The 144,179-nt window shown below is 40.6% G+C and overlaps 2 protein-coding genes across 8 annotated transcripts; both read right to left on the bottom strand.

Moving 5' to 3' along the window:
- Positions 1–32,285: 32,285 nt before the first annotated feature.
- Positions 32,286–93,934, bottom strand: gabra1 (gamma-aminobutyric acid type A receptor subunit alpha1). 7 transcript variants are annotated; one of them, XM_037747812.1, is made up of 10 exons: positions 93,840–93,934; positions 67,667–67,772; positions 63,139–63,251; positions 62,054–62,121; positions 59,515–59,735; positions 56,425–56,507; positions 55,102–55,245; positions 53,577–53,729; positions 38,144–38,346; positions 32,286–36,434 (listed from the first exon to the last, which is right to left on the bottom strand). In XM_037747812.1, exons 2-10 carry the CDS (start codon positions 67,744–67,746, stop codon positions 36,111–36,113), a joined length of 1,389 nt encoding a protein of 462 aa, XP_037603740.1. In that variant the 5' UTR covers positions 67,747–67,772; positions 93,840–93,934; the 3' UTR covers positions 32,286–36,110. The 7 variants fall into 7 exon arrangements, with proteins under 7 accessions (XP_037603740.1, XP_037603737.1, XP_037603736.1 ...); XM_037747809.1 differs by lacking the exon at positions 93,840–93,934 and adding an exon at positions 70,102–70,490; XM_037747808.1 differs by lacking the exon at positions 93,840–93,934 and adding an exon at positions 70,031–70,489.
- Positions 93,935–111,284: 17,350 nt separating this feature from the next.
- gabra6b (gamma-aminobutyric acid type A receptor subunit alpha6b) lies at positions 111,285–139,974 on the bottom strand. Its single transcript, XM_037747807.1, has 10 exons — positions 139,566–139,974; positions 139,275–139,393; positions 138,822–138,889; positions 137,507–137,727; positions 136,940–137,022; positions 136,302–136,445; positions 135,584–135,736; positions 129,550–129,830; positions 119,890–120,146; positions 111,285–111,764 (listed from the first exon to the last, which is right to left on the bottom strand). The coding sequence occupies exons 1-10, from the start codon at positions 139,652–139,654 to the stop codon at positions 111,752–111,754; spliced, it is 1,428 nt and encodes a 475-aa protein (XP_037603735.1). The 5' UTR covers positions 139,655–139,974; the 3' UTR covers positions 111,285–111,751.
- Positions 139,975–144,179: the final 4,205 nt, after the last annotated feature.

The raw sequence follows: 144,179 nt of genomic DNA, 5'->3' as shown, positions 1-144,179 counted from the left end.
GTCCCATCTCTGCGTCTCTTGATTTGCTACAGTTTGTTCTTACCTTCAAGCTGATAACGGTTTCTGTCATACTTTATGCATCACGTTAACTAGAAACACAATGTGATTATAGGAATAACTTAGTGGACATTCTCATTAGGGAGTGGCATCATTACTTACTCAGCAGCATTTAGGTTTTCACCACCTGAACCCAGGATATTAACGGCATATGAGAGGAACATGTGTTTCATTCAGTTGTCTTAAGCCCCGTTTCCACTGCAGGAACTTTCTCCCAGAATTAAGAACCTTTTGAGCAACTCATTGCGTTTCGACTGCAGGGAACAGGGTCTTATTAAGTTCTGGGGACATTTTACGTGGGCTTTTTTCCCCAAAAAGGTCCTTGTTGGGGGGGTAGTACTTTCTGAAAGTACCGTAACTTTCAGAGTGGAGTTTGCGGGGATGACTGTCGCTGATTAGTGAAACACACACAGCACTGTTGCTTCAACTCGTGTACCATTTAATTCACAAACAAGGAAGTACTCTAGTATCAATTTAGGACCATTTTGGATAAGGGTTGAGCATTTCTCTTTGTTTGATAACTTTTAAAGTAGTGTTTTTTTCCAGTGTGTTTTTTAGATGAAACAGGTAGGCTGCAGAGTGTGTTTGCTGTGTCAGTGGACTAATTTGCCTAATCTTCGCAGGTCTTTAGTCCAAGGTGGAAACGCAGACAACAGTTGGCTGAAGGAACCTTTTAGTTCCTTGAAAAGTAATTCCGGGGACTAATAGTCCCGGGAACTTTTGGTGGAAACACAGCTTTTGTTGGGTGTTTCTGGCCAACTCTACACAACTCTGTGGTAAAAAACATGCCTTTTATGCTTCTACTATGAAACAACTGTCACATCATACTGAAGCAAAGTATCCAAAGTAACAATGTATTTTCATACAACGGTTTGTATGATGTCTTACAAAAAATATTTTCTTCGTGCGTTTTCCTACAAATGTCCAGCTACACGTGACGAATGTCCAGCAACACGTGTCAATTTCTGCTCATTACATGCATACCATCTTTTCAAAATAAACTTGGGTCTTCCCAGGAAACAACTTGGTTGGGTTTAGGCAACAAAACTATTTAGGTTTAGGAAAAGATTGTGGTTTGGGTTAAAATAACTACGGAAGTGGTATAACTTGAGTACGGAAGTTACGTGACAAATAAATCAACAGTGACTTCTGGGTCTCCTGGGTGAAAGTCCGGTGTTTTTTTACCCAAACATCCACCCTGACCTCCTTCCTACATGGCGTTTGTCTCTCTTTATACTTCCTGGTTCCCGATTATGTGGATTAATTGTTTTTGTGGGATATACAGGAATTACAGCGCAATACTTTTCATTGGTATAGCTACTAATGGTGTATGAGAACAGCCTGAATGTAAACATCATATTGTTCTTACTATTTCTTTTTTACCATTGCATTTGTTTTCTTATGCTACAGCTTGAGAGCCTGGAGGTTTGCAGCTGAATCATGGAGGATAATACCACTAGAATAGGCTTTATATGAGAGGCTAACAACCCCCTCACTGTGGACAGGCAGCTGCAGAGGGTGTGAACTGTTTCAGAACTTGTGGGCAGTCAGATCTGTCAACTTGAAGAGGGCACAAACCACCAAATCAATCACGTCTGAGGCAGAACGGCACACTTACCCTCACGCTGTTTCATTTAACCTGGCAAACTATTTGGACTGTGTTTGGATCGTGGGTGGATCTCGCTTTAAAAACTGGTCTTTTTGAGGAGTGAGCAGATGTGATGAATGATTGACATATTAGGCCAAGGGTAATGTTCAGTTAGGCAGTATGCTGTACTGTAAAGCAGTGAAATATATATTGTAGCCGCTTGTAGACAAGACGATCTCCACAGGAATCTGCCAATAAAGTGCAATTTAATCGACAGTAAGACTACGGGTCGATTTATGATTTGAGGGTTTAGAAGACGCTTTGACATCAAATTCTTGAACATAAGTTCAAATGGGCAGTTTGGGACATACAGTACATCATATGTAATGTTTGGCTTTTTATATTTCGTCCTAGGTAACGTACAATCATGGTATATGCAAAATAAATATTTTAGTCCAGCTAGTTACAGCTAAACAGTGCCTCAACACAGTGAACATTAAAGGTGCTAAATGCAAGATTGGGAACATTTTTATTACCTCCACACGCCTCTCAACATGGTGACGGCCAGCAACTCGTAACTAACAATGCTAACAGTGACAACGACGGCAACAGTGCTGACAGAGCTAACAGTGTTAACCTGAAGGAGAACCTTAAGGTGGGTGCTACGCTTCAGCGATGGCGCCGCTGTTCTGGATGCCGTTACTGCCAGGCGTGTAATAGACCTGCCTGTCAGTCTGGAAGAAAGCCTGTTAGTGTCACGTTTTGTGTCGCAGAGATGTGAATATTACACACCCGCATGAAGGTGCAGTGTTTAGTAGTGACGGTTGTCATGTGACGTTTGTCTCGTGTTGTGTAGTGATGGAAGTCTAACTTCAGAGCTAGTTACGAAATATATAAAGTGAGAAAGACCACTTACCAGAAACTCAAATTACAACACACACACAGAAGAAGAGTGACTTCATTCTCTGCTCAGGTAGACATTACTCCACTATATCTTTACATATCAAATAGTTGTTATATTGCTGCTATATTAATGCTATGGATATCATATAGAGCACCTTCAATTAATATATTCAGCACAGTGTGTTCCCTTCCACTGCAGGCTACTCCATTTGAATTTGACAAATGGCTTTGAAATCACAGCGGGAGTAGAAAAATCAAAGTGAGAGTTTAATCAGCCGAGTGAAAAAATATAAATAATATCTTAGGTTCCATTTGAGTTTTCAAACTCGTTTTTACTGAGTCGAAAGAAAGTTCAAAACGACAACTTATCTGGCTCTATCTAAATTGTTCTGATCCAGTAAACCATCCATTGTACATGGATTGAACAAACCACAAGGATTTGCTATAAGCCTGTAACAGTTCAGTTGTATGCTTTCCACCAGGCTTGCACACACATGTCTCCTGAACTGTGGCTTGTGAGGTGCCTGCCAGCATCTAACCTCTCCACTGTGATTAGGAGGAAATTTAGCTGGCTGATTTCATAGCCTCTTTATATGGTATTTGGTCTGCTTGACGTTAAGCAGGTATAATCTCCACTCCCAAAGGTAGATCACAGGGAGTTTCTGCTTTCAGCTCTGGTATTATTTCTGAGGCTTTTATGTTCTCTTCAGGGTCACAGCTTTATCAAACACAAACCACAACTGAGCCCAGAGTCACTGATGCAGATACTACAGATTACATATGAGGGAGGAAATGCCAAAATGGAAGAGTGGTGCAAGTTGCAGGCAGAGCACTGCCAAGTAAAGCAGAGGGATACTGGGATACGTGTGGTGTTTTTTTAGATGATTTCTGCGTTGAACCCTCAGGAATTTGTCTACTTTTTTCTAAAGCCTCTTTGAGAGGAATAAAAAAAAGCGGAAGCGTGAGAACACAGAAATACTTCCACACATACACCGGGTTCAGATGCCAAAATATTTATCTGCTTTGGGATGTACTTACAGTATGATGCATTTTTCTAGCAAAAGCAAATCTCCCTATCATTACACAACAGTTGCCATCAAGATTAGCTGTTCCCCTGGCAGAATGCTAACGGCCTGGAAATTCCAGCAATGCTTTTAGTGCTGTAGTGAGCAACTTTATAGTGAAATATAAATGCATTTCTGGCAGTGGCCTTCATTGCACCTTGACGTTTCCAAAATAAAGTTGTTCTCCAGAACACTGCAAGTGTTGCTGATATTTTCCGCCTTCAAGGTGGCCCCTCTGTTTCCATTTACCCTTTTTTGTAGTTGAAGATGTGCCAGAGCCCCACTTTGTCATCTGAAGAACGCTAATGCTCTGCCATCCCCCATTCATCATGAGCTGGAGTTTCCAAAAAAACGTCAAACTCGAGAATCCCTATTATCTTGTCGGCCCATTTTTTTATCGGGAGATTGAAATGGCCATAAAGATGCATATTTACTTTGATCACAGCTAATAAAAACAGCTCTAATGCAGCCTGATGCACGTGTCAGAAAGAGGACAAGCCGCCAGCACCCATTGTCACTAAATGGACAGTCCCTGGGGAACGCTTTGCCATGACATCGGCCATCAGCTATAAACTCTTGTCTCTGTGTTTTAATGGTATCCAAAGCACCACGCTGCAACACTATATGTTCAACATCCCTTCAGATGGAGAGCATGTCACCTAAGTCATTAAGAAAACAGCAGGGGGATGGATTCTGAAGGCAGTATTTTTTCATCTCACTTTGATAATATTAAAAGGGTTTCCTAATGGTGGCCAAAGGCTGTGACTCACAATACTGCAGATGGGAGAGCACCGCTGTATCGTTAATTATTCTCTAGCAAGATGATGATGATGTCATGGAATATGGCAACTTGGGCTATAACTGGGAAAATATGTACGGATAATAATGGACATTATGATGACTTCAATATGAGAAAAAATATTTCAAGCAGTCCACTTTATAAAATCACTGAACCTACAAAGCAACCATGGAACCCATCAGTTATATTATTGTTTAAAGTCTGATTAACAACTTGAGACCATGAACTGTATATAAGAAGTGGATATAGAGGGTGGAGCTAAGAACAACTGAACGCTGAATAAGATATTTTCAGGTGAACAAAAAGGTTCTAATTAACTTTCAAGAACTGAACAAACACTGTGAAAGGGTTAAAGTTGTAAGACAAAAAAACAGTCAACACCCAGACAGGACAACGTCGTGTTAGTGACTTGTTAAATCACAAGGTAGCCATGCCCTAAAGCATACCCTGCTTTATGGTCTATTTGACTCTAAATGGGACCATAATTTATTAAATGAACATCATGCTGTATTGAAGAAGACTTAGAACTAGCAATTGAATTCATAAACTCATGTTTACAATGTTTACTGAGGTAATAAATCAAGTGAGAAGTAGGCTCATTTTCTCATGGACTTCTATACAATCAGACTTATTTTTGCAACCAGAGGAGTCGCCCCCTGCTGGCTGTTAGAAAGAATGCAAGTTTAAAGAACTTCCTCATTGGCTTCACTTTTCAGACCCTGGAGTTGCACGCTGTTATAGAGACGCGAGAATGGAGTTAGAGTTGAGAGATGATGTGTACGACCGTATAGTTTCACCAGTAGCCAGTTTACAAGCTAATTTTAAGCTAATAAAAAAGCGAAATCATCGTCAGGCGATAGCTGCTGGGTTTCGAGGGTGTATTTCAGGCAATGCATTCCGCCTCTTTCGGACCGTTTACCTGCATTCAACCAAAGCCCACTCAAAAGTGATTGGTCAATACTACTCGGTCTACTAAAGGACTAGAAACAGAAACCAGAACACTTCCTATACCATAATTTTGCATTTACATGCAGAATCTGATAACTTACAAAGCAACTGAATATTAACTATGAAATACTATTCATCATACAGTATTACCTAAGGAATAAAGATGGACGTGTAACTGGAAACATCATTTTCTCGGGGTAGAGCAACTCATCCCTTTCACTTTACGATGACATTCAAAAGGACCAGAGGAAAAATAAATTACTCCAATTCAGCACAGCAGTTTTATTTTTATGAATATGGGCCCTACCTCACCTAATCAGTGCAGTACATCTTCACACACCTCAGTGGTTTTTAATGCCTTTGATTGAAATTCATTGCGTAGGAGAAGGCTTTATCCAAAGCTCATCACTCTTCTCGGCGTCTCTATCAGGACGCTTACATAACATCTTGTTCAACCCAAGGCCATAGCACTCGGTCCCATTGTGCATAGCAGGCATATTGGTTACTCACAACAACAGTTGATAATTTACTCGGCCTTGTTGTGCTCATGGTGGAGGGGGCGTACAATTGTGTCTCACTGAGAGGATACACAACAGCCAGGGTTGATATAGAGTTCAGGACATCCAGCACCTTGAAAGTGTTGACAATGTAGTTCTTCAATTTCCATGACAAATAACAAAAGAGGGGTATTGTTTTTAAACACGTTCTGTATAAAAAAATCCATAATTTGTATGGACTCTCTAAACACTTCCCCTGTAGGCTTGAAATTTGGCTATGAAAAGTGTGTCGCATCTGTAGTCAGCTTGGATTCACAACATTTACAATGGAATTCAATAGCAACTCAGGTTCATGGCAAAAGAAAACAAGAAAAAAACACAGTATCCAACATCTATAGAAAATTCTCCTTCACCATAATGCACTTCTCCTCTGTCTCTCCTTATGTTCCATGTTTTCCGAAGAGGTTTTTGCCAGCAATGAGCAGTAGCCAAATCCAAAACACGTGTTCCTTTAAGTAGCGTAAACTTAAAACCTATCCATTCAACCAGGCATTTGATTAAGAATGGTTATTATTTTATACACATTTTTATTGTATTTAAGTTGTAAAATTGTATTGTATTTTATTAATGACTTAATTTGTATATTTTTTATTTTATGAATCTATTTCTTACTTTACTACTATTGCCGATACTGTTACTGTTGTATAGCTTTAAATTCTATTATTTTTTTCAATTATGTTTTTACATTTCTATCATGTTATTGTCTTGCGTGCATTGGTCTCAAATTATTAAATTGTTAACTTGTTTTTTTTTGTCTGTTCTGTTGTTTTCACGGTCCAGACGTGTTTGGTCTTATTTTTGGCTTGTCAGTCAGAAAGGTGCTTTGCAAATTAAGTCTGATTGATTGAGTGATTGATTGATTAATTGATTGATGGATTGATTGTTTGATTGATAGCCTAACTAAAATCCAAGATCATTTCATTAATACAGTAAGGGTGTCTGTAGTAACTTTCAACATTTATCCTAACTCCCTAACCCTATCGTTTACATGGCCTTATTACGGTTTTATATTAACACGTCTTTCTGGACAAAAACATTATATTTGCCCAAAAAAAGGAATTTAACAGTCTACTTACTCATCCAGCAGAAATGGAGAAACATTACCTTTTGTTTGGAGTCATGTGTCATGACACAATGAATTAAAGTCCAACATTCACTCTCCTTTTTGCTCTGTTTTGGTCTCCACTAACTCCTGAGGAAATACCTGCCTCATTAGCTGCTACATGCTCCACTATGTTCACCAGCTAGAAATCAACTGGCTTGGTGGCAGACAGCGTACAGTGTGTTTATCTAAGCTTATAGTGTCTTCAAGCTACATGCAGAATCAGCGCCAGTGTTTATACAACCTGCTAGTGCCTCACCTGTATTTGTGTATCCTGAGATTTGGCTGTAAACCTGGTAAGTGCAGGTCGTCTGCCTGCCTCTGTGTCTTTTATCCCTCTCCACTGAGCAGTGGGGAGTCTGTGGAAACTTACCCCTCTGTGCTCCTCTGATCACCAGTGTAAAGGCCGCGACGGGAGCCCTGGTGCCAGCCCAGCTTGTTGTATGCACTTGGACAGCAAAGCTATAACCGTGTGTTGTACGTCTCTACGAGTTCAGATCCTTGGGCTCCCCACACATAAATACCACCAGTAGAGTTAACAGAGGTGAAGTGCACTGCTGGGGTGATGTTTAGAGACACTCCAAGAACAGGACTGTGGCTTTTTGAGATATGAAGAACAGAAAATCACACCTGAAAAATAACATGGAGAGAGAGAAAGAATAAGAGAGATACACAATTACTGTAGAGAAAACAGGGAAATGCAGGAAGTGCAAATAAACAAGAGACAAATCCCTCCTGACATTAAGAGAGCTCAGTTCAGAGATCAGTTGCGACAGATTTCATACTCTGACTCCTCTGATACATCACAGAGTTTACAAAGAGTTCTTTGTTTGTAAAGCATCCAAAATCTATTCTGGATCAGTGGGAGTGTCTCCATTGCTGTTGCCTCACCCAAGGCCATTCGCTCTTACCTAGGGAGCTGAAACATGCTTTGTGTCTAATTAAGAGAGAAAGGAAAGTGCCTTGGGCTGAAAGCGTTGCATTTGGTGAAAATGCCTTCATAAAGCCTCCAAACTGTTAACTGGCAATATTTCACCCTCACTTATAATTGTGAAGTTTGTTTGAGACTAAAACATCCAAGTAGTATGACTATTGTCCATACCAGCACTATATATACAGACAGCCCAGCACAAGAAACGGCATCGTTCTTATATAAAACTCTACTAAAAGAATTCCCTTAATCAATATTTCTTCCCTTTTCTTAAACTACATATATAAAAACAAATCTATATATGCAGCAGTAGAAAATATTGTGAATAGGACAGGCTGATCTCATACACCATTTGTAGCTATACCTACGAACAGTAATGCACTGTAATTCATATATATCACACAACATCAAATTGTATGTAATCCACATAATCGTGTACCAGGAAGTATAAGACTCTCACCCAGGAGACGGCTGTTCGTACCCCGTGTGAAACCACAAGTCAAGGTTAACGTAACATCTATACTTAAGTTACACCACTTCCGGAGTTATTTTAACCAAAACCACAAACTTTTCCTAAACCTAAAAAGCTTTGTTGCTTTAACCTAACCAAGTCAACCTTTTCCAAAACCCAACTAAGTAGTTTTGCTGCCTTAACCTAACCAAGTCGATCTTTTCCTAAACCCAACTAAGTAGTTTTGTTGCCTAAACCTAACCAAGTCAATCTTTTCCTAAACCTAACTAAGTAGTTTTGTTGCCTAAACCTAACCAAGTCAATCTTTTCCTAAACCTAACTAAGTCGTTTTTTTGCCTAACCCTAACCAAGTTGTTTCCTGGGAAGTCCCAAGTTTATTTTGAAAAGACGGTATGCATGTAATGAGCGGAAATTGACACATGTTCCTGGACATTCATAGGAAAACGCACAAAAAATGAAGAATAACTTTTCTTAAGATATACAAACTGTTGTATGATGATTACGTTGAATAGAAACATAGAGCTGCAGATGTGCCCTAGTTCTAACTCTTGCTATGTTCAACTCATTAATTACATCATCAAATCATATAGTCTTAATTTCAAGGGAGATCAAGCATAGTATTTAAATGCGAAATACATTTCAACACTATAATCATATCAGACAGTTCAATTAATATTTATGAACTTGAACAAGGGAACCCCAAAGCTAAAATCCTCCCAACCACGACTATGTGACCAGCATCCCATTTCTTCAGCTGCTCTCCTGTCAGAGAATGGGGGGCCGACTCTGCAGTCTGACTAGAATAACTGTAGGTCTTTTACACCCAAATGGGTTTCATTTCATAAAAGCGCTAAGAGCTCTGAACCAAAAGATGTGCCTATATCCCCAGAAAATAGCCTTGGGCGCTGTCACACTATTCACAAAGTTGGCCCATCCGCGGCGAATGGAGCAGCTCCAGGAGGCGTCGCTTGATGACATCAAAAGATTAGTCTTCACTCTCTTGTGTGCGACTTAAAGAGAGTTTTTTTTTTTATGTTTGTAGAGGTAGACTGAATGAGCCAAGGTCATAGAGACAAAGTGTACACTTTGACTTTTAAAACATTTAAATCGATTCGGTAATGCTTTTGAAGGCTGCAGGGGACGTCCCAGTATTCAAGGTTGGTTTGTAATTTTATTTATGTTGGTACAATTGACTGAAGCGGCTTAGTTCTGTATAACTGTGCATCTTGGAGAGCTCTTCTAATGATGAAAAATTCTGGTAGAATTCCCATAAATAGTAATTAGTAGTAGAAGATAATGAATGAGCAAGACAGTGTAAGAAGAGAGAGATTCCTTTAAATTATGTTCCAGTTGTAAACAGTTTGTTGTATGAAGAGTCTTAAAGGAATATTTCAGCCAAATATTTAACAATCTCCTGGCCAAAAATGGACTGGGTGGGCGAAGTGTGTGTGTGTGTGTGTGTGTGTGTGTGTGGTGGGGGAGTAATTGATATTCAAATCATAATTTCTGGGTGAAGTACAAAAAAAAAACTATCAAGCCAAAGTCCTGGACTGAAGTCAAAGCGCAGAGACGGCACATGAGTCCACTCCTGCTGATGTTCTACATTGAAAGTTGATGAGATTCAGTGTCCATTTATATTTCAAAGATTTTCAATTATGCAATGCACCCCTTTGATAGGCGCCATGTAAAGGTCAATTTGGGCTTCACACATTGAAGGTTTGAGTAATTCATTTGCTGTGGCACAGTCATTTTTCTTACTTGCAGCAGAACGAATGAGGACTAATGTGGTCAGCCTGCAGTGTGTTGCAAATTCTGATTTGTGCGCTAGTGCGTTATATACTATTTGAGTTTACTACAGAGCCGTTGTCCTCCCCAACCTGCCGTACGCAGCCAAATCATGGACCACCTACACCTGAGAGCCCTGGAACAACACCACCAAAGATCCTTACGCAAGATTCTGAGGATCAGCTGGGAGGAGGACAGACACACCAACATCAGCGTTCTAGAGGAAGCCAACATGACTAGCATCACCACCACAATAACGCAATGCTGACTCTGATGGAGCGGCAATGTCATACGCATGTCCAACACACATCTCCCCCAAACAGATCCCAGCTGAAGGAAGGTCAGCAAGCTCCTGGCGGGCAAAAGAAACGTTTCTAGGACAATATCAAGACCAGTCTGAAGAAATTCCACATTACATCGAGCAACTAGGAGCACATTGCAAAGGACAGGCGCTGCTGGACAAAAACGACAGCACCGCAAGGACAGAAAGAAAAAGCCTCAACCACCACCAACTTCTACCACTTACCCCTGCCAACACTGCACCAAAGTATGTGGATTGGCCTCTACAGCCATCCGAAGACCCACAAGTAGACGACCCAACAGAGAGGAATGGCACACTTGCCTTGAGTGACCGCATATGATATGAGTTTCTAAATTATGCATTAGGTCATATTAACAAACTTGTCATTGAGTCTGAATTATGTCCAATGGAAGATACACTTTCATGCTGACTGTTATCATGTGACCAAAGTCCCATATTTATGCTACGTTTCAGACAACTCAAGAGGTTAGAAAACAAGAGTTCCAGGTGCACGACACCAAACGTAAATAAAAACCACGGCCTACCATGACTAACTGATGTTTCTTTGGCAAATGTACACACAACTCTCAACAGTTCAGTCTCCACATTTTTCAGGCATTTTTAACATTTTACCAAATAACTTAAGATAACTTTCAGAGATTGTTTATCGTAATCAGCAACATAATTACATGGCGACATATAGTATTTTGACATCAATTTATATTACAGAACAGGTTTGACTATGATAATATGTATTATTTTAATCAAATACAGGCATCACGTTGCCTTTTAGTCGATTGTTTACCATTTACAATGTGCGCTTCTATTGTTGTGTGACGTCAGACAACTGCTTCTTCGTGAGCTTGGGGTAGATCGATTTGTTCACAAGTAGGAAGTCTGGTGTTCCATTTTCTCATAGGAGGTCGAACATTTTCGATTTCAGAGTTGTCTGGAACCCAGCATTAATTCATGTGGTGACAACTCAGCATCTGGCTGAGATACTGTTGAAAACCCCAGGAAAGGCTTGCATGTATTGAAACAATAAAAATAAAACAACAAAAAAACATAATATTAAAACAATATATATATATGCACACTATAGATCAACTGATTTATCTACAGTCATCGTTTTTGCACAATATTTTGCTGTTAAGATTCAGATTGTAATGCTTCTGGGCTGTACAGAGATTAAAACGCAGAGACACAGGACACAAGAGGTCAAAAAGGTAAAGTTTCCACTAAAGAAGAACAAGCAGTTATACAAAGGTGATCAGTTCAAACAGAGCAAACAAATCTAGACAGGGAGGAGGCAAAAACCCAACTACCAGGGAACAAGGTCAAAATACCATAGAAACTAGCACTAAGACATGCTGGAAAGCTGCATACTCACAAGGACAAACAAAGATGGTAGGGGAACAGGGAAAGCAAGGTACTATATACACAGGGTAGGCTAAAATCAGAGGCAGGTGGGTAATGGAGGCTGGTTTAGATATCAAGGAAGCGGGAAACACACGAGGGCAGGAAATGAAATGACAGGAGTCCTTCAAAGTAAAACAGGAAATAATATGCACAGAAAAACAGGAATGTTGCACAGCATTTGTCTTCTCCACTTAATATTTAAAGTGGCAGAATATTTTTGGCATCATTGGGCAAAATTTCCATAATAACCTTTCAGCATATTGTAATTCAGGTGTTCAAAGAGAAAACTGCACTTCTGCACCTCCGGGTCACAAACTTTCTCATTTTACAGCTAAACAGTACACTACAAGATGATTCTGAAAACATTTGAGGCGAGAAATAGGCATTACAGTAACAGAATATTGATTCAAATTTGATCATCGCTGCCTAGTTTGACCATTTGATCGGAGTTTGTGAGTGATTGACAGCTGCTCATAGACGGCAGGCTCCAGCTCGGCTCTGATTGGTTGTTTTCCTCCGGTCTGTGAAATCCTGCAGATGCCATTAGGAGCAACGGAGGACACTGGAGGACTCAGAGGCACATGATGTTTTTCAGATTACCTGTCTCATGCACTACAGTCAAGATATAGTAACCGTTTTATAAAAATAACTTTGTTTATTCATATTTACTCCATTTTCTACCCACTGCTGCTTTAAGGAAGAGCCAGCACAGTATGCAAAGGAGTGTGGTATTTTACTACCTGATGAAGAGTGGTGTCCTTTCTGATGTTCCGCTATTTGTCGCATCTGGTGACTCTATGGGAAACCTTGAGTTTGCCTGAGCCGCCGCCGACTGAAGGAGTTTAACTCACTTTATTTTCGAAGCTGCCAACACAGAAGGTCACTGAAAATGTTTTCTACCGTTGTTCTGAGAACTTGACCTAAAACATATATCCGCTGAGTTGTTGTTGACATTTTAAACCATTTGGGATTTCTAAACCTGTCTCTGGTTTCATTTTCAATGGTCCTCCAAAGGCGAATATCTTGCCGACTTTGAGAAAGGTACTTATCCTTCACGGTCGCCGGTGGTGCCACTCAGCATAAGAATGACACTGTATTGGTGGTGTATAACAGTGTGTTACTGAGAAAACTGCTGAGGAATCACAAGCACAATCAGTAAATCCTGTCTTTATAAAGAGAGGTAATCACATCCCCATTGGTGTCACCCTTGTCTTCACTGTTGTTGTTTCTGCTTCATTATGCTTTATTTCGTCTCATCAACAAAATTCCGGCTACACCCTCCTCATCGTGTTTATGCATCATCAGCATTATAACCGTCATTCACACTTCATCCGTCCCCCATCTCAGATGGATGGTTTGATGGAAGTAGGATTTAGCCTTTCTAATGTGAGAACGATTACCTGGACGTCTGATTTGATTTAAAGCAGGAGGGCAGCCACATCCTGTGAAGCATAATGGATTTAGCTAAGTAACTTCTTAATGCCCTTTCTGGACAGCATTCAAAACTTCTATTGGATTTTTTTCATCCTCCCTCCATCGGTCCTCGCCCTGTATCTCTTCCTCTCTCTCTCCCTGTCCCCTCGCTCCACCCCTGCTTCCTCCAGGTCTCATGTTGCCACTTGGGTTGAATATGAAACTCGCTTGGACGGCTGCAAGACAGTGTGGAAGTGTCACTAGAGAGGCAGAGAGAAAGGGTATGTGAGATAACGGTGGTCTCGCTATGCCCCGGCAGTTGTATATCTGATGCTCTGTCAATCAGATGCTAACCTGCCGTGGACCCTTACTTGAGATTCAAGGCATACTGTACCTTCAGGATACAATACAATAGATCTTTTCCTGTTTGAGATGGTTTTTCTATGTTTACATTCAAGGATTTATTTCCTTTATCTATGTGAAAACAATGTAACAGCTCAGTAAAACAGGTTTAGGACTCAAATGCTTTCAGCTCAGTAACAGGCACGCAGTCACATCAGGCAACCAAGTCCAAAAAAGGCATAAAATGGCAGGAATATGACAAGACGACTACCACTATAGCTGGGACGGGGCAGAGAACAATGGCTGAAGTGCAGGGTTAAGGGGATATTACACTTTTTCTCTACTGATTTGATAAATGTCTGCCTAGACTGCAAATGCAGCAATGCAGTGATCATAACTTCAAATGTATTCAGTTAGTGATTTCCAATTCTTTTCACATAATTCTCTTTACTTTCCACACAACTATCACAACTTGACAACTCAGAAAGGTTTGCAGGACCTTTACATAAGAGCAGGAAGTGAGTGCAGAGAGCGCTCTGCTCACAATATTGTCCGTCTTGTTCCCAGTGAAGAGCAAAATGCTTCTGTGGCTTCGGCTAATTAACTGCGAGAAGATATGCAGAGGTTCAAAGAGTGAAACCGTATGTACTGCAAATCCGTGAAGTGACCAGAGAGAGTAGGAAATGCAGCCGTGCTGTAGGGTTGTATGAATAAAAGGTGCAGGGGAATCTATGAAGGGATAACAGTTGTCCAGATTTGTTACAGTGTTACGGTGTCATATTGAGCAATATGTGGTTCAATTTGACAGTAGAGCTGTGTTTCAGGAGCATTTCCAAGCCCATCTGACAATATCAAATGTCTGTCGTCCTCAATGAAACTGAGAATTTTTGTCAGTGTGGTAATGGGGATTTTAAAAACACAAATATGTCATTGAGTCATGGAATTCACCTGGAGTACTGTCATGCAAACTATTTTACAGTATCTAAAGTGTCTACATGGTGCATGACTGGGTAAAAAATAACCATTCTTTTTGGTTTGATCTATGACTCAATATACAAATTAAAAATAACGTTACACTGGGTAAAATTAACCAACCCAATTGGTTTAATTTTTGACCCAACAAAAATGTAAATATGACATTGTTACTGGGTCAAAATAACCACATATTGGTATGGCTGAATAACCCAATGTTAATAATAACATATCACACTAAAACTGGTTCAAAATAACATAGTGTTTTGGGATTGTTGACCCAGTGGTTTTTATACCTATTTGGTAAACTTTACCCAGTACCGGGTCGGTGCTAGTTTGACCCAGTACTGGGTACCACGATTGACTCAAATTTGGTTAAAATTGACACAGTATTTTTTAGTGTGTACTGTTAATACATTTCTGCTTAGTTACAGCTACTACAAGGAACATTCATTTTGTGTTGATTTTGGCGGGCCCTGTGGACAAAGGGTGGTAGTGTTTCTGAGCACCAGAGTCCATTTCTAAAAGCTCTCATTACTACTACAATGCAAACTATTTTACAGTATCCAAATTGTCTGACCAGGGAGCATATTACAGTGAAGTCTATGAAAAATCTATGAGCTGATGTAAATGACAGGCAACCCAGGATAATGGAGTAGCAAACAGAGTGTCAAAATGGTCTGTGTTGAAAAAGAGGGTTGTTTGTCTAGAGATGAGTTTTTTGTGTAAAAGTATTCTCTTTGTAGACACCCGAGTTTTGAGAGCTTAACACCTTTTGGGACATTTGTTGTTTTGCAAACAGCACAAACTGGTGTTTGTATTATCCATTTTCAAAACTGCCCTTTTGTTTTTACAGTTTTGGATTAAAAATGAAGGATTCCCTATTCTCACAATTTGCCATCAAGAACCTGTTTTGCATCTTGCCACATATTAGCAGCCAATAATAAAATAAAGACTTGCGTGATGAAATCAACTAAAGAGTTAAAGAAACAGTATGAAAGCAAGAAAGCAGAAAAAGATGGTTCAGTGGCCTTAAACTGAATCTGTCACCTTCAGTGGCAGCTAATTGGCACTTTGAATTAATAAAAATCAGATTATGTTGACACACACCCATCTGTTTAGACATTTGGTTGCCCAGCATGTTTATGAAACACAATTTGCTTCGTGTACCTAATTGAATTTCAGTCAGAGGGAGCATTTCCTCCCAGAACACACAAAAAAATAAAAAATAAAGTGCAAGAATGTTATGAGTTTAGCTCTGAGACATAATTTGGAGCGGAATAATAAATAAGGGGAGAGAAAAGAGAGATTTGTCAGAGGTCAGGTTTGAAATACAATGATTTATTTAGTGCTAAGAAATCACGATCATACGCGTGGCCAGTCTCAGGATGAATAATAGTTGGCACCAAAGGCACGTCACCGCCTGGCTGTGGGCAATGTGTTAATAATGCAGCAGAAAAGGAGACATTTTAAAATTGCCACCCGGAAGAAATAATCTGCTACGTGTTTGTTGTGATCTTGACTTCATGACACAGAAAAAAAAGCAAGAATAACATCTGTTATTCATTAAATAATTACCTATTGGTGATGGGATGTGTTATTCCTGGCAACATGTTTATTAGTGTGTGGTTAATTGTCAAATTCACATTCTAAGACACAATAGAAGCAAAAAAAGAAGTCTTAAAAACAGACAAGGAAATGGACCAACCAGTGTCAAACATATCACTAATGTTACATAGCATAATGTTACATAGCTATACAACATGTCAATAGTGTGCATATAATACATTTCTGCTTAGTTAAAGCAACAACGAGGAACTTTAATTTCATTGATTTTGGCGGTCTCTGTTGACAAAAGCGGTAGTGTTTCAGGTCACCCTGAAAGTCCTGACAGGTCAAGATATTTAGCATGCTAGATATCAGGAATGTGTCTGCGAGGCATCGGCGAGTCTTTGAGCAGTTCACACATAAGGCTCGAACACCGATGTGCGAGCCAATGCCGATTTGCCTCTGATCTGGGGCTTTTGTCTGGGAGCTCCCAAAACTGTCAGGGAGTGGAAAATCAGGGCTAAAATCGTGTAGTGTGAACTAGCTATTAGAAAACCTCTCATTACTGCAGCAGGGTCTGACACCCAAAAGCACAGCTCACAGACAAAAAAAATGACAAAAGTCTTTACTTGGCAAAACCATATTGTAGTTTACAGGTAAAATTGTCCAGAGAAGACAGACAAAGATACCAAAAAACACGATCTAGGGACTAAGTCAAAAATCCAGGAGTAAGGTCAAAAACACATAGGAATCCTCTCAGAAAATCATCGCTGGAACGCTCACTAAAACAGTAAAGACGGATGGGCACAGACAAAGGGGCGCACACGGACTAAATACACAAGGGTCGGAAGGGAAATGGACAATCACACTGGCGGGAGACGTGAGGGCAGGAAGTGAAGTATCTGAAACGAGAGACAAAGGTGAGTATACCAAAATAAAAAAAAAGGAAATAACTAAAAACTGGAAACAAGGCAAACATAATCTTAGAAACGGGACCGGGAAGGAACAGCCCATTGTAGTCTGAGCTGAAGGAGTTTCTGGTGAACCTGCATGATTTTATCTAACCCTAAACCCTCTCCCTTCCACTCTTCTGAATGGCGGGTTGGGGCGGCAGTTAGAGTCGCCTAGACAGGCTGGGTACAAGACCGTAGACACGGCTTCGCCCTTCTCATCTCTGCTCCTGTCACACCCGATCCATTCACGGGGTTTAAGTTCACATGAGTGAAGGACTTTGAGTGACATGCGCCGGCCCGTGCTTTGCCTCTGACTTCTATTCAACTGCGATATCGACGGACGACACAGGAGGATCCTTGGAATACAATCTTCACCTAACTCTAACCCTTACGTGCAGAATCCGACCAGGTGGCACCGATGATTAGCATTAAGAATAACCATATAGAAGTAGCCAATCTTCTCGCTGATAGTCTCATTTACTTATGTAGGTCATATGGAGGCATCAGTATTAATTTGAGACTGTTTCATAACCAGTTAAAAGTTCCTCAAAGAAACTTTAAGTTACAAAACTTTTTTTTTTTTTAAACTAATACATGCAGAGAAATGGGGGGCTCAATAAGGACCCAGGACTCATTTTTGCCCTAGGGCCCCCTAAAGGGTGAATGTGGCCCTGATCCCAGTAGAGTCCTCGTCTTCATAACCTGTCAAATACAAGTCTAATATCCACTGGCCCGGTTTGATCTGACAGCTCCAGAGTAAAAAATATCAGGGTCTCATTAGCTTGGCAGGGCAGCTGTACAACAGCCATTGTTGTGATATGTTTGACTGGCAAATCAAACGTCAATTTAAAGTATCTAAAACTGGCCAAGAGCTACACGGAGTAGTAGTAGTAGTGCTATAGGGTGGGGAGCTGCAGAGCAAAAATATAGAGAAAACTTCCTGGCACACACATTGTTTGGAGGCACGTGAAACCATAATCCCAAACCTGTCATTATTCTTTTGTTCTATGATAATAACCACCTACTGAATGCAACAATCACATTGTGTATGACAGAGAGAGAGAGAGACACAACTCTCTCTTTGTGTCTGGGTTCATCCCAATATCCGGCTTCTCTCTCCCTCCCTCTCTCTCTCTCTGTTCCACTCTCCCTGCCTCCAAGACAGACGAAATGTCAGAACCTCCCAAGTGAGGGGAGACATTTCATGCCTTTGAACAGCTCTTTCACCGCCCCGCTCCACACGTATTTCTCCTCCGGCCAAGTGAGTTGGACGTGAGCACCGAAAGAGGGGAGAAAGAGATAGCGAAAGAGACATATATCCAGTATAAAGACAAAAAGACACATCAACTGTCTATTCGATATCAAAAAGACTCTGTTAAGGACCCTGTACAGTTTTGCTTATCTCTGTTTAGGGGGACGCTTCTCAGGTGTGGAGGAAAAAAAAGTTTCATGCATTTTTATGCAAGTCTGATTGTGTATTAAGTTGGGTTTTTGCAACAGACGGCCAGCAACCAACCAAATATTGCAACACCTCCCCCTGCTGGATCCACCGCAGTGAGATGAGCAGATGAATAATGGAGGCACTCTCTATCTCTATCTGTCCCCATCTTATTCTTTCAGCATCTTACTCACTTAAGCTTTCTCTCGCTTCCTAGTCAAATATCCTTCTATATCTTTTTTCCTTTTCCTCCAAGGGTTTGATGCTTTGAATGTTTTGAAGAGAAAGTATTCTATCTATCTATATATCTATCTAACTATCTATCTATCTATCTATCTATCTATCTATCTATCTATCCATCTATCTATCTATCACCCCTCGCTGTTGTTTACATGGTGGGCGGGGTCAGAATTCGAGTCAGATGACACAATACAGGGTGGATGAAGAGGTAAAATGCATCGCTTGAGGGTGGAACAAATGTCAACATTAACAAATTACATCAGCATTAGCAGTGTGTGTGTGTGTGTGTGTGTGTTTGTGTGAGAGTGGAGGAGGTTACACACGAATAACAAGTGTTCCTTAAGGATTTTGAAATATGTGGCAGTGTTTGTGGTAATCAACCACACAATTATATACTGGATCAAATTATGATGGATATTGGATTAATTTGTCCCCAAGGTGATTGTATGTGTGTGTGTGTGAGAGAGGCATATGGGTCCATGTACAGTATATACACAGCATGCACATACACAACATGACAGAGAAAGAACACAAGCATTTCAAATCATACAAATGTTTCATGTTTGAGAAGGAAATCTGCAGGGTTTTTAGGAGAGCGAGAAGGAGAGGGAGAGCCTCGGGCGAACCCACATGTAATAGGAAATTGTTGCTCAAAAACATCAGTAGTACATCTGTATTTTAGAACAGAATGACATGTTTTTCCGATCTTTTCCCTCTGTGGCCCATTGTATCTTGAAATCTCGGATCTCTGAATCTCTGAATAACTTCAAACAGCAATTGCTCAGAAGAGCTGATAAAAGCTAAAAAAAACTAGAGATCATCTTGCGTTGGGATACGCCAAATCAGGCCAGGGGCGTAAAGTTGGGGGGTATCCTTCCCCAATTCCTCCCCCCCTACTTCCGGCACCATTGCTCAACCATCTCCATACTCTACGTTCATTATGATCTCAACTACACACCTGTAAAGATTTGGGACTGCATGTCGCACGGTTGTGGCACTATCACGTTGTGATGTGATTGCGAAAGTGATGCGGTGACGTAGTTTAGAGAGCGAAAGAGACACACAGTGCGAGGCAGGACGGGAGTTGGATAGGTCCAACAACACAAGGCTATCATCCAGGAGACCGCTGTTCATGTGCCGTGCTTTACGTTTCACTTTCACTTTACAAGCTGATCGTCTGTGTGCCGTCTTCACAACGTCAAGTCACATTTTCACTACACATATGTAGTCATTTTAAGAATCAACCATGTAGTTTTTCCTAAACCTAACTAAGGGGATCTCAAATCTTGATTTTTGTGGCTTTAAATCCAAGTGTCAAGTCTACAGCTTCGTAGTAAATCTACTGGTTATGTTTTTTCATATCTAGCCCTGTCGTGTCCCTGGTAACAAGCTGCAGCTTTTACCCAGCACACAATATCTTTTGACTCCACTTTGTAACAACTGCTGTTTGGCCTGTTTAGAAGCACTCTGGAGGAGAACGCCATATGTTTTGATTTGCTCCTAGTCTGATCAGGATCCATTTGCCTTCCCCACCATTTGCATTTAACCTGCTAACCGTTGATGGATGCCTTAGCCTCCCGTGCATCCCTGGGGAGGTGATGTGAGATATGTGTCGATTCAGTGTACACAGTCTATCAAGGCTTGATTTATGGTTCAACCCGCTGCAGTATGTGCTGCCTACCGTACACAGACCGGCAGATTGAGAGCCTAACCATACATCTAAAGATAAAAGGCTCTCTGCGGGGCCCAGGTTTGTTTTGACATTGTATGTGAAAGTATGACAAGCGAAATGGAAGCCGAGGAGCATGTCCTCCTCAAATCTGGCTTTCTTGAGATGATTCCCCCTCATAATTGCATTGCAAAAGCATGATGTATCTTAACTATACATCCAATCAATGTTTCACCCTGTGCTTCCCCGGTCACACACCGTGTTATCTTGTAAGTTCTTTATTGATTTATGCTCCTGAGACTGGAAAAGCACTGGCCTCGAGAGGAAATCATATTTTGTACCTGTACGAGCCAATACATTTATTACGGTTACAACCAGCACTGTGTCATACTTTCAGGAAGTCAGTTTTGCCGGGTAATCCCCAGTAGAAAACAGGATAAACCTCTTTCTGAAAGTCCATAGTGCAATTATCTGGAATAAGAAAATGTGATAGGAAATAAAAAGAAAAAATGTTATTCTCTTGTGATCGAATTCAATACAACTTGTGCCCTTTGAATGGCTATTTTCCCTCACAGAATAGATGGTTTCAAAGGGGGCACATCATGGTAACAAGAGATGATTGAATGGCAATGTGTGGCCGAGCAGAAGTGAGCTTCGTATCCTTTTGAACTGCAGAGCTTGTTAGTGAGTGATATGCAGAGCAACTATTGGCTTTGACAAAGAGCATCCGAAAGGACGTGGAGAGAGGAGGAAAATCGAGAGGGAAGGGAACACACGGAGAAAAAGGAAAAGAAAGAGGGAGGGTTAAGGATATTACAAGAGAAGAATGAACACAAGTGATCCCTTCTGAATCCCTTAAGGGGGAAACAGTGCTCAGGCTGAACGGGGCACGAGATTAAGACGAACCATAACCAGGTGATGCCTGCGCTGCTGACCGTGGTAAATGTGGGTTTGCACTGTGATTTATGGCGGTGAAAAGGAGAGAAACACAGCTCTAGGTGGGACACACACAAGCCCACGCACATTCACACACATATGTGCATGAAGCACATATGAGCATAGTGGAAAACACACACACACAAACAAAATCACACTTCAAGGTGAAGCTATAAATCTGTTACGTTTGTCATCTTTATACGTACCAGTGGGCAAATGTGCCTGGGTCAATACTGAACACGACATACATTAATACAAGACAGCTGACAGCACACACATTCAGATAATACCCCGTAAAGAAAGTAATTTCCAAACAGTTCCATATAGCCTCGGACTGAACCAGGCAAACACATTGTCCATGTTGGATCCAAGACTATTTATGCTTTGACCTTCAAGAATTAGGCAGTGTTTACTGGCTGCGTAGCCAACTAGCTTACTGCAGCAAAACTGAAGCCAGGGCCATTGTTTGGAATGAAAGAATTCAAAAAACGCAAACGGGTCGAATTTGTTCCACATAAATCCAGTTATATTACTACAAAGAGTGGATTGTGTGCTGCAGATACGGCCGCAGAATCCACAAGCACCACCTCAATGCTGTACAAAAAGGACAAAATGCACTGCAGATAGAAGTCATATAAGGCTCGTTCAAGTTGAACTGCGCCTCGCCTGGAAAGTGGACGAGATCAGGCGGCAGCAGCACTGCGGGGCGGTGACAAAAAGCTGCTGTCAAGTCTGACAGTTCCCAGCAGCCTTCATAGAATTTACAGGAAGTCACATAAATAGTTAGATCCGATCTGTAGGCTACTTGTAGTTTGCAGACCACGTTTGAATATATTTATATTTGTTTGTAAATGTGTAAATGTGTAAATGTGTGTGTATCTGGTATTGTATTCTATATTTTGTTATTTTTATGTCTGTCTTGTAAAGCACTTATTTAAGTGCTATATAAATAACCCTTATTATTATTAATATCAACCACACAAATATGTTTCTTAACAGATGAAACCTTCATTGCACAACATGAGACTGATATCCTACAATCTAGAGTTGAATATTACAATTATACAGAGAAAGTTGGATTGTCTACAACACGTGGGGTTTGTTGTCAAATCTAAGAGCCAATCAGCTCTTTGATAAGGCAACAACCAGGCTTTTCCCATCATGCCCTTGGTCTTGCAATCGGTGGATAGCAGCTGCTGCGCCTGGCTCTGAAAAGTGCGACCGCCTCGATCTCGTGAGGTTATCGCTGACCATGTTTTGCACAACGTCAGAGCAAGTTGGACACAAATCTAACCAGCATGGATTGTGCAGCGATCGCCGATAATCGATTCTGCGCCGGCCTGGCTCATCTTGAACAAGCCTATGGCCTACCTTTATGTACCTATATAGTTGGTGCTAGGGCTGTGTATTGGCAAGAATCTGGCGATTTGATACGTATCATGATACAGGGGTTATATATTGTGATACTGTAAGCAAAGCGATATATATTGAGATTTTTAAAATCTAATTTCAAGAAAATTGTCATGTATAAAAAACACACCATATGCATAATATCTGATAAAAAAAAGTTTACTATTTTTATGCAATCAGAACAGTGGGATCTGCATTTGCATTTATCACAGTAACATCCAACATTATAGCACTACTTTGAGAGGACACATACACTGAGAGGACGCATATCTTTGTAAGTTAAATGAAGTACTGACTGAGTCAATCGTTGCATATAAACTATTAATTAAAAATCTATAGTATTTTTTGAGAATCGATACAGTACCACAAAACATAATATCGCAATATTAAATATTTTCAATATTTTCAATATTTTCAATATTTTCTTACACCCCTAGTTGGTGCGACTTGAAAGATTCTGCATACTACAGTTATCAAATTTAATAATTAAAGTTCCATTATTTCATAAAAGTAAAACTAATTGTGTTCTAGCTGTGGTCCCAAAAATAACAAGGAGCTCCACACGCCTCCATAATGTACTATGTCTGCGACTCTATTAACTGGCGGAGTTGAAGTGGTGTTTCTGTAAGCAGTCAGGAAACTAGTTAATTCCACATTAAAGCCCTCACTTGCAATTTAATGGAACAGGATGCGTTTGGTGATGTAAGCCAAACAAATTACCCCTCTGTTGTCTGGTATTAAATATAACCGAGGATCGCAACAAGCTTAAGAAGACTCTCGATTCAGGACGCTCGGCTGGCAAGTGGAGAGAGCACACGAACGTAATCCAATGATGGTAAAACAGCAACTTTTAATTATGTTACATAACTGTTATTATATAAGGCAACCCTACAGACAACCTTGAATGTGCATCTCAAGAAAAAGGAAAGCAATTTTGGACGTGACAAAGCGTCTTTTGTCTTATTAAAGTCCATCGTACATATTTAGAGGTGGCGGAGGAGGAGGATGAGGAGGAGGATGTAATTTGTGATTTTGAAAAGAGAACAGATGTGTAATTCAAACATCTAAAAAGGAGGATGAGAAGAGGAAATTGAGGGAAGTCTATGAAAAGAAGGTGAGATGAAAGGGAAAGAGAAGAGTCAAGAGGGCAAAGCTGATTAGAAACAAGCACAGAATACAATCAACCTTCAACAAGAATTACAATATATTTTCAACACGGCTTCTTTGAGTGTTTTACTTTCATGTACATAACAGTGGTATCATACTTGATACTATAAAAGTGGTTCTACGCTCTACTACAGAACATCTCTGCTCTCTGTTCTCCAACCCCTGATTGTTTCTGGTGACCTGTCCAGCCCCCCCCGCAATTACAGATAATGGATGGATGGATGGATGACTACAGTATAGTGGTACTTAGTGGAAAAAAAACACATGTATAGCTTAGGTTTGTATAGCTTGGTGTTCGCTGTTTCAATTGCAATCGCTACAGCTTCCTCGCCCGCCACTTTTACAAGTATGAAATAGGTTGGTTGCCAATCCCCTTCCACTACGTAGCAATGATGGCGACCGTTGAGGCTGAGAAGTGTCCAGCGTTCCACACTCAAAGTTTTGACAAGTTTGAGTGCAACATTCGGGTACTTAGAGTGTCCTACATTTTGCCATACTTCTCAGTGTGAACGCACTTATGCATTCAAAACAGCAAGTGTAAGTACGCAAGTACGCAAGTTGAGACACACAGCAATTGGCATCTTTTTCTCCTTCTTTTTCCCTCTACCGCCTCCTCCCATATCACTATATTTGATTCCACGATACCTATCTTCTTCTCCTTCACTTTGCTCTGTAGTAACTTTTGTTTTTTTCCCCTTTGCCTTCCATTCTGTCTTCCTTCTGCTCCTCCTTTACTTCATTCCTACTTGATGTTTTCTGCCTCTGGACCCTCTCTCATCCTTGATCATCTCCCCCTTTCACATCTCACATGCCCTTGTGCACCTTCCACCCCCTCCCACCCTACTACTCCCTTTCCACCCAGCTCCTTTTCTCCTATTCTCTCAGTTCACCTTTAGTTACCCATGCTCCCTGGCTGCCGTTCCTCATTTCAGTCTTGGCACAAGTTCACTTCTTCTGGAAAGCAGAGCAACAAAACAACTGCTGTCAGAACTGATGGGATGGTTGAATAGGAGCTCAATGGTTCAGTGGTAAGGCTGACCCTGGGTGTCAACTTCAAAACCAGACAGAAAGACAAGGAGAGAGAAGAAAAAAAACAGAAATACAAAACTGTGTAGACAAGGTATACGCATCGCTCTAGTCCTCGAAAGTAAATTGAAATGTGAATGCTAGAAAGGCAGAAGACAAAAGAAGATGTTTGTGTTCTAATGAGAGCTGCGGGAGGAAAGGCAATACGCTGATGATATCATGATGGCCTAGAGAATATGTCCCATTCCCATCCCTACCATCAGCCAGTCTTTCCTCTGGACTGACGAGTCCGCCTTCGGCTGCTTCCACCATCATTAGCTGATGCCCAGTATTCTGAAGCCTTCTAACAAGACTTAACGACTAGCCCATTTAGATAAACCTGTCACTGTGGTGGCTCTGCAAATGTCCTGTTATGTGACTAACATCATCCGTATTGCAAAAGAACAGCTCGTGGGCTAAAAGTCTGCATTGCTCTGCTTCCACGAGCTGGCCAGGGCCAAGTTTAGCAATTCATTTTCTGTGTTCTCTGCAACATTATGGCTCCAAATGGTAACATCCCCCAAGAGGGACTTCTTCTTTTTCTCTAGTATTTGCATCTAAGCACATGTTGAGGTTTATACTGTCGTTATAAGGGGCTGCTTTGTGTCTTGGTAATTTGTGGAAATCTCATGCAGTGCGACAGAAGAGGCCCCTCAGGGACACTGCGCCGTCGTCCAATGAAGTTGAAATGAACAAAGCACAGAGTTCAGCTTGGGGTTGAATGTCATGGACAGAAAAAAAATAGATGTGATTACTTCACTTCTCACATGGTAGAACTGTTGCTTTTCCTTTGTGAAGTAGTTATTTTTTGTGGTAACACCAGCCAGAAGTTTGCCATGCCCGTGGCTACTCCAATCAGTGACGGCAATTTCTTGTCCCTGCAGCAATGCAGATATGCATTTATTTGGGTACCATATGTCCGAATCTGTATCTCAATTTGCATACTTCTGTACTTACACTTGCTGCATAAGTGCGTTCAAACTGAGAAGTATGGTAAAATGCAGTGCACTTTAAGTACCCGGATATTGTACTTATGAAGGGGAGGGGCCATCAACCTATTTCAAACTTGTGAAAATGGCAGAAAAAGGAAGCTGCAGCAGTTTCGATTGAAATGAACAATACAAGTTTAAGTCATATTTCCATTAAGTACAACTATACTGTAGTCGGATAGAAGCCATTATTGGATTAATTTATCCGTCTGAAATTAAATACTGCCGATACGGAGTGATCCGTGTGCTCTTTGAGACAACACTACCCTGTCGAAATTCATGCACTACACAAGTAAGTAGTGTGCACAGTGTACTACATGGAAGTATCCGAATTGAGACACAGCTCTAGTATTTTTAAAAAAAGCACAAATTATAAAGAAGAAGAATGATAAAACTTTTCAGACCATTTGCTTAAATATTCACTAAACAATATCTTTACATGGATCAAGTGACTTTGTGTAATGTGATGAATTATCACAGAGAATTATCAACTCCATTTTAACATATTTCAACTCATTGTTTTGATTTTACGACCCCTAACTTCACTGTTCTGGTCGACTTTCACAGCTCCCATCAACCCAAATTATATCCTCAGCAGCGAGCTGTTTTCACTAAAAAAGGTTTTATAAAATCTTTTCACATGCCTTGCATGAATTGACAGGCAGATAAACTCCATCTGCAATTACTACACTGACAACTAGGATCCAAGTTGACTTTCTTTAATGTAGCAACTGGCAGTAGGGTAAAACTGACCAAAAAACTAATTTCCACTAAGGTAAGTTCACAGTAAGAATTAAGTCTAACACAAAGTATGCAAAATCATACACATATATAAATAAGTTCCAAATGTATCATAAAGATTGACTACTTGTTGTCATTATGTTGCTACATACAGTGTATCTCATACAAGCTAGCCAGAACATGTGGCCAACATGAATACACCATCTGTATTTTCTGCACACAAACCGTTCAAATATCTCTGATTTGTGCAAATATGCATATACATCAATAAATGATAAACACAAAAGGTTACTTTACGTACCGATGATGCTTTCAAAGACCTGTATGCCAGGACGATGTCGGATGAAACAGCATGAGCTTTTCCTAAGCTTTGACATGGAGAACTGCCTTGATGCCTACTAATGATGTCATCAACTAGAGACACAGATCACATTAGCTTCACATCTAGCAAAATACCTCAAAATTATACCTAAGTACAGTACTTGAGTTAATGTCCTTTTTTTTTTTTACATTATTCTCTGTAAAGTTACAGCACATGGACAGAAAACTGCTGAGGCTTCCTGCTTATACCAGCCTGTCTCACTGAGTCATCATAAAAAAGGTTGGCACTTTGTGTCAAAATACCTCACATTACTGCCTAGCATTTTGCTGTTAAGGACCAGACATTTAAATCTGAAATAGCTTCAATTCAGGAAGAGCTTTTGACATTGGATGGAATTCACAGTGGCAGCCTTGAAGAGTTCAATTAAATAATGAATCCTTAAAAACGTAAAAGGTTGTAGGGAGTTTCTATTGTACATAAACAGTTTGCAGCACATGTTCCGATGGAGAATACTGGTAAACATAAAAACAATGCCGTCCTTGACCTTGGGCACAAAACCTTTATAACAGAACCATTTACTTTTGGTGAGTGCACAATTGTGTTTTCCTTGCCGTTTGCATGTTCATTCATTCCTATCAATTGAAGGAGAAAAGCAAATCACAGATCCTGATACTTGGCCATGTAATCTGTGGAATCTTCCACAGGATAATTGGGGAAAGAGAGACAGCAGGCAATGGAAGAGATACTGAAGCAAAGGGACAGAAAAAAATGAGCAAGCAGGGAGGGAACTAATGGAAATCTCAGGAGATGTGAGTCCGTGTTGTGGCTACTGTTTAAGAATTTAGAGCCTGGAGATTCGGACGTGGCAGAAGGTGCTTTGGGTGTGAAAAAGACAAAGTGACTCCACATTCCCTTTTTGTTGGCTTTGAGCCTCCGTCATACCAATGTGGGGAATATGAACTTCCATGAGAAATCTTACATTTATGGTCAAATACTCTGAGCTCAGTGATAAGCTAAATGCAGTGCTATTTTTCCTCTCTTCATGAACAAAATTCAGTTAAAGATGACAACGTAATTGTTGGCCAATGTATAAGAAATACCACACTAGGGATGTCATGGTGAGGACATTTTCCCACCAGTTAATAAACTTGTGACAACACCGGTGTAACCGATTGCACCGTACATTTTACAAGAAAAGACGACACTCAATATATGTAGAGCTCTTACTTTAATCTTTAACGTTGGATGGCTGTGTGTCTGGCCTCTCCGGTCCAGATTTCACTGCAAGGCTGCAGGTTTCCACCTGGAGCCACTGCGCCGTGCACACCAGCTGTGACCGCTCCGTCCTCCTCACGACGATTGCCTCATTAACATTTTGGTTCCCTTATAGCATTGGATTTTAATCTGAAATATTGCTAAATATGCACCAAATCCTCTGCCATCATCTTGTCTGTCAACTCCTGCTACTCTGCGCTGATACTCCGTACAGAGCAGACACTTTCACTTTCAGATTGTAGCGTCCGTCGTCCGGCTATATTGATAACACGCCGCTGATACGCCAAAATAAACTCAATGGGTTTTATTTCTATAAAAAACGCATAAAGAAGGTGGGCAAGTAATGTGATCTGTGTATGCCTGACCATCTAGTAAAACCGGTAACACCGACTACCGCGACAATCTATTACCCCACCATCCTTTTATTATCAAATGCTCACTCAATGCTGGTTCTGTATAGATTGTTCCTTTGCAGAAGTCATGAGCTTTATTCAGCTTTGATTCTCCAGTCACAATGGATCCCAGTAGCCACTGAGAGTCAAAGCACAGTGGTTCTGTGTTGGATTATGTTGTGTTAAGAAGGGTGATCACTGGTAAGCATTTTTCTGATTTGCCTTTCTTTGTGTACGTTTTGACAGAGCTACATGAAGTTGGCCTCGGTTGAATTTCCATTCATTCCTGCAAAAACACGACTGTTCAGCGCGCCTCTAAATGGAGTACTAGGAGACGAGGAGAAGGACTGTCTTTTCTTAAAAGGGAAAGAAGGGGTTTGTGCTTGTGACAATAGCATCCGCACAATGCTTTTGTTAAATTCCAATATGTGTCTAAAAGCGCAGATCAACAGAAAAAAACTGTATATGCAGAAACAATCGGAGTACAATTCATCCTGTGCCTAAGACTGAGTGGGACATGTCTCCCCTGTGAGGGAAAAAAATGACAGACAGAGAGAGAGAGGAGGAGGAGGAGGAGGAGGAGGACCAGGCAGAGAGAAAAGAGAGAAAAAGCCTCTTCTCTCTGCTCTTCTGCCAGCGAGAAGCAGCTTTATTACATAACAGTCTCAGGGCTTGGCAGCTCACATGCTTTTAAGGAAGAAGCACACGTTCCCCTGCACCTGAAATCTCATGGCGGGGTGGGAGAAGATGGGGATGAGGTGGAGGCTAGAGAGCAGAGGCGGCAAGAGAAGAAGAGTGAGGAGAAAGGCAATGAGGAACAAAATGCAGCTGTCAGTTGAGAGATGGTTGGACTGCCTTTTATGGATCGGCCAATTACTGTAACTCACACTGGCACATTGGCTATAGATCGAGGCGTGCAAAGGAGATTTTGTTTTGATTCTTTCAAGTTATTTATTGTCATATGCACAACAGTTACAGAGCGGGTCGTTGGCAATGAAAATCTTAGATCTCAGCCTCCCCTCCAACAATGCTCATTAAATACGAATAAAAAGAAAAGCATGCATGTAAAAAATGGGAATCTAAGGCATGAAATAGTGCAATGTTAAAATATAGGAATACATATAACATCTAAAATTAATTAATATCTATTTGTGGTGGACAGTAATTGCAAAAAAAATGTAATGTAAACAGGGATGTAATAAATGTATCAATACAGGCATTCAACAGTGGAACCGCAGCAGTAGTTGGTCTGAAATAGACCACAAACCATCCAAATTGATTCTTAGAATATCAAAGGAAAAAAAGCCTTGCAGAGGCCTTGCAACACTGTTAGACTGTAAATTAATCTCTGGAACTTTGAACCAGTTTCAACCACTTTAAAGTCTAGAAGGAGAACTACCTACATATATTTAGTTAGGAGAATAAAACAGATTTTAGTGTGATTGATTTACAGCGAAATACACTGATGCGTGATGCAATTAATACGTGGTTGGAAAACCAAATGATTTGAAAAATTGGTTGGTTGGATGGTAACAAATGGTGCAAGACTTAGGGGTATGGGGTTAGGGTATAAAGGTCAGGTTGTACATTTTAATCACAAGTATCATAAACAAGGGCTTTGACGTCCAGTAAATCAAATCCAACGGCCTTCGGGCAAAGTTCCAACAGAACTACATGCACAGTCAACATGCTAACAAGGACAATGCTCACAAGCTGGTGTTAAGTAGGTAAGCTATAATGTTTATCATGTTCACCATCTTAGTTTAGCTTGTTATCATGCTCACATTTGCTAATTGGTAATAGACACAAATTGTAACAGAGGCTGATGGGAATTTAATTAGTTATTCAAGTATTTAGTCATAAGCTAAGAGAGTATTAAAGACATCAAAAACTGTTGGTGGTGCGAGAGGAAAAGTCAGGGATCTCCAGACTCACTGAGATTCATCGTCTGGGAACCATGAACATTTGTACAATTTTCTTTTGTCAATGTATCTGGTAGATGTTAAAGCCTCTGTACACTCACAAAGGCGTTTTCTGCTCTGATTGAACGTGGGCAGTAAATTTGATGGGAATTTATTAGGTCACTAATCTTCATCTACCAATAAGAATGATAAAGGTGTAATTTGTCCTGCCCTAACAGGTTCAGAAACGCTAACAGGAGACTCAGGAAGATCATGGCTGTATCCGAAACCGCATACTATACTAGTAGTACGTACTGATTTGGCCAAAATGTAGCATGAAGTATGCAGTACGCGAGCAAAAGCAAAATCTACTGTATGCCAAAAATACCCGGGTGTCGTACTGATTCGGAAAAAATCTCCAGTACGCATCGGACCAGTCTACCTCGCCTACTGTATCCCACAATGCAAAGCACTGGAACTGTCACTCTCGGTCATTTTTGTAATGTAAAGTATCGGATGTTTGCTATTGTCCGTACTGTGTACTTCCGCTTTCCAAAACCGGAAACCTTCGAAACCCGGCCTAGCGTACTACAAAATAAATAGATTTACGTTCCATACTACATATTACTGACGAACGCAGTATACAGAATACAGTACATACTGCATACTGCATTCGTCAGTTGTATAGTAGGCGGTTTTGGATACAGCCCATGTCACTCAATTAGTCTGTACACGCCCACACAGTCCTGAGATGAGGTCTTATCAGCCAGATTAACTGAAAACACCTGTGTGGGTTTACAGAGACTTTAAGATATTTTACAGGACAAGTGAAAACTTTGACCTGTTAGTAGTGCTGGAGGAAAAGTCAGAGGATGACCAAAGTCAGGGGGATTCATCCTCTAGGCACCAAGTTTCAAGGCAATCCATCTAATAGTAGTTGAGATATTTCAGTCTGACCCAAAGTGGTGGGCTGACCGGCCGACTGACAGACTGATATTTTTCATCATTAGAGCAAGAAAAACAAAACAACAATGAAATAAAGAACCAGGAGTTATGTTAAATTTGGATACAACTTTTGCAACATCCCTTCAAATGGAGTCGCATTTGGGACAATCTATCAGTTACTCATCATAACTGGTGGAATATAAGGCTTCATGTCAGAGCTGCTGCTAATTTGAGTCCTAATACACATCCGTAAACCCGGATCTGGCATGTTTTAGGGTTCTGGGCCCCCTGAATCTTTCATGACAATCCCAAATGGTTTCAGTGTTTTGTGTAAATGCAGCTATTGGCTTCTACATATACCATATGTTGCTTAACACATTATTAATATATTTTTCCTTAATCTATCCAGTGAAAGGTTTCCAGTAAAGCTCTTATTGAAATGTACACAAATTACATATTAAATACTGTGTGTAAAGTGATAACAGACTAATGATTCAAACATATGTCATATTAGTCCTACTTTAACTACCTGTGATGTAAACAGTGCACGAAAACTCATACTTTATGCTTTGATAGAGATCTATGTGTCTATGAGTCTTTGTCTCAGGTAATCCATAGCACAAGGACCAGAGGTATAGCCATGACTTTCATTTGTTTTCTTTTTATTTAAAGACTAATGCAGAGAATCAGATTCTACAGGGCCATATCATAACCAAAAGAAACAAAAGAAAACATTTACAGAAGGTTCACCATTTCTACATCCATCAGAACCCAGTTTGTCAGTATCATTGGACTACCAACACATTCCTGTGTACTGCGTGTGGGTGTGGGTGTCTGTGTGCGTTTTGACAGTGTGTGTTTGTCGATATCCATATGTATACAGTCTCTCTTTACTCTTACCCTAATCAACTTTTGTGCTTTAGAAAATTAGTTTTTTTTTTTACATTTCAGTGAAAATCAGACCATATTTCGCTTGATAAAAATACAAGAAAAAACTCCAGTAGGTATCTAGGAATAACCAAAGACTCAATGTTGAAAAGCAAGTGCTGCTGAGAACTGCAATGGATTTTGCATCAAACATAATGAAATAAATGACCGATGTTCCTACAAATGTGATATTTACATGTATGCTCTATGAGTGTGAAGGTAAAAGTTGGAAGCTCATGATTGCACTGTGCCTCATATTTCACATTCTCTCTCTGGAGCATCAAATGTAGCAAAACCAGACCTGGCTCAAAAATACTTGTAAATGGTCTTTAGCATTTTGTTTGATCCTGCTTGGAGTACAAGATAGAGGGGGCTTAGCAAAGATATTCCAAACTGAAAAGTTTACAAAATTCACTTTTTTACTTTGTCAAAGTCAAAACTCTTTCTGGCGCTCCCTGTAATGTCATTGAGCTTTGGAAAGCAAAGAAGGTAAACAAAAGGATCCGTTTAGCAAAGTAACATTTTCACCTGCCTCCATTTTTGCAATGACAAACAGGCTCAGGAAATGAACAAGAATATTATTAACAAGGTGATCTTGTTACAGTTTTGCTCCTGGTTTTTTTTCCAGTTCAATCACTTTATTGCATGTCTCTGGAGAAAAAGTGCAATCAACAATGAAAGCCATTTTCCCTTCAACCACCGACAAATCCAAAGCGCAAACAAAAGAGATAATCCACTGTTTTTTCTTTGATGTCACCCTGTTTAGCCATGGTTGAAAGAAAAAAACAAAAAAAAAAAACGCTAGTGGGTGCGCAGCTGATATAAAAGCTAAGCTTTTTTTTATTTCTTTTTTTTTTTCATAATAGCTTGTAAATCTGAAACACAATGGTCAGGGAGAGAAGGTCAATGATGTGGTTCAAAGCTGTCCTTGCATAGCACGAAGCTGACTACATAAATGTAATGTTATTGTTCTTCTAAATGTGCAAAATGCATAACAATAGGTTGATAATACAAACAATATTCATCATCATCTTAGCTAATATCTTCATTAATAGAATCAAATACTGTATGCATTATGTATTTTACATATGTATATATATTTTTTTTCTTCATGATAATAAACATACATACAATAGTTTAGAATTCATCTTTATACAACTCTTCATCCTGAACTTTGCAGTTCCTTGACCCTCTGCTTGTAGGTTTAGGGGCTGTTAACAGCAGCAAAAGACGTCTGCCATTAGGGGGATAAGTTCAGCATCGGTCGTAATGATAATGCAAATAATAACAATAGCAACAACCACCGATCTCTTTTCCGTTTTTTCCTCTGGCGATAGCGTCTCTTCACCCCAGCGCACAAACACACAGAGAATTCTGCAGGGTTCTTACATGCCTTTTAGCCTGTTCAGTGCCCTGTAAAACATATTCAGAACCCATAATGCAATGCAATGCACCCCCACTCCCACAACAAGAAATGTGATTTTGTGAAATAAGGTCAGAGCGGGAGCCCGAGATGGACACTCAATGCGATGCCTTTTATCTTTGACCAAATCTAAATAATTTCTATGTTTCCATGTATATATCGGTGAAACTACAAGTAGAGAGGGGTCGATGTAAAGCTACAATGGATATCACCCCCAGACTGAGTGTCAGGTTCAGGTCCTAAGAAAAGCCCTTGCTAATTAATATTGCTACATTAACATAATTTAAAATGGACTGTTCGGAAACCTCAACGTGCCACATCAGAGAAGAAGCATGTCCTTAAAATGTGTTTTCATATATATATAAGTCAAAAGAAAAAAAAAAGAGCAAGCAATGTTCAAGACAAAAAAAAAAAAAAAAGCATTCTTTTCACATTTGCGTTAGTTTCTGTTGTTTTGTTTTTTTTCTCGGAAGAGGGATTGACATCATGCTACAAAAATATATTCATCTTCTTCACTATCGTGGAACTACAAGACAAGTCCTCTGTGCGAAACACAGCGCCGGCTAAAGCAAGATTACAGTGCCACTTCGACTCTCTTCGACTCTCTCTTTGTCTCCTTTCTGTCTCTGTCCCTGTCTCTCGCTGTTGCTCGCCAACAAGCAGCAACAAATGAGTCCAAACGGGCATGTGATACTGAAGGCAGTGTAGCTGGTACTTTCTGAGTGTTATGTCTCAATTTTCAACTGAAAGGAGATGGAGGGGGGGGGGACTATGGTAAACAGGGTCAGGGGACACAGTGGGATGGAAAATACAGACGCGCCATCAATCAACAAAGTAGTAGCCATCACAGCTTCAACTCTGAAAAATTAAAAAAGGCACTTCTCCTCCTTCTCAATGTGCCCCACCCGTCTTTAAGCGATGCCAACCGTACTTTGCTATGAATGGCGTTTCTTGGCGAACGAGGCCCCACCGTAAATAAAACAAACAAAAGAAGTAAATAATGAATGTTTTAATTCTAAATGTCAAATGCACTCCATGATTCGAGATGATTTTTTTTATTTTACATTCTTACTCATAACTAGCCAATCTCAGTTTTTCACCGTTGATGTTGTTGTTGCTGTTGTTGCCGTCATTGTGTGTGTACACAAACACACAGTTGAATAATATTTTGCTTCAGTGTGAAAGCAGCTTTGAATGGAACGCGAACTTGGCGAGAAACAGTCACTTAAGCGTGAATTATACCAGTATATACTCTTTTTTTTTGTAGAAAGTATCATAAACAAAAACAAAAATAAATGAAATAAAAAAGTTTACTCTTCCATGTATTCAATAAACCTTTAGTTACACTTTGCAAAGCTTAAACATAATATTGACATCTCTAACACTTGATAATATTTACAACGCTGTGAAAGGAAATTAATATTTTCAATGCTGAGCACAGAGATGATTGAATTTTTGTATTTCTTTTTTATCCCTAAATAAATGGTGTGTCCACTGAGACATGTTTTTATTGCTATTGCAGAAACCCTATTTTGAAGAATGACATAATTAATCTCATAAAACATCTACAGAGAATTGAAGATATTTTGACAGAGGATGAGCGTTGCATTTTTGCTGCTGATATCAAATGAACTAAGCTCTCAGTCAATGTTGATCTGTATTTTGAATAAATAAACATAAATGATAAGATGCCCTGCCCATGCATATACACAAGTGCCTTTTACCGTGTCTGTGATTTCCATGTTTAAATGAAATAGAAACAAAAAAGAAAACAAACATAGAAACAAAAGCCCCTTAACAAGTGTGGGCTATGTGCAGTTGTAGAATAGCATTCTCTTGGCTATATATTTATAGTAGCATTTTCTTAGTAGCATCACCCGAGACCTGAACAACACCCTTTCAAAAGTCTGTTATCTTTCTTTTTTTCTCTATTTTGTTTTTTCAAAATCTTCAAACTTTAGGTAAACATAGAAGCAATGCAACAACTGGGAATTCAAACCAGCATGGACACCATGTTTGTCTGAAAATGAAAATAAACACCTGTTTTAGGAGGAATAAGAAAGAAAATGAAATCAACAAAAATTACAGGTATAATTTCAAAGTAATGAAACAAGGATTAGTGTGGCTGATTCATCCCCTGCAATTTGGGCTTCTTATTCAAGTAGGTCGCCCAGTAGACCAAGTTAAAGGTTCCAAAGAGCAATGGGAAGGCTATTCTGGCAATCCTGTCTATCTTGCTCACACTGTTAAAGGTCTTCTTGGCCTCTGGAGGCTTGGGCTTTGGCTCCTCCTTGGGCTCACTTGGGGGTGGCGGGGCGCTTTTGGCAATAGTGGCCAATCCAGGGTCCCTGGCAATATTGGGGGCGAAGGCTGTAGCAGTGGCAGCTGGGTAGGCTGTGGTGTTGTTCTTCTTCAGGAGGGACTCCTTCTTCTTCTTTTGCTGTTTTTGTTTGTTGGGGAAAGTAAAAAAGGATAAAGTTCAGATTCTTTAAAAATGTTTTTTTTTTTAACATTTTGCACAATTATTGATATTCAGCAGCCTGGTGAATATTCACTTAAAATATGGAAATTAAGTTCAGGAATATTAATTCCTTGCCTCCAAGTAGAAGCAATAAACTAGGCAATCTAAAAATTTTCAAAATCATCTGGGGATTACAGAGTACGGTGCTGCTAACTGCAGTATAGAGACAAGCGGAGCAGAAAGCACGAGATGAACACTAAACTATTAATGTTCATGTCATGTTACTCAAATTGCATTTTCAATGAGATGAGCTGGCGACAACAGCTAAATGTTCCCTGCCTGGACTGCCTCTCTCAACAGTGAAGTGCTAACTGTCCTGGTGCAAAAATGAATGACTCCTTGAAACAGAAGTCCATATATACAATTTCTGGAATTATATTTTTGGTAACTGGTGTCTGGATTTGCCCTTATTTTGGCCCTTTTTGAATTTTGTTTTGGTAAAAACAAGGGCAGACAATATAGTTGAAGAAATGGGATAAATAACGCAGTTATGTGCCAGATTGCCTAAAAGCCTTTGAATGCCAAGTCCGTATTTTTTGTTCTTCTTTAATCCGTCATCAAATAAAAATTGTTACCTTCCACACTGAGTCTGATATGTTTTATTATTATTTTTGTTGCAAAGATTTGCAATACAAGACAAAACTGAATTAATTATGTGTGTGCAATGGATAACGCTTGTTCCTAACAGGGCTAATGAATGAATGACATTAGCAAGAGGCTATCGTTTAGCTGCGTAAAGCACAATCACTGCTATCTAATTGTTACGTCCACCGCTGGTGCCCTTCCATCTGTATAACTCCTGCTAAACAGGATGTGTGATTGGCTTATCCCCCTGCTGAGGCGCGGCTCGTCTCCCACCTTCTTCAGTCGGGCATTCTGATCGGAGTAGCACCTGGTCCGGCTCACCGATCCAGCGCGTGCAATTTGGGGACCCGAGGCTTTAAATGTCTGACCGGCTCGACAGTCAGGACGCAACTGAGATTTCCCCTTGAACAGCTCGCCCATGTGCCTTTTGTGATCGTGCTCAATTGAGATGTTAATCGAGGTTAACCCTGTGATCATGGTTGGGTTGGTAAATGGTGATTACCTCAGTAATTCAAGAAATAATATAGGGCACTGGTAAACTAGCTAGGGGCCTTATCTTTGTCTTTTGTACATGCTTTGTTTTGCAACCATCCCAGATTCCAAGCTGTTCTGCAATCACCTGCCACAATCTCATCTTTAAATTACGCATTTCTATATCAATTTATTGCTTTATCGTTAAATACTTTGTGCTCTTCGTGCTGGGAGACATGAATCAGTTTATCAGATGTTCATATTGGATGATGACATTTGCATGGACAGTGTCTCTGAGTGTCAAACAACCCTATTTTGGCTTTTGACGGATGCGGAAAAATGCAGAAAATCAAACCTGTATCTGAAAACTTTAATGAAGACGAAAGTTTCGAAGTCGGTGTAAGGTCGGATTCATTTTTAAACGTGCAACAATTTCGGACGAAAAATACAGACTTGATGTGCAAAGGCCTTACCAAAACATTTTCTGTCAAGTCTATTATCTCTATTCTTTTCTGTGCGGATCCCTTAGGAGAATAAGTATTGTAAAAAAAGAAAAAAAAGGATTCAAATACCTTCTCTGGCACCACACTTTTTCCATCCCAGGCGTAACCCCTCTTGGTGAAGTAGTTGACTGTGGCGAACTCGATGAGGGCCGAGAAGACGAAGGCGTAGCAGACAGCGATGAACCAGTCCATAGCCGTGGCGTAGGCCACTTTAGGGAGAGAGTTCCTGGCGCTGATACTGAGTGTGGTCATGGTCAGCACGGTGGTCACTCCTGCAGGGAGACGAGACAATATGGATATGTGAAATCTGATCAAATCTTAGATTATGCTTGAGTTGCTATGATTACTCATTTGTAATTAGTGTATGAAAAAGAAAATATGTGAAGCTATATCAAATCGGAGGAATGAAACGTTATATAATAAATGATTAGAAACAACCCTTACATGACTAAGACATTTCCAGAGCAGAATTATTGTGGCATGAATGTGAATTTACTGTTGATATAATCCAACATTGTGCAGGAACTAGTCAATTTTACAGTATATATGGACTATATTTGCTAAAATGGAGCAATCTCAAGGTACCATCATATAGGGATGTTGCAGGGCAAGTTATTTTTTTTTCCTTGAATCAAATGAGCAAGCAGTTCATTCACATTAATCTATGTGAGCAGCTGATACAGTCTTGCAGCTTGTGCTTTTAATAGACTCCGAGAGGTAGAGATTTCCACAGATGCAGCTGGAAGATGCAGTTGGCCTCAGAGATGCTGCTGCTGCTGACTAATACCGGGAAAAATAGGCTTTCTAAATCTGACCTGCACACCAATGCACAAGCAGTCGTGAAGCAATGATGAAGCATAAATGAATATGCATGTTTTTAACCAAAGGGCCTCGTATTAAGGAGCGCACGTCAACCCTGGAAAACCAAATCGCTAAGCTATACGACATCAGCTATCGAGAGCTGGGATGAGACAGAGTACGGAGAGGGAGAGGAAGTGGGTCAGAGCACAGCTAACGATGCGGCGCTCATCACAGAACAGGCTACTGCAGATGTTTACACACCAAATAACATCAGCGCAAGCAGCAAACAATCCACAAATTCAGCCTGGGTTAACATGAAGGGAGCTGGAGAACAGCTGGCTTGAACAGGATTTATAAAATATGCAGAGAGGACCCTCCTCCACACATGTGGAGAGAGGTGTTTATGGAAAAACACACACATGTACATGATGTACCCCCACATACACACCTCCATGTTTAAAAGATCCATCCACTTTTTAAAATCCACTGTAAACTCGATGTCAAATTTCCAAAAATTATAATCTTAAATCTAATCTTAATCTTAAAATTATAAAGTTTTTTTTTTGGGAAATTGCTCCTCAATGTTGAGCAAATAGTACTTTTTCTTCTATACAGCTAAGCATCTTTCAGTCAGTACTAGTATCTATTTCTCACCACTTTGCGAGTGGAATGTACTTGTGTTTGGTATATATTATGGCAACATATAGAACAGTTCGATATGATATCTTACGAAAACTTATTTTGTGCATTTTCCTACATTGTCCCCTGGGTGAAAGTCTGGGATTTTGGGGGATATATACAAATTACAGTGCATGACTTTTCATAGGCATAGCTATAATTGGTGTATGAGAACACCTTAATTGTTAAAAGACTGTTAGAGAGACTTTCTTCACTGTATAGTGACTAATGTACCACCAATTTACACAGCAAATCTCCAGCCTCTTTGTACTGCTGTCATTGCTTCATGTTGACGTCAAAGAATAAAATAAAGATGAAAGACCTCTAATAAAGCTGCTAAAATACTGTTAATTGGTCCTTAACTTAATGTGAGTTATTTTATAGCTGCCTTTGTGATTTACAGGCCATTTCCTTTAAAGGGGGCATATCATGAAAAACTCACTTTTTCAGTGCTTGTGCACATACATTTGGGTATCTGGAGTTCCTACCAAGCCACAAACTGTGAAATATTTAAACCCAGTCAGTTTTTTTTGGGCTACCTAGATAAAAAAAACATGTGATTCAACAAGCCTTTCAGATTTGGCGCCCCTTCCTATGTCACATGCAGGCTCATTAGAACTTATCGCTTGAGAACTACCTTTACAAAGGTGCACCATATTTTTCTTGTAAGCCACTCAGAGCAGATTTCTGGAGAGGGTCTTAAAGAGACGTGTTATGAGCGTTTCAGACAGAGGTTGAATACAGGTACATTCGAAGAATAAAAAATGTAATGTTTTTTTTTAACATTAAAGCATGTAAACATGTTCTATTAGAAACCCAAAATACAAGTATGAACCTGAAAATGAGCATGATATGTCCCCTTTAAAATTATTATTTACAAATCTACGAAGACAGTTACGAAAAAAAGTAGTCATATTAAGTTCACAAGCTTCGTGATGACATATGTCAAAGAAACGGTTGGTGAATGGTGAAAAAAAAAATGTTTGCCACCAGGCGATCCTATAAATATATCCTATATTTGTTCTACAAAAGCACTGTTGAGTTCAATCAACTCCTTACCGTTTGTATTGGATTACATTATATTGTACAGCGTTCCAGTTATTGTGTCCACCACCTACAAGCTGGAAAAGCAGCTGGTACTGAGTTATTACAATGTGTCCTGAAATGTTATTTCAGAATTATGAATTCTTCTCCTTCTTCTTCCTCCTTGGTTATGATGTAAGTGTTAAGTGATGAATCACATCCTCCCACTCTCTTTTCACATGCTTTTGGCATTACGGAGTTGGTGCTGTGACATGAAGCATAAAGGCTGATTGTTATGTTCTCATTAGTCAGAGCCAAATAAATGATTGGTCATTAGCCATAAGACACCTCTGATGGATTTACTGGATCGGTACAGCAGGTACAGATTCATGGTATTCATTCTGGCTCCGGAGAGACTAAAGCATACCGTAAGTAGGTCAGAATTATTTATTCTGATGTAATTTATTGTCGAGATGTGTTTCTGAGATTTTCATCGCGTGTTCTTTTATCAAATGTCCCAGATAGATATTTTGTTTGGATTAGAAAATTACATACAAGAATAATCAAGAGTAGAACACCTGACTCATCATCACACATGATAGATTTGCACTTCGCATGAGCACAACTGAGATGTGAAGCCGAAAAGCCGTTTATATGCGGTGCGAAGTGATGTCATAAAATTCACACATGACCATGTTCTGCACTGCACCCACTGCTAAGTAGGGCATTGAAAGGTTTGTTGATATATTGTTATGGGGATGCATGGCAGCAGGAGATATGGAAATATGAAATGATGCTTAGTCACGTATTCGTACCAGATTTGCATACCCTCCGTCTCACCCCAGAATTATGTTCATATAAAGCTAATTAACATTAAAAAAACATTTTGGGGAAGATATTTTTAAGGAACATGTCACAAAACATTCATATTAAACTTAGCTACAAATGTTCACGAACACATTTGTCATTTGTTTTCCCTCAAGGAGTAAAAGACAAAACAAATCACACGCTACAAAACAACTAAATCAGTTGCTGGATCTAATGCATTTGTTTCCATAAAGCATCTGCTCAAGACAAATTAAGCATGATTATGATAGTAATGAACAACTAAAAGCACTCGGTTAAGGTTATGCTGAGGTGTTGGTTAGAATAACTAAAAAATGAACGCTTAAAGGGCCAGTGTGTAGGATCTGGCGGCATCTAGCGGTGAGGTTGAGATTACAACCGACTGAAGCCTCTCCCGTGTGCCAAGCGTGTAGAAGAACTACATGGCCGACACGAAAATGCGAATGGCTCTCTCTAAAGCCAGTTGTTGTAAGAGTGGCATAGGTCATTTGGAGCAGAGTCAGTGTATAGAAGTGAGTGGTGAAGCTAGAGAGAGAGAGTGGCGGCGACTGGGGCGAGTAACGTTATCGACTCCGGCCCAAGCAGAAAAAAATGATATGAAGCGTAATCTCCAGTGTCAAAGTCCAAATCTTTGTACGACCTCCTCCCTGCAACATTTCACTAAGCTATAAAAACTTCTTGAATTGGAACTAAATGCTGCTAGTTTACCTGAATCGCTGCTGCAAATTATCTGCATGCAATTGTAAGTTGTACAATCAACGCACACCATGCATCACATATAAAGCTGTAATTTGACTGGAAGCACCAGCTTGGTGTCACAGTTTAAATCATTTTAGGTACGAGAACAGTGTCTTGTTGAGACTTCCAGTGGAGTGTAAGTCTAACACCAAGGTGTCACTGCTTATGAGGTGGGTGCCAGAACATTCTCCACTGGAGAACAGCCAGTGCGAAGCGATTTTGCCAGCAATCATGTGTGCTTATGGCCTCAGCAGGTGCAGCAGGAGCACAGAACATCCATTACTTCCGTACTGAGAGCTACAGAGGTAAAATGGAGTGAAGGAAGATGAATAAGGGGATATCTGTTATGGGAAACAACTACATAACCCAAATACATGCGTGGGAGTAGAATAAGGCCTATATGAGCATATTAGAGATACAAGGAGTACAGTAGTATGAAGGGATGCAGGCAGGTAAGGGAAGGTGAATGGAAAGACGGTTGGCAACAGAGTGGTGTCAATCTGTCAGCTATTTTGTTTGCCAGTAAATCAGTTAATTTTGCGGGGGAGGAGGAAGGCAGCACCACTGGGTATTACACAAGGCCTCACAAAAGCGCCCCGATGCTTGGAATCATATATGCTTTACTGTGTTTGACAAGCTCTGTTGTCATGGAAACAAGTCTTCCAACACCACCAACGTCTTAATACCACAAGAGAAAAAAACACTTGATAAAATTTGGAAGGATGCATGGATTTGACCGATCGTTAAGTGTTGGTTTGCTTTGTTGCTTGTGATTTGTTGTATATGTGTCTTCTCACATACTTTAATAGGTTACTCTATCAAAAAGTAGGCACAACTACAAGCCAAGTACACCTTTCTGTAGGCCTATAAGGCAGGAATACTTATTTATACTTTTCTTAAGTATATCTTGATCGAAACATTAAGTACAACTAGCCCTATAAGCCAAGTATACATAGACTTTTCTGTATACTTGTCAGTATAAGCCAAGTATACTTAGACTTGTCTGTATACTTGTCAGTATGAGCCAAGTATACTTATGTATACTTTTGTTAAGTATATCTCTGATAATTACATACAAAGTAAACTGAAAGTATACTCTCTTATTTTAAATTTAAAAGAAATATACTAATAGCACACTTGAATAAATAATATTTTTCTTAAGTTTATCTTGATCAAAATATTAAGTACAAGTAGCCCTATAAGCCAAGTATACTTAGACTTTTCTGTTTACTTGTCAGTATAAGCCAAGTATACTTAGACTTTTCTGTTTACTTGTCAGTATGAGCCAAGTATACTTAGACTTTTCTGTATACTTATCAGTATGAGCCAAGTATACTTAGACTTTTCTGTATACTTGTCAGTATAAGCCAAGTATACTTAGACTTTTCTGTATACTTGTAAGTATAAGCCAAGTATACTTAGACTTTTCTGTATACTTATCAGTATGAGCCAAGTATACTTAGACTTTTCTGTATACTTGTCCGTGTGAGCCAAGTATACTTATGTATACTTTTGTTAAGTATATCTCTGATAAGTACATAAAAAAGTAAACTGAAAGTATAGTCTCTTATTTCAAGTTTAAAAGAAGTATACTAATAGCACACTTGAATAAACGTCTTTTTTTAAGGGTTTGTTAACAATAGTCTGTGTGTGTGGTTGTGCTAACAAGGTGGACAGGTATTTGTTTCCCAACTCCTTCAGGAAGAGCGGCTCCCCTTTGTGTCTGTTTAGTGTTGGGCCTACTTGGGATTAATTTAGTACACTAGTAAGTTGATTCATTAGAACGAGACTCCAGAGCTGGTTTTAAATGACTTCGCTTGACATGTTGTAACTAATAGACTTGAGGCTTTGAAGGCTGTTAATGAACAAAGCCACTGATCTGGAAAGTTCTAACTGGATTAATAGTGGTGTAACTCAATTCTTGAGAGTCCCTTCCACTCAATTTAGCTCGGTGTGCACAAGCACTGACACTTGATTTATATGATACATATCTTCTAACAAGGTTTTTGCCTCTGTTTGCAGACTCACTTCCAAACACACACACATACAGGGTGATGGGGTGGGGGAAAGAAATGTCAAGATATAGAGAAAGATGGTGCGAGAAAGCAAATTTGTGGGAACTAAATTAGGGATTTAAGGTGATGAATGACAAGGTGAGGCAGACTATTTCAAGGTGGGAAGTCTATCACTGCTGCCTCAGGCGAGGAAAAGTTTGATATGACTACAGGCAAACAGTGCAAATGTGCATTTTTTTGGTGTGTGTGGGGCAGATAATGTCCACTTGGTTAATAGGTTTCTGACACAGCGAGGTAGAGCTTATAGAAATCTGATGTAGTGTCGATCAGGGTAATCAGTCTGATAGACATTTAGTGCTCGACTGCCTGTAAGGAGCTGCAGATTAAAAAATAAATTGCTCCAGGCATGGCTAAAAATAAATTAATAGGGGTTTTGAGCTCAAGTTTGTTTGCCTCTTAGCATCAAATATTTTTTTTCTGCGAAAGGTGCAAAATCATTGTTTGTAATTATTATGGATTTTTTTTCTGACAATTTATTGTTTGCTCTGTTGATTCCGACTTGATTGACAACCCGTGAATGACAGGCTTCGGCTAATCTGACCAATCTCAAGCCAGTGAGTGAAACGTACTGCTCAGCCATTGGATCGCAGCCAAGCCACAGATCTCAAATCTCTGTGGGGGGAGAGTGAGCCTTCGGGGAAATGGCTGTGCTCTCTCTCTCTCTCTCTACTCGTATGCTCCCTGGTTCCAGGCAGACATTTGCCTCTGACAACATTGTGACTGAGTAGGCAACCAATCAAACATGACAATCAAAATGTGGGACGAGGTCAAAAGTACGATGTGCAGTGGGACGCCTGTTCACTCAAAGAATATGTAGCTCTTTATGTGTGACTTAAACCCTGTATACAAGGCGGGTGCTAAAGAGGGCTTGCAATAAAGTTGCTGTTAATGAACTGTTTTAGTTCCTTGGCACGCACAGCTACACCTGAACAATGACAGTACAGGCAATACTTCTTTTATGTTTAAGCCTTTAAAAAAGCTTTTTAAAAGACTATTATGCTGTGATCACACTACGAGCAACACAGCAACAGGCTACAAGTCATTTTCAATGGAAGCTGGTGACATGACAATGGTGACAACTAACAAACTGACGCCTGACACTTGTAGCTGCGTGACGGGGGCGAGGCGCTATGCTCAACTTTTTTCAGCGCTCGAATAAAGCAGTGAAGCATCAACTAATCATATGTTTTTGTTTCACCCTGTCCCATTCTGTCTGCAAAAATGCCGAGTTCCCAGTGCTATTTAACTACATAACTATATCAACCATCGCTTGAGCAACACTTCAACGGCGACTCGGCGACAATGTAACTGGTCATGCTGGCTGTTTTGTTGCTTTTGTCGCTCGTAGTGTGAACGTAGCTTTAGAACACCTCTAGTGAAACTTTTCTTTGCTCCATCAATCATATATCTGACGTTTGGATATTACAAATTTCTAAATAAGTTTCTTCATTTTCTCAGTCAAGAAAGTTTGACATGCCTTTACTGCATAGAAGCCATATGGAGGATGTGAGGGTGGCAGGTTGGGCGTACAACCGCAGGACTTTGACATCAGAGACAAACACTGGGTTTAGGTTATAGACCATTACACAGTTGTAAATGTAAACATTCCAAATGTGTCCCAGCTTATTTCTTATTGCAGTGTATGTGAATAACATCAGCTGACAAGCTGGAAGTAACTATGGACCCAAGCTGTTGCCTAGCAATGTAATTCCATTGAAACGGTCTATAGAAATAAATTAAAGAGATATTGAAATATTGAATGTCAATGTCCCATCTTAAGCTTCAAGTCATTGTTGAATGTTTCAATATTTGACCATGACCACCATCTTTCTCTATCCCAAACCTTAACCAAATACTAAATGAACATCATGCTGTATTGAAGAAGACTTGAAACTAGCGATTGAGACCATAAACTCATGTTTACAATGTTTACTGAGGTAATAAATAAAGTGAGAAGTAGGGTAATTTTCTCATAGACTTCCATACAATCAGACTTATTTTTGCAACCAGAGGAGTCGCCTCCTGCTGGCTATTAGAAAGAATGCAAGTTTAGGGCACTTCACTTCTCAAACCCGGAGGTTGCCCACTGGTTCGTAGATAATATTGTAGGGAAAACAAATGAAATAAGTCTGAATTTTGACAAAAAAATGTATATACTGAAGCAAATAAGTTCTATAAACATATTTTTTTAGAAGACAGGGTTGCCAGCACGCATATCACAGATCCTTTCAGTCACAGTTGAATGATTTTCTCACACTTATAGGAAGGATCTTATACTAATGAATTACTGAGTGTATCACTGTTGTATAATTAGTGAAGGCTGTTGATGAATGAACAGGATTCTTGTGTAGGGAGTTGTCAAACAACTTTTTGTATTCCCTCAACCAGTCCCAGGAGTGGAGTTGTCTTTCTTGGATGTCTATCAACATCTCCGCTGTGCTGCGGCCACTTACTTATTCATGCCTTATCAATAACTGCAGCCTCAGGGGGGCCTGACTCACACACACAGCCCATTCAGCATCACTACGTCACCCCTGATTTACATAAATGAAGAAATAAATTGACATGTTGATTGGCGGGTGAGTTAAATGACTGTGCCAGCGCCACAGCTGTGAGAACACACACACACACAAACACACACACACACATACACACACACATACAGTACATAGCTGCAGTGCCTATAATGTTGTCAGCTAGTAATCATGAATTTATGAGAACCCGCTGGCATAAAACCAGCAGGTATAGCGAACAAACACATACGTTGACACATACACACTCTACACAACCAAACTCAAATACACACGCACATACACACACACACAAGGTGTTATTCCTTAATGAGCAGATACATTAAACAGCATCATGGGGGAACCAATAAATACCCAGCCAATCGCTTAAAGAGGAGAGGAGGAAGAGAGATAATCTTCTGAGCACTGCTGTCCCTGACAGCTTAGAGACAGAGAGCGAGAGAGAGACGGAGATGGAGAGAGGAAGTGAGAGAGAGAGAGAGAGAGAGAGAGAGAGAGAGAGAGAGAGAGAGAGAGAGAGAGCACCATATCAGCACCATCAGTGGCTGTTTCCTTTTGCTTTTCATTTGGACTGCAAATAAATACACTACCAACAGTTTTCCACTACACCAGACTGGCTATGAACTAATCAGCCTCTTAATCGGCACAATGATAAATAAGATAACTCTACCCACTGCTGTGTTTTTAAATTGCCTATTCATCTACAGGGAAAGCTTTAGGAAAAAACAGATTTAGTGCGGAGGCTGCGCTTCATAGTCACAATGTAATTCAAACAATGGTGTTAATGGGGTTTCTGTGTCAGATTTGGACATTTGTGTTGGAAACATAAACCTGATCACATCTAATAGTAATAAGAGAACACATAATATTATTTTAGTGGTTTGTTTATTCTTAGCGATTCTGTTCTGAAATGAAAACAAAGAGAAGTCAAGCTGTGTTGTCTGCGGGAGGAATGACTAAAGTCCATTTGTGCAATTTAGTTATTCCTAGCGCAGTAAATATAATATTAAAAACACCATATTTTCTTTAAGCCCTATTCAGATATGGAATATGTAGCATTGCTGCTTCATCTATGTGTCTGTTAAAGTAATGGCTATGGTAATTTATACATAGAGTAAGTATTAATGTTCCTTACAGCTTTGTTTAGACATGACAGGACTAGTACGGAAAGAGCCACAATGCTGGACTGGAGAACTGGAGAACAGCAGCAAATTGAAAAGTCATATAGTATGAAGGAAGGAGATTGTTTTCTGTTTTCTCACAGGCTGCATCAATGACAAATTTTAAAAATGATTTTACCTTGGAAGATTTAATTAGTGACCATTGTGGGCATGAGTGACGCCCGTCCCTACTTCTCACAATGAATCCCCTTAATTAATAGTCATTCTTATTTATTTCATCATTTATAAGAGAATTGTGACGCCTACTTTATAAATGAATGACAAGACATTAAGTTGGGAGCCTAATTTCATTCATATTTTAGCCAGGAGACCACTGTTCGTGTCCCGTCAAGTCAACGTTGACTTATTTTACCTTAATTTTGTTACGTAACGTCCGTACTAAATGGGCGGGTCCATTATTTTCTGGTTGTTTGAGGTTTTTATATAATTCTGTAGCCTTCCCAGTGGTGTTCCCTGTGTATTCAAATCTAAACATTGACATTTTGGTCAAAGTATGTATGTTTTAGCTTCAAAGTGCTATTTTAACAAGCCCTTCTAAACACCTTTTCCCACATAACCTAACATAGGTTTCTGCATGATGATGCTGCTACATATACAGTATATATATATATCCTTATAGTCAGTGTATTAACGTTACATACAGTAACTTAGATGGCGATCGACATGCTCCCAGTTTGGAGAAGCAGACAGGAGTACCAACACGGAAGCTAAGCAATGTACTGCTGTGGATGCCACGTTAGTTTGGATCCGAAAGACACACAATAACACAAAATAAGCAATCGATGAAACAAAATTACTGTTTTTGTGATCGGAGTCTGGTGGCTTTCTCATCAGGTAGCCCTTTCTGACGGGGAACTGAAGCCACTATATCGCTCTCTTCAAAACCACCAAACTACATTCACAAAAGCAGTAATTTTACCTCATAGAACGTGGAGTATAGTAACCCAAACCACAATGTTTCCCTTAGCCTAACGAAGTACCTTTGTTGCGTAAACCTAACCAAGTTTTAAGGTTTACTTGTTGCATAAGTAAACCTTAAAACTAACCTACATTGGAAGTTTAATTTTGAAAAGACACTATGCATGCAACAAGGGGAAACTGACACGCCCTCCCTGGCACGTCTAAAACTGACACTAGAGGGGTACCTAGAGCGGAATAGTTTGAAGCGTAGAGCCACTGACCAAGTGTCGCTATTTGATAAGTTGGGTGTGAGAATGTGTTGCATTTTCTTTGTGCATTAGAGGTCATAATTATGTGATAAATGTATTACAGTAAGGCAGAACATTATGTTCATTTAACCTTGTTCTACAGTAGCCTTTACGTTATTGGGATTGCATTGTATTTAGACTTGTATTAGCTGTCTTGCAAATGTTACTGCCAGTTTCAAAACTCTGACGTCTGTCTGCATCACATCATACTCTGTGAATGTTTAAAGCACCATTTACAAGCCCAGATCTCAAAATAATCACTGTATACGGCCACATAAAGTCGCAACAAGACAAATGGGAGCAGAGGTGCTGAGACACATTTCCGTCCTGTACACAGCAAACATGGCAAGCAGTGAGATCTTCACCGTCTAACATGAGCACATCATTCCTGAGTTGACACCGAATATTGCCAGGTGGCTTGTTACTTAGGTTGCATTTTGCACATGATTCACCATGATAAAGACATATACTGTATATAAGAGCTTGTGTGTGAAGACAGCTCAGTGTACTCTTTCATTCTAATGGCGCTAGACACATGTACAATGCTTTGATACACCACATAAATCCTCGACTTAGTTGATAGCCAAAGGATTGAGGTGGCCATGAAAGACCCTGATTGTCTGCTATGTCTTTTTAATGATGCATTTACCGCCATATTGACATTGTAACCTCTTTGAAGAACGGGCTCATTCATCTGCTGTCTCAGACGACGCATATTAATCACATGAATGACCTACCTAGTGTACGGGGGGATGCTGCGCCGCTCTGCGTCTTCATGAAAGCGTGTGTTTATTCGACTGTGCGTGCACACGCTGCATGCATGTAATCTCATGAAGCAGAACCAGCAGTGATAGCATGAGGGACACACACATGCCCTAGATAGTTGTTCGAATCTAATCTAGGTCATCCTCATTTCAAACCCCCCCCCCCCCCACCCCCGACACGTGACGAGCACCGCAGGTAGCTAGCTGTGACACATGAAGACACAACTCACACAAACAGACACCGAAACATTGCAGGAAGAGTAGAAAGAAAAAAAAAAGCACTGCAGAGCTGCAAAATTCTGGCGCCTGTAATAATGTTCCTGTGAAAGCTCTTTAAGTAGTATAGGCCAGGGGAGACACTGACATCCGCGGGAAGGAGAAAGGGAAGAAAAACAAGAAGAAAGAGTGTAGGGTGAGGTAACTCAAGGACATTCTGCCTGCTGCTGTGCTGTGCTGCTACGGAGCATGCTGCAGACTAGCAAGAGCTTTCCTTTTGGGCGGTATTATGTAAGACCTCAGTGTGACAGACAGACAGATACACACCAGATACACACAAACACTCCAGTACACATGCCCAGACACATGCGCACAACACACGATTGGTGCGTACACGTACACACACACACAGACGAACACTTACATCACACTCAGGCAGGCACGCACACACTTGTAGGCAAACATTCAGAGCACGTAAATCTAAATTCACACTGAGCCTTGTGCTTGAATTTCTACTGCAGCCAGCCACAACTGATTAAAGCTCTTGTTCGCCTCATTGGTGCAGAGACGGAATAGAGCAGAAGAAGAAGAAGAAGAGAATGTTGTGCAATGACGTTTGGACTGAATACGCCGTTCTTTCTTTTTAACATTTAATATCATTGAAGGGAAGAGTTTGACATTTCGGCAAATGCGCTTATTAGCTTTCTTGCCGAGAATTAGATGAGAAGATTGATACCGCTCTGTCATCGCCGTGAGGTTGCCAGGCAACCGGCAGAGACACGAGGAAGATGCTGTGCCTCGGCCACTGCTCATGGAATTGTTGCAGCATGTTGTCCTTCTTTTTCCATTTCTGTTTGCGTCCAGATTAAACAAACAAGATGGAAATAAGTGAGCTTTAGAGGTGTTGGTAGTTTTGAACTTTGGACAGAACCAGGCTGTATGCTAATGTAAGCGATAATGTACAGCGAGCCGGTCATTGTTGTGAAATAAACCCCGACAGGACGATAGGTCTTTGACAACAATGACCTGCTAACTGTACATTATCTCGCTTATTACACGGCTAATTACTTAAAGAATCAATAATTTGACACAAAAATGGTCCGCCAGAGTCTGAAATCAGAACTGCACCCATAGCAATGGTCTGTTTTAAAGAAATAACAGACCGCAGAAGATCGTGATTAACCAATCAGAATCGAGTATTCAACAAAGCCGTGTATTAAGCTGGGCTAATCGCCTTCTGGTTCCCAGTTCTCATCTTAGTCTCATCAAAGGAAGCATATATTTCCATCAAAACCATTCCTTTAAAACGAATGATATTTGTCCACATCAGAGAACGTTTCTCCAGCGTCAAGTAAAGACAGACATCAAACTCAGCAGTACCACGAAGCAAACGATCGAGGACCCCATCCTTTTTTTTGTCAGCAGTGTCCCTTCCTCTGAAGTCTTGTCTCGTATCGCAAATGAAGATGTGTTGTTCACACTGTAGTAAATATTGACAGCAAACTGACATTTTTATTTCAATCTTGGCGCAAAGAAATAAAGCTGAACTCCAGGGTCACTGACAGCTGCGTGTCTCACAGTGGCTTCTATTTACTTCAAAGCAAAGTGTCAGAAGTATTTCATTTTCAAATTCATCAGACGTCGTTACAGTCATTTATCTTAGGACCGAATACACTTGCCATGTATTTTTTCTTAGAAAGGAAGCAAATGATGATGCAGTAAGTTATGTATTTTGACTGAATTAGTTTTCAAACAATGAATATGTAATAATGCATTGTGCCGATATAATAAATTGCTGCATGGTGCAATACCACCTCATTTTTATGTTAACCAATGATAATAGTGTAATAGAGGTCAACAGTGACCGCCCACTTTTTGAATGGCTCCAATTCCCGAAGCGAGGGAGTTGAAGTATCTTGGGGTTTTGTTCACGAGTGAGAGAAAAATGGAGCGGTAGATGGAGAGGCAGTTCGGTGCGGCGTCAGCAGTTATGCGGGCGCTGTACCGGACCATTGTGGAGAAGAGGGAGGTGACCCCAAAGGCAAAGCTCTCGATTTACTAGTCCGGCTACGTTCCAACCCTCACCTATGGTCATGAGCTTTGTGTAGTGACTGAGAGAATGAGATCGCGGATACAAGCGGCCGAAATGAGCTTCCTTCGTAGGGTGGCTGGGCTCAGCCTTAGAGATAGGGTGAGGAGCTCAGACATCCAGAGGGAGCTCGGAGTAGAGCCCAAAGGGGCCAACTGAGGTGGTTCGGGCATCTGCCTCCTGGACGCCTCCCTTTGGAGGTTTTCCGGGCACTGCCAACTGGTAAAAGGCCCCAGGGTAGACCCTGAACACGCTGTAGAGATTATATATCTTGTCTGGCCTGGGAACGCCTCGGGGTCCCCCAGGAAGAGCTGGAAAACATTGTTGGGGAGAGGGCCATCTGGAATTGCTAAGCCTCCTGTCCCCGCAATCCGGCCCCGGATAAGCGGAAGAAAATGGATGGATGGATGGACGGTTCTGGAAGTGGATTTCAATCCAATTCATTCTCAATTTTATTTGTATAGCCCAACATCACAAATCACAAATTTGCTTCAGCCAACCAGCTACGCAATGAATCATGATCATAAAACATTTGATGGTACAAGACTGTCTACATAATTTTAAGAGTGAAGGAACTAGTCTTCCCATAAACCATTGGGAATTGCGACTTGCCACCTCAGGAAACTCCAGAAAAGCTTTTAAACTAACCATTGTCGATCTAAAATGAAGACAGATTCAGCACCTACATGCCTTATTTCTCGCCTCAAATGTTTTCAGAAATACATTTCGGTGAACTATTTTCATAATATAAGGAGGAAGTTTCCACCCTCACTACCCTCACTAGGTGTTCACAGGTGCGGTACACATCTCCATGGTAATAGCAAGCTCCACCAATCAGAAAATGTCGCTGTTACACTTAGGATTGTGGGTAGTGTAGTACTTCTCCATGACATTGCGAATATTTTTCTTAAAAACAGGGTTTATATCATACAGACTTGTGGCTTCTACAGAAGCATATACTATTGTTTCACAATCTCACAGCTCGTGGTGAGTCCAGCATGAAAGGTTACGACATGATGGCTAATAATCAAATCACAAATATTTTATTATAGATTATAGATATATGTTATTACATTATTCTAAAAACTGCAATACTGTAGTAAAATCACTACATCATGTCGTATTGTGACATAATAATGACATTAGGAGGCTGTATTATGTTTTTGTTCCATTTAGAGGGACTTTTTCCATGCCTTGCTCAATGGCACTATAGTTGTGAGTGACTGCCTGATGTCAGGCCATCATATCTTCCACATTTATTTTCCCAGAACAGATTTGAAAGCTTCTGGTGATGGGCTCATGTCTCTAACACACAGATGTTTACAAGAGGGAGATGGGAGCAGACGACTCACCAAAGACAGTCCTGGCAGGGACGGACTCTCTGTTGAGCCAGAACGACACTTGGGAGAGAATGACTGTCATGATGCAGGGTAGATATGTCTGGATCACAAAGTAACCAATTTTCCTCTTCAGGTGGAAGTGGGTTGTCATCACGACATACTCTCCTGTGGCGAGCAGACAAAAGACGTGAAGTCAGAAAGAATACAGGGATAAACGTTGCACTTCAAAATATATATTTAGGACATCTATTGCACCTGTCCCTAGACTAAGTGCTTTTTCTTCTAAATGGTTTGTTGTGTTTTGGCCTTCATTTTTATTGTGGTTGAGATTTATTGTAGTATAGCGTAGTTATGGGTGTCATTTGTCAACAAACTCAATACCCAGGCATGATCCATTTCATCAATGCAGTTAGACCCGGTCGCTAAGAGAATAAGACCGTCACAGGGACAGCACTGGGGTTTTATCTGGTTATAGCATGTTGATACATAAATAACTGGAATGAATAAAAAGCTTGGTAGATGCAGTCACTTGGGAGCTTGTTGCTAATAAAGCAAAGCCTGGATTGGGGGGGCTAGAGCTGTCTTAAGCATTACTTTCTGCCTGCAGCTATAGCGTCACTGCAAACAGGTCACCCATTTTATGCTGTCACTAATTTTCGCCAGTATCAATGCAGAAAAGAGGAGGTGGAAAAGAGACGTAACAGCCAGTAGGGAAATTATGAATCTAGGCCATGGCCTGTCATTGGTAAAGAGACAAAGTGATGCCACCGAAGATGCGGATGAACTGATGCAGCTGTGTCAAAATTAGCAGTTTCAGACCAGTGATGAAATATGACTAAGACTGAGTGAGCCATGAAGAGGGCTATGTATTGTATTTAGCTTGGACTGGGTAGTGTGAACATTAAATATGTCAAATTAGTGAATTTAAAATTCGGGCTGTCAATGTCAACGCGATATATGATGATAATATCTTTAACGCATTAACACAACTTGCGATTTTTAGGTTGTAGTGAGCTCAGTTGTAATGCTAGAATGAAGATAGGTGGAGTTATATGAAACTATAAAAACCTAAGGAATCCATTGGTACCAGCCATGTCATAGTAGCTTGTCATGAAGGAGGCTAAATAACGCTCCAAACTTAGGCTAAATTTTGGCGAGGAAAAACTGGCCTGTTGGGCTTGAGTTCGCCATTTTATGATTTGAGTATATTTTTTTATGCTAAATGTAACTTGTGAGGGTTTCTGGACAATAATTGTCATTGCTTTGTGTTCTTAATTGATTTCCCATAATAAATATATACATACATTTGCATAAAGCAATCATATTTGCCCAATCCTATGTTGATAAATATTTAATACTTGACAAATCTCCCTTTGAAGTACATTTTGAACACATAAAAAATGTGTGATTTAATCGCGATTAAATATTTTAGTCGATTGACTGCCCAGTTAAAATGTTAAATTTCCCCTAAAGACATGTATTTATTTCACAGTAAACTGTATCATTCAGAACATACTGTGACCAAACTGAAACCTACCTGTGCTGGACAGCACCACACCAGAGTCCACACTCTGCCCCATCAGATCGTACTGGTTTAATCTGGACCCATCCTCTGCCACCACCACAGACTGGGCAGCTCCTCTGGTCCACACGTACACCACCTCTGCTCGAGTGTAGGCATCTAAGAGGGACGGACGGAGCGCAAAGTTATAAATTATTTCGCTGCTGGTTGTCTGTTGTCACGTGTTGCCTTGCAGGTTATATTTCTGGAGTTGCTAGGGATGCCAGTTGCGAAAAAAAAAAAATCGGGAACGAGGTCTTCCACTCAAATCCTCTGGTTTTGTTTTACCTCATCTCAGTTGTCTTCTCTCATCTCGTCTAGTCTGCTGTCATCTCAATTCTGCCTGTCTTGTCTCATTTGCTATTTAAGCATATTATTTTCTTTCACCTTGTTAGAACGTCTGCTAACCTCATCTCCGCTGTTTTAATCTTTTTAAGCTCATCCCGTCTCATATTTTGTCGTCCCCTTTTCAAACGAGTTCAGCATTTTAACGTATGATGTGATGTGATGTCGCGTCACGTCGTGTCGTCTCTAAACGTAAGAAAACAAACAAACAGGACAACATGACCTTAAAACAGCCAAGTCAGTCTTTTCTTGCCTCGGGCCACCCAACCTGTCAAAGCTGCAGTGTGGCTCGACCACTGCAGAGGAAGGGATGGCTCCACTGCAGACTGCAGCATAAGGAAGAGAGCTCATCACTGAAATATTTAGGGAGTGAGTTCAATACAAAGGGGGGGTTGAGGCTCGGTCCTCTCACTCACGCTGTGCAGCTGTCTGAGGAATGGCACAGAGACAGTGTGACGTTCACTTCTCTATCTTTTTCACTTTTGCTGCATTTTTGATTGCTTTCGCTCCTCCCCCACTCTATGTTTTTATCCTCCCTAGTTCTTCTCTATTCTTGTCTCCAACCCTCCATCACTCCATCTCTTGTTATGTCTTCTTGAGGTTGATGACGGGTAGGGGTAGCTGTCAGCGGTGAGCAGCTGGTGTGATGCTCTGGAAACGTTACAAAGAGTGCTGCCTTGGATAAACACAGGTCTGTGCGCTGCTCGCCTGCCAGGGTCTTGCAGGGTCTTGCAGGGCCTGGCAGGGTTGAATGGGGGGACCAGAGGGGGGCCTTGGCGGACAGTTCCTCCGGGGGAACAGCTGTTACCACACTGACATCCCTTATCGGGAGCTGGTGCAGGGGTCGCGCTTCCAGTTGGATGAGGTAGTGACGGCGTGTCAGAGAGGCATGTGTGTCGGTGTGCATTTATGTGCATGCATGTGAGGTTGCGTGTGAGAGCAGAGGCCACTTACAGCTGCCAAACTTCAGCGGACAAGCATGGGCATCCATAGGGAAGTCTTCCAGGTGCATGGGACATTCTGCTCTTACAGTGAGCCTAGAGAGATTCATACAGACATGGATAGAAAATTAGAGAAAAAAAAAGCAAGGAAATAAGGAAAAACACAGATTGTGGCAAAAACAGGAAGGAAGAAATAACAGTGACAGAGCTCAGGCTGTTCTCATACACACCTGATTCAACTGTTATCAGGCCATTAAATAGGCGTTATCTGTCGCTATACGCACCATGTGGGTCGTAGGGGATTGCTACATCTACTATGTTGTAAAAGTGAACCTTAAAAGCAACACGTTCTAACACGTTGTTAAACTGAATGAAACTTACATTTTGAACACAAACAAAAAGGATTCTTTCGGTTTAGGCAACAAAAAAACAGATAAGTTCAGGGAAAAACATTGTGTTTTGGGTTAAAATAACTACAAACAATATAACAAGTACACACTGTTGGTTTCACACAGGATGCAAATTCCCGTCCCTTGGGTGAAAACCCTGTGTTTTGTTTCTTATCCATTGTCTCCAACTACTTTCACGCTGTCTATACTACAGCGCCTCACTTCCGCTTCTGCTGCTGTCATAATTACTACGGTTGCTACAGGTCGCTGTTGTGTTCTTTTATAACTTCTTTCGGTGATCTACTATGTGAGTAGATGATAAAACCTACTATTGGGTGTAGTAGGCCCCTATTGAACCACATCTATGGGGCTTATAGCGACTGATGACGCCTACAACAGTCTAATTGGCTCTCATACACTGCTCGTAGCTATACCTCGTATGTATCACACAAAATCAATTCGTATGTAATCCACGTAATCGTGAACTAAAGAGCGAGAAATGCCACGTAGGGAGGAGGTCGGGGTGGAAGGGTGGGTAAAAAAACACCAGACTTTCACCCAGGAAACCGGCATTCGTACCCAATGTGAAACCAGAAGTCAACGTTGATTTGTTTGTCACATAACTTCTGTACTTAAATTACGTCACTTCTGGAGCTATTTTAACTCAAACCACGATATTTTCCTAAACCCAACTGAGTAGTTGTGTTGCCTAAACCTAAGCAAGTTGTTTCCTGTGAAAAAATAAGTTTATTTTTAAAAGACTGTATGCATGTAACGAGTGGAAATTAACACTTGCGTTACGTGTTGCTGGACATTCTTAGGAAAATGCATGAAAAATGATATTGCAGTGATGGTGGAGGGGTGAGCAAGACGACCAGAGGAATCAGTACAGTGTGGCACCAGGAACATGTGGTGCCACATTTTCCATTTCCTCAGCACCAAACACTGTCAAACTGCAGCTCCTTTCCCCCAAACCAACAGAAACGCTCCAGTTCCCTGAGCTGTGGGTTTCTATTTCCTGACAGCTTGGTGAAAAACAGCACGTCAGGCCACCCGTGACACACTAATCTCCCATCCATCCCTCATCTCGCTCATCTGTGACAGCAATATGGGCTCCGCCTCTACCCCCTCCCCCTGCTAGTAAACATGTTAAAACAAATGTTTTACAATCCTCGCCTTAGACATCTCACATTAGCATCACTCTGCGGCGTGCGTCAAAGTTCGCGCCGTCTTTCAGGCTTTTATTTACCCGCATCCCCGCTGAAGGGCCACTACCGAGGTGCCACGACTCAGGTTCTGAACTCAGCTCAGCCGGTCGTACACCTTATCTTCCTGCTCGCAACTGTCAGGTAGCATCCCCAAAGTGATAAATCATGACAGGATAAAACTGTTTTATTTTTCCTGGTGAACACCACAATGGAAAAATGACAAATTGCAATGAAAATGTATGTGGTATAGAGAAGTTATAAATGGCTGACTATAATCTCTAAAGAACAATAAATAAATAAATATATAGAAATAGAAATGTTACCGTATATGTTACCCTATAAAGTAGAGTAATGTGTGTATTCACAGTTAAGGGGAGACACTACAGGTGAATAGGGTTAACATTTTAAATAATAGATATCGCCACGAAACTTCCCCAGTTGATTAGTTAAAATAAGACAATTATTTTTTGAATTACAAGTTTTCTGTAATTGTTTATTTAAATATGCAAATGAGGCCTTATCTTATCAAATATGTGCTAATTTTCATACATTTCCCGAGCAGAAATATGAATATTGGATAAAGCCAGGTTCAAAATTCTTGTTTCATTTTGTTGACATTAGAGTCAAAGGTTTTAACAGAGGGAATTATGGATTATTATCTCTTTTCAACACTCCATCAATCAGACGATTACTGTCAACATCCATAAAAAAATTCAAATCAAATCAAGTTTTTAGGAATAAAATGTTTTATAATCAGATCCAGAAGAAACCGCTCTCTAAAAATCTTGGTTTGGTGTATGTAAGCGCTACTGAAGTGGAGATTTCAACTCATTTTGAGAAAATGGCCTTTTAAAGATATGTATGTTTGTTTTTCAAGTTTTCTGAAATGTTTAAATATGCAAATGTGGCATTATCTAATGTTAACTTTTTGGCAAATTTAGGAGAAATCTACAGACGCAAATAGACAAGGTAGTAAAATAAACACCTAAATGTGTATTTTGGATGTCTTCTTTCCACTAGCCTGAAACAGGGTAGAAGCTATGCAACTCATAAAAGTTACTCTATACAATGTTTCATTTAATAGCTAAAAAGATAAAGCTGGTAATTTTCTATTTCATTCCTAATGACAACAAATGCCATTATTAGAAACTGTGACCAAAACCGACAATCAATTGATCTTACTATAAGTACTGTCTGTAGCTAGAGACTCTGTGGCTCAGATCTCCATCAACACATCAATAAACCACACTGTTGGACTGGGTGACATGTTCCTTCATTCCCATGACCGCGGGCACTGAAATATATCACGAGTCAATTCCACATACACCATTCTGGTGCCATCAAGTTCACCAAATGTGTGTAAATCCACAGCTGAAAACGCTCCCCAACAAATGCACTTCAGTTTGAGTAATGTTACAATATTTCAGTGTCAGCTCAAAAACATTTTAGTCTCTTGCTCGTTCTGAGAGCCTTTACCGCAGCGGTGTGGAACTATAGTCAGCCTACCTCATGGTGTACAGCAGCGTGCCTTCCTCTGTGATTCGCAGCAGCTTGTTGGGCATGGTCATGTTGTGAGCCACCGACTTCTTGCCGTTGTGGAAGAAAGTGTCAGGGGTCCAGATCTTGCTGGCCATCAGGTTGTTGAGACGCAGCACGGCCATGGGGCCTTTAAACTTTAACCTTTCATCCTTCCAGCTCTGTCTGAAGAAGACATCAATGGTGTACTCCTACAGGTGGACGATGGGAGGTAGAGAGACACACAAGTCAAGCGGGAAGACAAAAACAGAATAACCCAACCCTGTAGCTGTTTTCTTTCCACCTCCATTGTCTAAAGCTGGCTTGGGGAAGATGCTGAGTAATCCAACCTTATTTTTTACCCTTTTCTTGTTCTCACTTTTTTCCTTTTTCTCCCCCTTGTGTCACTTTGACTTTCTTATGGTGGTCTTGGCCTAGTTTCCCTGCTGGTAGCTGTCTCTTCATGTTAAAGGCTTTGGCGAAATAAAGGGAGGATCTAGTGGACGGAGGTGCATGGTTCTCTGGCTGGTGTTTTCTTTCTAAAAGAATGCCTCTGTTGTTAAGTATAGTAATTGTTCTCGATTAGTATTATGTGTCTTTTCCATTTTCTTTCATTCAATTTTTCACCTAATTACGGTCTGGGCATTTTAATGCGCTGTATGCAAATGGAACATCATTTAGCATTTGGTCATTTGGCATTGCATTGTTAGGTAAGTGCCAAGGATGATCATTGTTTGCATTTATCTTTGGGGGAAACTTCTTCGCTCAGTAATCTAAATTGCATTGGGCACAAAAAGGAGGCGCTGGACACAAAATTAAGAGGACATTTCATTTTGAAGGAGGCTAATGACTCTAGCTGAGAGCAGATTCTAATGGCTCCACATGACTGCCCGGCAGAGTAAAAAACGGAGCCTCTAAAAATTACAGCGCAGCCTGTTTTTTTGTTCTCTTCTCCCCCCTATTTCCACATGGCCCACGTAAGATAATTAGTGCGAGCTGAAACAGAGCTTCAAGGTAATAGAGGGGGTGGGGGGATAGGGTGACGCCAGAGATGGAGATGGAGAAAATGTTCTTCAGCTCTTCCTTCTGGCCTTAACACAGCCGCAAAATAGTCCTGGCCCCGCATGTCAGCCGGCGCAATTAACTCAGATTACGTCAAATGGAGTACAACACTTCACGTGCAGATAACAGGAGTCTTTTTTTCCCCCCAAGTGGTAAAAGAGAGCCAGTGAGACATTTGGATGAGATTAATTGGTTTCCAGTGCACAGAGTAAAGATCAGATGCTCATGTTTGAACAGCCCACGGCTTTTTTTGTTTTTAGGTAGCGTATTGAAGAAAGAAACCACAAATGTGATGACTCATATGTGGATGTTGCATTTTAATTTGATATTAATGTAACCATTTTTTTGTTGTTGTCGCTGTCGAATCATCAAAATGGGATGCACCAACAGCTTGACCTTACAAATCACAGCAATGAATGATATAAAAGCCATGTTTGCTGCAATTAGATTACATTTCAGGAGTGAAAGAGATCTCAATATCCATAAAATGTTTTTTTCAGCAAAGACATATCAGCATGGATATAGTTCTGAATTATGAATACTCTATCTCCAATTGAGGCTATTCTTGGAGAACATACTATGGAGCAAATATAAAACGGTCACTATATCCTGACAGTAGTGCATGAGACAGGTAATCTGAAAAAAATCATGTGCCTCTGTGTCCATCGGTGCTTCTAATGGCATCTGCAAGATCTCACAGAGCGGAGGAAAAACAACCAATCAGAGCCAAACTGGAGCCTTGCTGTCTCTGAGCAGCTGTCAATCACTCGCGAACTCCGATCAAATGGTCAAACTAGACAGCGCTGATCAAATATGAATCAATATTCTGTTACTGTTATGCACTATTTAGCTGTAAAATTAGAAAGTTTGTGACCCGGCAGCTATGTTGAGATCAGTTGAGGAAATACCAAGCACCGCCCACCAGCCGGAACACAGCCAATAGGAACGCTCTCTCTCTCTGAAATGACCTGTGATTGATTAAAGTCTCCCGTCATGGACTAGATATTTTTTAAAACCTGAAAACAGAGCCATGAAGAGGTGCCGGAAGTCTAGTTATCTCTCAGAGAACTTGAATTACAATATGCTGAAAGGATTTGTGCCCAATGATGCCAAAAATATACTGCCTACCCCCACTTAAATATCCCAAAACAAATAGTTTGAGGTCGGAGTTCACAGCATATTTCAACATCCACATAAAAGTCACATGCAGCCATATATTTCCGAGCAGGGGTGGCATTTACGTAGAGCGGGATTACTTGACCACGCACCAGAAAATACATTTCACACATGTGACAGTTTTATTAACACATCAGGAGTTAATGGAATGAATCGTCAAATTAATAATTATTTTACAGTTTAGTCACATTGTGTGCCCAGAGAGGTTAGAAGACAGGGGGTGAGGGTGGAGGAACAGGGACAAGGGGGGGAGGGAAGCTAGTGACATTTACAGAGGCGGAAAGAGTCTTACCATGTCATGGTCCGAAACGGGCCCAATACTAGTCACGAAAATGTCAGTCTTGACTTCAGTTACACGCTCTGTTGAAGCAGGAAATTGCCAGAGTGAGTGACTATCAGTGGCATTCATTACCCCCTAACTACCTGTTAATACAAGACCACCTGGCTATAGCTTCTGATCCATTCAATCTATTCAGCGTTATTTTTAACACACACACACACACAAATTGGAGAAAAAATACACCACCATAAAAATGCTCATTTTGGATGTCGATAACCATTTCTGCTGGTATTGGTTTCAGTGTCAGCTCCATTACCCGGACAGTGGTTCAATCTCTTCATAAATTTGCGCATTGCTGTGTTACTGAAAATATGCCACTCTGGTCCCATAATACTGATAGCTTTAAATGGGTCCACTGGGGATTCAATTGGAGGAGGTGGCAGAGGCTATGTGTGTGTGTTCCTTTTGATTCTGAATCTGAAATATGACAGCCATGATTTATGAATGATACCCATCATAATCCATAATTTCTTCCCCCTCGGCTGCTGAACTTCTAGTTTTATTCGCCTGTCGGTCTGTTTGATGCCTGCTGCATCACACTGTGCGATCCTCAGTGTCCTTCACACACCAATTCTCACATTATCGCTCTCCCGTTTCTCTTTTAACTCCCCGTTTCTTTCTCTATATTTCTCTCCTTTTCCATTTCTGGATTTGTCTCTCATGCAGTCTCTCTGCCATTTTGTTTCTCTCCATCTCTTTCTCTCTAACAATGGACAGTTGACAATGGAGTGAACAGCAGCCCACACAATAAAATGTCATTCGCTGTGTTATATTAGAAGAAGTGCTGGCTTTATGAGAATTCACTGTTTCACAAAAGCAGCAGGTGAAGAATGAGTTCTTGTATTCTTAATTATCACACTCAGAATCTGACACTGAAAGCAAAACCACCTCTATAAGATTGAGTCACATGGATATTACTATGTGGAGTCATGTGGAGAGTAAGCAAGTCTTTCAGATGATATTTGCATATTTGCAAAAAAAGATTCAAACAGTCACTGTGAGGGACAAAAGACATTCAATGGCTTGGGTTTACTGACCTCCCAGTCCTGGCCGGAGGCGATTGTCGTAGCCATCCAGAAGGCTGTCTAAGATCTTGGTGAACACTGTAGTGTTATCTTTCTGTTCATCTGTCATGCCGTTCTGCCCAGCGCTAACAAAGCAAAGAAGAAGAAGAAGATTTAAAGTTAGACTCCAAAACCACAGTCCAAACTGCCAAAATAGTAAGAGCATACCCTGAATATGAATCATATATGAAAGGCAAAAACAAATCTCTTCTCTTTAGTTAGCGAGAAGATGGCTCTGCTGAAGTACTCGGTCGACGCAGACTGCATTGTGAAAAACAAGAAAACTCAAATCCTGCATGACAATCGCAGAACCTGCATTTCCCCGTCATTGCCAATTTACAATACACAGTGTGTGACCATAAGGTTTTATATCATATTGATATAACCAAGTGATTGTTAAGAGATGGATTGGAAAGCAAACTATTCCATTATCCTGCATCATCCCTTTAGAAAGTGTAGCTTGTGTTATTTGATACTGGGCATGCAGAACACACGTGTGTGCGAACACACACACACACACACATGTACTGTAGGCACAATGTCACAGAGAGAAAGAGAATAGAGAAATCATTATCCATTATTTATACCTTAATATGGTCTTTTAGACCACAAAGTCCTTGCTGAATGTGCTCTTTGAACAACATGAAACAAAATGCTCAGAGCGATGCCGAAAAACAGTCACAACCAGTGATTGTAAGAGCAGAGTTTGCAGCATCTCCACGCATAAATATTTCAACGCACTCATAATCAGGAATACAGCCCTTAATTATATCGCATAAAGGCGGGATGCGACAGGAAGTGTGCATGTGTTTGCATACCTACAGTCGATGCACGCATGCACAGTAGGCTCAGGGTCTACGCCCATATGCAAGATTGTGTGCATATTCATGTTTGCATGTGTGATGATAATCAGTCTCTCACAATGTATGCCTCTAAGCAATCATTCTCTCTTTCTTTTTTATGCCAATAGCATTTGGTTTGATTGCATGCTAAATAAACAGCAAGTGTTTGGAAAATGAGCTCTGCAAGCTGAACGGCTCCAAGGAGAGGGAGAGGTCATCAAGATTATTTAGCAGGGACCTGCAACGGGAGGGAAGGACAAGTAGGAGGGATGGCCGGAGGGAGAGTGGCGTCTGGGGAGACGTGCGAGGAAAGCTCCAAAGAAAAGACAAAGAAAAGAGAGAAAAAAAAGATGGAGGAGGAGGAGGGGGGAGATGAAAGGCAGAAGAGCGAGGTTGGGAAAAGGTGAAGAAATTGTGAAGTGAAACTGGGGAGGGGCGTTTCAGAGAGACATGTTCAAAGCCGTGGGATTGAGGCAGATCCTCCAGCTTTGAACGTGAGCTGCTAAACATTTCTGCTTTCTAAATAAGGATGCGGCATTCGACCGCGTCACACACGGATTTGTATAAAAGGGTTAATGCGCATCTCTCTGCCACCAATTTCCCTTATTAATTCGCAAGCGTCCTTCTTCTATCTGCCAAAATAAAAAAAAGAACCCTCTGAAAACCAAAGCCAGCATTAAAAACTGTATAAAACTGTGATGAGCAATTTTGTTTTTGCGTCAGTCTTGGAGGTAACAGCTTGGAAATGCTCACATTCAAAACAATAATTAATCTGTTTTGTTCAGGTCTGGGAAGCCAATTATGTATAAATACAGGAAGCAGAAATTGCATCCATGGGACGTCAGTTGAGGCTAAAATAAAACACAATCTCCTCTTCTCTCACTGATTAATATTCCTACTTTCCACATTGATTTAGGCATTTCCAATTTGCCAAATCAGAGCGAGACATTGAAGAAGTTTTAGGTCTGCTCCTAGGGTTACAGTCCTCCTGTTATCGTCTCCACCAACAGAGAAAACAAGCCAGGGTGTCTCGTTTAAGTTCACCAATAATCAAAATATACTCAACGAGGGAAAAATCCATCTTTACAAGTCATTAATAATTAGGGGTGTGAGAAAATATCGAGTATCGCGATATTACATTTTGTGATACTGTATGGATTCTCAAAACCACTGTATCGATTTTTAATTAATAGTTTACATGCAAAGATTAACTCAGTCAATACTTTTGCATTGGCAAAGAGATGTGTCCTCTCAGTGTATGCTGGATGTTACAGGGACTGTGATAAATGCAAATCCCACTGTTCTGATTGCATACAAAAATTACTCCAATTTTATGCATATGGTGGTGTGTTCTTTATATGACGGTTTTCCTAAAACTAGATTTAAAAAATTGCGTTATATCGCCTTCCTTACAGTATCGTGATTTATTGAATCGGAACCCCCTGTATCGCGATACGTATCGTATCGCCAAATTCTTGCCAATACACAGCCCTATTAATAACCAGTGGAAGAAATACTTTTTTCTGTTGAAATAAAAGAAAGAATCTATCCAATGGAATGATTTTTTGATCTTGCATTTTTTTTTTAATGATAGTTTGCTATATTTTTCCTTGATTCAAGTCAAATTTGTCATCTCAACCGCATAGAAAACCACATTAGTCAACGTATAAGGAATGGATGGAACAATATGGCACGCCTTTCTTTTAAGATGGACATTTTTTGCAGTGTATGTGGAAATTATGGGTGGTGGGGGTTGGGGGTGGGTGGGGTTTCGGGTGTTAGGGTTGTATGTCAAGGAAAAGAAAAGAAAATGGAGAGAAGAAAGGTGATGTGGAAGAATACACATGTTTATCAGCCAGGGGCCACTTCCTCATAAAACATTGTACACCATCCCCATCTACAGGTCATCTGAACAGCAACAGTGCCGTTCACACTCTGCCAATGTCTCTCTGTCTTTCTCTCTTTCTCCATTTTACTGTACGTCCCTCTCCTTCTCTTTCGCTCTCTCTTCCTCCCTCGTCACTCGGATATCTAATTATAAGGCAATTTCTTTCGTTGGCAACATACTGTAGCAGAGTGCGAGGTCTTCCTGATTACCGTGTCTTGTTGAAATCCCCCAAGGTGTGTACCAGTGTGTGTGCGTGTGTGTGTGTGTGTGTGATTCTGTATTTGACTTCAAAAGAGGGGGACTGGATTATACAGTAAATCTTTGGGTGATAATTGCTTTGCAGTTTGCAGTGACAGCTCCTCAGTGAAGTAATCACTACTTTTACATTTTCTCTAATGTGCTCGACATACAGCACATCAAACCCAGTAAATCAAACCCTGCAGTGCATCTCAAACCTCAGCCCACTGCCGTGATTAATCAGTTAGATCAAATCAGCTTGCATTAATGACGTATTGCGGCGCATTTTAAAATAGCACGCGTTCCTTCTTGCATGTGCTCAGGGGCGTGCGAGCTGCAACGTACTGTACGCTGCGTGCATGTGTGTGTGTGTGTTTTCCATAGTGTCACTGAGAGAGAAGCAAGCTGGACCATCTCAAGACATCGCCGTTCAAGTCAACCGCCTGTGACAGTTCTGCTGAATTATTCAACCAAGCAGAAAAGACTGATCTCCCGAGTCTCTCCAGGATTCTCCAGGAGAACCACAATGGGATGATGATCTCATGCAGTTGCAACAGCTAATACATTTTCTATTTGTAACCGTAACTTGTCCGCGTGTTTATTCACTGTAGGGTTCAATGTCAAAGTTATCCACATTCATCCAAGGAGTGGAGTCATATTGGAATGTTTTGAAGGTATGCTACACTTGAATGGCTGGCCAGCATTTCAAATCACGTGGGAATTAATGCAGCTGCAGACACATGACAGTGGATCAAATCGCTGCCACCTCTTATCCAATCATTCCCTCTCTTTCTCTCTTCGTGTTAGGTGACATTCGACACCTCGGTGTTGACATTGAGAAGTGTGTCTGTGCATCGACCCTACTCTCCCCGCAGCCACTGTCAGAAACACATGTGCCCGGATCTGTGCCAAATATCCCACACATCATCTACTGTACACAGCTGAAAGCTGGGAATGTAGATGTAGTCCCACAAGGCTAGTGAACCAAATCAAGTGTAACACCGTGGTAAAATGGATAAGTGGCTATTTTGGTTCCCCCATCTCCTCTCTCGGTGTTGCACGTCTTATTGCCTCTATATGCAATTACAAGCATGGAGGTGTCCTGTGGGGATGCCCCAGTTACAACCACGGTGACTATATGCTCTGTAAGGGTGGAACCCAGTAATCCAAGCAATAGGCAGGAATTTAAGCTCAGCAGGTGTACTACTGTTTGCCCCCTGACTGATTTACTGATATATTTACCAGTTGACCATTTGGCGAGCACTGAGACCAACATTTAAAGGCTTCTTCTACAAAAGTGCATTCAATATTTTGCCCAATGCTGTGTGGGTTCTTCACAGTTTGCCCTCCAAATGTCACTATTTGCAACTGCAGTATAATATCTCGATCATATGGGCAAAATTTAGAATCCATTGAGCGTTTGTCTCAAAACACTACGTATAAAAGGCTTCAAAACCAAGTCACATGAACAGAGTGAGTGACATTTTTTTGCTTTCACATATTTGAAAAATTGAGGTTAAAGTTGTGTTCTTACCTTTTCCCAACCAGCACGCTGTTGGCCACAAGCAAGCAAGCCCACAGACACAGAAAGGCCGTCCTGCTCCGTCCACACATAGTTGCAATATGAGGACCTTTCAATGCTGGAGGTCAAAGAGAAAGAAAGAGAGAGAGAGAGAGAGAGAGAGAATGAACATCACCATCATCATCACCATCATTACCAAGCCATGTGAGCCAATGGTCCAACCATTAACCCAAAACATGTCATCGCAAACATGAAGATGTGCTAAAAAAAACAACAGCCAACATGGAAGTGGAGGCTATACAGAGATGAGGCTTCTTCTTAACATCTCTTACAGATTCACTGACAGCACAATGAATCAAACCAAATGGCCCCTGCCACATGCATTGGGCCATCACATGCCACTTGCACCCCCTCAAATCATATAATAAATGATGTGTCACACTGACAGAGACATATTCTCCACCCTGAAACTATGTGAGGAAACCGAATCTCCAGCATACTAGGGAGGATGATCAGAAAAGGGACCCCCAGTGGAAATACGACTTTCATAACTGACGCTCAGCTTAACACACGCATATATGGCTGCATCTGTATAGCGCATAAGAATTAAGACGAAATAACAAGGCAGCACATCATCGAGCACATAATAACACCCCCAGCAGTGTGTGAGCTCGTATAGCACCTGTGCAACAGCCTCCCTCTGCAATGTGAAACGCGCAATACCGCAATATCAAACCGAATCCAACCCCTAAAAATAAGAGCATTTGCTTCTTCTTCCTCCTCCTCCTCCTCCTCAATCACTGAGCTATGATGTCAGCCGGGTCATAAAGTATGTAAGCAATTAGCCTGCTCTACTGTGCATGCAAAACACAAATGTCCCATTTTTTGGAAGGCATAATCGATGATGTGTCCACTGAAGAGAGGACCAATTACTTACTTATCTCCAAGCCAGTATTTCACACACACACACGACCACACAGTGAAGCCACGTAGAAAGACAATATACCCTTGCTACTTGATGTTCCAAGGTGTGAAGCGGATGGATAGTAGTCTGCTACAAAAAAAAAAAAAATGAAATAAAAATAAATCCTTTTGGTTGACAAGGATTTGACAAAGCTGATGCAGATTAACGACTGGAGGAAGGAGAAAATCCCCGCACACAAGCACACTTTCTAAGTTATTCAGATGGGAAATGTCACCCCTATATACTATATCATATATCGGAGCCTATGGTAGACATTTAGCATGCAACTGGCATCCCTGCAAAGGTTGGTCTGAATGCATGCATGGCGATCCAGTTCGTGCGTGGCGGAGTAATTAAGCAAATGTGCGCTGATGCTGTTTTTTTAGTCGGAGCGCTGTCCGTGGTGCTGAAACCACACTGGCACCAAAACGCGCTCTAGTTTTGTCGTAAAAATACGCGTTAAACGGTGCCAATTTCGACGGCAAACTCTCCTCTATCTCACCCAATAAAACTCGTCTTCGATTCTAGTCCAGCAACACATCCTTTCTCTCTAAAATCCGAGTGTTGCTCCTCTCTCTCCTCTCTCTCTCTCTCTCAATCCTCTTTCTTGTGCCAGGCGATGGCTAAAAAAATGGAGAAAAATCACTTACAGCAGATGAGTCGAGGGGGGTATATTCGGTGTCCCTCTGGCTATATATCCTCAAACTTTTTTTTTCAGAATATCTTTTTCTAGCCGGACTGACTGCATGAGAAAAAAAAATCCTCTTGTGATCTCAGATCTGACGAATTCTAGCTCGGAGGCTTTGGAGAAGCGGCTGCTGACGATATGCGCAGGTTTCTCTCTCTCTCACTGTTCATTGGTGGTGGTGGTGGTGCTGTATAGTGAGTTCAACTCTCTCTCACAGTCTGTCAGCAGCAGCAGCAGCAGCAGCAACACAACACACACACAAATCTGCTAAACTAATAAATCTCGCTCTGTGTGCCAAAAGGTGTATCCAAAATAAAATGGCACCAAAAATAAAGTGTCCAAGGGTTTCATTTTGGAATAGGCTGTGCAATATAAAGACTATAGCCCGCCCATTTTATATGCAGCACAATTTAACTTGCCCCTGTCGTCCCTAATCTCTCTTTTCAGTGGCTGCTAAATAAAAAAAAAAAAAAAAAATCCTCTTACATTTTCAACTCCCTTGTTTTTTCATCGCAATTTTCTCTCTCTGTCTCGCTCCCCTGACTCCTATACTGTACGTGATTTTTTCCAAGGAGATACAATAGGCATGCATCAAAAGAAGATCTCACCATCTCATTAAAGGGATAATCACGATGGAGCAAAACAAAAAGGATGGAATGGATTCACGGATACGCGCAAGAAAAAGACACCTCCAAAAAATGTTAAGAAAATCGTGTTCCCTCACCAGCTCTGCAATGATGAGCCTCTCTCCTTCTCCGCAATAAAACACAAAATCCTCCTCCTCGAATCACTCACCGTCTCCTAAAAGCCTTTTGCGTTTCGCATCGAGACAAACAGCAACCGCGTCTCTGTTTACGGCCAAATATTCTGCTGCTATACAGCCGCGCACACTCCAGACTGAGAGCTGAGGACGGCGCTGAGGAGCGCTGAGCTGCGTGCATCTGAAATGGAGGAAGTAAGTATGTGAGTAAAGTAGGAAAAAAAAAAAAAAAAAAAAAAAAAATTGGGCTGATGATAGCCTTACCCGGCGTATATTTTTGTAGTCATCTGCGTATTTCAAGTTAAAACTACAAATCAGAAGACATTTTCATCAGCGGAGGACTACAGCAGTGGAGGCATATATATAGAGGCAAAACAAGGGACAGTTTTAGACCACATCAGTGTTGTTAATTCACGGTTGCATAAGCAGCCTATAAATCCCAGCTGTTGATTTTTTTTTTTTTTTTTTTTTTTTTTCGGAAAGAGATGGAGCAACTCATTTTTTTTAATTTTTTTTAGTTTTTGACTGGGGGGTTTATTTTCATCACAGCAAAGCAGAGTGAGCTGGCAGTGTATAGTCACGTCAGTCTGGTCTGCAGTGCAACGTTTCCTCTGAGTGTGTGTGTTTGGTGTGTGCGTTTGCCTCCTCACGCGTGGTTAAAGTAGTGCATGTGCGTGATTAGTTATGAGGGGCTTACATGTGCCTCTGTATTCAAACATCTATCTATCCATCTATCATTAAATAATGCACAAAAATGACAAGAAATCAACCCAAATATTTGGACATCTTCCTCCCTCTTCCTTCATGCGCTCTGCTCACATTTCATCCCCAATACATAACCTGATGCTGCAGGTGCACGCGCACATTTTTTAATAATAATGACAACACGAGAGAAACCCCGTCACACAGCCTCCTCCGAGCTCCTCCCTGTATATAGAACGAATGTCATTGTAATGCAAGCGGAGTATCATTTCAAGCTGCTTCTTCTTCTTCTTCTTCATCTTCTCTCAGCAGACGCCGCCGCCGCCGCCGCCGCGCGCTACATGTGACTCGATTTGCCTAGTGTCTGTGTGCGCGCGCGTGCACGTGCGGGGAGCATGCATAACCAACACGTGCCCGCGTGCGCGTCGGGTTGTGCGCTCGCGAGACGGATAGTGGAGAGGAGGAAAAAAAAAAAAAAAGAAGTATATATACGACTCTCGTCTCCTCCTCCTCCTCTTCCTCTTCCTCTTCCTCTTCCTCACGTTTTAATAACCTTTAGTTGGAGAATTTTCTTTTTTATGGGGGCAACAAAAAAGACCAAAAACACACTGCACAAGTGATCAATTAAGACGCGTAATAAGGACAGGCAAAAAAAAAAAGGTGCAGCTCCATCTCTGGGCAGGTGATGGGAGTGGATAGTGGAAGGTGTGTGTGTGTGTGTGTGTGTAGGCGTGGATATGTGTGCGCATGGCTAAACGGAGAGAGATGGATGACGGTAATTTAGGTGAGAGATGTGCAGGTTATGGAGAAATAATCACTCTGTGTGAACAGTGCTTTTTGAATTTTAAAAGAAGGGCTATTGACAGACTACACCCCCCTCCACCCCTCTCCATCCCTTCTGTTTGTTGCATCCATCATGTGGTGATCATTTGTTCCGTTTCACACAAACTTATAAAGTACACCAAGCTGTGGTGAATTGATATTCAGAAGCAATGTGTGGCAGCGGAGTCTTGTGGTAACCCCGAGGCCACCTGTTCTACATGTTCACGCTTAACATTTGTGCCACTGTGTTTGTGGGGTTGTGTGAGTGTGCCCATGTGTGTTTTGCTCAGGTGAAAAATCAATCTTGGGACATGTCTGTGTGTTTCTGTATTAGTATTTGTCCATTTGACCTTTTAACCTTAAGTCATTCACACTCACACATGAGTGCACAACCATTTGCTCCTTGGTGGTGTCCCATTATGTCCAGCACTTACAGCACCAGGATTGTTGACTTGTGGTCCTTTGAGCACTTGTGTGACCCTGCAGGTTTTGTTGACCTTTTTTTCCAGTTAAATGTGCATGTATCATATGAAACTAGACTTGGGTGTCGCTGTAAAGATGAGACTCTTGTGGATCCAATGAGCCTAATTGTATTCATGTGTGATGATGTTAGTCTCCATAATAGCCATTCCATTGTAGTGAGACCATTTTTTTATTTTATTTGACCTCACTTTATAAAATGACCTGTGGTGACCTCTAGGATAATCACAGCCTCATGCAACTTGACAACCACAAACTAAAGACCTAGGGCATTCAGAGGACAGATGGCCTTTCTAGATAGATTGACAATAAGGGGGTTTCTGAGCAGTTTCCAGAACAGAAGTGCTCGCCATCCAATCGCCAAACGATGCAATTATTGCAGAAATCTGGAGTGTTTGGAGTGGATCAGAGCTCTCGACAGGGAGGAATGTCTTAATTTGGCATGTGATGTCACTCGATTGGAGATACCTGAGGCTCTTTCTGTGAGTCTCTCTGCTCACAGACAGAGGTATGTTGTCGCTCCGGTTAGCTCCTCGATGAAGAGGTCGCTCCAGACCACTCTCTGTCCAGTAGGCAACAGCAGGAAGGCCTCCCATCTGGCCTCCAACTGAGGCTGTAGCAAGAGAGAGAGAGAGAGATAAACCCAAAGTGCAGTACTTCACTTCAATTACTGCAGTAAAGCTTGATTTGTGCTTGCCTTTCTTCGCCCCCTTGGGCTTGTGCATTTCACAGTGCCAGCGGGTTAAAAATGCTGCTACCGCTCTGAGCTCTTGAACCCAGACTTGGGTGCCCGCTGCTTAACAGTGTCTCATTTCCCTCCTGCCGAGCTCCTGGTTTCATCCGTTATCTCGCATCCATGCGATCTGGACGGAGCGGGCTAATTGAGGCCATCCACAGGTGTGGATGAACCTCATTTTCAGTAAGGTGCTACCCATAGAGCAGGAGAAACACTCACAGTCTAATGAGAATGAAGAAGCAGTGAATGCACTGTCAGAAGTTGATTCTACCAAAGTGCTGGGTATACCTGCGCTTCTAACAGTTTTCCTGGTGGACACACAGCCGCCGTGGCTGCAGCCTGTGGTTCTCTTTCTGCAGAGCATTAAGGGCGACTCGCCTCAATCAGTCGTCCTGAGAAATAAATCAGGGTGTTGTAAAAGACAAAAGAGTGCTTTCCCGTCTGCGAGCTGCTCTTTGCAATCAGCCGTAAGCTGACATCTCCTCTGACTCGCCGTTTAAGGCCAAGACAAGCGTTAAACACACACATGCACAGGTGCACACACACATTCACATTCATACCCACTCAGGCTTGCTCATGTTGGCTAACATGCACACATATATACATACCAATACGGATGTTTGTACCTGCATGTATACTCACACACAAACAGACTGTGTGTTCACATACAGTATGAATGTTACTAAATGTATGTGTTTATGTGTACACAGATACAGAACTGCTATAATCGTACAACATCTACGGTAAAGATTGCTCAGTGGTTTGATCAGTTTTGTCTTATAAATGATGATGGGTATGTTTCTTGTTGGAACAAAAAGCCAATCATTTATGTCAAGAAGGATTGGCATAGGTATTGTCAAAAAAAAAGTATTAAGGTATTCAAATCTTGGTATCTTTTTAGACTCAAAATATAGTTTAACAAAACATGGTAAAATAATTAAAGGGCATTAAAGTTCAGCTTAACATATTTTAGACAAATGAGGAATTATTTTTGTATCAGTGCTGCCGACACGCAGCGTTTATGAATCACATGATCCCATCCCACATCTTGTATTGTGCTACAGCCTACCAGCAGGCTGGAGAAACTAGTCATTACTGATGTAAACAAACATTTAACAGCACAGGGAAGCATAAACTGGTGTTGTTTACTTGTGTATTAAAGACCTGTCAATCACTATAGAGGTGTGAGTAGGTGTTTAAAAGTTTAGTGGTGGGTACTGCAGATTGTACCTTTAAAAACCTTATATAAAAAAGTCACTGCAGTTTCACTATACTGCAATAGTGCCCTCCACTTTAGAGACAATCTTTAGAGTTCTGACAATTATTCAAATGTAAGTCTGGTACAGGATATTGAATGGCCCCTTCTCTCCTCCATTATGTCACTTTGTCTGAGAACATCATTACATTTTGTAGAATATCTTCCATAACAGATTGAACTGTACCCTTTGGCCACACCGCATTTGGGAAATCAGGTTTTTCTGTGTAAGCTGCTGCCCAGTGGAACTGAGAGAAGATGGAAAATTCCATTTGTAGGTTTTAATGGCATTACAAACAACATATTTATATATAAAATATATATGTAATATTGTACTTTACAAATAAATGAAATAAATAAATACAATTATTCCAACAGCCACAAATCAACACAGTCACATACATATATATTATGTGACACACATATACAATTGTATTGTACTAATACAGTACATACACATAAGTAAGGGATTATGTACAGTGGCCGATGCGGAGGGGTGTTGCATCGCCCTGAAGGAGTTTATTTCACAACAATGACCCGTTAGTTGTACATTATCCCGCTTATTACGGTTACTTACTTAAGAAATCAATAATTACTAAAAAATAAAATATTTACCAGTGTATATCATACAGCTTCATTACACAACATAAATAAGTAAGTAGTATAACATAAACTTAAGCATGTAATCTGCACAGTAACAACAGTACTTTTACAAAATCTGATGCAAATACACAGGATGTGTTTGCAAAAGCAAATACAAACAAATCCTGTGTGTATGCATTAACAGACACGCATGCATATGCATACATTAAGGGTTGTGCACAAATATCCGTTTTTATCCCACACTGTGCTAAAGGCTTGGGAATTAGCTACAACCATACACATAAACACATACACCCACATCCGTCTACTTGCGTACACAAACACACACACAAATGCAGGACAAAATAAGACGGTAAATCCAAAGCTAAAGCTCGAGATAGTCTGCAAATCTCTGCAGACAACTACTGCACTAAGCAACCAGTTGATCTTTTCACACTCAAATATTCCCGTTTGCCAATGAAACGCCATAAACACTATGTGAATGAATATCAAAAGAAGAACGCTGCTCAGCTCTATATCTGTATCTGTGCAAACCTGAGATAAAGACTTTGAAGGTCTCTCTGCTGCATCTTTGTACCACCAAATACATCCCATTGATTTTCTGTTCACCATGACACACAATGGGACAATTTGTCATACTTGTATGTTTGTGAACTGCGTAGGTGTGTGCATGTATACACTGTACATACATGTGTATAAACACTCACAAGCTTTTACTTCTTTCACATAGTTACTCCTTTTCTAATGCTTTTTATCAACTACCTTAACATTCAACAGGAATAGAACGTTAGAGCGCATGGAGAATGAGAAAGAAACACTTGTTATTATATTTTTTAAACTGCTATGCCTTGAGACAATTCAACATCTTAACTACACTGCCTCTTCATGTTATACAATTCAGTAGTTTCCCACTCACTGTTAGTAAATTCCACCACAGCATCCTGTGATGCCGTTGATATGTACAGTTACAGATCATCTCAGTGGACTCAAGACACAATTCACTTAATTAGCTCCCATGACAATTTGAACATGAGTATGTGACCTGCTAGTGGATATACATTACATATTTATGGTCAGATATGTAAAAAGGGAGCTTTCTAGCACTGTGTTTTAGTGTAGCATACCAATATACTGCTCTAAACCCAGGGGCAGTGGTACCAGAGTCAGGAGGTGATAATTGGCTTTACAGGCCCAGGGGCCCCTGGATCAAACCACTATATGAAGTGACTGTTATCATTTCTTGTTAGAAAGACAATCAAACGACTATAAAGAGATACAAAAAGACCATGAAGGGACGCAAAATGGGCGCAAAATGAAATTATCCACAGAGAGATGCAAAGCGAGAAGCAAAAAGACTACAAAGGGATGCGAAACAACTTGAAAGGAACACACTATGACCACCAAGACATGCAAAATGACTACAAAAGAGACACAAAATGAGCAACCCGGTCGCCAGAAAAAATGTTGGCATTGGATGTCTCTGCAAACCACGGATACATTGAATGGCGACGTTTCTGAACCAAATATACATTTCATAAATAAGTTTTGTATTAGTCTCGCACACGCTTGCCACGTGGTTAACATTGTGAAATGATTGGTTAGGCTTAGGCAACAACACTACTTGATTAGGGTTAGAAAAAAGATCATGGTGTGTGTTCAAATTATAATGTAACAACCATAACAACGCAACATAACCACTATAAGGTTTAGGAAAGAACTACATGGTTGGGTTTAAAACTACTACATTTGTACAGTGAAAATGACACTGAACGTTGTGAACACGGGACACAAATAGCGGTCTCCTGGATGAAAGCTTTGTGTTAGTTGGACCCATCCACCTCTACTCTCGGCCGCCCGGTGTGTGTGTCTCTTTTTCGCTCATTTGACAAACTGAGTGAAAAGGCGTCAGCAAAGACGAATGCAAAAACGTCAACACTCAACTCACCCCTGGTTTGCAGAAATGTCCAATGCCAACATTGTTGGCAACTGGGCTGAGATGAGTCACAAAACCAGACATATCTGTTTCAGTCTGGGTGTTTTGGTTCTATGGAGGAGCGATACAGGGCTTTTCACATGTCTGTGTCCAGGGTCCTGTTGCCTCATAATCTGTCCATAGCTGAAGGCTATTTGGAGTTAAAAATGGGGGGAATTTATTGATGTTATTTCATGTTAAAATATTTAAATTTGTCTATTTTGGCATCAATTTATTACTCTGTATAAACAGTGTAACTATTAATAATGTACAGTTTATTATTGCCACTAACCAGGGCTTTAAATATCAATGGTCAATGTCAATGTAATTTTACTCATTTTAAAACGGTGCCCCAGTCTAGCCTTCACATTAAGAAGTCTCCAAACACACTTTCTTTATAGCTCTCGTGGTTATATTGGGGGGTTTCTTACTCATTTCAATAGATCTTCTTGGAGCTAGCCTCTAGTGGCCATTAGAGGAAATGCTTCTGTTGACACATTGGTTTCATCATGGTGGGTGCTACGTATTGTGATTAACTGACGCCTCATACTCGCAGGCAAATACTCAAATGCCTCTTCTGTACAAAAATGTATTTGAATTCCACTTAATTCATTTATTTCTCTTCCTGCTGGCCTTGATCTCTCTCTTGGTTCCTCCATCTCTTTCTCCTTCCTCCTTGGTTTACGTCCACACTGGCTCTTCCCTTCCTCTCCCTCTTAAACACACTGACGTCTGCTAGTGAACACACTCTAAACATACACACACACAAACGGCGCTGTGGATGCGAGTGAGCGAGCGGGGCCACTGAGCGGAGGCAGACCGCACAGCAGCAGCAGCGCTCTCACTCGTCAGTTTACATAACACTGATTATAACCCTGAGATTTAGCCAACCGACGTGCAACAGTTTAGTTTGGCCTGGGCATTAAAATCTCACTGACCATCTGTTCTACTGCGGAGTTGCTTTCCTTCAAATACTTTTCCTGGACACTGATTCTACCTCGTGAGACTGTACGCTACTGCCACTCAAGCTTCAGACAGCAATAAAGTGACTTTTGTTCACTTGTTTCTTGCTCAAATGTTTTCCTGTTTTGTTTTTTTCTATGGATACACTTAGTTTACCCTAAGCACACACTGTACGTCCCTCATAAAAGTAATATTTATCATTATCAATATACAGAATATGAAAATAAATGATTAGAAAGGAACAGCTGTCAGTGTGTCAGTGTGCTGACTTGACTATGACTTGCCCAAAACTGCATGTGATTATCATAAAGTGGGCATGTCTGTAATGGGGAGACTTGTGGGTACACATAGAACCCATTTTCATTCACATATATTGAGGTCAGAGGTCAAGGGACCCCTTTGAAAATGGCTATGCCAGATTTTCCTCGCCAAAATTTTGCTTAAGTTTGGAGCGTTATTTAGCCTCCTTTGCAACAATCTAGCTGTCAAGTTAGCACGACATGATTAGATTCCTTAGGTCTTGCAGTTTCATATGATACCAGTAACTTCACTTTAGCTTTAAAACTGAGCTTGCTACAACCTAAAAATCGCAAGTTATGTAAATATGTTAAGGAAATTAGTGGCATTAATAAAAATGTGCGTTAATGAGTTATTATCACATTAAATTTGACAGCCCTAATAGCTACATTTTAAGTTGAGTAAACACTCTTCCATTCTTTTGCACTTAAGTAATCAATATTTCATAGAAATTTGCAAACCAGATTTGCCACAAGATCTCTCTACCGAAGGGACACATTTTCTACAGTGTCAGATCACTATTTTCAATCATTTTAATGTCAAAATTGATTTGCAGGACATATATTCAATAAATCAGGAGCTCTACAAACGGAGCTCACTCCTCTCAATTACCCAGTTTGAGTTCACAAATGCTTTGACTTCACCCATTAAAATAGTAAAGATCGGTGGACATTTAAATATGCAGCCTTGCAGACTGATCACAGACCGCCTGATCTATTGATGACAGATATATAAACAAGCTGTTTGAGAATGGGAAAGAGCTCTATTTTAGTATTTTCATACTGTCTTTATGTTTTATAAATGTTGTAAATGCTCTTTCTTGTATGGTTATTTGAGCTTGTGATGAAAGACACATTTTCATGATAACACTTCGCCTCTTATGTTTATATTTAGCACACTTCTATCATGCTTGCTCCTACGTCTGCATCCCTCTTTATCTTACGAAAGGAAGCACACAGATGTTTGAATGCGTCATGCTAATATGTGATATTAATTCCATATAGCTTCTACACTGCACTCACAAATATTATTGAGCCATTTATTACAGTGGGCCATCTTCATATTCATTCCATTTAGCAGGACATGTTTATTAAACTCTGACAGGTTATTACCCTGCATATATTCCTACAAAGATTTCTTGGCAGCGCACCTTCAGATCAGTGAATGTTCTCCCTTGCAGCCAGCTCGGGGATATACAACCAGACGCAACTGCACATCTTGTAAAATGCTTTTCCAGCACCAACCTATATGACGTGTTCATTTCTGTACATTTTTCTAATGTTAGCTGACAGTTCAGTGACCATTTGTCTTCCCAAGGTCTGTGAGAAATTGTGGACACGTACGCGGCCAAAGGTACACTCAGTTTATCTACCTTTTTATGTCTCTCTATGACATATTGTACTGTAAGTCAACTGTAGACATCAGCGTTTATGAAATCAAACCGTTTGCAAGTGTCACTAGCTTCTCTGAGAACTGATTTGCGAGCATGTCAGTGGATGTTAGTGTTATGAAGATCAACAGGATGTTATTGTCGAGGAGCCCTCTACATCTGTAACCATGGCTCAACCTCAACCCCTTTGTCCGATATTTCCTCTGAGTGCAGTTTACAAGTCGGCGTGCTGACATTAATGCGTCATAAACTCTCTCTCCTCTCCAGATGCGATGGAGAAATTGCAGTGTGGCGCCATTAATGTAACTACGGCAATTATATGGACTGACAGTTCCTCTCAAACATCCCACTGATCCCGAAATAAAGACAGAGTGAGAGAGAGAGAGAGAGAGAGAGAGAAAGAGAGAGAGATGTTCTCTGATTGTTAGCACAAGGTAATGAAACACTGAAAAAGGTGACATTATCAACATGTGGGCTGAGAGATTCAGTGAGACTGTTGCTGCCTCTATTTCTGGAGGTGTAGGAGTATTTGTGTATGCATGTCTGTGTGTGTGTGTGTGTGTGTGTGATTGAGAGAGATGGTGTCGAAGTGTGCACGCATGTGTGTGTGTGAAAGAAAGAAAGTGACAGAATAAAAAAAAACTAAAGCTAGAGAGAGGGAACGGTGGAAAAAGAAATATTTTTCACACATCTCCTACCTCATTAGAGCCTATCATTCAGTCACTCAGTAAAACTGTGAATTCGTATGGAGGTGCTATTCTGGGTGGCAGCCACAAAAAAAAAAGTTCCCACAACGCAGCCAAGTCTGAGGATAGTTCTCTCTGACTCGTATCATTATGATTAATGCCTTAAGAGTTGTTCTTAGCATATCTCAATGTGTCAGATGGTAAGATATGCAGAACAATGGCCCCGCTGTACACACTAAATCAAATGAAGAAAGCATAGAGTGCAAAGGAACATCAATTTCTACAATTGATGTATCTACGCCCTTCTGAAAACCACTGTATTGTGCTGCTTTGCTTTGAGACATGCACATACTTCCACCCCCACTGGTTAAAATGCGTGGAAAGTGACGGTGCTTTTGCTGTGCAATGTGATGTGCTTTGAAGTTGAAAAAGAAGCACCTGCTTATATGGATTAATTTATGAGGTGCAGTTTTATATTATAGATATTTAAATGCAGCCTATGCACTGTGTAAAATCAAATCAGTTGTATATGCTGTATTAGAAAATACTGTAGTATTAAAGTAACTCTAGAAACATACCATAAAAAAATAATATAAACTGCTTACAAAATAATAAAACTGTAAAGTAAGGCTGGCATCGATTCAAATATTTAATCGCGATTAATCAAATGATTGTCCATAGTTAATCGTGATTATCGCACATTTTTTATCTGTTCAACATGTATTTTAAAAGGGAGATTTGTCAAGTATTTAATACTCTGATCTTATCAACATGGGAGTGGACAAATATGCTTGCTTTATGCAAATGTATGTATATATTTATCATTGGAAATCAATTAACAACACATAACAATGACTTCTTTGTCCAGAAACCCTCACATATACTGCATTTATCATAAAAACTATGCTCAAATCATAACATGACAAACTCAAGCCCAACAGGCAACAACAGCTGTCAGTGTGTCAGTGTACTGATTTGCCCAAAACTGCATGTGATTATCATAAAGTGGGCATATCTGTAGAGGGGAGACTCGCGGGTACCCATCGAGCCCATTTTCATTCAGTTATAAAGAAGGTGGAGACAGAAGAGGAAAAAAGTAGCTGGGCAAGAGAGCCACAGCTATAGAGTTCAACAACGCAACGTCGTAACCACCAGACAAAACTTCAGACACCTTATTATCTGGCTTCTATTTTGCCATACTTCAGACATCGTCACTTCCATCTCTTGTTGCCGGCACGAGCAAACAGAGCAAACAGACACAGACCTACAATTACCCCTCCTTGATCAGAGTCTCACAGGAACAGCAGTGAAAAAGCGTGGTGGCTATTTTTGTTTTCGCTCTTTTAGCACTGATTCAGCGTAAGCTTCTGCCACTCAGAATATATTAAAAGGAGTGAAAGAGAAACAAAACAGACAGACACAGAGAGAGAGAGAGAGAGAGAGAGAGAGAGAGAGAGAGTCATATTTAGAATAACAGCAAAACAAGTGTCTGCTTGTGTGTCGGCCTCTCGGCCGTCAAATACGGCCGCTGGCCTTCACAGCCCTACTTACATGTTGTTAAAGAGAGGCTAAACAGTGGAAAGTGGAAAAAGAGAGAGAGATAAATCATACAGTACACAACAAAGATTATTACATAAAGTTATGATAAACCACAAATAAGAGGCTAATGAGAATTATAATGTGATATATTGTATGAATCGATTTTAACTGACACCCATTCTTTTTATATTAATAAAGCAGTTGCTTTCAGTTTCATTATATAAATACTGGTCATTACAAATGTTCGAAAAGCAAACTAATAGTGCTACTAAAAGCTACTGTGTGCTGTCACTTTCAGCGACTGCTGCCGTCATTGCTTTTATTCATATAGCATTTCAAAAGCCCCACCTCCACCATAACATCCACCTGTAGGCTCTGAGTCTACGTTCAACTAGACTCACAAGTCTTGGTTTTGTTGCTAAAACTGGCTGGAAACAATAATAGAGTTTAAAAATAACCCTTTATAGCAGAATCAATCCAAAATCTATAAGGGCGATCCTTCATATTTGGGCGGTGACATGCAGAAGTCTTAGCAGACAGACAACTGTTGTTGCTACAGCTGCACTGCTAACGTGCTCGCTGTCAAAGATGTTCAAAGTTTAGAAAATAAAAATAATCTCGGAGCTCTCCTCCTGCCAGGAAACGGCTCCAGAATATGAGTCGCTGGTTTTATTCCTCCAGAATCTCAGAATCTCAAGAGCAGTAGCTCTTCCCCTCTGCCCCCGTGCATTGTAGGATCGCTCAGCCGCAGTCACAGAAGAAAAATCCTTCAAAGCTTGTTGATGTGTGTCATTTGAGAACGGAGGGAGAGCTAAGATCACACTACACCACTTTCAAAGTCGTCAGATCGCTGCACTGTTCACAGTCTTTTAATCGGGACTCTTTAAGTCGTTGTGGTTTTCACACTACATGACTGACCAGCGTCAGGAGGTCACACACTACAAGATCTTTCACCGGGAGGAATCCCCGATGAGGTCTTCAAACTGCGCTTTGTCACGAAACACGACAAATAAATGGTAAATGACGTGATTTAGGTTTGTTAACGGACGTTCTCGCCGCCGTTCTAGCAACAACTTTCCATTTAAAAATTCCCAAACGATCAGTAGGCGGAGATCTCCGATTGCCTGGTATCGCGAGACAACGTTCCACTAAGATGGAAGTTATTATTGTTGCTCCCCATTCCCTGCCGTGGTGTTTCCTTGTGGAGAGTGATGTAGGTCAGAGCCTAGACGTCAAATATCAACGCTGTACATATTCTTCATTCACATAATAATCCATTCCATGTGCGTTTGCTGACTGGACTAAAGTGATTGGTTATTTACTGCAACAAGAGTTAATTTACTTGTGAAAGGCAAGATAATGGAAAGAATGAGTCTCTCCACAAAAGCCACAATAAGGTGGCCTGACCCGAGCCCCATCAATAGGGATGGGGTTAGGACCACTAATTGGAGTAATGGAGTAATTTACGAGACCGACTGGAGCCTCTTGTGAGTCTTGAGATGTCTCGTTGGATGGTCAAGGGATTCCATCGCAGCAATCAACAAAATGGCGCTGGTGAAACGGTGAATTCAAAAGCAGTAGTGTTAATAAAACAACCCAGAGCACTACCAGACCTCCATCCACGGATCAATAACAAACAGTGCAGGCCGCGATTCAGGGGAAATGAAAACCAGGCTGAGACTTTTGCTTTTGGCTGACTTCTCTAAGCCCCTGTGGACAAAAAACCTTAGAGATTAGCATGAGCACCATCGCCTCCCATCACAAAAGAGCTGCCTTCATCCATGACCTTCAGACATGCAACTGTTTTGGAGAGCAGGAAACAGAAGAGGGTTTCGTTGTTACAAACAGCTTAAGGGATGTACTGTATACTGATGAGGTACACTCAAGTTCCCCTCTAATTGTGGAGAGATCAATAACCAGTGAAAGTTACATAAAGTAAAAAGTTCTAATAAGGTTTTTGAGATGTTCATACACCCATTGCTGGAATATAAATAACAGCTTTTGCTCCCTAATTTGAATTTATGAGAACGCCGGGGCCGACCTGCTGCCGACCCAGTGGCAGGCATACGGAATCATAATACACAAACATCCAGTCTCCTCATAAATGTTTTTGCTTATGCCAGTCACATATGAGGCATCAACAATACTGTTAAATAAAATAGCTGCTATAACTGATTTCCTGATTGTATTTCTGTGTTGACATGCATTACTGCCGTAATAGTCTTGTTAACAAGGCTGTTGTTTTTTGCTGTTCTAGAAGAAAGATGCAAGGAAACACGTTCTTCAACTGGGACATAAAAATGCAGCACTGCAACAACAACAACACATGGACACAAAAGCACGCAGTGCACAATGGCCCTCTAGCTTTGTGCTATAGGTGATATCATCCACGCTTCGCCGGTCACATCCAGGGTCAAATGCTTAATGAAGATGGATGTTGGTGTGATGTGGACTTAACTTGACAGCTATGTGGGTGTGTTTGTTTGTGAGAAAATGTGAAAAGTGAGAATGAAAGACAAACGTGTAAAACAGCCCTAATGAGTCTTTATATCGTGCGGAAACTGTATCAGAAGTGTAAATTAAATTCCTGTCAGATGTCATATATGTGTAAACAGTGCTTACAGGCTGTGTGTTTAGGCTACATTAGCTTGTCCCAATTGCTTTTTCAACCCCCACCAAGCCTCCATTCAGCCTCTCTAGCTAGTTGACCATGATTGATGAAAGGCACCAGACCACGTTGGTGAGGGAGAGGTGACCACTGGAGCTTAGAGGGGTAATAAGGTGTGATGGTGGTTGAGATGGCTGCAGTGGATGTATTAGTGACACATACAGTAGAATGTAGGTTCACATTCGCTTGAGCATCAATCCCATTTCGGATAGCGCTCGGGATGAAAAGACCTTAGAGGTTATGGCAGTTTGAGAGTCAGCCGTGTGGCTTTAATGTGTATGAAAACAAATTACACTGCAGGTTCTCAATGCACGAAAAAAATAAAATCCTGCCTCTTGCTGTTCAAAATAAGGAGACATTTTTGAAATATATTACAGGATGTTCTTAACGGCTGAAAAAAATCAGCCCATGTTTCTCCTAAAGCCATTCTTCATCAAGATCCTGTTAACACTCCTGTAGGATATGTGTGTACTGTAGTGTACCTGTTCTTGTGGACCACATTTTTAACATGTAGTCAAGCTAAAACAGCAAGATATTAAGCAGACCATCACATTTTTTGTAGCTGTACTTTTGTATTCAAGACAGAGTTCAAATTTGTATTTGCCAAAGACATTATGACAATATTTTAATGAATTCATGATAGATAGATAGATAGATAGATAGATAGATAGTAACTTTATTGATCCCGAGGGAAATTCAAGTTTCCAGCATCACAGTTCCATGAACAGTATAAGTGAGATGAAGTAGCTTGAATACTGCAGCAAAGTGTCACCATGGTAATGGATAGAATTTTTGCATTAATTTTTGCACACTAATATTCTACTATTATTCTGAAAACCAAAATTATTTTGAATTTGATATTGGGACTGCCCATTGTTTTGAAGGCCCATTGCTCCATGCAACAAACAGGAGCACATGGCTAGATATTATGCATGATGACATCATCGGACCTTTCCGATTTATTTTCCTACTGGTGAAGGCATGACCCACCACTCTGCCTCTTATCACTCGTTGCTTTGAATGCATTTGTTGTTGGGTTGGTTGGTTAGGTTTAGGCATAAGGAATGAGATTAGTTAGGTTACGGATGAGAATATCAGGGTAAACCAACCAGTGAGAAAAATAATTGGATATTCCAAATCAGGCCTTATTTCAAAATTAGCATTATCAGATTAAGTGGGAATATGCAGATATGTGAGGGGTTTTAGGAGTATTCTTTGGACATGTATAAAGTGCAGAATATGCTTCTAAATTGGGGTTTTTATTGCAGTTTGGCTTAAAATAAGTCGACTTTTGGTTTCACATGGGACACGAACGGCAGTCCAGTTGACCTTGACCACCCCATCCATCCTGACCTGGATTAGAGATACAAAAGAAAAGCCCACATTTGTGGTCAGGAGGAGAAACACACCTACTTTTATGAAAGACTTGGATATCAACAGTTTTTTTGATATGCGCAAATATCACAACGGCGACCTTTCAAGAAGGTGGTCGAAGGAATGAAAGAGAGAGGCTGTATTTGCATGGTCAAACAAGTCCGCCATTGGTTATGTTAATCAAAGTACTGTATGCATGGCTGCATGTTAACGGGAATACTAGTGGAATATTAATTTTCACTAGCCATGTAAACAGCTTAGTAGGAATATTGTCTTTTTCAGAATAAGGAACTGGAATACCTTGTACCTGGTTGCTTATGTGAGAATGAATGACAGTGAAGGTCTTTAGTATGTTGAGCCTTGGTAGAATGATGTAACTTTAAACTCAGTGTATATCCCGGTGAATAAATCAATAACCTTGTGTCCTTTGTATTTTTCATCTCATTCAAAATGTCTTTAATACATAATGAGATTATACCTGACAGGATCACTGCGGTTTAGCCGTTTCTTTGAGCAAAGCGGGGATAGATCATACCTGTCATCATTGGGATTTGAAAATAAGGGAAATTTCCCGGCGCCTGGAGCATTGACATTTTCAGTTTTGGTCACTTGATCTGCCTCAGAAAAGTTTATAGTTAGAAATTCAGTCATTGGCAGAGCATGTTGGCAGATTTGTCGTGCTGGTTCAAAATCACTTTTCCTTCCATTTGATACGCTAAAATATGTGTGGCATATTTTACAAGAAGCATGACTTTGACCGATGTTGCACTTCATTAAGTACAGGTAAGCCTCTCCCATTTGGTGAGATATATCCACAATTCTTTTGCGTTTTTGGCAGGTACTCCTTCATCCCTCTCATGTCCATCCATCCTTGAATGCTTGTGCTGCCGTTTTTCTTATTTTTCTTGTTTTATTGGCGGGTGCTGTTTGATTGAATGACTTCTGGTCACTATATTTTACAGCTAATGTTTTACACACTGCCACCTGCTTTGCTGGAGGGGAATGTATCAAACACATCAAATAGGTCTGTCAGTTATGCCTACCTCAAAACTTATTCTTGTTTATTTATTTATTTATTCACAAAGGTTTTAAACCTTATGAATATGCAATGTTCATAATTGTTGCTGAACCTATGACTGCAATTGTTTTGAAGAATTGTTTGGTTTAATTTAATGATTTGACTGGTGGCGATACTCTTTACATACATTGATGTTAAATATTAAAATATAGTTTCGGTTAAGCAACTGGTTTTTGTTCACATATTCTGTAGAAAAATAGCAGAATCTTTTTTTTTTTAAATAATGAGGGACTGATCTAAACTAATCATGCGATACATGATTTTTTTATAAATCATTGCTGCTGCTTTGTCAGTTAGAACTATGTACATTTGAAGACCATTTGGACCTGTGAAAAATGTGTGAGCCCTTTTGGAGAGGGTTATTGACTCCCCATATATCACATCGGCCCTGAAGCCAACACTGTAATCCTCCTCAGTTGTGTCCTGTGTGCTTCCTGCACCTGTGGCATTTCTCAAGCTATGATTTGGAATTGTCATATTAATGCTTTTTCTGACCTCCAGGGCCAAGACATCAATCTCTGAAGAGGGAATAGATTTGTGTAGGACACCTGGAGCCATTCACTCTGCTAAGACGACCTATATCCACTTTATGGTGATGGCACTTGTGTCAAAGCGGGTGGTAAATCCCAGGACATGGGGGTTAGTTAAACCAGTTGATGGTCAATACTTTTCTGAGGCAGTGTTGTTGGCATATTTCACCACTTTATGATTGTAATATGCTCTGGGAAGTTTCTGCCTAACCACAAGGCCACAGACTGAAACCAGGCCATCCTGATATTGCTGTAAGGTAGGGATTGACCCTTGTATTTGTCTCAGAAAGGATGGGTGGCTGTCCATATTTATATACATGTTGGCATGCAGCTGCTCTCACCCAGAACTCTTTAAAATTAGAAGTGTCTTGACAGAGTGAACATATCGGCTGCTGAGGTGGCAGATTGGGGTTTGAGCTTTACAAACATTTCTTGGACAGCAAGCAACTCTGGAGGTTAAACCACAATCAACAGAACCATAAATAACTAAAGTTGCCCTGGCACGACCTTTGTCTCAATCCCATACTACATGGCAATCCATAACAGGTTTTGAGTATGCAGTGTGTATAAGTGATAAACTTAAGCATATTTAAAAAAAAGTCAGTTCACATTTGTAGCATTACAGGCAGTGATTCTACATAAATGAGGGATTTCAGTGTGGCTGCCTGGCACTGGAGGTGTGCAGAGAAAAAAATAATTGAAGAATGGCTCAGGAGGTAGAAGTCTGTGCAAAAAAAAGGTGGTGGTTTTATTCCCCAAAAATCACAATGAAACAGAGTAGAAGAACAAAAGTCCCAGGAGCATTAACAAAACAAAAAAGCTGAAAAAATATCTGAAATAACACAGCAAGCTGCTCACAACAAACACTCTCCCACAGTCATTGCCTAAGTGGCTTTATATACTCCTCCTGGCCCCACCCTGATTGGACTAAACCACTGCATGGGGGTAAGGTAAAACTAAAACCTGATCCTAACAGGAACATAGCAATCATTTGAATGCCAACAATAATACAAGGTATTAATAAACTCTTCCCCCTATAAATGTTATGTTCCCTTGCCCTTAACTAGTCATCGGTGTCTGGTCACACACAAGAAGAAGAGGAGACTACTGGGCCTTCCCCCTTCCTCTTCAGCCCAATTATCAAATGTCACCAAGGTTAATACACACTGCACAGACAAGCACATAAACCTGGTTAAGGAAACCCTATTTCATTTCATATCTTAATGATTAACTTAGAAATATATCAACTGATTGATGGCTCTACCCTGTACCTAACTAGACACATGGTCTGACTCAGCCTGATCACAGTGATTGCTGTAGGAATGTATGGAATCTAGGCAACCCAGCACTGTCCCTGTAAAGACTGTTCTCATAGTGTTTGTAGTTATACCTAAGAAACAGTGATGCACTGTAATTCGTATAAATCCAATAAAATCAATTGCATGTAATCCATGTAATCGTGAACCCAGAAGTAAATAGAGCAACCAATGCCGCGTAGGGTGGAGGTCGGGGTGGATGGGGGAGTCAGAAAACACCAGACTTTCACTAGGGAGACAGGTGTTCGTACCCCGTGTGAAACCAGAAGTTTGTGTTGATTTATTTGTTACATAACTTCCGTACTTAAGTTACGCCACGTCTTGAGTTATTTTAACCCAAACCATGATCTCTTCCTAAACCTAACTAAGTTGTTTTTGTCACGTAACTTCCATGCTTAAGTTACACCACTTCCGGTGTTATTTCAACCCAAACCACAATCTTGTTCTAAACCTAACTAAGTTGTTTTATTTTTAAAAGCCTGGAGTGGAGCGTTGCCCTGGAGGCTTGTACTGTAATTAGCTACCATGTTAAAAGTGACACAGAGAGATTAAAGACTGACAAATCATTGATCAAACAAATCATTACACTTCATATTTTTACATTTATGTTCCTGCGTAGCTTCTTTTGGACCATTAGGTTCCTCTCTAAAAAATGTTTGACTAAAACTCCACTTTATGCTGAATACATCAAACCTGTGACCTTTACGTTAGCGGGTAGTCTGTCTGTGCTAAATTGCCTGGAAGTAATCATTTTCAAGGGATCTATTGTTGGCTGAGCCTTTGTGGGATGACAGCTGTGCTTCCGAGGGTTTTGGGAAGAGGAATGTTTTCTTTTGTTTGGGTTGAGTGTCAGGCCTAAAATGATATATGCTGATGTGAAATATGTCAACTCAACATTGGCCTGAAGGTTCTCCTTGAAGCAGGTATTTACTCGAGCACCGTCAGCATATTGGACCGGGCTATAAATTGGTTGATGTGGATGTGCATTTCTATGGGAAGCAATCTCTGACACACAGGCTATCCATGCTGGGAAGACAGAATAGAGGGGTTGGACTTTAGGAGGCAAAGCATCCTCATCATCATCATTATTATTATTGTTATTTATCAATAAATGCACTATATCTTACTATTTTTTTGTCACATAGCTCTGCCCTAATCAGTTTCTGTTCCTTCTCCACTCTCACTTATCTGTTCAGCACACATGACCATGTTTAGATGCCTCCCTTCTCATTTGTATACACTGGCAACCTTCCTCTTTCGTCATTTATAACCTTCATCCATGCATCCCGACACCCAGCCAGCCATCATCCATCCATACATCCATTTATTCACCCATAGAACATTCATCTGCCCCTCCAGCCATCCCTTTATCTTCCTCCTACCGTGTCCATTACATCCTCCCCTCGTCCCTTATCCCGCGTTCACCTGTGCTGTTACGTCTCTCATCCTTCTGCTTCCTCCTCCACCCCTCCTGCGCTAATTCATCTTCTTCCAATTCATTCTTTGCCCAGCCCTCCGCCTTACTATTCTTCACTCGTCGTGTCTTCGTCGCACCATTTTTCAGTCCCTTCCTGCTTTCTTTCTTTTCTTTTCACAGGAACATGATTTTTTATTTCTTCCTCCCCCACAAAAAGACAGATTTCCCAGTTTACTTTCTCCATTTTTGGTTTTGGTCTCTTGCCACTCTTACGACTACTTTCCCATATTGCCTCTCCTCTTCTTCCTCGATTCCTAACCTTTAACCCCACTCGGCACAACCTTACCTCTACCCTACCTTGATCCGTTTTTCTCCACATTCCCTTAGCTCATTGCTGGCTGGATTTTTCCTTTCCTTCCCCCCTCCCACATCTGTTACTCACATATTTCTCCTTGACTGTGTTTTTGTCTCCTCTTCTGCCATCATTTTCCTCCTATCTTTGCTCCTTTTAGACCCTGTTCCCCGCAAATCATTTCACCTTTAACATTTGTCTCCATTCTTCATCATTCTGCATCATCCCCTCATTTCCCCTCTTCCACCTTTTTTCCACTACCAGCATCTAACGTATTTCATATAATGGACACGTCCTCTTCTCCTCCCTCTTCCCTGCTGTCCTTTTTCTTCAATCTAACATGCCCCCTAGTGTGCGATCAACAGTCTCATTTGGGGCACTTAGATTATTTACAGATGTTATTTACATGTACTATTAGTAGAGCAGCAAATTATTTTAAGCTTGCAAATAAAGTCTACAAATGAATGAAGACTATAGATAAACATATAAAGGCGAGCACTGGTTTATACGCTTGTCTTTAGTCAGTCTTTTTCTGTAACCTACTTGGGCTATGACTCATACATTAACACATGAAAATCCTTTTTTTGTGAAATTGCTGGTGATTATTGTAAAACACTAATCATAAAATGTTTCTGCCTGCATATCAAGCCGCATTATGCCATAGCCTGTTACGCAGTGGGGAAAAGATTATGACACAAACAATGTATTGCCAGGAAAAAATAGCTGCTAAATTAATGTGTAAAATATCAATCTTACTCATACTGCGAGCTCAACAGGGGGATTATTTAGGTTTTGCTTTCAGCTCGGTCATGCAAAACCACCCACCGGTGGGAACCACACAGCTTTTACATAAGACTCATACATCGACTGCATAGCCTGCGGCAAGTAGTCAGGAATCAGGGAAGTTATTGATCGAGCTTAACTCATTGACTTACACCACAGGAACATTCTTTGTGCTTCGACTTTAATCACATGAAGACAAAGTCTTTAGAGTTATTGCTAGTCAGAAGCAAAATCTATTTTTGTTTCCATGGGCGACAGTCAAGAACAAATAGACATACTGTTTTTTTTTTCTTAATGCATCGTACACAAGGTGCATGGTACAAGACACCACAATAATCACAAGAAATACAATTGTGTATTTCAGTTGTGTTTAGTTTGCAAAAACACAAATAACTTTTAAAGGTGTTTGATTAAATAGCCTACTTTTGGCTTCCCTTTACAGTCGTGTTTATGGAACATTATTTACATGTTTTTTTTTATCATAGACTATAGCAAACTGCCAATCACAAGGTAGCATACCCTGCTTTATGGTCTATTTAATTCTAAATGGGACCATCATTTATTAAATGAACATCATGCTGTATTGAAGAAGACTTGAAACTAGCGATTGAGACCATAAACTCATGTTTACAATGTTTAAGTGAGAAGTAGGCTCATTTTCTCATAGACTTCTATACAATCAGACTTCTTTTTGCAACCAAAGGAGTCGCCCCCTGCTGGCTATTAGAAAGAATGCAAGTTTAAGGCACTTCCCCATTGGCTTCACTTTTCAGACCCAGAAGCCAGTGGTAGATCAGGCTGCAAGTTCATAGGGAATTGGGTATACGGATTGGGAAAAAAATGAGAATGGACAAACAACTCCGCCCAGCTGCATCTACGTAGTTAGAAAATGTTGGATGTGCACAGACGGGCAAAAAGCTGTCGCACGGAAACCCCGCAAAGGGCTGTGTCTGATGGTGTGACGTCACTTTGGCTGTGCGGACACTCACGACCCTTGCGCCAAGAATTAATCACGCTTGATACCTCAAAGCCTATATTTAGTCTAAGTCAATGCTAAGGTGCTCTGGGGCATGTTTGTGTATTATACTCAGGACTATTTTAATCATTAATCTCTCTTATTAAAAAAAATACAACATTGAATTTGTACATGATATCCACCACTGCATGACATAAATCTTTAAACATGGCTCACAAACCCAAATATAGCTTCATGTTTCAAATAAGGCACAGTAACCTCTTAAAACAGATGTAGTTTTTGGCCTCCATTTCTCAAACAGGAGTAAATACTACATTTTGATGGGGACTATTTTCATTTGCGGATTAATATGTGCTCGCTGGATCATCAGACTAATCCTTTAAGAGCCGTAATACTTTTGTAAACAAAGACTTATGATGCTGCAGTCATATGAGACACTTAAATTGCTGTGCTTTAAATAATACAACACAGATGACCGTCTCCTCTGAACCTGATCTGCAGTAGCCTTAATGGTGAAACGCAGTTTGATAATCTTAAGAAAAAGAAATAGACAGCATGTGCAATAGGAAGCTTACAGGAATGTATTTCGGACAAATTGTAATTTCTCTTTTGTTCTTTTTTTCCCCCCACATCATCAGGGTTAGGCAATCAAGAGTAGGTCAAGTGTCCAGACAGACAAGCAAACCATTCAACCAAAACATCCGCGCATTGACCCATGTGACACAACTGTCTGGTCAGTGCTCATCATTCACTTGAAGGTTTCTTATTCAGTAAGACCGGCTCTTGTGTATTTATATTGGGCAAGGTTTGCTCATATATTTCAGATTGACTGCATCTTGATCTCATTCTCCCTTTTTATTGTATTTGCAGGGGACAGTAAAATGATTGTAATGGCAAAAAAATCCCCTGTGACATTTGCTTTTTCACGTTCCCTAGATCTCTGAGCTAAAACCATCCAACCATACATTCAAGAATGTATAAATCCATCGATCCACTCATGCATCCCCTCATCCATCCACCTACCCAGCTATAGCTAGCCATCTGTTATTTTCTCAACTTTTCCCCTTGCTCCTTACTCTCCTACGTCTTTCATCTATTCTCTCTCTCTCTCTTTCTCGCTTTCTCTCTCCCCCAAAGCCCATCTATGATATGAATGCACTGCTCCAGTGAGCTTTTTTCCCCAGACATCCTGACGGAGAGAGACAACCTTGGCAAAAGACTTAATGTAAGCAGTTCATTACCATCTCGGCTCTGGACCCCCCCCAACACTCACATAACAATCAGCCATGGTGAGAAATTACCCAGAAAAATAGCCATTTGACAGACACACAGACTGAAAACACTACCGCCAGAAATGTTACGCAACTGTGACCCTGGTCTCTGTGCGCTGCAGGAGTGAAGGCATTGTGGGGCGGAAAAGGCCAGTTGATTAAAAGGACAAATTAATAGGGCTTTATTCCACTGCCCTTTTAAACTGACACTTTAGCACAAGAGACACCTCCTAAACTTGGGTTTGGGAAGCCAGCGCTGTGCTGTGATATGATTTAATTCCACAACAGAGGGTTGTTACTGTACCTCACCTGCCACTCGCAATGGTAAGCAATGGAGCAGTTGTGGTTGAATGGAGCGTATGTCGCTGAAATTGCCTGTGTTATGGGAATGGTTATCGACTCTGGGTGCAGTTAATGTGGCAGTCCGTGCAGGAAGAGGCTTCATAAGAAAGCATCTACTACTTTTTATGTTTAGAAATGCATCTTGTAAACAAAATGTATACGTTTTTGTATTGGGAAAACTCAGGTATGACTTCATAAGTTGAACCATAAGTTTAACTTACTGTCACTGCTGGTGTGTGCGAGGCAACAGGGGAAGGAACCAAATGCTGATGCAGAAAATGAAGATTTTCAGTGATTTAACTCAGCTTGAACTTTGACAAACTGACAGAGTACGAGGGGAAATGAAGCGGCATATGTAAAACTGGGCTGATTAGGGAAAATGGGAAGCAGGTGAGCAGGTGGGCGGGGAAGGTCAGGTGACTGGAACTGGAGGGAAAGCGGTTATTGCAGGGCGGGAGGGAGTGGCTGTCAGTGATATGGCTGCAGCAGGGGGAAAGGTCAAAGGGTCGACGGGTAGAAATATGCCATGAACCATTTTGAAGATCGGAAAGTGGCTGAAGGGAGGCACAGAGAGGCAGATTGTGACACAATAGTGCTATATGTGTGGAATGTAACTAAATACATTTACTCAATTGCAAATTTGAGGTACTTGTACATGTCATGCTACTTTACTCAGTACAATTAAAAGGTAATGTTGTTTTTATTATAACACTACATGTATTTGACAGCTTTTTTTTGTCACTTACAATAGTATAATAATAATAACACTCACAGAGTGGGTTTTTCTGCATCATGAGTACTTTTACATTGGATTTATAATGCAGGACTTTTACTTGTAGTAGAGTATGTTCGCAGTGTGATATTTCTGCTTTTACTTAAGTAAAGGATCTGAATAATTCTTCCACCACTGCATTTCAATGTGTTCTTATTTATGTCAGGCTCAGAAAAATTGCTAAAGGACTCTATGAAAATGTTTGTGGTTTGGGAGGATAGTTGAACCTTTTTTAAAAAAAGCAAAGCCCTCCCCAGCATTATTCATATTTGCTTTAAACCCTCCCATTGACTTAGAAAAAAAGCAATACTCTCCCCCTGCTATCTCAAAATCATATGACAGTGTTGAATTGGTATAACTTATCAACCATTAGAGGAAAAAGCATAAATAAATGAATTGATTATCTTAATAGAACATTCATTTTCACAATATTTGCCACAATATACATCAGAAGTGAAATTGACAATTGCAAAATGTATGTCAAACATATGACGCATCATGTTTATCTGTCTACCAGATACATCTCTCTTTGAATCGGGAGCTACTAAATTAAGTAAGTAAAGAGCACCGTAATTGTTTCACTTCAGCCCTGGATTCCAAATCATACAACTACATTGTTATAATATCTGATGTTTTAGTTAATATGAAATTTAGTTGCCTCACTAGAGGGATGTATTCCTCCAGATAGCCAAATATTGTACTGCAAATATCGAAAAACAAGTCAATAACTCTATTAAGTCCACTACTCACCAACATGCAGGATAGAGGGAGACAACTAACAGATATACTCATGTTTTATGCACAGCTGATTTAGATTTTTCACCAAAAGTGACTTTAAGTGTTACTTTGTCTTGGTTACAGTTCTGTGAAAGGGAAGATGCTGCCGATTCTGCTGGGATGCAGTATAAAGGAGGGACTATGTAGGCCCAGATAAGATTCAATCATTACATACATACTGGATACAAATGTCTCTTTTTGTATGTTGTTTTATTTGGTGAATACATTCTTGAGATTCCAGTGAAACCGCATAGCGCAGGATGTTGCTGCTTGACTGAACAGATCCTGTGTGACTATAACAACAGCAGCTGGTACGAGGTGTGGGAGAACCGACTCAAAGTTAGCCGAGGAACAGATGGACCAGCTGGTCTCTTCTGGTGGGTTACCATGGTAATGTGGATTTGACCTTATTTGTGTCTAATATTCCTACTGCCCCCCCCAACCACCGCACCAAATCCTTTCTTTAATAATGTATGCATACATGTCCATACTTATGTGTACTCACATGGTTATCCGTCTAAACACACAGTTAACTGTAACCAAAAACACACCCGTTTTGCCCATACACACCTACTTCCAGCAGGATCAGGCAGTGCCCGCTGTGCTTTGAGTCACTGTTGCCTCTTTCGCTCAACGTGCCTTCTAAACCCAGGGGAGGTCTCCTGTGTTCCTCATTAGCATAGGTTCTGTCCACAGCATGAGGCCTGTCATCAATCTTCCACTTAAGATATGCAAACTTGAGGCAAAAAAAAAAAAAGAGGAGAAGAAAATCAGACGACAGAGGAGGGGAATTTTACAGTGAAGTCTAATGCTGTTTGGCAGAGTAGATCTATGTATTTTTCTGAATTTCCATCATTAGGGCCCAAAGACTATATTTAGTATGATAAGGAAAAATACCACATTTGTTCTGATTGGTCTAATTGGTCCTGAAATCCGGACATACTTTGGGCATCAAGTACACCTCTGAATTTTTTAGATCACATGAAAAATCAATGGTCAGTCAGGAAAAATGCCAATTAAATGTCTTCCATATGAATTGTTTTTTTACACTGCATACAGTATGTGTGCATATCTTTGATATACAACTAAATACTTGGTCTCCTTATAGTTCTGAGATACAGCCATTTTCTTATCATATTATATTCAGTCTTTGGGCATGTTTTCTCCTAAAATATGTACCCGCTTGCTATACATTACTCGGCTTATTACATGGCTACTTACTTAACAAATCAATAATTTGACACAAAAAAGTATATACTGGCAAGTATACAGAAAAGTCCAAGTATACTTAGCTTATACTGACAAGTATACAGGAAAGTCTAAGTATACTTAACTCATACTGAAAAATATACAGAAAAGTCTAAGTATACTTGGTTTATACTGACAAGTAAATCTAAGTATACTTAGCTTATACTGACAAGTATACAGAAAAGTCTAAGTACACTTGGCTTATGCTGACAAGTATACAGGAAAGTCTAAGTACACTTGGCTTATGCTGACAAGTATACAGGAAAGTCTAAGTATACTTGGCTTATAGGCCTACTTGTACTTAATCTTTTGATCGAGATATACTTAAGACAAGTATAATTAAGTATTCTCGCCTTATAGGCCTGCGGGAAAGGTATACTTGGCTTGTAGTTGTGCTTCGAGTATAAAGTGTGTGAGATGCTTCATTAAGTTATAACATTAAATACTGTTCTTTATGCACCTAAAGGAAATAAGTGTCCACTACAGCCTGGGATTTATATTGTAAAGTGGATGTATTTAAATTAAGTGTACTACTGTTGCTGTACAAAGAACCTTCAACCACCTTAAATCTGAACTGCTTAACTTTTGTTTACATTCCTCCTTTACTGGCTAATGCACTCTCTCTTCCCTGCATCAGCCTGGTCCTTCGCTGCTCCCAGTCTCAACCTGCCTTTTTTATGGCCTACACCAAAATGCCAAAAAACATTAAATGCTAAATGCATTGATTTCAATGAGGAGTTCTTTAACTGCTAAGAAGACAGATTTTCCTGCCAGTAAAACTATTTTTCCCTTCTTGAGTGCATGGAGCCAGGAAGCCCAGTTGATGTATAGAGATGCTTTAATGCAAAAATCATGGTGCCTAATATACTGTCGGAGGCTATAAATTGCTGTTTATATAATGTAAGTGCTGGTCATGTTAGAGGATGTGTGTATATCTACTTATTTTCTCTCTTTTTTTTCATGCATACTAATATGTATGTAAAAACAAATATAACAAATGCATGCAAGCCATGTTAATAGTTGACATTCTGATATACTACACACAGGACATCAGCTTGTGTCTTGCTTCATGTTATGTGGATTAATGGCAGAGTGCATCCATAGTACTGTTTATCTACAGTATAATCTAGATGTTGAGGTCACACCAAGCTGCTTAATAGCACTGGTTCCACTGTAAGTATACGGATCGGCTTTTCCCATCACCCTCCACTCTCTCTCTCTCTCTCTCTCTCTCTCTCTGTGTCTGTCACTCTCTCTCCTCTGCTGTAATCCTCACAATGAATGTCTTTTGCCTAAACTGCAGTGTCAGGAGTAACACTACGCTTCACTCTCTGAATGAATGGGAGATGTAGGTGTATACCAGTTTGTGGACAGGCAGAGTTAAAACACATCACCGGACAGCTGTGCAACCCGCAGTGCTGTTTAGTTGTATAGTGGGTTTCTCAATAATGTTTGAATACAAGGGTGAATATATGGAATAAATGCAGGCGGTGGACAAATTAACACCTTAATGCCATCCTATATATTACCCCTGCAATACTCACATTAGGCTAAATAACGCTCCAAACTACAGCTAAATTTTGGAAGAGAAAAGGAAAACTGGCATGTCCATTTTCAAAGGGGTCCCTTGACCTCTGACCTCAACATATGTGAATGAAAATGGGTTCAATGGGTACCCACGAGTCTCCCCTTTACAGACCAGCCCACTTTATGATAGTCAAATGCAGTTTTAGGGTAAGTCATAGTCTAGTCAGCACACTGACACACTGACAGCTGTTGTTGCCTGCTGGGCTTGAGTTTGTCATGTTATGATTTGAGCATAGTTTTTATTCTAAATACAGTACCTGTGAGGGTTTCTGGACAATATTTATCACTATTTTGTGTTGTAATTGATTTCCAATAATAAATATATAAATACATTTGTATAAAGCAAGCATATTTGCCCACTCCCATGTTAATAAGAATATTAAATACTTGACATATCTCCCTTTAAGGTACATTTTGAACAGAAAAAATGTGTATTAATCGATTGATAGCCTTAATTAAAATGATTAATATAAAATATTCACTTTGTTTTAGACTGTGTCAGAGACTCTTTGAATCGACTCTGTGATCAATTTGTGGTAGTGGAGTAATGGATTGCATGTTATTGTAAGGTCTGCCTGTTCATTTGTCCAGCGATGTATACATGTCAGTCAGATTATAGCTCTCCGTGATTAATCTATTTAAAAATATGATTGTGATTATCTTCTACTTCAATGTGCTGAACCATAATCAATACAAACAGTTGGAGGGTGCTATTGCTATCAAAGATGAAATCACAATCACTATTTTTAATTGGTGACACCAACGATTCCTGGTCAAAATCTTAGAGTAGCACTTGAATGGACAAATCAAATGAAACAAAGCAGATGGAAACAAACATTCGATACTAGTGCTACAGTCCTTGATGATCAATAAAAGTAATCAGGGTTAAATGGTCCTATCCTCTCTACATGTACCTTTGGGATTTTTTTTCCACTGAAAGAGCGACAAAGGAGTCAGCATTCAGCACTTTTTGGGTGGCATTAGACACATCGTCAATACGTTCCATCAAGCTCCTTAAAACGCTCCCCCTTGTCCCTTTTACCTGGCTCTGTTCACACGTACGTAGGCAAAGTGGTATGCTCTCACATGTAGCATGTTTAAGATATAGAGAAGGCGGGAAGCCCTTGACTGTGACGATCATAGACTGTAAATAAGAAGTGGACGTAGTCACTGTGACGTCAGGACTACGGTTGTGAAGCCTCAAGGTAAGCATTTCAATCTCAAGGTCGCCACGCCCTAAAGCATACCCTGCTTTATGGTCTATTTGACTCTAAATGGGACCATAATTTACTAAATGAACGATTGAGACCATAAACTCATGTTTACAATGTTTAACGAGGTAATAAATCAAGTGAGAAGTAAGTTAATTTTCTCATAGACTTCTGTACAATCAGACTTATTTTTGCAACCAGAGGAGTCGCCCCCTGCTGGCTATTTGAAAGAATGCAGGTTTAAGGTAGGGACCATAGGGGAGCTTGGAGTAGAGCCACTGCTCTTTAGCGCCGAAAGAGGCCTGCTGAGGTGTGGTTTGATCAGGATGCCTCTTGGAAGCCTCCCTTTTGGAGGTTTTCTGGGCACGTCCAACTGGTAAGAGGCCCCAGGGTAGACCCAGACCACGCTGGAGAGACTATATATCTCATCTGGCTATAGGGAACGCCTCGGGGGTACCCCAGGAAGAACTTGAAAACATGGCTGGGGAGAAGGATGTCTGGAATTCCCTGCTAAGTCTGCTGCCCTCGCAGCCCAGCCCCGGATAAGCCCCGGATAAGAAGGAAATGGATGGATGGATGGAAGTTTAAGGCACTTGGCTTCACTTTTCAGTGTGAAACAAGTGCGAGTAGTGCCAAGTTGTTGTTGTACCACGCGTCTGATGGTACGTGTCCACAGGATCTGTCCTTTCCATGCTCCCCGTTCATTGTCTATGTAAGCAGCCGTGCAATGCATTCTGGTAGCGTGGCGGTGCGATTCGCGAGATGGAGCGACATGACGCCCGCTCCTCATTTGCATAAAGTTGAGGTCTTGTCTACTTTATGAAAATCACGGGCGTCCGACGCGACTCGCAGCTTCTCGAAACTCTTTAGAAACTTTTAAACTAAGCCTTGTTGATCCAAAATAAAGACAGATTCAGCAACTGCATGGCTTATTTCTCGCCTCAACTGTTTTCAGAAACACATTTTGTTGAACTATTTTCATGAAATAAGAAAAAAAAGTTTCCAAACAAGCCTCTATATTGTTTCCGGTTTGAAAGCTGGGAGCAGCAGCCCACGGAGGGAAAGCGTTTGTCCAATCAGGTGGGGGGAGCCTTGTGTCTAGTGACAGTCCAGCAAGCGTCCAATGCTGGGAAGTGGCGCGTCCCCTCGGGATAAAAAATGCCCCTGTGGACACGTACCATGAGAACAATTGTGTAAAGTTGTGTAAACTTTCATAACCTCACAAAGTCAAGCCGCTGGGAGAGTCTTGAGTCGTGGTGGGTTTCACCAGGATCTCATTTCAAGGTTCAATTCACAATCAATGGCATCCTGGTGCGTCTTCAGTGTGAGTCCGTACGTGTGAACGAGGGATAAGACTCATACACTGTTAGGATCACAGATCATCAAACATAACAAAAGTTGTCATTTTTTACAACCGTCAAATTATGATCATCTTTCTGTTCATTTTGTTGTCTCAACAGCGAGTGTTTCATTTTCAATTCATTACATTTTACAGCAAACCTCTCATCACTTTAATTTAGTCATGACTTTTAAAATACCCATTGATTTTGCATCTGCATGTTTTATTCCTGTGTGCACCTGCACTTCATTTAAAATGTAATTTCCAGGCAGCATGAGTGGATTGTGGACTGAAAAAAAGAGGTGGTGAGGAATTTCACAGTTTTGTCATTTTGTCTCATATGTATAGTCTAAAACAAACACGGCATCTGTAATGCCTTGTTTAAATAAGATGGTTTTGATTACAATTCAGCTGGCTTGTCGCCCAGGCCACAGAATCACATCTATTAATTTCTGCTCGCTGGTCATACAAACTGCTGCAACTTCATTATTAAAGTGGGGCCTTCAACTCAGACAAATGTGTTACACTCTGTAACCGAATGTTATGTGGTTGCCCTGACGTACACAGGCTATTTGTTATACTTCCTGTTGAATTAATCGACACGGGAACTTGCTAATTTGATATGTGTGAGCGAGATATTTGTGTCTCAGAGCGAAATGTATGAAAAAATGAAATTCAATTAAGACTTTCTCATCTTCTTTAAGACAATACAGAGTTTTGTGCAAAAAGGTGTTTGTGAAGATGGTGAGAAACGCTGCAAGAGCCAAAATAACAAGTCTGAATGTGGCATACAGTGAGAGCTTCTCAGTGTTTGGGAAATAATGGCTAAGACGTAAGTATAACTCGAATAAAGAAACAGATGTGTACTCATTGGTAATTTGTTGGTAGAGAGCAGCAAGCCTGATGCAGAAGCTGAGATGTGACCTTTAACCTGCCAGCGTGGGAGAGATCCATGCAGCCTGTGGTACCCTGCCATCTTCTCTACAAGCTCCAACTGACCTCTTGCAATAAGAAAAACTTGGTTGCTATGGTATCAAGAGGAATTTTAATGATATGCTGTTGCTACAGTATGTAGAGGCTTTAAACAGAGGGGTTTGAAGCTGCCAAAGAGTGTCCCATACTGTATCTCTGGGCCTAAAATAGGTTATTTCAACTGCAAAAAGTGACTAGGACAATGTTTTGTTTTAAGTGGTGCCCAGGTGGTGGTGCAAGTTGCTTTCCATTTTGTATTCATATTGCACAGAATACCATTTCGCCATGAATCTGCAGTGATTAAGCCAAATGCATTTAGGAAAATACATATTCCGAGACTGATTTTATTGTTGATAAAAAGTGGAATTCTGAAGGATTTAGCGCTCAGAACAAATGCAAATCTTTCAGTAAGTTCTTTGTTCTCTTTAATTTTGTCGATAGTTAATCATGATTAATCCCAAATTAATCGCGCATTTTTATCTGTTCAAAATGTACCTTAAAGGGAGATTTGTTACTATTTAATACTCTCATCAACATGGGAGTGGGCAAATGTGCTTGCTATATGCAAATGTCTGTATATATTTATTATTTTTAATTAATTAACACAAAACAATGACAAATATTGTCCAGAAACCCTCACAGGTACTGCATTTAAAAACTGAAAGCCCAACAGGCAACAACAGCTGCCAGTGTGTCAGTGTGCTGACTTGACTATGACTTGCCCCAAACTGTATGTGATTATCATAAAGTGGGCATATCTATAAAGGGGAAACTCGTGGGTACCCATAGAACCCATTTTCATTTACATATCGTGAGGTCAGAGGTCAAGGAACCCCTTTGAAAATGGACATTTACATTTTTCCTTGCCAAAATTTAGTGCAAGTTTGGAGCGTTAAATGACCTCCTTCGCGACGAGCTAGTATGACATGGTTGGTACCAATGGATTCCTTAGGTTTTATAGTTTCATATGATACCAGTGTCTTCACCTTAGCTTACCTAAAAATCCTAAAAAAAAAGTTCCATTAAAGAATTTGTGGCATTAAAACAAATTTATGTTAACACGTTATTATCGCTTTAACTCTGACAGCCATAGTGACAACATGAAACACTGAGTCCTGAGGCTCATCCTCTTTTGTATCAGGCCAATATATTTCAGATTTTCAGGGTATTTGCCTGAAAAGAAGAAACTAGCAACAAGCATCCAACACTCTGCAGATGCACTGAACCCTTATGATCTTGTTTTAACTTTCTTGTTTGGATTTTGATCTTTTCTGAAGTTTAAAATCATTAAACTAAATTTCACTAAATGATCACATAAAGCTACAGGGTGTGCGCAAATCGTGTTCAAAGAGAGAACAATGGAAAAAAAAATGTTCTCATTGTAATCCTCTCAGTGACTCTGTTTTTTTTTTTGGTGTTACATTAAAATGCTCATTGAAGCTCCTCATCAGCCCAGTGTGGTGTTTCCGTTGCGAGAGCGTGTGAAGCGCTGGAGTATATCGAAGGAGGTCGTTCGTCACTGATTCTGCGGTTATTTTTAACCGTCCCCCGTGTGCAGGTCTAATCAGAACAGGATGTTCCTCATCAAATTAACCAGGAATATATTTTCATGAAATGAGACTGGGTCTGCACATGCACCCCATCATGATGTAGCAGGCTAAGGTCAATTACACAGGAGGGTTACTTGGGCTAAGTGCAGATCAGGGCTGAGTATTGCAATTTCTCCACTAATAGCTGAGAGGTTAAGCTTATTAGCTACTTTGTAATGGGGCAATAACCCACAGAGAAAGTCATATTTGAAATTAATGAAAAGTATACACGTTCTTTTTTCTTTTCTCCTTTTTATTGAAACCAAAGAAAATGCTAAACTAATGTAATCTACACTGCTGCTTGCTCTAGAGAGTTCCATTCGCGTTTTTGCGTCAGCCACATACCACCAGATCCTATACACTGGACCTTTAAGTTACCTGTGCTCACCTACACACTTTATTTTTTGCTAACAAAGTTCGCACCATAATGGGATTTGTATGAATTCTTGCATAGTTCTGTCACAGGGGTGAACTGTTCTGCCATTTAAGCATGAAACACACAAAAAAACCCAGCTACAAACTGAAAAGATAAGCTTATTCTATGAATAATTGATCTGTAGTATTTATGACAGTTGTGGTAATGTATTTTGCCATACTACACACTAAATATGAAATATGGTAACATTTCTGTCATGTTATGCCAGTTTTTACTTCCTATATTCTATCTACAACTATCAGTGTATCACATTTAGCAGATGTCCTCCCTGCTGGTGTTTTCATTTCGCATATACCAAGATCAGTAAAATGTTTGTGAAGTGAACAGGTAAAAACCAGAAATGACACGTCAATTATGTTGTCATCAAACTAAAGAGCAAACTCTCCACGTTCAAAATAATTCCGCAACAAGTTGACAGTTAGAAAGTCACTCCAGCTGTGATGAGCCTCTTCAGACCTCATTTACATTTCAAACTGTGACACATTGCATAATATCACTTAACTCGGAGGATTTTGTCTCCTTGGGTCTATAAAAAGATAGACTCAACGTGGAGCCTTGCTGGATCAACACTCTTCAGGCCCATATTGTTCCATATATTCAACAGCTCAAATGTGATATGCCTGGCGATTGTTCCATTCAAGATGCGCCACATCAAGTGAGACCTCCTAAGCATCGTTTCATGTACTGTGCTGCCGCTAAGCAGCAGATGGAATTGGAGTTCCGTGTGCATGACACCGCATTACATCCTTCAGAGGGAAAGGAGACGGGACGAAAAATGAAATGAGATCCAGCCGGCACCTCCGCACAAAACATTAGTGTTTCCGTGGCTCTTTCACGCAGCGAGAGACAGAAAGAGAGAGTCTCAGTATGTTTCCCATCTGCGTGACACTCTGCGTTCCGGGTTATTGGCTTGTTCGCGCCGTCGTGTTTCTCCTCGAGCACCAGCTTGGCATGTCAGGCACGAGAGAGCTGGAGTTCTGCTTGTGTGCCCCTTTTATCCCAATCCCCCTCTTTCTGCTTATTATATCTCGCTCCCTCTGGTTCCCTCCGCTTTCCAAGTTTATTCCTGACTATCCTCTCACCGCTCCATCTTTGAATCTGCCCCCCTCTCTTTCTCCCGCCTTCTGTCTCTCTATCTTCTCCTCTCCTGGGTTGACAGTGTGGAAAGTTGATGAATCAGACTGCATGTGACAGTCTGGCATTTGAGTGAATGTGATGTGGTTAATATGGTTCCTGCTGACAGGCGCTGTGGAAATCGTTCACAGTGGAGGAGACGCAGCTCCACTTTGGCCCAGCTGCCCTCACTCACTCCGCTGTGTCTGCGTAGGAGGAGCATGTGTTTACGTGTGCACATGTGTATGTGTATGTGTAAAAAACATTTTTTTCCTAGGGGTCAAAGGTCAGCACAATACACCGCCTTCCTTTTTCTCTGCCCACACGTATCCTCCTTTCTCTAACAGCTGTTCACATCACCATGACAGTGGAAACCGATGAGCATCACCGGACGAATTAAAGTGATACTCACATCCACCTCCCGACATGGTGTTGGGCTAACAGGAAACAAAGTGGGTGCGCAGAAAAATCATGTTACGTAACGGCTTACTGGGAATAAGATGATTTCTAAAGAGCTGTGTAACTTTCTTTCTCAGTCTAAACTTTGTTTACCAGCGAATAATGTGCCAAAAACACTTGGCCTGCCTCTCTCTTCCTTATTTCTTGCTCGTTTCTGAACCTAAAACTGATATTTGACTTACAGTGACACTCAGTGTTACCCTTTAAGTGAGCATCACATTGATGATTTGACACTTTTTTTTACCTTTCTTGTTTCAGGCATATTATAATTATTTTTGTTAGCTTGATATATTTGAAATCCATGCAATATTATCTTTTATTTTATAATGTTGAAAAACAAATAACTATTTAAAAAAAATTTAGATTATTAAAATATAGTTTCTCAGGGTTTTCCTTTTGAAGAATCATTATTTATAAGACCCTTTAAACTGTACCTATATAATTTAATTAAATAAACACATAATTAGAGGTCCTACATACTGTACCGATTACATATATTCTTAAATATAAATACTGTATTATAAATAAACCGTAAGGCCAAAAGTTATGCAACATTATTATGAAAATGTCTTCTTCTTTTGCAATATATATTTAGGGGACATTTATGCCTTTATTATAAATTTGACAGTGGAGCAATAACAGGAAATAAGAGATGGGGAATAACATGCAATACATGTGCACAGCTGGATATTGTGGTTCATGATTGCCATTTTAAACCCCTATAGGCTACCAGGGGGCTCCTTTGAGACAATCTAATTCAAAATCATACAAAAATACATTGTTATATTAATCAGCTGTGTAACTTTTTACACAACTGTAAGTGTTTGTCAATTTTGTATTATGAATTAATTTGCGATTCTGCACATAGTTGTGCATGCACGAGCATTTGTGTGCACCCTCGCATAGGCACACACACATACACACACCGAGATATCTCTACATGTAAGTCTCTGTGTGCTTGTGCAGTTTCTGTGTGCACTCACACTGTGATGTTCTCTGTGCGTGTGTAAAAAAACATATGGTGAGTCAGTGTGTAGGAGTGGAGCGCCAGTGTTCCTGTGGGAGGAGGGAGAGTGGATAGAAAGGTGGTGATGGAGAGCAGAGAGGATTCAGGTTGTGCACCAATAGGTGGCACTCTACCCTTTTGTGATTGGCTACGGTGACCCAGACCAAGACAAGTCTGGAGGCACATGCGTTTGCATCCGAATGGAACAGGAAGTTGGATGTTAAAAACATCTTTTGTTTTTTTGTTTCAGGCCTGTGGTTATTTCTGCCTGCCGGCTGCTCTTAGTGTGGAGGAATGAAAGCAGCGTAAGAGGAGAGTGTGACTGGGGGGCAGGGTGTGATGAATGGAGCATTAACACTGATGATGTCACAGGCTCACTTTCCTTTATGTGTGCCATTAAGTAACAAGAACCCCCGAAAACAAATAAACATCGACTGACTGGTTTGTGAGTTGGAAATGCACTTCACGTAATGTGGTACATGTTTATTTATAGCTGCATGAACATGATTGTGTGTATGTAAAGTGTCACTGAATGCCAACCAACACTCGGTGTCATAAATTAGCATAACCCTTACCGAAAAGAAGTTTATTTAAGTGTGCTATTAGTATACTTCTGTTAAACTTAAAATAAGAGAGCATACTTTCAGTTTACTTTTTATCTACTTATCAGAGATATACTTAACAAAAGTATACATAAGTAAAGGAAAAAGTCTAAGTATACTTGGCTCAAACTGACAGGTATACAGAAAAGTCTAAGTATACTTGGCTTATACTGATAAGTATACAGAAAACTCGAAGTATACTTGGCTCATACTGACAAGTATAAAGACAAGTTTAAGTATACTTGACTTATACTGACAAGTATATAGAGAAGTCTAAGTATTCTTGCCTTATAGGCCTACAGAAAGGTATACTTGGCTTGTAGTTGTGCTTACTTTAAGATAGAGTAGCCTATTAAAGTTCGTGAGCTCATTCACTGAGTATAACATATTGAGACTGAATTACATAAACGTGTGAGTCACTGACCGATACCACATCCCTACAGTTGTCTCACGACATCTCATATAACATCATTACTATAATCATTGGGAGCGGTAAAGGAGTCACATTTAGTGTACAGTGGCATTCATGTGTGAAATGAGAATTATCGGCTTCATACTGCGTGATCCAAATAACAAAAGGAACTGGTTTGATTGTGATTTTTCACACGAGGATAGACTGTAATAGTTATCCAGAAATGTAATTCTAGGCATCTGTTTGGATGAAAACAGCTCCTTACGTGTCATATAGTGAAAATTGAAAATGCCCTTCTAAGAAGGGCTACAAAGATTTTATCTTCACAGCCTTACAACAAAGATTGCATTTTCAAAATCCCACAATGAGCAGAGCCTCAAAGGCTACTTTAAAAGACTGTATCTCTCACAGCAGTTTTACACAAAGTGGAAGAGTGAAATATATATTTATATACATAATCTGGCTTTATTGAACATAGTAATATACAATCCTGTGGGAAAAGTGAGTAGGGGTTCACTTATTAACCGGGGACAAGGGACCTGGATATGCAAATTTTGTTTTCTGTTGCAATAAAAACACGCCTTCCTGATGACAATAAAAACTAATGGAGAGCAATGTGTACAAGGATGAACTAATCTGCTAAAAAATACAAAAGTTGGCGTTCTGTCATTCAAACCAGTACAAATGCAATGCAGCTGATCATCAAGCAGGGGTCGTACAGTTGGAATACAAATAGCAACCTACAGAGATACTAAACATATTCACAAAATATACACAGAAAATAACAATGTAGAGCATTCATTGTCTTCTAAGTTGTGTGCACAATTTCTAGGCAAATGACTGATGAAAGAAAAAGAAGAGATTAACTCTGGCTAAATGAAAAGAATCAATAAAGCCCATGCCTGTGGAATGAAATGACTAAAGGGCAGTTCATGGCCGCAGTCACCATAGCGATAGAATTCTATATTCTATGGAGTTCACAACCTTCTACATTCAACAACCCTAACAAGCACATAAAGGGTCGGAGGTCATGCAAGTGCGGCTCTCTCGGCGGCGCGATGGAGCCGAGCAGCTAGGCTGGGGTCAGAGGGCAGATCAATCGGGTCACTGATAAAAGCAAACGACTTCAATCATATATAAAACCCCCCCCAAAAAAAAAAATACTCACGCGCACGCACATCCACACACACCCTCTCACCGCAGCAAATTTTCTGTTTGACTATTTGACTGAAGTTTATTTTGCAGAAAACGCTGCTGGAGGTGGGAGGTCGTCGGTGTTCCGGGGCTCCGTTGGGGTTGAGCCAGCAGTTTTGTAGCAGTCCGAGTTCACTGGCAGTCAAGTTCTCCCACAATGGAGCCTGACATACAGGGCAAAAGGGGCTGAAATGCCCCGACTCATCAGCCTCTGACTCAAAGACAGAGGGGAGGAGGGTGATGGATGAAGTAGAGAAAGAGGGAGGATACAAAGACGGTTCATACAGTCTGACACCACTGCTCTTTTAGTCCTCTGGTGTACATGTGAAAGAAAAAAAAACATGCAGGAACAGGCCTTAAAATGAAAAAAATCCTTTGACACCAGGCCATAGTTTCACGCCATTTCAGTGACAGCTCACCAAAGATTTAAAGCACACCCATGAGTCCAAACCTAGCACATCAGATTGTTTGCGTCCTGTCAAAAGTTTGCCTTTTTGATGTTTTAGTAGCCCGACCCAAACCCTACTTCAGTCACACCATAGTTGCCATGCAACCATTTAAAATCCTTGGCACTGCATGTGATCCGAGGTGTTGCAGAATTGTCCGATATTGATGTTCTTGTCTCGCGATAGAGTTGCTTGTTTGCAACCAGTTCACGAAAGACCTCACAATATGGTATTAAGCAATGGATCCCAACCTTGGAGGTCCAACCAGAGTCTATGTATATTGCATTTTGTATTGCATTGCATATTTGTATTTTATAAAAGCTATGTTTATGATGTTAATCATGCATTATTTATTGATTCTATCCGTGTTGTTGAACTGAGCTCTACCATGCTGGTCTGTTCACAAATCAAAGTGCCCATGAGAAATACACATAATCAACAACAAATAAAGAGAGTAAACAGAATAAGTATAAACAGAATAAAAAGAAAAAAATCATAACACAATATTAAAGAATCAGGAAATCATGTTGCTTCTTGTCCAATAACTTCTATATATATATATATATATATATATATATATATATATATGGGGCCCTACACACTTTACACCAATTGTACAGCTTTTTTAACATAAAGTTTGTGTGGATTTTTCCTCAAAATATCCACTAAACACCTGAAAGAAGTGTACAGTTTTCGATAATCCTTTGGCACCGTATGCAGGTTCTTTCCACTTCACAAGGTGCCTGTGTTAATAAGAGACACCTCTAATGAGAACACCCTCACGGATGATGGATGTCATGAGGAAGCAAACACACATCAGCTTATATTTAGACGCCGCATGGCTTTAACGTGTTACAATCTCCACTTAATTAGAAACTGCGCATAATCATATGCAAATCCATAAAAGTGGATTATTAATGAATCTGTTTTGGCATTTCGTATAATTGATGATGATAGGTTTAGGTGTCTATTTTTTGCTGCTTCTTTTAATGAAAACCAGAAACAAGAGCTGTCGTCTCAAGAAATAATTGGCAACCAGTATAGGAATCCTTTAACTTCAATTAAAACCGCTACAATAAATAGAAACAATAAAAAGGAAAATGATAATGTTAGCGTATGAAGGCCTAAATCTTCTCCTGGGAAAGATCGGTTGTTGCCAGGATACAGGTTACTGCATGAGACGCTGTATGTGCAGTAGAGGGTTAACTCTTTCTTTTTTCCCCTCAGACTTTCCATCCATTGAGTTTACATTTGTTGTTGCACTAAAGAGTTTTGCATGTCGTACATTTTGCAGCCGAAATGGATACATGAAACATCTGGCATACTTAAACTTGAACATTTGTTTCACCAACACGTGTCCTTCTCTCTTCTTCCTGTAGAAAGGTAGTGTGTGTTTCTGTGATTTAAAAAAAAAAAATTATACCAGATAGATTACAGTTTTGAGCCGTAACAAGTTATTTTATGATAGTCATTTAATCATGCACTGATATTTCAAAGTTTATTTTGTGTCCAGCGGAAATTCAGGACATAGACTCTCTGTCATTGTGGAAACCATGGAAAGCATAAAGTGAGTGCCATGTGTGCATGTTTTAGCATCTGTATTTTTTTTCTCAATATGTGCACGTTTCTCCATCCGCATATGCATGTGACAGTGAATGCTCAATTCTCAGGCCAATGTATCTGTGGAACACACCATAAAGACCCTTTGAAGATTCACACATCCTCTGTACTCCATCAGTGGAGGGAAATTAAGCCAATGAACCAAAAAATAGAGTGAGTGTTGTGGGGGGGGGGGGATGAAGAGTGTAAAGAAGAGCTGGGAGTTCAGTCAGTCGCACTGGATCCAGTCAGGACAAAAGGTACACTTATTCCCTCAAGTGTGTTCTAAATAAAATGGTAGGGCAAAATCACTATTGTGTGTGGAACTGCATGCATGTTGCACGCATACATAAATAAATACATCAACGTATCCTCATACAACTGTTCATGGCATCTTACGAAAAGTTATTCCTCATTTTTTGTGCGTTTTCCTACGAATGTCCAGGACTTCCGCTCCAGTCTTTTCAAAATAAACTTCCGTATTCACAGGAAATCATTTTGTTAGGTTTAGGCAAGAAAACTAATTAGTTAGGTTTAGGAAAGATCGTAGTTAAGTCATGCCACACTAGAAGTGGTTACGTGACAACGGAAATGGTGTAACTTATGCACAAAAAATACATGACAAAAACAACTTAGTTAGGTTTAGGAAAAGATTGTGGTTTAGGTTTAAAAAAATATTTGGGATGTGGTGCAATTTAAGTACATAAATTACGTGTCAAATAGATCAACGTTGACACCGGTCTCTTGGGCAAAGGTCTGGTGTTTTTGGACCCACCCATCCACACTGACACATGCCTATGTGGCGTTCTCCGCTCTTTATACTTCCTCGTTCACAATTAGGTGGATTATATACGAATTGATTTCATGGGATGTATACGAATTGCAATGCATTTACTTTTTGTAGGTATAGCTACGAACGGTTTATGAGAACAGTCGGAGTACATACAAGAAATTGGTTCTGCCTCTGATTCTGCAGCCTAGCTAACTTAGCCGTTGCATCTTGCCTCATCCACTCGGGAAGGGGATACAGGACGGACATTGAAATAGTGTCATAACTTTTTTTTTTAAATATTGGGGAAGAGAAATAAAGATATGAAAGAGACAGAGAGAGATGTAATACCTGCTTGAAATGGTTCCAGAGCCTGAGGCCCACAGGCTGTGAGCTCCCGGGTCAAGTTGGCAAAAGGAGCTGGTACATCTGCTCTCAAAACACTCACTTTCCAGGGGAGTACTTAAAAAGAAATACAATGCACTGAGGCGGCATAAAAGAGTGCTTGGCAAGCATCTGTCATCTATTTATTGTGTATGTGTGTGTGTGTGTGTGCCCGTGCAGGTGAATGAAAGTGTGTGTGATTCCCAGGAAGACTTGGCTCAAACGGTGTCCCTGTAAGACAGAAAGAAGAGAAATAAAGGTAGAATTAGTGGGAAAATTGCATCTTTGTGTGTTAAAGAGAGACAGAGAGAGAAAGAGGGGCACCCTGGTACGCTGCCTAGAGTGGATAAAGGTTTTCTTTTTCAAATTATGGATTTTTTTTAATCATATTCAAACATACATATATATGCATACACCTCCACACACACCTACTCCATTTCACATGCGTCCACATCTGCCCGCACGAGGCGCATTGGTGTGATGTAACAACACGCTCCCGTTCAGTCTCGCTGTGAAGGCTGGCATCCATTCCAGGCTGAATTTAAAATTTGAATTTATCCAGTCCCTCGCTGCCAATGTTGTTCAAAAAAGACCTTGTGAAACTCGTCTAGGAACCTCTGCCAGGTAGTTCACACCTCCACCTCCTCCGCCTAATGTGTTAAAGCAGGAGACACTTTTGACAGCACTGAGAGGCATTTTCAGCCAGAGAACTTACATGGCTGCTGGCAAAAAAAGAGCCAACTTTCTGTGTTGGTCGGTAGGTAGGTAGGCGAGGAGGCATTTTGGGATAGAAAAGATACCGTGTCCATGTCTTTTAAAGGGCAAACATGGGGCCAAATTCAATTGAATTAAACAATGAAAACTTCTAAATTGTTTGCAGTATGCAAATGTGTATTTGTATGTGTATAGCTATGAGTGACTGTGGGATGGTGTGAATCTTTCAGGTAAATAAGAGGTCGCCTGGCCATATGCTAAATTACGTAGGTAAATAAAAATAATAAATGGAGCCGAGGGAGGGGGTAATATGCCGAGAATATGCCTATGAAAGTCTCAAAAAACAACCAGTGCAAACAAATAAGAGAGGGAAGAGGTTTGTCATGAAAGGTGGAGCAGGTGGTGGCATGCTGGAGACTACAGTCAACAGGAATATGAGAAATCATTTTCAGGTTAGGGTTTAGTGCAGGCATGGCAAAATTGAACATCTCATAACAAGATCAAGGATCCAGCAAAGACTGAACTAAAAAAGCAGGACTTAAATACAAAGTGATCTGACGAGAGGATGAAGTGCAGCTGGGGAGATGGGCGGAGAAGCTCAGGCGAGGGGAAATAGGTGATTGGGCAGGAGAACGGGAGGGAGCTGATTGGCTGGGAGAAATACTGAGGCTGATTCAGAGCAGGTGTGTAGATGTGCAAAGGAGAGAAAGGCAGTACAGGAACGCAGGAGGAAAAACACAAAACACAGAAAACAACTCATCCAGTCTGCAAAAAGTCTGAGGGCATCTGGACACACAAACTAAAAACATTTTTTACCATGTTACTATTTCTTCCAGTATTCTCTGAGAAGCAAAAGCTCAATTGGAATTGATGTATTTGACCATCTTATTTTGATCCTTTCAGATTGATGCTGCTTCACAGCGATAATGCAATACAAGCCAATGCTGAAGTGCCTTAAACTTGCATTCTTTCTAATAGCCAGCAGGGGGCAACTCCTCTGGTTGCAAAAAGAAGTCTGATTGTATAGAAGTCTATTAGAAAATGAGCCTACTTCCCACTTGATTTATTACCTCAGTAAACATTGTAAATCTGACTTTATGGTCTCAATCTACTTTCAAGTCTTTTTCAATACAGCATGATATTCATTTAGTAAATGATGGTCTCATTTAGAGTCAAATAGACCATAAAGCAGGGTGTGCTTTGGGGCGTGGCTACCTTGTGATTGACAGGTCGCTACCACGGCGTTGTCCACTCTGGGAATTGTCTATGTTTTCATCTTAGAACTTTAACCCTTTCACAGTGTGTAACCTTTTTGGTCACCAAAAAATGTCTTAATCAGCATTCAGTTTACTTGCTGTAGCACCAGCCTCTCGCGTCACTTCTGGTTGCAAAAAATCAAGATGGTGACGACCAAAATCAAATATGCCGACGGACAAAATGACGAACTCGAGGGCTTCAAAACTGCAGTCCACAAGGGTGAGGTCACAGTCACTACGTTTCACTTCTTATATACAGTCTATGAGAGAAACTAACACGTACGCGCGGCCATACCGGCTTTAACCTTTTGTCTATAGTCACACTGGCGTCATGCGTGGTTAGATCTCGTCACCGCTGAGAGTTAACAAGTAACACATTTTGAAACAAAAAATAAAATCATTATCTGCAGTTTAGTTTATCTTACCATATGTACTTATTTTACCAACTGCTGTCTGCAACAATTTAACAATTTTAAAACATGCTCGCCAGCCAATCAAACACGCCATTTCTGTGGCCACTGTAGAATACTGTTAGTTTGTATTTGTGCATTCTATGCAATCTTAACTATTGACAGGCTAACTAATACTTTTATGTAAGAAAAGGCCTCACTAGAAAGTAATAACTCATAATTGCATCCCGTGTGAGCGAGCAGTGTTCAGTGTCTTGCTCTAGAGTACACTGACAGGTCATCCAACTGCTGACAGACTCATATTGGTTCTTGCAGTAACTGAACTTGTGACCTTTTGTTGATGGGACCGTTTCTCTTTAGACGAGGCTGCACTGCTGCATTAACTGTATTTGACAAAGGAACTGTATGGCCGACATGCATCTACACAGTCGGTAAAGAAGACTGACAGACGAGACGCATTATGTGCACAGCTTTATGGAGACAAGATACCTCTTTGCTCTGAAATGACTGGATGATTAATGCTGAGTAGATGAGGAAGAGGGACACCACTCTGCTTAGCCTGGGCTGTCCTGTCTTATCAAAGAGGAAGCAGAGTACAGGCAGTTCACCATGGGAGGGAGAGAGAGAGAGAGATGGGGGAGTATAGAGGCAGAGAGGGGGTAGCATAAAGAGGGAGAGTGTGTGTGTAGGAGAGTGACACCGAGATAAAGTGAGAAATAGAGAAAATAATTGAGTGTGAGGGATGGTAGAAGAGAGAGAATGCATGGATATGTGAAGGGAAAGCAGCATGTGATAACAATTTATCTTATAAGGAATTGTAAATGTTCACGTTTCTACGCTCGAGTGGACACACAGACGTCCATGTAAACACAGGTAGATGTGTGACAAAATGCAAACACACACAAACTAGGGTGACAAAGGCGGATGTAGCAATTCCCACGAGGCCGCGGAGAGAAACATGATAGATAGGGGATCGCTGTTTATATCGGTCTTCTTCGCTCGCTGTCTGAGTGGCCTGTAATTGAATGATCATTACACCAAAGTTATGGCTACTGCCCCGCAGTCGAAAATAGGAATTGAGTTGGAAACAGCATTTAGTGGTTTTGATTTATGAGCAACAATGGGGGAGTTGTTTTTCAAGCCTGGCACTCTGATGGGCAATAAAGAGGGGCAAGGCTTATCGCCTGCTGTACCCACTCTTACACACATACACCAGTCAGCCAGCCAGCCTGCAACCAGTCAGCCAACCAGCTGGGGCCCTTCACGGGAGGAAGTGTTTTCAGCAAATTTGTTTCCTTCATGTCTCCCCCTGAATGGCGCTATTCATTAAAATAGCCTCCAGTCGGTAGGCACTGCTGCCACGGCACATTTATACACTTGTATCCTCACAGAAGTGCACACACACGAATCCACCTGCACACACACTTGCACAAACAGATACTCTTTTCTTCTGGTCCAGCTCATCTTTGCAGGAGGGCCTTCTATAATAAAAGCAAAGCTACAAAGAGAGAAAGAGGTCCGTTGTGTGCACCTGCTGTGTGCTTTCAGTTGGGGGCCACTGGAGCTGTGTATTTATTTCACTGGAGTGAAAAGACCTGCCCGCTTTCATTTAATGGAGGTGATATTTGAATCAAGGTGGATCTAACTCAGAATCAAGGGGTCGCTAATGTGGGTGGTGCTGCGTAAAAATAGCTATGGAAAGTGTTAATTATGGAAGTGCGAAGCATTGTACGACTGTGATTCACCCAGATCCCTGAGCAAGGAATGCTTTCATTTTCACCAGAGCTAGTGTCTACAAAAGCTTTGCACATATACTCACAGTTCAGCTCAAATAAATGTGTGTTATTGCAATCTTAACTCTAGTTTATACTCACTCACTTAAATTCATCTCCATTAGCTAGATCTCATTTTACCGGGCTACATGCAAATCAGGGCATGCCGTACTCCAGTCAAGAGTGCTTTGGTAATGCACCTGATGCAGTTTCTGCTCATCAGTAACTCCCTCACCCACGCAGATCACTGCTCTCTCATCCATACGAATCATTCAAAGGTTGCATTGATCAGAGATCAGATACTGTAGATGCCACCACAGTATGTTACACCTTCTGTATGAATGTAAGTTATGTTTATATGTGACTGGAAGAATGCTGGCTAGTTTCAGTATTATCTGGTCAGTAAAGGTTGACATTTATTTATTTTGTGATGGGCCTGTTTAAAATAAGTAAAAAACTAATATCTAATTTTATCAACACTGTATTTAATATAGAAATCATCATTATATCAACAAAGAACAAGCCTTAGTTGTTGAATTCGTAGGCTTGCCATTTTGTTAGTTAAAATGAACTCAACTGTAAATTCGACCATCTGCAGAAACTGTGTGTGCAACGTGACCTCATCCTTACTCGTCATATTTCGCTGTGTGGCAGAACCCTTTTGCATAGTATCTTGACGCGGAGGGTTCACACGTGTTTTTGTTGTAACACGTGGTTAACACTGTGAGGCGGTCACGGTTAACACATAGCTAACGTTGTCAAATGCTCGCAGCCAACTTGAAACGGTCCTGGTTAACGTGGTAACGAGTGGTTACCATTGTGAAATGGTAACGGTTAAGGTTGTAACGCGTGGTTAACGTTGTGAAACGTAGCGGTTAACGTTGTAATACCTGGTTAACGTTGTGAAATGGTTGTGGATAACGTTGTAACACGTGGTTAACATTGTGAAATGGTCATGGATAACGTAACACGTGGTTAAAATTGTGACGTCGCAGTTAGGTTTAGGCAACAAAGCTACTTGGTTGGGGTTAAAAAAGTATTTCTGTTACGTAACTTAAGCTATGGACATAACGTCATGTGACTCAGTGATGTAGCGTCACGAAAGTCCTGATTGTCTGACCCATCTACCACCCATCCCTCCCTAAGTGGACTGCTCTTGAATACTACGTCCGTTGCTCTGAGCATCTGCTCATGATGCCGATCGGATTGACATCGGAGTTAGTTGAAAGCCTAAAAGGTGCCTTGTGCATCGGTATGAAGACGCCGAGGGGCTACTGTCCAAGCATCAGTATATGTTGCCCTGAGAGTGAGACCAGGCCGGTGAGCGACAGTTCTTGTCCATGCTAGACATCTTGATTTTTTCCAGTGAGAATGATGTAACCACAATCAATCACAGTGACAACCCGTGGTTGTACTTGTTCTTTGCGCTGGCTGGTCCGCTGCAAGTTCAAACACCACTGGGATTTACAGTTATCAGCCCTGAGGCACAGTGTTGTATCACCTCCTCTTCTCTTTCATCACTCCCCCCCCACTCACTGCACTTGTTCAGTCATACACTTGAATGCATTCCTGTGTTTTGCACACAAACACGCATGCAAAATACATTGTGTGTTGTTTCTTTATTTCTAATTCCCGTTGTTTCCCACGGCCTGAAGGCCACCACTCTGCTGCTCTCCTACATGAAGTGGGTCAGGATCTGCTTTCTCGCTTACAGTCCCTATCAATTAATAGAAACAGTAGAGACAGTGTCACTAAGAGGGTTAGTCACACGGAGCTATCCCGATGCCTGCCAACACTGTCATGTCATCTGACTTGTCTCAGCTCAGGCCTCAGGGCTATTCCCTTTTTAGAGAAAGAGCAAGGCAGGGAATGAAAGGAGCTGAACCCACACAGCTGAAAAGCCCAGGAGTTAGGAGTGGTGGAGCGCATCGATAGCGTGCACATAAAAGCACAACCAGGCATACGCATCTGTTTAGAGCATATGGTTGGGAAAAATCAAACACATAAACTTGCGCACACACACAACATGCATCATAAATAGAGCTTTCTCCTTCAACCATCATAACCATCAGCACTCTGTCAAAGTGTCAAACCTAACAGGATCCATAGAGGTGATGTATGAGAGCAACATACATCTCTTGATGTCATCAAAACACCGCAGCAGCGATTTCATCTGTTGACAGACATATTGCTTTGGCAATAATAACACCATGAAGACTGCTGCGAGTTACAACTGTGAATCATATACATGTCTCAGTTTATCACGCACATTTGAATGACACCACTTGTGAAAATGACATTAATGTGCCTCTGAGCCTTCACAATTCACCTTGGCAATGAGAGTAGCTGTCTTGCTCGCTGGCTGTTTCAAGTGCTGACCTTTGTATTGTATGGTGTTTTGAATAAAACCGTACACCAGATACCACAGATATTTTATACTAAAATTATTCAGCTGCACTCAGTGGATAGGAATTTAGAAGTAGCAGTTGTGGGAGAAGTACTCAGAACCTTTACTTAAGTAAAAGTAGTAATACCACAGTGTAAAAATACTCTGTTACAACTAAAAATCCTGCATTCAAAATCTTACTTGAGTAAAAGTACAAAAGTATTAAAATCAAAATATACTTAAAGTATCAAAAGTAAAATAATAATAATGTATACTAATGTATACTGGTTTATTGCTGGTTATGATGTGGCAAGCTTAATCTACAATAATATATCATAATTTGCTAGTTGATTCAGATTATTAATACACAATATAAATCTGTAAAGTACCTAAAGCTGTCAGATAAATTCAGTGCAGTAAAAAGTACAATATTTCCCTATGAGATGTAGTGGAGTAGAAGCATAAAGTAACATAAAATGGAAATACTCAAGTAAAGCACAAGTACCTCAAAGTTGTACTTAAGTACAGTACTTGAGTAAATGCACTTAGTTGCATTACATCACTGAGAAGTAGGGTTAGGGTTTGATAGTATTTTCTTATCACTATCTTAACTACTTGTATACTGCTAGTGTAATCTATGTCTGACAAATGGCTGTTGAAGACGAAAACTAATGCTACTCAGTTTTCTTGCCATCATTTAGTCCACTGTGTATGGAAAGCACAGACACCTACAGGCTATGAGAACTGCAGCCCGTTGGCACTGCACGGTGCTAGACACATTGCAAAACATTGAATGACAAATAGAGAGCCTGCCAGTGTTGCCTGGTGGTCTTGTATTGCAATTATAACGTTACTACTGTATCAAGCCTGGGACCAACTCTTCGACTCTGCTGACACATTTGGAAAAGCCATATGGTAAATAATTAGAACTGAATGTCTAAGAGCTTTGTGTGGCTGCTGAATAATATATCATCTCGCAGGCTGGCAAACATACATACAAAAGGAATGGATTATTATGTGCTCAGAAGCAACACATACATTATAGACTCAATGTGCAATCTGATATACAGTATGTGCCCTTTTATGCCCCAAAGTATAAAATGCAATATCATATACAGTATACACTTATTACCTACTGCGTTCCATATCTACATAGGGATCAGCAAGGCCTATGGAAAGGAGGCTGGGTCACGCGTCATATCTTGGGGGTAGAACACATGCGCAGTAAAATCTGGTCTGCACTTGCCGAAATTGAGCCAATCGCAATGCCCATCCCATGACCGCCGTGACCCAGCCTCCTTTCCATAGGCCTTGGGGATCAGGTCCTCTTCACAGAGTCTGTCATGTTGCTCCGCCATGTTTCTACAGTAGCCCAGAAAGGACAAACCAAACACTGGCTCTAGGGAGAGCCTTTCGCGTTTTTACATTACCTGAAGGCCACCGTAGTTCTCCGACACACTTTTGAAACTGCGGTAACGTGAGCCACAGAGTGTAAAAGTAGTGTTATTATGGTAAGGATGGCCTCAGAGCAAGGCGAATGGCGTTACCGCGGTTTTGCGCTTGACAGCTCACGTTACAGCAGTCTTGGAAAGGGAGGAGTGAGCGGAGGGGTACTCAGCTGGTTGCAATCTGCAACCACACCACTAGATGTCACCGAATCCTACACACTGTACCTTTAATATACACAAAAGTATGACAGTTGTGGATATGTTGAGGATATACAGTAGCCTGGTTGAGGTTATGGAAGATTTACCTAAACTAATTATTTTTAGTGAGGAGTTGCTGGAATTATTCTTAACAAACACGCCATCTGCTCACCTGGACATCTCCATCGTGTCCTTGGTGAGATAGACGATCCAGTAGACCAGGTTGAAGGCGCCAAACGAAAGTGGGAAGAGGATGCGGGAGTATTTGTCGATGATGCTGGTGCCAGTCAGAACGTTGTTTGCCGGTACAGCTGAACCCTGCTGCAGGAAGGCCTGGGCATTGACAGGTGGGTTGGGAAATGTTTTAGCAGGGCGGTCAAACCCTGGGGCGGAGTTCATCCTCTTCTTCAGCACACTGCTTGCATCCACCTTGGAGAGGGGAAAGGGAAATATATATATAATCTGTACGGGGAATATTTACATTAAAGAGAATATTGCACGATGTAATATGAGGGTATTAATAATGAAACTGGTGCTGTGCTTTTCCCAGGGTACCATAAAACCGTCATATGGTATGTGCTAAGAATGTTAATACTGTAGAAACTGGTTCTGTTTATAAAAGGACAACATGGTATAATGGAATTTATATCAATACATTACAAAGAAAACATGAAAAATTAATCCTGATGTTAGCGTCTTATTTGCACAGCTGTGAGTTGATCAGTGCATGAGGGAATTATGTCGGCAAAAATAACTGTCTAGAATACCAATGAGTAGCACAAGTAATTAAGCTCAACAAAGGAAATCAATGATGTTTTGTTTTTGATTTGATGTGATTTCAATCAACCCGTTCCATGAAGATTGATGCAGTTGTGGGAAGCAAACAAAACATATTAAACAAAAGAGGCTTGCAGTGTATTGACACATGGTTATCGCTATGCCTCATCAACTTGACAGTAAACCAGTGTGAACTCAGCACATGCTCCCTGCTCCAATAGTTGTAAATCAGCTACAGTATGTGTACGGAGAGAAAGGGAGAGTACATGTGGGAAATGGGTCAAGGAACACCGTGCTGCCTGTAGGTATAGAGTCAAGAGAGAGTGAGAGAGAGAGAGACATTCCTTTTTATAAACCAAAGAAAACTATATACAATATTGTGTCAACCTCAATACCAGAGAAATAGCACAAATGCAGTCTATGATTTTATCCTACTAGACATTTGTGTGAAATCTTGTCATAATTAGCCAATGAATTCTTGAGTTATGGCCAAAAACGTATTGTGTGAGGTCACAGTGACCTTAACCTTTGACCACCAAAATCAAACAGTTCATCCAATTGAGTCCAAGTGGACGTTTGTTCCAAATTTGAAGAAATTCCCTCAAGGCGTTCCTGAAAATGGTACGGATTGACGGACAGATGGACAGACATACAATGGGAAAACATAATGCCTCCAGCCACAGCTGTCGCCGGTGCGGAGGCCTAACAAAATGATCATTTGTGTTATTCTCATGCTAGTTCAGTACCACATTTGCATATGGAGTTTTCCTAAATTATTCACCAAAACAGGTTTATGATTCTGAAATAAATAGTACTTTTGCAGAATAATGTCCACCACAGTAGAGTTGAACAGTTGTTAAACAGTCTTTATAATTCACTGACCGGTCCAGCTTTCAGCTGTTGGGCTTATTCACACACAGCTTACAGTGTTTTATTTTTTTTCCAGACAACAGTCTTGAAACAAAAACTGAACTTGGGAGATTTAGGCTGGATTTGGGAGGCTAAAGGATTACATGCTCCTCTACAGGTTGAGCAACTATCAAACTGTTACAATCCTCTGGCTGATGGGAACCCTTCCAAAAATGCATACTGGCCAATCTCAAAATAAAACTAGATTACAGTTATTAATTCCACAAAACTTAACTTATTTTGCAAATGCAATTATTTCACCCAACAATAAATTTACAATAAAAAAGTTATTAAATTAAATTCTGTTGTAGTAGTATGACATTGTTCTGATGCTCATCCCCAAAACAACCCTATCAGTCGTCGTATGGCAGCTATCTTGAGATGTACAATTCATGAAGGCCCAACGTCATGAACATAACCATGGAAACATGGAATGGAGAAAAACAAGGTTGAAGGTCTACGGATAAAGAGTGTTGTATGATGCCTGGCCTGACTACATATTGTATTAAGAAATTCATTCTTTATGGTCTGAAATAAATACAGAATAACTTTCCTCCTCTTTGGTAAACCATAAAACTCTAAGTAAGCTATAAGCTATGGTATCCCTAAAGCACAAAATCATCCTTCACATAATGTGGATTACATACAAATTGATTTTGTGGGAGGTATACGAATTACAGTGCATGACTTTTCATAGGTATAGCTATGAACGGTGTATGAGATCAGCCTGATGGAGTAGAAGAAGGGATAAAAAAACAATAGATCTGGATTTGTAAAACCCTATGCAATATGACAGCGGGGAGGGGCTGTGAGAGGGATTGAGTCCTGGCGCTCTAACAGCTGGTCCTCCCGACGTAAAGCTCACTAATCACTCAATTGCAATGTGTGAGCTGAGTGTGCTTTCTCATATTGAATAACTAACTGCTCATTTGTACATCGATGCTCAAACAGGAATTTGGCCTTGAAGGTTTGTTTGTTTTCTGTTGGTTGGTGTCCAAAACTCCAACGAAACCAGGCTGCAGCTTCAAATCTCAGCCCCCTATCACTATAAAGCTTCCTTTTGAGGTAAAAGATCATGCAGTGTGTGTGTGTGTGCGGAGTACTGTACTGTACGTATGCGCAGCTGATCCGCTACACAAGCTATTTTTGATAATGACAACAGGCTTGATTGGCTTCTTCCTGGTCAAATCCCAGAGGGATCAGCTCCTCTTCTGTTTATCCACTGCTCTAGATTCCAGCAGACCCACTCTGACACAGGGAGGATGGGCACTGACTGCTGGATGTATGAATGTTGTTTGGGTGTGGGTATTCATGTGCGTGGGTGGGTGGGAGCTACATGTAAGTGTGTTTCATAGTGTATGTGTAGGTGCTAGTGTGAAATAAGGTTACTCTAAGTGTGCACTGAAAATATGGCATGGGAGTAAGTGCCTTAGGGTTCATCTGTGTGGGTGTTGAGTTGGTGTGTACTGTATACACTTGTGAATGATTATTAGGTGGTGGAGATGTATATGTACGTAAATGTATTTTAAGCAGTGAGCAGTATGTATCCTAAATTGATCAGCTATGATACTCGTTTTTCCATTGCTTATGTTTAAAAAGTAAGAAAATAAAATTAATACATTATTGTTGGGATTAAAAATGCAAAATATATAGAATAGAATAGAATTTGTGTTTCTGTGTCATGGTACTTAATTCATAAGTGTTGCAAGGATACAAGTTGAACCAGTGGAAATTGTAATAAAGCTGGCAAGTGAAATACTACCTGATCACCAGCTATAAATAAAATGAAATGTTACGCCTTTACAACATCCTCTAAATATTACACTGCATTCTTAACATCCACTGTGGAAAAGTTACAGGATAGTTGACTTCTCTGACTTTTAATTCTGACAAATCATGCTCTCCTGCCTCTTAGTTATAGAAGGTCACACTCCAATTTGAACCATGGAATAATATTAGCCACTTAGCTTCCTATGTGACTTGCTCAAGAGGGAACTATAGAGAACAAAATGGTATGGCCTTCAAAAATGCTAGTAACAGCATAGCCCCATTTTTGGTCACATACAGTAGTCTTCCTTACACAAGGCTTAGGGGAGAAGTCAAAACATTTCATGAATGTCTGCTCTCAGAATGATAAAGTGGTTGCTCAGGGCGAAACTAACATTTAGGTACAACATTTCCGAGCACTGAGCCACGCCACTCTACTTCTTTTCCTCGCTGGAAAAATGTTGAGTTAAATGCTAGCTCGTTGTGGCAGGAATGTTGGATTCAAAGGTATAATATGCAACATTTTACCAAAAAAACTATGTATAGACTCACAGAAATAATCCCTCTCAATCATCACATATGATCAACTAGAAGTGTTTGGCGGTCTGTATCTGTAGAGACCCTGCCTCCTGCCTGCATTTTCTCTTTTCTTTTTCTTTATGCTGTGTTCGGGACGTATTTTGGGCATCAGCAAAGAGCTTTTGGGCCCCCTTTGGGGGTGTAACCCTCAGCCAATAACAGCGTGGCAGGGTGTGCAGTCCGTTCAGGTTATCAAATACTGAAGCTTTGTCACGCCTTTCGGTGTCTGACACCGAGGCACAAGGCCCCCTTTCGCGTCTCTATGATACAATGGGGCCATATTTGACGACTGCTGGGAACGGGGTGCTGCATTGCTGTGTTTTTTTGTGTCCTTTGGTGTTTCCACTGTTCCTCTCTCTCTCCTCTGCTGTGTGCAGAGTGCTGTTTGACAGAGAACAGCGGTGAGCCACACACAGAGTGGATAGGATTAAGCGTCCACTTTGGCCGCATTCATTCCAAAATCCGGCAATGCAGTACCTTCCTGCTGGCTTGTGTGGAGGTGCGGGTGTGTTTATTTGTGTTTTAGAACGTAACCGCGGAGAAACAATCAGAAAGTAATGTTTTATTTCTCTGATTCACTGCTCTGTTCTTGCCAACGCCGCTCCCTCTCTTCATTCACTCTATAGCTCGCTCGCTCGACCATCGCTGCTCTCTCCTCCCCTCGCTCGTTGAATCGGGGAGGAGGGGTCCCCTTTGAATGCCGTGTGTTTAAAAACAGCAACCGACAAAATGCTGCATATTATACTTTTAGAACGTTGGTTATGGCATCATGTGAGATCATGAAAACACCGTTGATGATGCAACCCCCTGCTGGTTAAGCCTATGGAGCCTATCCATAGAGACATACACATAAATTAAAAATTATGAATGTGTACAGTATGAAAATTAAAGATACCCTGTGGAGCTTTTGATCACTATTGGTGTTATGGAGCCATTTTTGATGAGGATGTCCACGCTTTATTTGCATCTAGCACACAAATGGGGACACACATATAAGTGCATGAGCAGATGGTTGACATAATACCCTTTCCTGCTGATTGCAGAGGTCAGCAATGCAAATGTGCAGTGCATGCAAGCCATAAAACACAAAGAAGTAGATGACAAACTGACATTGATCTCAGTGATTGCCTATATATGTTTAATATAATAGGGGGTCTCTTGGTTTCACACTATTGCACTGATTTAGAGTTATAGCGGTAGGCCTCAAGGATACACACAACATATTGTGAGAAACACTGAGTGTAAACAAGAAAACTCCACAGGTAACTCTAGGTACAGTACATCACTAAACTCTTGCCTGAGCTTGAAAATCATAACACTCAGGACTTATTATCAGGACACTGGGACGCCAGGACAAATGCTTGAAAATCAAACCTGGCCCGATTTAATCAGGATGTCTCCCCACCCAATCAGTGATCACCAATCTTGTGATTACCGGCACCTGTGGCTGGGCCTATAAATAAAGGTCCCTTCTTTCTCTTTTTCTCTCTCTCTCTGTTCTCTCTTTTTTCCCTTCCTCCTACCAAATATTTATTTTATTTTCTGTTTATTTCCTGCACCACATACTGCACCACCTACTCACACACGCCACTGACAATGCATGCAGCACCCTTTACACACACGGATAAAAACACTCCCTACCCCTTTGTGTGTACAGTTGTATATCTAACCCATTAAAAGAAACATCTATCTTGTTGTTATGAGTGTGTCCCTTTCTGTTATGGCTTTACCTGACACTCCCAACAGGACGTAGTGTTTAGAATCGTGACTGCTGGCTGGCTATTCCAATTCCCAATGATACGCCATTGTGTTTTTTTGCCCTTTTCTCTGTGCAATGAAGAGTCTTCCCTCCTACATATTTGTTGAAAGCAGTCATTTTCCATGATGCATCCCTCCCACTCTCCCTTTCTCTCAGTGTAACTCTCTCTCACGCACATACAACACAAAAACAAACCGCGCTGGTCTCTCACATCCATCCCTCCATCTTGCTCCACAAAAAAAACGGACTGGGCCAGCTTTCTCAGCCCCCCCACTGCCCTAGCTGCCCTCCTTCTTGTGAGCCTGCAGTGATCTGCTGGATATTCCCTTAATCTATGGCTCTTACATAATCTGCGGCAACATCGTTCACGGAGCCACTGGCTGTCTCCTCGTGTCACTCTGTGGTTATCACACAGTTACAGGGCAGAATAGAGGACTGGGAGAGAGGCATGGGTGGGTGATAGATATATACTGTGGATTGATGGATGGATAAGACATCGTATAGAGTGATGGGTGAATTGTATGGATGAGGGAGGCATAATTTGCTGCAGATTACATGTGTGCATATATATACACACAAGTTTGAGTGTGTGCCGCAGATTATGTGTGGACGTGCGTTCCTGTGTGAGGACAAGCGTGGATAAAGTGGAGATTGTGGTGTTTCAGTGTGTATATGTGGACAGCACATTCAAGCGAAAAAGGGAGCATGAGGGAGAGAGTGTGTGTCAAGATTAGGGGGTTCACATGAAGAGCACAGCGGGGGGGCTGGAGGAGAGGCAGAAAAAGAGGGATAATGTTACATGTCGATGCAGTTTTGTGTGTGTGTTTGAAAGGGAAAAAAGACCACTAAGGGATGGATATTTGGATGAGATGTAAGCGAGGAGTATGACTTTCTCTGGGATGAGGAAGAGGATGAGAGAGAGTTTGTATAGTGTGCATTGTTTACATGACACATGCTGCACGTGGGACTGCAAAATAAGCAAATGGGTGAACAGGAAGGGAAAAGAGATATTGTAGAACGTACTTGAGAGCAAGTCAAGTGGAAATTATGAGTGATATAAAAAAGAGTGTAAACCATCTAAACCAGGCAGAACCAAACACAATTTCATACAACACTCTCCAGTAATCAGTGCTATGTGGATGTAGAAGCACTGAAACAGCCGGGTATGACCTTAACCACACTGACCAGTACAACCAGTCGACCTTAGAGCCACAGACAAGTCTCATCCATTCAAAACATTTCAACACCTTAATGAAACAGCTCTGTCTTCTAAAAAATTGCGCTCCCATACAACTAAACTGCATTCGGCAAACAGTTTGTCGCGGATTACGTTTGTCTTTGACGTTTCACGAATAGTCAGCGGACGTCTGCAGCAAGTGACGTAGTACAACGAGCGATGCGCAGAGCAGGAGACGTACTATATCGAGCGACAGTTATTGAAAGTTATGTGGTATAATAAGTACAAAAAGCAAGAAAGTCCACTACATGTGGGTGGGAGATGTGGTGGGTGGGTCAAACAAACACAGGACTTTCACTCAGGAGACCGCTGTTCATTTCCCGTGTGAAACTCAAATTCAGCATTCAATTGCGTAGTCATGTTAAACCAAACCATAATGTTTTTCTAACTAAGTAGTTACCTAATACTTATTAAGTCGTGTTTTAAATGTTGTTTTTTTTATCTGGATGGAGACAAAATCTTAACGAACCGGAGAGTTAACAACAATGAGCCAGAGATTGAAAGAGGTTGTTATATGAAATGATAAAAGCCATCAGAGGAAAGTAACTGTTGCTACTGCCACCAAAACACTGAAACAGATTTCTTATGTGTGTATCCAAAATATAAACACAAAAGAGATAATTATCATAAACGTTTTTTGTTTTTTTTTAAAGCTCAGGGTTTATGATCCTGCTTGATGATAAAAACCTGTTAACTGCTGCCACAAGGCAAGACAGATGGATAATAATAACATGTCAACATACATCTACCTAAGTTTATGTATAATGTATAAAATTAACAAATATGGAACTTACAGTCTTTTCCTTGATCCAGTACTTATTTGATATGCTTTTGCAACGCAGCTGTGTTTACATGTTATGTCAATAACTAAGCTAATAAGCTAATTGAAATTGGAAAAAGAGCAGAACATTGAAGTTGTTATATAAAGGCAAATAGCTGAGAGTGGATTTAGACGGCAGGAGAGACAAACAGAACGAGACAGACAGGAGGAGAAATAGAGGCAAGCTTAGCAAGAGATAACAACTGAGAAAGTCAAAGTCAAGAAAGATGAAAAGCACGATGAGTGTGAACCAGATATATAGAGAGATGATAGTGACAGGAAGATTACATTTATACATCTAGAACCCAACCTCAATACTTCAGGATATACTGGCAATCGAATGAGACATATTGCCTTAATAATCGCATCCCATCTTCTCAGAGTCATAACTTCAATTCACAACACAGTCAGGAAGAGCGTTAGTTACATTAGTGGTTCGCAGGCTGTGGGCAGCACAGTCCTGCTTGGATAAAAAACTGAGCTAACAGCTAACGTACAGACGTTGCATTCAAGCTCTATTCAGTAAAAATTAGTGTTGGTAAATGAATATGTTATCATGATGTGTTCACGTGTAGCCTAATCTTGTAAAATTTTGTTTTTGGTGTGAAACCTGAGGCGGATCATCAGGGATCAACTAATTTGCAAAAAAAAAACAGTATGCAAATGGTAATAAATGTCATGGTTCAGGGAGCAGAAGAGGCAGGAGGGACCCAAATGCAGAGACGGACAGATTAAACACAGATATTTCACTGGAACAAAAAGTCCTTCAGGTTCAAAAGGCTGGCAGGTCCAGCTGGCGGATACAGGCAAACACAACTCCGACAAAGAACAAAGGAACTGAGGTGGTATAAATAGTGAGTGACTAACTGGGGAAGTGAGCAGGTGAGGTGAATGCCCGACTAATGAGGGACAGGTGATACTGATCGGGGCGGAGAAGACAATCAAAAAGGCGGGAAAACTCACAAAGACAGGAAGTAAAACTAAACATGACACATGAGGAGTGAACTATCAAAATAAAACAGGAAACAGACTAAACAAAAACCCAAGACAATGACAATAAAGGAGGGTATGTTGAAGTATATGGGATTTATTGTTTTGTTTTATTATCGAATTGGGTATTAAGAATTTCACTGGTATTGGTATCAACTACAAAACTTCTGGTATAGTGACATCCCTATGGCGATCAGCTTACGTTACCAAAATTGGACTCTAATTTAGACATTTCATGTCTGTAAGTTGTTTCTGAAATGTTACATAGACAAAATGCGTGTTTGACAAAGTCCAATAAAGGTTCAGAAAACGAGTACAGACGTTACAGCGACAAACTTTCAGCAAATGGAGCTAAAAGCCCTGCGCAGGATTATGTTATTTAGCAGCTCAGTTTAGATTTGTGAGAAAAAAGACACAAGTGTGGTGGAGCCAGTGGAGTGGTTTGATGAAAAGATGTAGAGGCATGTAATGAGGCCAAGTGAAGCCCTTTTCCATTCCTGTGAGTGCAGCATCAGCTCTGATCATCATTTATCACAACAGCAACTCAGCGCAATCTGTAAGGTCTGTACCTGTACACAGCACCAGTAATCCTACCGCTGTATGTATCCTACATGTCGAAAGGGACACATAGAAGAATGATCTTAATCAGTTCCACACACTGAGGTTTACAGATTTTAAAATGGAGAAGAAAAGGGCACTAGTATTGGATCGACTTGCTGAGTTTGGGTATCTGAATTGGTATCAGGGGAGAAAAGTCGTTTTTGGGGCAGCTATAATTTTTGCATCATGTTTCCATCCCACACATCCATCCTCCGACTGATGAACAAGTTACATGGAGCATGAATATTAGTAACGTTTGCATTTTGTTGACAACAAAACATACTGCAAATCTGGTTCCTTTTCACAAGTGTGAGTTTAGGTTTGAACTTGAGCTAGAACTGATGTGTGAATGCACGTAAACACAACAAGTGTGAAAACAGCAGGGCAGACTTACTCCGGAAACCTCTCCGTCGTTCCCCATGGCTGCAGGCGGAGCTGCTGCTGCTGCAGCTGCTGCCTCCTGAGCCGCCACCTTCATGGCCGCCGCCTTCCTCAGCTCCCGGTTGGCCTGCAGGGTGGAGAAGTAGTTGACGGCCGCGAACTCGATCAGGGCGGAGAAGACGAAGGCGAAGCAAACGGCGATGAACCAATCCATGGCTGTGGCGTAAGAGACTTTGGGGAGGGAGTGGCGGGCGCTGATACTGAGCGTTGTCATGGTCAAGACGGTGGTGATACCTGGATGCAGGGAGGAGACAGACGTTAGGAATGGTATTTACTATGGTACTGGGATTGATAGGCTTGTCTTTATTCTCGTGTTTACTGTTTTGGTATAATGTAGCAGTATGTTAGCTGAAGGAATAATCAGACATTTTTACTCTTATTTACTTGATTGCAGAGACTTAGATGATAAGACCGAGTTAAAGGTGCTATTGATAACATTCAGCCATTAGATGACACATTCTCCCTCCCCCATTCCATTGCATTTACTTCACAACAAGTCGTTGCCAGGCACTTACTGTCAAACTCACTCAGTCATTTATCCGTTATAACGGTATAACGGTACACTATATATTAGAAAACAACTTAAGGCTAATCGCTACCATTCAGCCTGCCATTTGACTTCAGTGTCTTATCTTCAAATCAATAGATTATATCCATCAGGTTTTCTCACACCAAAGCTATTTTATCATTTAAGCAGCGCACAAAACTGCAGCATCTCTTTAGAAAAAGCCATTTCAACTCTCTTAGCAAAATATACCATCTGGCATATAACGTCTGTGATCACTTCAGCATTGCAGAGATGAGAGCAGTTGAAGCCCTCGTGGCTTCAGCATTTATTAAACCACAATGCCGCAGAGATGATTCGAAGCTACGTCCGAGCGAGGTCTTAGAGCGTATCATTGACACGCAGGTCTGACAGATATCAACACTATGATAAAGTGATTTTCTGAAGGCTCAGTTTGTGAATACAAATGCACAAGATGCACAGGTGTATGAGATTGAAATCTTACTCATAGTGTAGATGCCACTTATAACCTCTTCTAAAAGGGGCTAAATGGGAGCTTTCATGTCTACTCTTTCACTGGAGTACCGTTGGCATGCTCGACTTAATTATATACATACTGAAGCTTGAGTATTCTGTGTTGATAAAGGTAATAATATGATGGTACAGGTAATGCAGAAAAGTGGAAAAAAGTACATTTGCCAATATGATACACTGTGTTAACATTTTAAACATGCATGCACACTACAAAAAAATCAAATTGAAACTGAAGGTAGTTTATTGATCATGTATTAAAGCTGCAATGAATGGAAATATAGCAAATATGATTTAAAAAAAGTAATTTTTCTGTTGAGATCTGCTGAGGAAATACCAAGCACCACCCACCAGCCGGAGCTCAGCCAATAGGAACGCTCTCGCTGAAATGACATGTGATTGGTCAAAGTCAAGATTCTTTAAAGCCTGAAAACAGAGCCATGAGGAGGTGCAGAAGTCTAGTTTTCTCTCAGAACACCTGCATCACAATATGCTGAAAGGTTATTATAGAATGTTTTGCCCAGTGATGCCAAAAACTTGTTGCCTACTGAAGCTTTAATGCCTTGGATTGGAGGGGTGTCAGAATAATTATGTATTTTTATTGTTTAAACAATTATATGATTACATATTAAACAACACCAGCTGTTTAAAGTATAATGCGGTAGGCCTTAAATGTAATATCATTCAACAAAATAATGAAAAAATGAATTGTAGTGTGCACACAATTGATTTTCCCAAGGATTATCTCTGACACATGGCAGCAGCAGCTCTGTTTGATGGCACATAACTAGAATGTCAGGCCATGTGTCAGTTCAGCCCAGTGAGCTTTGCCAAAAAGTCACTTCAGCGGATGCTAATCTGTCCATAAACAGACTAACCCGTGCCCCCGCACTGGTGCGCCGATAAAAAAGAGACCAAATATCTGTAAATATTCTCGAGAAAGCCATCCGGTAAGATGACCCCAGACACAAGCCACAAAGTATCTGCTAATATTTGTTTATCTGTTCGTAAGTAGCTCACAATACAAGCTATGGGTGAGATGACGGAGAGATAAAAAGAGGGATGTATCAGTGGATAGGTGGGAGAGTGAAAGCAACATTGATTTTTGACATCTTTCCTCAGCTGAAATAAGAGTGCACTCTGGTTTTCAAAGTCCGTCAAAAGTTCTTCTAAACTGACCATGGCTCCAGATTGAAGCACAAAGATCCTTTTGAGCAAAACCTCAAACTTAAAAACGAAGAAAATCACTATATAGATCTGAGACTGAGGCCATTCATAAATTCTCTTGGATACACACTAGTTTGAAATTAACACAAAAGGTCTAAGACAGGTGCATTTTAGAGGCAGTCTTTAAGTGTCAAACTATCAAAAAACACCAACAAAGATAGATATTAAGTGCAAGTTTGCCTCTAGAATGAAAGTCTCTTAATCACTAGAAAGAGATTTTCCTCGGTCTCGCCCGGCTTCCAACCTTATTAAGTCAGATAAAGATGCTGACAACGAAGATCTCTTTTAATGGCCCATTAACAAAGTACATATCCAATTCACTTTCATCAAGCTAAAGCAAGCAGGGAAAAGGGCCCGTTGAATGCTGCTTTTACCAAATGTAGTTGTGCACATTTCATTAGCAGCGTATAGGAACCTATGGGGGGGAGGGGGGTTAATGCACTCAATAATGTCTCAAAAGCATTTTCTACACACCACTTCAGCAGTGAAAGCTAACAGCTCTCAAATCCAACCTCCTCCGATAGCCGGCCAACACTGACTGTCTCAAACTCGAGCACAAGTTAACTGATTGCAAAGGGGAGGAGGGACAGGGGAAGAAAGCTTGTCAGGGTGGGAGGGAGAGGGAAAGAGAAAGAGAAAGAGAAAGAAAGAGTGTAGGAGGGAGGGGGATGAAGTATAAAGACAGGATAGAAGTGAAATGCTTGGGGCATTCATGTGCTTTTATATGAAAAAAAAGCAAGGTACAAATTAGGCCACACTCAATTAAGTCTGTGAGACTTGTGCTCGAGGGACTTTCAGCTCTTAGAGAGGTTGTTGACAATCCAGCACACAACATACTATGTCTTAATGTACTGTCGGGGTGGAGCACAACCATACAGCAATTCATCTTCTCTTCTTCCTCATTTTCAACTTCTCATATGCACCATCGACAGCATTAATGAAACTTATTCAGATAATGGCTTTTTTTTTTTTTTTTTAAATCGCTTGCCCTTTGTACCAGAAAAATATGCAACTAAATAAGTACTTAAAGAATAATAAACTTTATCCCATAGTTTGAAGATAAAGTTTGGCCATCTCATAAAAAAATCCAATAATTTTGTTTCTATACAACCTCTTCTAAAGTACCCAGCGTGCCCTGGGATCCCCTTTCAACAACAGCCAATTGAGAGAATGAGCAGTTTTTTAATCCTACACCCAATACTGAGTGAAATGAAAACAGCAGGACAAGCGAGGTTAATGAGTTGCCACAGATGTGCTGTCCGCATGGGGCCTCAACTTTCACGCTAATGATTGGGATCTATTCTCCGAAGAAGTGCGCAGGCTCGTTGGAGCGCTGGCTCGCTCCCAAAGACAAGCCCAGACCACAGAACCATAATCTACAAGGACCAGCGGCGTTACTCCGCTCAGCTGCAGCTTGTTGAAAATCAACGCGAGGGGGAAATTGAATGTAAAAGGAGGGGGATTTCGACACACTTTCGCACACTTTTTCCCCTCGTTTTTCCTCTTTGCTTTGTCTCTGCGTCCCTCTCATTGCTCTCAGTCTCATTTTCTCCTCAGTGTCTCTCACCCTCTCTGCTCCCGAGGCTAGAGCTCGGTGGCAACTGTAGCGTAATGTAATGTGACCAAGCGGAACCTGTGAGTGCTCGGAAGAGGGCCAAGTAAACATCCTCCCTCTCTCTGCCCCTTGCATGACCAATTTCAAAAAAGGACATTTATTCCCAATTAATGCAGCTCCACCACAGCGAAGGGGGAATAGAGATAATGAAGAGAGGTTAAAACACACTGTGATGACTGTGTCTGTCTTTGTTCTCTTTTTGCAGGAGGTTGTATTTGGAGGGTCACTCTGTGCAGATCGAACCAATCACAACGCAGTAAATAGAGATAAATATGCTTGCTTACAGTTTGCAGACTAACACTGGGTCGAGCAGTGGGTGGTGAGTCGATACATTTTCATTTGAGAGTTACTTTAAGATACTTAAAGTTGACTATTCAGAGCTGGAAACTTAGTGAAAAAACAAAAAAACTCGATATAAACTCTTGCAGAATATAAAACTAACACCTTGTTTTCACATAGCTCTGTGTACGTATGCGAGTTGGTACTGGAAATTCATAATTCATACATTCCTATGGGATGATTTAAATTTTTTTTTTGTTCCATAATTTGCCTCGTGTATGTTGAACGATTTTAACTTTTGCGGCAGACATTGCTTTTCTGCAATGCTGTGTTCCAACATTTAAACTGCATGTCCTGTTCTATATTTTTGTTCTGATGTATTTTGGGAAGCCTTTTGTAACAGCTTGAAAAATAGCCTTTTTGGCTAATTCTGGCATTTTTTTATACCATGTGCGTTTATAAATTTGCACCGTCCCTTCTCAAATAAACTAAGCTAAACTAAACTAAGACTACGAACAGACCGTATGCACTGTGTGCCACTGTGTGCTAACTTCCTGTGGAATTAGCCAATGAACAGCTTGACACAGCTCCATTTATAGATTTTCTTTTCAAGTGAAAAGTTTGACGCATATTTAACTAATTTTGTGAAATATTTTGTTGAAAGACACATGAGCCACTGTGCATGCACTCTATATGTTACACAGCTGGCATGCTACAAATGTTTGTTAAATATGCGGTCAAACTTTTCACCTAATTAAAGGAACAGTGTGTAACCTTTTTAGGGGATCTATTAGCAGAAATTGAATATAATATACATAACTATGGTTTCATTAGTGTATAATCACCTGAAACTAAGAATTGTTTTCTTTAGCTTAAAATGAGTCCTTCATATCTACATAGGGAGCGGGTCCTCTTCACAGACTCCGCAATGTTGCTCCGCCATGTTTCTACAGTAGCCCAGAACGGACAAACCAAACACTGGCTCTAGTGAGAGCTTTTCAAGTTTTTACGTTACTTGAAGGCCCGCGTAGTTCTCCGACACGCTTTTGAAACTGCGGTAACGTGAGCCTCAGAGTGCAAAACCGTGGTACCGCCAGCCGCCGTCTGACTTCCGTTGCTCCTAAAGTAGTGTTGTTATGGTAAGGATGGCCTCTGAGCGAGGCAAACAGCGTTACCACGTTTATTGCACTCAGCGGTTCACGTTACCGCAGTCTTGGAAAAGGAGGAGTGAGTGGAGGAGTACTCAATTGGTTGCATTCTGAAACCACACCAATAGATGCTGCCAAATCCTACACACCGTACCTTCAATGTGTAATGTGACTCGTCTTGACTGGTCGGCGAAAAACAGACAAAATTAATTTCGCTGCCATATCTCCGTATACGATACTGATTTACGGACACAAAATAAAACTGTGTGGAAACGAGGCGTAAGTCTCATCAGAACAACCAGAACTACACCACACTAAATGATGCATCAGAGGCCCAGCTTTAAATATTCCTGACTGACTTGTTCTACTCAGTGAATTTACATTTTTCAACACATTATAGTCCTCTTTAAGTGATTGCAATCATGCAAAATAACCACTGAGAAGACTGAAAAAAAAACTCCATTTGTGTAAGCCATTGTGTACTGCAATTTTGGCAGCTAAAATGAGAAAGTTCTTGAATTTTCCAAATGATTCCATCCCAGCAGGGAAGCAATGAGCAGCATGTGTTCTTCCTCCATTTGCTTCAGTCTGCATCAATGTCCCTTTTCACTCGAAAATAAGCTTGAAACTTGCACTGGGTTTAGATTTATACAGCATAAGAGTAACGTTAAAGAAATCTTACCAAACACAGTCCGAGCTGGAACCGATTCCTTATTAATCCAGAAAGAGACTTGGGCCAGGATGACAGTCATTATACAGGGAATATAAGTCTGAATCAGGAAGAAGCCCATTTTCCTTTGCAGGTGGAAGTGGACTGTCATGATGACGTATTCACCTGAGAGAGTAAACAACAAAGACATTTGTGTTTCTATTGGTGGCAAAGCAGTAATTCATAGACACCCAAGTAGTAATTTAAATGTTATGATGCAATTATGTTATACAATAGCAATCATATATCTTGGTTTAAAGATGCTATTGATAACACTCAGCCACTAGATGTGGCTCGTTCCATTGCATTTACTTCACAACAAGTCGATGCCAGGCGCTTGCCTTCAATCTCAGCCATTTATCCGTTTTTTTTTCCACACTAACTTACCACCAAGAGATACCATGTGATACATCATCATTTCACTATTGGCTCATAAGCCTTGTTAGAGGTGGGTACCAAATGTCAGATATCTTCCACAGAGATAAACAAAACATTAATTTTGGACCCGCCAAAAATTTTAAAATGATTAATTCCCAATCATTATATTTTATTTCAGGAAAAGCCACACTTCTATTCAGCACCTTTCTAAAGGTTCTGTAGAAAAAGTGACCTAAAAGGGTTATAATCTCAACACAGACACTGCAAATTGGACAGGACAATTCTGAGCTCATTTCTAAGAATCTCTTCTCACCCGTGTTGGACTTTAGCCTCTCACTTGACACTGTCTGTCCGATGAGATCATACTGCAGCAGACTGGATGATTCCCGTGGCACCTCCACAGAAGACGCAGGACCTTTCTTCCAAGTGTACACGATCTCGCTGATGGGGTAAGCATCTAGATGGGATGGATGAAGAGCTTTGTGAAAGCGTCCACCATATAAAGTTACTTTTTAAATTAATTTCAGACGCATAGCTCAAGGAAACTGACACTTTGAGAAGTATATGTTCTCAAAAGTACAAACAAATAACCCTAAAAAACAAGCTTGCATGTGAAATGGCTGAACAATGAAAGTGTTGTTTGAAACATTTTCCTTGAGCGCAAAAAAAAAACTGGCATATTCATGCTTTTTTGAAAACATTTGATTTAATGCCACCATCAATCAAGGGGATAGGAGCAAATCGCTGCCGTCATTGCTGATACAAATGACAGATATTGAATGAGGAACTGCTGTTTTTACTGTTCCCCGAATGTAGCCTACTGTATGAGACATTTCAAATTGAAAACTTTGAATGTATGCTGTCAGACAGCCAGTTACTCGGAGACGGAGCGATCATTTGAGAGTGACACCATCTGTCAGACCAGCGAGGCTTAACAAAGAACAAACTCACAACTCCCAAACTTCAGCGGGCAGGCGTGGCCGTCCATCGGGAAGTTCATCAGACGCATGGGACACTCTGCATTTATAGTTAATCTGTCAGAAGAGACAAGAGTTGAAAGGAGTGTTTGATTTATATTTGATACACTGTTGCTTGCTAACTAATGACTACTGTTGGATCATTGTGGCGCAATTGCTGACTAAAAGAAAACAAATTAACAATATGGATTAAATAAAGACCTTTAACTCATTCATTCAGTGTTTTAAAGTAAAGTTGATTCACTAAAATAATATAATAATTAAAAACAAAATATGTTTTTGTGCCATCGGTATCTCCAGGGGGATTTTTTTTTTTCATGCTACATTGGAACAAAGCTGGAGTCATGTTTGTTTGAATTGCTTTCCAGGCCTGTTTTCAGTATCAGATGGCACATATCTTGTTTTTTTGGAATGGCGCTCTCTCTCGTTTCTTTTCATGTCTGTGCATATTCTTGGATGCATGTTTGTTTGATTTGCTTTCCAGGTCTGCGCTCTATTCCGGTCTTGGCTGGGTTCAAACCTCACTGTCCAGCACTGTTACCTCATGGTGTAGAGGATAGTTCCGTTCTGCATGATGCGGAACAGCTTGTTCGGGGTGGTCATGTTGTGCGAGATCGACCTCTTGCCATTCCGGAAAAAGGTGTCCGGCGTCCAGATCTTGCTGACCATCAGGTTGTTGAGCCGCAGGATCTCGATGGGGCCCTCGAATTTCAGCCGCTCGTCGATCCAGGTCTGACGGAAGAACACGTCCATGGTGTATTCCTGGATGGAGGGTAGGAGTGTGGGTTAAGGATTTATTTACTACGACTACCAATCCCACTGCTGGTGCTGCTTCTGCTCCTGCCGCTACTATCTCCACTACCCCCGATGAGAATGGCAGATGGGTTTGTGAGCCATGTTTTTTCGTTGGACCTGCTGGATAGAGTACTGGCAATGCAGTCAGTTGTTGTTGTTTTTTTATTTCTGGACTATTGCTGCCAGTACTAATAAAATTAAAAATGTGGGCTCATTTATACATTTTACTATCAGGAAAAGTCTATTTACGTTTCTTTTAAGGGAGTCCATATGGGATTTTTAGATACTAACAAGTCCATATGGGACAAGGACATACTGTAATCTTCTCAAAATAGCCCCGGGATGTTTCTTTAATCATCATGTCTATCAAGTTCCTACAAAAGACAATGCAACTCAAACGGATACCGAGATATAGAACATATTTATCAACACATATGTTGTTATCTTTCATTGTATTTTCCTACGGACTGCCATTTATGAAATGAAGCAATCGTTAAACGTGAATACAATTTATTTTTATCTACAGAGTCAGCACAAAGTGTGGGATGCTTTTAGTTCAAATGGATGGCCTTGCTGCCTCAAAGAGCCGTGTACGTGCATCTCTATAGAGCACCATATCACATGGCAGTTCAAGTGGGCTTTAGATGCAGTGAAAGCCTAAAGCCTCAACAGTATAGAGCACAACAGACATACAGCGCTCAGCCTATCCAATGACAGGAGTGGCAAACCCATCCTGTCCCAACAACATCAGCCACATCTCTCTCTCGCTCCCTCTCTGACTGAGAGGGGGGTGGGATTGTCAACCAGATTAAAATCCCTAAGCTCCACTAATGACGTCCTGCCCAAATGCTGGTATAATGAAGGCTGGGAGAGCCATGACTGGATGCTGTATGCACATAGTTACCGGGAAAAGTGTACATATTGTCCTTTTGTGTTCATACATTGACATTAACTTTGTTAAAAAGTGATGAAACACATGCATATGTGTGTGTGACAGCCAGTGAATGAGTCTGTGCATCCTGTGCATCGGTGTTATGCAGCGGTCAGCATAGTTTACATACCATCTCAACATCTGAAACAGGTCCAAAGCTGGTGACAAAGATGTCAGTTTTGACCTCTGTGACTTTACCTACAGCAGAAGGGTGAATAGTTGCTTTTATATAGACAAAAAATACAACAACATTGGATCAGACATAGAATGTTTTTCCAAAAATATAAAGCAGTGCAAAATAAACATATATTTAATATAGAACAATGAAAATAAAAAAAATAAAAAACATGAAATTGATTCTCAAGCTCAGTTTCCAGTTGTTAGCTGGTAATTTTGACATAATTGTTTAAAATAAAATAAAATATTTAACCATTGCAGCACAAAAAGCTGAATGAAAATGAGGCACACACACATAACAACTGGAGGGAAACTTTATCTTCTGAGTAAAAAAGGGAACATTGAGCTAATAATTTATGAAGCAATACTGTAAAAAAAATACAATATGACACAATCATAAGCCTACCTCCAAATCCTGGTCGCAGCCTGTTGTCATAGCCGTCCAGTAATCTATCCAATATGCGCGTGATGTTATCCAAATAGATATTGCTATCACCAGGCTGATTTCCACAAACACTGGTCACACTGTAAATAAAAGTAGACATATGCACTATCGTGAAAGCTTATCCAGCAACAGACAATTAAAAAAACAGCTGAATATACAGAGTTTCTCTATAAATAAACGCACATCCATCCACAGTCTTTGGTGCGTAAAAAGTCGGAGAACATGCAGAGGAAAAAGAGTTGCCATACTCACCAAGACAGGATTAAGCAAGTTAAAAGGAAAGCCATGCCTCGCAGACACCCCACAACTAGGAATCCCTGGTCAACTTTTAAAATCAGCATGGTCCATCATGTATAAGCATCATTAAAAACGCGGGTTCTTTTAGTTGTGTGAGGATATTATCGTGCGCGCAGTCCAGCACGACTTGACTCTCTAGTGCGGTTGCGCCCGCCTCAGAATCGCTCAGTTGGAAAAACCTGAAGAGTTTTTAAGAGAGTGAAGAGGAGGGACGAGGAAGAGGAGGGGGGGGGATGCATTCACATTAACCGAACAAGGGATTTTTATAAGAAAATACACCAATCTCTTGAAAGAGCAACTTGGGTATTTAGAAAATCTGTTTGATGGAGATAATGACGGTTACTGTGCTGGTTTGATGGAGGATGCTGAGGAGAGAAAAGAGATGGTGAGAGAGAGAGAGAGAGAGAGGGGAGGGAGAAGAAGAGAGCCTGCACAAATACAGTACTATATCAATGGACAGTATACCCAGTGACCTTTTATATATTTTTTGTAAATGATACCATTTTGTGACCGCCTTCTCAGCTTGTGTTACCATGCCCCTGTGTGTGTGTGTGTGTGTGAGAAAGAAAATCACATAAAAGACTGCTACTAGAGATAAAGCATGATGAACTGTGATTCATATAGTGGTTGGTTGGGTGGTTGAGTGGAGTAGGTGGTAGATACATTTAGTGCAACTTCAAACTCAATCCATAGACCGAGAAAAGCAAGGGGGGAAACCACACAAAGTCAGCTATTCCTGCAGCTCTGACCATGAGTTTATATCTGTTGTTGCAAAAAAAAAAAATTCAAGAAATTGCATCATATTTTACTGGTGTTGCTGCTCAGGAGAGTTGATGTTTCAGTTGCACACTTTGGCAGTGTGCGTAACCATCGACTGATGGGTTATGGCACAGTGGAAAGCTGGCCAAGTGCAAAAGTGGAATTTTCATTTTTTTTGTAAAGGTTGTACATTCAATATGATGATTATTTGACCACAAGGTCGATGAACAAGTAAAGCAAACACTGCGTGGGAGGTATTTTTTCACTGCACTACTGACTTAAATGGTAATTATAACCCTGCACTGAACAACTAACCTCACCTTTTAAGATGCAGTGGGTAGAAATGGAGCAAATATGATTTAAAAAAAAGTTATTTTTATAAAACTATATCCTGACAGTAGTGCATGAGAAAGGTGATCTGTAAAAAAAAAAATAATGTGCCTCTGTGTCCTCCGGTGCTCCTAATGGCATCTGCAAGACTTCAAAGACCGGAGGAAAGCAACCAATCGGAGCCGAGCTGGAGCCTTGCCTCTCTGAGCAGCTGTCAATCACTCTCGAACTTCGACCAACCGGTCAAACAAGGCAGCGTTGATCAAATATAAATCAATATTCTGTTACTGTAATGCGATTTCTTGCCTCAAATGTTTTCAGACACATCTTGTAGTGTACTGTTTAGCTGTAAAATGCCCACCAGCCAGAGCACAGCCAATAGGAACACTCTCTCTCTGAAATGACCTGTGATTGGTCAAGGTCTCCCGTCACGGGATATATTTTTTAAAGCTGGAAAACAGAGCCAAGAGGAGGTGCAGAAGTCTAGTTTTCTCTCAGAACACTTGAATTACAATATGCTGAAAGGTTATTATGAATTTTTTGCCAAATAATGCCAACAACTTTCTGCCTTATGAAAGCTTTAAACTGAAAAAAAAACAACCCTGCAATAGCAAAAAACAAACATCCAATGTTTGCTGATTTCCCAACTCCAGCAAATGTCCCCACTATGTGTGTCTCTATCAATTAGTGAGCTAGAAGACATTATTTCAGCCCAGCATTACTTTTTCATTATAAGTGGTATCATAGTCATGTTATCAATAATTCATACGAGGGAGAGAAAAATATAGGATGTTCTTCTGACGGCATTCAAATGTGGAGAATGATTACGCAACATAATCCTTCAACTCTGGTCTCTTTATACTCAAAACACAAGTTATATAATGATCTCAAAATATGATTTAAATCGTATGCAGACAGCAATGGGTCACGTTTGGATCAAGCGAGTTCGTCCTCTCTAAGATTAAACATTACTGCTACTAATGGATGGAAAGATTTCTCTTGGTTTTCACTGAAAACCTCTAGATTTAGCTCTATAGTCGTCTTCCTACTGGAAGGTTCAGTAGGATTTCAAGTTTATACAAGGTAACTGTTTTTTTGTGTTTTCAGACGTTCCACACAAACAGAGAATGTATGTAGTTCTTTGGAGAAGTAGTGAACCAGCTAGTGTGCTGTTCAGGGACATACTGTATATGTATAACCTTGTTGGATGTACTGGTGGATCAAACCAAACATCTTTCGATATGTTTTTCAGTAGCCACTGCAACCCACCATCTAAGAGTTGCAGCAATAGAAGAAAAACATGTAGGAGTAAGAAGTAGCAGTATAGGAGGAATGGTAGTTGCAGTAGCGAGCAAGTAGGAGAAGAAGCAGCAGCAGTATACATATATACGGTATATATATATATATTAAAGTAGTACCAGAGTGGCAATAGAGCGTGCATCTTATATAATTTGCGAACAAGTTGATGTTTCTGTTCCTCCACTGCCTTGCTGGTAGACAAAGTAATCTGACCCTAACGCTGTGATCAACTTGATCTTATCAACCGGGAGGTCAGCTCATCTGACCAACCGCGGCTCATTCACTGACCGTCAAAGGCTCCTGACCTGATTCACTAGATGAGCTTGTGGACAAGACTGGACTCATTCTCTCCCTCATTGGTGCGAATGAGCTGCTAAGCACGCTACATGCGATGGCTTCTAATACGACAAGCAAGCACATGTAAAGTATAGCGTACACACATACACACTCACATGACACAGACAAGAGCCATTACTCTTTAATCCGCCTCTATAGCTGCTAAGTATCATACACTGGACACACCCTCGCAGTAAGTATTAATGTCTGCTCTTTAGGCATGTCACTTATTACAAAAGTCCATTCAGTATACTCACACAATTAGCACAGTACAATGCTGAATTCATACTTGATACAGTATTGTTTAGATCAGAGGTGATTGCTATAGCCTAAATCAGGATTCTACATGTGCACTCACATGTGTGTTCTTGCATATGTAACAGGCGTGATCTTGCGTTGCGTTATAAAGACAGCACAGGCCCAGTTGAGTTGGTTTATTTGGATAATAGACAAACAGTGCGGTTATGAACTGCTCTGAAACATGTATCTTCAGTAATGATGTACTAGAAATATAGAAGCAGTCATGTTACCACACAAACATACAGCTTGGTAGTTGGCTAACTTGGCTATAGCAACATAGCCTATGTCATTGTTCGTAGGACAGATATAATGAATTTGCAAATTTTATTCAATTCAATTTATCTTTAGCATCAAATCATAACAGAAGTTATCGCAAGTCGCTTTACATATATAGCAGGTCTAGACTGTACTCTATAATTTAGAGACCCATCAAGAGACCCCCCCATGAGCATTGCATTTTTATGCAAGAGTGGCAAGAATAAAACTCCCCTTTAACGGGTAGAAACCTCGGGCAGAACCCGGTTCTGGGTGGGTGGCCATCTGCCTCGACCGGTAGGGTTTTGAAATTGAGTTCTTATCTAATAGACAATATTTCCACAAAATATAATCACTGAACCGTTCACTAGATTTAAAGTCTGATTTGAGATGAAAAAGGCGCAGTGATTATGATGGATGGAACAATACACCTCACATGCCAGGGTGGGAAGCAATTCAATTCTGTACAATTGCACAAAAGCCTTTGTCCATGTCTAGTCCTCTCAGTACATACAGAATGCATTTATATGATAACATTATGAACAAAAAAACAATCTGCACAGTTTCATAGCTGTGACTTAACACTTACGTGGTCAAGTTAAACTGGGAGGAACATAATGTTCTTCATTCCATTAAAAGATCCAATGTGTAGGATCTGGCGGTATCTAGAGGTGAGGTGAGGAGATTGCAACCAACTGAAGTGTGCCAAGCGTGTTGGAGAGCTACAGTGGCCGACGCAAAAACACAAATGGCCCTCTCTGGAGCCATTTGGAGCTGAGCCAGTGCATAAAAGTGTGTGTGTATGTTGGAAGTGAGGGGTGAAGCAAGAGAGAGAGAGCGGCGGCGACGGGAGCGAGCAATGTTATCGACTCCGGCCCAAGCAGGAAAAGTGAAGAAAGTTTGATTTGTCCGTTACGGGCTGCTGTTTAAACATGGCGGTGCAACATGGCGGACTCCGTGGAGAGGACCCGCTCACTATGTGGCTCATTCTAAGGTAACGAAAACACAACAACTCTTATTTTCAGGTGATTATACACTAAAGAAAACATAATATATTCCATATCTGCCAATAGCTACCCCTAAATGTTACACACTGGCCCTTTACAGGCAACTACATGTATTTTAAAGTGACACACTGAACCAAAATTCACATATATACACCTCTGGTACAATGGCAAGTGGAAGCATCATTAACCATGTTATACATACATACATGTCTTGTTGGCCTGACCTGATTTCCTGTCAGCATAGTGATTTTTTTCCCAGATATACAGGCTGTTTGATTGGCTG

The sequence above is a fragment of the Sebastes umbrosus genome, chromosome 17, assembly GCF_015220745.1.
Source record: "Sebastes umbrosus isolate fSebUmb1 chromosome 17, fSebUmb1.pri, whole genome shotgun sequence".
Classification (NCBI taxonomy): domain Eukaryota; kingdom Metazoa; phylum Chordata; class Actinopteri; order Perciformes; family Sebastidae; genus Sebastes; species Sebastes umbrosus.
The sequence above is the reverse complement of the archived record's forward strand: the minus strand, read 5'-3'. Positions and strand labels throughout refer to the sequence as shown.

Excerpts from the sequence above, each read along its gene's own strand:
- gabra1 (XM_037747812.1), bottom strand. The coding sequence starts at position 67,746 with ATGTGTGGACGGAGCAGGACGGCCTTTCTGTGTCTGTGGGCTTGCTTG. Across the intron at positions 53,730-55,101 it reads TGTGGTGCTGTCCAGCACAG|GAGAGTATGTCGTGATGACA; the intron begins GTAGGTTTCAGT and ends TGCTCGCCACAG. Across the intron at positions 38,347-53,576 it reads CCCTGCCAGGACTGTCTTTG|GAGTGACCACCGTGCTGACC; the intron begins GTGAGTCGTCTG and ends GTCTCCCTGCAG.
- gabra6b (XM_037747807.1), bottom strand. The coding sequence starts at position 139,654 with ATGCTGATTTTAAAAGTTGACCAGGGATTCCTAGTTGTGGGGTGTCTG. Across the intron at positions 137,023-137,506 it reads ACTATCCTCTACACCATGAG|ATTAACTATAAATGCAGAGT; the intron begins GTAACAGTGCTG and ends CTCTTCTGACAG. Across the intron at positions 120,147-129,549 it reads ACGACGGAGAGGTTTCCGGA|GTGGATGCAAGCAGTGTGCT; the intron begins GTAAGTCTGCCC and ends CCCCTCTCCAAG.